General features: G+C 39.9%; 2 protein-coding genes across 2 annotated transcripts in view; one reads left to right on the top strand and one right to left on the bottom strand.

Moving 5' to 3' along the window:
* Positions 1-6,586: 6,586 nt before the first annotated feature.
* On the top strand, positions 6,587-117,022 carry ATP13A5 (ATPase 13A5). Its single transcript, XM_058555609.1, has 30 exons — positions 6,587-6,649; positions 26,691-26,864; positions 27,563-27,709; positions 27,924-27,994; positions 28,099-28,179; positions 35,920-35,989; positions 38,597-38,731; positions 49,076-49,135; positions 50,061-50,214; positions 59,354-59,524; positions 61,817-61,974; positions 64,729-64,917; positions 68,853-68,914; positions 70,940-71,090; positions 73,393-73,479; positions 74,142-74,298; positions 76,256-76,373; positions 79,706-79,830; positions 80,645-80,805; positions 82,898-83,023; positions 84,133-84,212; positions 86,813-86,855; positions 88,988-89,097; positions 92,551-92,647; positions 94,651-94,723; positions 103,541-103,715; positions 106,098-106,300; positions 112,393-112,481; positions 114,774-114,854; positions 116,402-117,022. The coding sequence occupies exons 1-30, from the start codon at positions 6,587-6,589 to the stop codon at positions 116,660-116,662; spliced, it is 3,672 nt and encodes a 1,223-aa protein (XP_058411592.1). The 3' UTR covers positions 116,663-117,022.
* A 3,694-nt stretch (positions 117,023-120,716) lies between these two features.
* PLAAT1 (phospholipase A and acyltransferase 1) overlaps positions 120,717-121,108 on the bottom strand; it is a 17,200-nt gene continuing 16,808 nt past the window's right edge. Inside the window, exon 4 of the mRNA XM_058555564.1 lies at positions 120,717-120,849. Coding sequence (XP_058411547.1) covers positions 120,748-120,849 — 102 coding nt within the window. The 3' untranslated portion in view covers positions 120,717-120,747. The remainder of the gene's footprint in view (positions 120,850-121,108) is intronic.

The following is a 121,108-nucleotide window of genomic DNA, read 5'->3' on the forward strand; positions in this document are numbered from 1 at the left end:
GGGCAGGGTCTGTGTGTCGTTCATCTCTGGATTCTCATTTTAGAACCTAGAACAGTGATTTGCATATGGCAGCTTTCCACAAGTGTGGGCAGAATTAAACTGAGGAGAGCTGAAGAGGTTGGTAAGGAGCTACTATTACACCTCCAAGGGATGCTTCCTGCCAACAATGTAAAATCTAATTCCTTGGCTAGACAGTTCAGATTTCCACCCCCTGGCTCCAAGCTCCAATTTAGTTATCTAGTTTTTTCTTCCAAGGTTCTTTCTCAAAAAGAGTAAAACAGAGTGCACATTGTGAGTTGAAATATCTGTGTATGGTAAGTGCAAAGTTTAGTTCATACTTGAAATATATCACTGGATTTGAACAATATCTTTAAAATTGAAATTTATTTTTCTTTTCAAATTTTTAATTATTTATTTTAAAACTAAAGAGTGGGTCAAGAAAATAAAGTGTTACATCAGTAGAACAATTTGATAATTGTCCAAATTTTATCTTTTGCAAGTGTTTTGATTTTATTAAAATTCATTTATTAGTTACTGCAACGTTACTATGAATTACAATGTATGCATTTTTTTCTCCTTTTGTAAAAATACATTACTATAATTAAAAAGTATTACTCCATTACTTCTTTCTTTATGTAGAGTAGTATTTGTTTTATTCTTTATTTTATTTTACTTTTTATGTACTTTTCCTTTGGTGAGGAAGATTACACCTGAGCTAACATCTGTTGCCAATCCTCCTCTTTTTGCTGAGGAAAATTGGCCCTGAGCTAAGATCTTTGCCCATCTTCCTCTATTTTATATGTGGGACACCTGCCACAGCATGGCTTGATGAGCAGTGCATAGGTCCGCACCCAGGATCCGAACCTGTGAACCCTGGGCTGCCAAAGCTGGGCACAGGAGATTAACCACTACGCCACCAGGCCAGCCCCTATTCTTTATTTTTTAAAATTCTTTTTACCTGCATAATTATGCATACAAAACCCAATAAAAGATCATTTTAGTGTCTATGTTTATTTTCTAGCTATTGTTGTTATTTATTTCCTTTCACAAATTGAAAAACATCTGTCATATAGAGGAAGAGATGTAAAGACTGATCTGCTCTGGGTGCCAAATACTCTAGGACCACACCACTGTCTCTCTACCTCAAATCCTATGACTTTGCCCCTTGCGTATACTGCCCTAGGCACACTGGCTTCCTTCCTGGCCCACAACTTCAGAGTTTTGACATTTGATATTCCCTTTGCCTGGAATCCTCTTTCCCAGGTAGTCACGTGCCTTAGTTCAAACGTCACCTTGTCAGTAATACCTTCCTTGACCACCCAATTTATTTATTTATTTATTTATTTTAATTTTTTGTTTATTGCAGTAACATTGGTTTATAACATTGTAAAAATTTCAGGTGTACATCATTATACTTCTATTTCTGCATAGATTACATCATGTTCACCACCCAAATACTAATTACAACCCATCACCACATCCATGTGCCGAATTATCCCTTTCACCCTCCTCCCTCCCCCCCTCCCCTCTGGTAACCACCAATCCAATCTCTGTCTCTATGTGTTTGTTTATTGTTGTTATTATCTACTACTTAATGAAGGAAATCATACGGTATTTGACCTTCTCCCTCTGACTTATTTCACTTTGCATTATACCCTCAATGTCCATCCATGTTGTCACAAATGGCTGGATTTCATCGTTTCTTATGGCTGAGTAGTATTCCATTGTGTGTATATATCACATCTTCTTTATCCATTTGTCCCTTGATAGGCACTTAGGTTGCTTCCAAGTCTTGGCTATTGTGAATAACGCTGCAATGAACACAGGGGTGCATGTATCTTGATGCATTGGTGTTTTCAAGTTCTTTGGATAAATACCCAGCAGTGGAATAGCTGGATCATATGGTAGTTCTATCCTTGATTTTTTGAGGAATCCCCATACTGTTTTCCATAGTGGCTGCACCAGTTTGCACTCGCACCAGCAGTGTATGAGAGTTCCCTTCTCTCCACATCCTCTCCAACACATGTTGTTTCCTGTCTTGTTAATTATAGCCATTCTGACGGGAGTGAGGTGATATCTCATTGTAGTTTTGATTTGCATTTCCCTGATAGTTAGTGATTTTGAACATCTTTTCATGTGTCTGTTGGCCATCTGTATATCTTCTTTGAAGAAATGTCTGTTCAGGTCTTTTGCCCATTTTTTAATTGGGTTTTTTTGTTGTTGAGATGCATGAGTTCTTTATATATTTTGGAGATTAAGCCCTTATCAGATGTATGGTTTGCAAATATCTTCTCCCAATTGTTAGGTTGTCTTTTCGTTTTGTTGATGGTTTCCTTTGCTGTGCAGAAACTTTTTAGTTTGATGTAGTCCCATTTGTTTATTTTTTCTATTGTTTCTCTTGCCCGGTCAGACAAGGTGTTTGAAAAGATGTTGCTAAGACCGATGTCGAAGAGCATACTGCCTATGTTTTCTTCTAGAAGTTTCACAGTTTCAGGTCTTACATTCAAGTCTTTAATCCATTTGGAGTTAATTTTTGTGTATGGTGTAAGGTAAGGGTCTACTTTCATTTTTTTGCATGTGGCTATCCAGTTTTCCCAACACCATTTGTTGAAGAGACTTTCTTTTCCCCATTGTATGTTCTTGGCTCCTTTGTCAAAGATTAGCTGTCCATAGATGTGTGGGTTTATTTCTGCGGTTTCGATTTTATTCCATTGATCTGTGTGTCTGTTTTTGTGCCAGTATCATGCTGTATTGGTTACTATAGCTTTGTAGTATATTTTGAAATCAGGGAGTGTGATACCTCCAGCTTTGTTCTTTTTTCTCAGGATTCCTTTAGCTATTCGGGGTCTTTTGTTGCTCCATATAAATTTTAGGATTCTTTGTTCTATTTCTGTGAAAAATGTTGTTGGAACTTTGATAGGGATTGCATTGAATCTATAGATGGCTTTAGGAAGTATGGACATCTTAACTATGTTAATTCTTCCAATCCAAGAGCATGGAATATCTTTCCATTTCTTTGTGTCTTCTTCAATTTCTTTCAGAAATGTTTTATAGTTTTCGGTGTACAGATCTTTCACCTCTTTGTTGACCACCCAATTTAAAATGCAACTCCTTTTCATGTGCCTGTTGGCCATCTGTATATCTTTTTTGGAAAAATGTCAGTTTATATCCTCTATCCATTCTTTGATTGAGTTGTTCATTTTTTTGCTGTTGAGTTGTATGAGTTCTTCATATATTTTGGAAATTAACTCCTTGTTGGATATATGATTTGCAAATATTTTCACCCAAGATATTCAAAATCACTAATTATTAGGGAAATGCAAATCAAAACTATTGAGATATCACCTCACACCCAACAAAATGGCTATAATTAACAAGACAAGAAATAACAAGTGTTGGAGAAGATGTGGAGAAAAGGGAACCCTCATACACTGATGGTGGGAATGCAAACTGGTGCAGCCACTACGGAGAACAGTATGGAGATTCCTCAAAAAATGTAAAATAGAAATACCATATGATCCAGCTATCCCACTACTAGGTAGTTATCCAAAGAACATGAAATCAACAATTCAAAAAGATTTATGCATCCTTATGCTCATTGCAGCATTATTTGCAATAGCCAAGACATGGAAGCAACCCAAGTGCCCATCAACTGATGAATAGATAAAGAAGATGTGGTATATATATACAACTCAGCCATAAAAAAGACAAAATCGTGCCATTTGCAACAACACGGATGGGCCTTGAGTGTATTATGCTAAGTGAAATAAGCCATACAGAGAAAGACAAACACCATATGATCTCGCTCATATGTGGAACATAAACACATGGATAAAGAGAACAGATTAGCAGTTACTAGAGGGGAAGGGGATGGGAGGAAGCCAAAAGGGGTAGAGGGGCACATATGTATGGTGACGGATAAAAACTAGACTATTGGTGGTGAACACAATGCAGTCTATACAGAAACTGAAATATAACGATGTACATCTGAAATTACACAATGTTATAAGCCAATATGACCTCAATAAAAAGAAATGCAATTTCTCACCTCATCTACCCCCCAGCTCCCCTCACTCTTGACCTCCTAACATTGCCTATTCACATTTCTAGCCTTATTTCTCTCTGTGGAAATATCACTATCTGACCAACTGTGAATTTTACTTGTTTATCTGTTTTGTCAGTCTTTCCCACTGAAATGTCAGCTCCATGGGGCAGTGACTTTTGTCTGTTTTGACCACTGCTGTGTTCCCAACACCTTCACCAGTGCATTATAGAAAGTAAGCATTCAATGCGTATTTGTTCAACAAATTAATGAAGAACTATAAAATGAAGGGATTGGACCAGATAAGGGACAAGTAAAACCAGAGTTAAGTAAAATTTTTTTCACACCTGCATACACGTATTATTCTCGAGAGGAGAAAATCTACACATTTCATCCGTTTCTCAAAGTTCTCTGTGACCCCGCAAAAGCGAATAAGCCACAGGACTCGACACCTTGGTAAATCATGTGAGCTGCTGGATTCTGAACCTCTCTCTCTCATAGCCCTTTATCTGTCTGTCCCCTGTGGATTGTTCCATTTTTTCCCCTTTAGGGGAGTCCCATTTTTGTCCTGTTTCCTTACTAGCCTGTGAACTCACTGAGGGCAAGATTAGCTTCGGATTCATTTCTGCCCCCCCTTCAGTCTTAACTCTGATCTGAGAGCTTAGAAGCTGTTTGTTAAATGACATGATGTAATCTATGCAGAAACATGATGTAGTCTATGCAGAAATAGAAGTATAATGATGTACACCTGAAATTTTTACAATGTTATAAACCAATGTTACTGCAATAAACAAAAAATTAAAAAAAAAAAGATGCTGTTTGCTAAATGAATTAACAGGACAGGAACAAGCTGAGGAGTAATAATAGAAGCCCCCTTTCACAGTTTGGACTCTTTTTTTGTCCCCAGATAGGATATGATTTTACTTCTACTCCTCTGAGTTTTGACACACTTACCAAATTCTCAATTTGCTGATCTCCTAGATAGAAATTTAAGGTAGAGCAGGAAAGGCCAAACCATGCCCTCACCTTGAAGAGCCCATGGTTGTGTTTCCTAAAGGGAGCTCCTTCTGCTCTGTTCCGCTCTGTAGAGAACATGTGGGTTGTTTTGGTGCAGTGGTGATTAGGGTTGGAAGCGACAAGTGTTGGTTGGCTCTGCCTATAAACAGATTGCGTGCAATTAAAGAGTGGACATATGCCCACATCTTTGAATCCATATTTCAGATGAAGGATTAGTCATGTACGGAAATTCGAGTTTTTTCCTAACCTTGTGTTTGTTGCAAAGAGCTCACAAGGTCACTCAATCAGATATCACGGGCCACTCCACTCCCCGTCACCCAATATTAGGGCCTCTCATGTACGCTCCCCCCGAGTCTGCAATAACCCAGGTCTTCTTCACTTCTGCCTTGTATAGCAGTCACCTCCGAATGGAGTCACCACCTCTTTCACCAGACTCTGAGTCCCCTAAGGAAAAAGATCCGATCTGATCCATCACTTTACCCCACACTAGGATCATCATAGGGTCAGCGTGGGAGAGACTGCCAGATGACCACCAAATTCATTTCTTCTTCTTCCTGGGACACAGCTGGACCACATTTCCTAGTCAACTCTGCAGTTAGGTATGGTCATCTGACTGAGTCCTAGCCAATCTTCTAGCGCAAGTACAGAGTATCTCTTCCAGGACTAGTCCACAGAAAACTTCACTGACTATCCTCCATGCATTCCCTCTTTTGTATAATCACAGCAGCCTCAAGTCACGTGTTGAAGATGGTGGAGCCATAAGATGGAAGCCTGAGTCTCTGATTCAAATTATTACTATAGGTTACCTTTTAAAAGTTTCTTTCTTCTTGATTAGCGTTATGATTATGACGATGATGATCTATCTCTTATTGTGATGAGTGCCTTTTACAAATATTATCTTAGATCCTCATGTCAACTCTGTAATTATTATTGACATTTTATGTACTAGAAAACCTAAAATTCAGATTTGAAGTGATTTATCCAGGGTCATCTGCAGAGCAGGGATTAGAATTCAGATTTTTCTGATTCCAAAATGATTCTGACATTCCTCATCATGAGCCAACCTCCCTTCCTTCAATTCTCATTGTCACCCCCAATATGCCCATTACTTTTCCAAAATCCGCAGGGGTTTCATTCATTTCTCACTGGTTAATCCTTTTGTCTCAGGTTTTTGGCAAAATGGTCATTACCATTCATTGGCTGAAACATTTATATGCACCTCATGAAATTATTTGTCTTTCCAGTTCAACAACTTAAGTCTGAAGGCACTCACATCTAGCTCAGCAAATAAACACTAGGAAGGAAAGAAAACACAACAAGCAGATAGATTAACAGATCAATCCTGTGGCCAGGAGAGTATTTCCTTTTTCCTTTGTTAGCCTAATAGGCGAGGTGTGTGCTAAGAGGTTTAAAAGCACCTGAGAACAGCAATGACGGTAGTGACTGTTCTGAGTTCACATAAGCCCCGGTGGTTTTGACATTTCCCCAAGGAGTTAGCCAGGAGGGACCTTAAGAGGTCTGGTTTAGATGGAGGAGAAGAGTAAGAAGAACCATCAGGCTTTGCTGAACCCAGGAGAGGAGGATGAACTGGTGAGTCCTCTTCTGTTTTTATTTTGTCTTCTCAAAGACCATGAACTCTGGGAGTGGGCTATGGGGATGGTTCCGGCTTTAGAACCTAGAGAGGTTCAAGTCTGGTCAGGATCCTCCAGGGCCCTGGGCACTGCTTTAGAGTGAAGGAAACTGCAGGCGCTGAGAAAGACGTGTCTTCTAGAGGATAGCGTTTTGCAGGGTATGCAATTGGAGTACACACATACGGTGCTCCTTGAGGTGTTCCCCCCTTATCATCTGGGGCTCCATGTAATTGGACAAACTCTGGCAAAAACTGAAACTCTTTATTTTTTTAAATCTTATGTTTTTAGTACATCTGCATAACTCAGGCTCAGAGTGCTTTGGGCTGGAGTCATGCCTTGTAAGAGGATAGAGAGGTTTTAAGCACCAACTACTGAAGAAGGAATAGAGGGTGGCCTGGGATTTAGCACAGATGAAAAAAAAAAAGTCCTTTCACTTCAATTCTTTTCCCCTGCTGCCTCTTCCACCAACCATACATAAATCTTAAAAAATAATAATCAAAAGCTTGAAAACTCCTACAGAGTCTATTTGGTGCTGATGACTTTACGTTTATTATTTTATTTGATCCTCAGAACTCAGTGATGAAGAAAGTAGTCCTATTTCATAGGAAAGAAATCTGAAACCAAAGAGGTTAAGTAACTTGCCCAAGGTCCTCAGCCTGCAAAGGACAGATTGGGAATCCAGCCCACTCCTTCCTCTCTCACGCCATGCTTCTGGCACGGCAATAGTGTCCCTAGTTAGGCAATGAGCAAGTTTGGCAAAAAGAGAGGGGGATGGGACACAGAGTGGGTGCACTGCGGGGGCAGAAAGGAACCCAGAAGATCTGGTTCATATATCAGAAGGGTGTCAATTTCCTGCCAAGCCTCCCCGCTTCCCTATGAGATGTGTGGGAAATCCATCCTCGCCCTCTCTCCACCTCCCCTTGTTTGTTAACCTAAGGAAAATGAGTGGTTTCATAAACACCTATGCTGTCTGATAAGGCAGCCACTTGCCACATGCAGGTTTTGAGCACTACAAAAGTAGCTGGTCCCAGTTGAAATGTGCTGTAGTGTAAAATACACAATTTTGAAGACGTAGTAAAAAAAAATGTAAAATATCTCGTTAATAATTTTTGTATTGGTTACACTCAAAATGATAATGTTTTGGATATGTTGGGTTAAACAAAATATATTATGAAAATTTATTTTACTGTTTCTTTTTACTTCTTCAGTGTGGCTGCTAGGAAATTTTGAATTACAAACGTGGCTCACATTGGTGTCTTGTTATTATTGCACCATGCTGATCTTGACAATGGTATAGCACTTTAAAATCTTCAGACTGAAGGGATTCAAAGAATTACAAGCTATCAGTTGTGTTCACTGCTGAACAACTCTGTGCCAGTTCAAATGTTTTCTCAACAAGTAGATGAATGTTCATGAAAATCTTTGATTGCTCTTTATTTTTCTCTAACTGGGTACAGTATTTGTAGTTTATAGCCTAGTATTTTAATTTTCTTAATCACAGAGGGGACATGGGTATCAAAGGATTAAATAATGGGCCAGGCATCATAGTTTCCTTTGTTTTTGTTGGTGATCAAACACTTCTAGAGATAGTCACCAAAAAATTTTATTAGAAATCCTACTAGGTTTATAAATCTTGCTTGTGAGCTTGTGCAGAGAGCACAGATGCAAATTCTACCCGAGTGAGGAATCAGGAAACTCAGGTAGGTAGGCCTGGCTGGGGCAGGGGTGACCTAGGTACACAAGCTGAAGAGAAGCTGCTACCTGGCTCCTGGCAAATTCCGTCCTTCAAGTCAACAGGCCCAGTGCTGTGTTTAGAGTTTGAAAGCGAAGCCAGAAATTTGTGTACTTACGTGAAATAGCCTTATTATAAATTTTGGAAACAAATTCATTTTTTTTTTTTTTTTTAAGATAGCTGTAGGCCAAACTAAACCTGGGCCTAGTCTAGTCCGAGCCTTTGGGGACTGTAAGTCTGTGACTTTTACAACCTCTCCCTGCTTGTTCTTACTTTCTCTAAGGTTCCCCATGGCCCAACCTGACTTCTACTTGGCATTCATCCTTTCAAGTGAACCATCACTTGTGATTGTACGAGAGGATTTGAGGTGGAAACTACATACTGTTGGGGCAAATAATAAATTCTTTCTATCAAACTCCCACAAAGAACCTCGGTGGGTGGGGATTGCCTAGGAAATTGTTCAAGAGCAGTCTTGGGTCATTTTGCTGAGCTCAGCACAGATATAAAGTATTGCATTAGCCCGCAGAGTTGAACCGTGTTGTCATTCCTGTCCCCTGTTCTCTGGTCCCAACACCTCCAGGAGGGGAGAGCAGCTAAAACTTACTGTGCCGGGCACGGTGCTGGGCTCTTGAGAAAGAGTATTTCACATCACCCTCACAACAGCCCATATGGTAGATGCCCTCACTGTATAGGCCTTTATTGTCCTTCCCAAACTTCTCCTTCCCACTCTTCACCCTCCCCACCACTACCTAGCTTGAATAGTCTCCTTTTCCTTCACCTGTCTTTTTTCTAAAACTTTGCCCCGCCCAAGTGTTTCATCAGCCCCTTCACTTGCAGTCAGCTTTCCTTGTCTTCTCTTAAGGTCCTTTCAGGATCCACAGATTCACTAATAGCCCTCAGGATCCTTCACAACACCAGACCACCGTAAATGAACCTAGAGCTCTCAGGCTATATAGCTCCGTGCCTGATGGAATGGGTTTTGGTCTCAGGCAGACCTCGGTTTGACCTGTTGGGTGAGTTATTTAACCTCTTTGAGTCACTTGTAAAATGGAGATAGTAATACCTACCATTTGGAGTCATGGTGAGGATTAAATGAGGTAATATAGCCTTTCTAAAAATATCTTCTGTAGAATAATATTGTTAATAGGCATTATATAAAAATTCTCCTTTTTCTTCCTATCAATAAGGTTTGATAAATACTTGGTGAAACAACGAGGCAGATAACAGCAGAGCCTCTCAGAGCCTTTAATACATTACAGGTGTTGTGAATTTCTAAGAGAGGCATTACAGTGTGCTCTATTTCCCACGCTTCTGTATCCATGGAGTCCTTCCTGTGTGTGTGTGTGTTTGTGTGTCTGTAGGTTCTCTCATGACTACTGTTTCATGGAACTACCATAGGAAAGGTTGGAATGTTCTCAATGAACGACAGCTATTGTTTTCTCATTATTACCTTTCTGGGAGGAAAAAAGTCATTATATCTCTCCTCAGCCAGGCACGTCTGGAGGCACACCATGTGCATGTCAGCCTCTGTTTCAGAGTCTTCTCTGGCCGCACTTGCTGCATTTACTTTCTGGAGATGGTCTTGATTCTGCCCCTGAGACACAAGTGCTGTTATTCATATCAGTTGCAAAGCCCATCCATTCCATCTGTGCTCCCCCACTGTACAGACACCCACCAACTCAGTGTCAAAATTACAAGTGGGAGCAGCCCCAGAAGGCAAAATGGCTAGTTGGTGTGGGGGACACAGGTTTGACAGGAGAGCACTTCACTTCGTGGTAGCTTTTTTCTGGGAAACAGTGGAAGAGCCCGGGGCTCTAAGACAGTAGATCTGGGCTTTAAAGTCTCCACCGCTAACTGGGTGGTTGCGGGCATCTTTTCAGACCTTGCTAGTTGCCTGAGAACAACATCCCTTATATCTCCTGACTCACAAGGTTTGCGAGTCACATATGAAATGTGGGAAGTGCTGTGAAAATGTAAAAGGTTCGTTTACATCCAAGGAGTCAGGAATTACGATGTGCAATTTGAAAAATGCAGGAATACTTGTATTAAGTGAGATTGATGTTGAGAATATTTCCCCTTTCTCTAACCAAACTTGGAGAAAGATAACTGTTTGAGGTCTACCATTATAAAAACAAATAATATGTGAAAATTATTTTAAACAATGTCATGTATTCCTCATCTTCCACTAAAGGACAAAAAAAAAAACGCTCAAAGGATTAAAATTGAAAATTAAAAAGCAAGTCCTGTTGGCTCTCTCCTGTCTGCCATCAACATTCAAACGAAGAGCTTGGATGAAGGCTAGCTTATCTAATCTTCAACTGACACCTTGCAATGAGGGAGAGATAACAATATTGGTGACAGAATCAAGATTCAAAAAGTTTTCTCAATGGGATTGTAGGAGAGAAATGGGCAAAATGCAGTGTAACAGGCCTCAGTGTTGAGTTTTTGTTTTAAGTCATCATCAGAATACAAGGTGAGGGTGTCAATGACTTGGGCTTAGTCGCTATGCATGAAAAAGTAATTGAAGGGCTTTATTTGGTTATGGATGAATTTTAGTTGCCAATGTGACATAGCTATAAAAAAAATTAGTCCTTGGATGTCTTAATAGAAGTCTATTCTGCCTAATAGAAGAAGTAATAGTCCTGCTAAAATCTGTCTCATTTAAGAGACTTCCAGGGAGTTATATTTAATTCTAAGATTCACACAAGAAGTATAGTGTGTTTGGAGGAATATCTGCATGTCACAAATAAGAACTGTTTATGAGACTTTGGGAATAATTCCCCAAAGAACAGTAATGGCGGTTGTCTTCCAATAGTTGAGTGGCTGATGTGGAGAACAGAGTAGAGGTTGGCAGATTCCAACTTGATTTATTTTCCTTATGGAAGAACTTCCTAACCATCTGTGGTGGCAGAATCTTAACAAGACACCCCTCCAATGATCTTTGCCCTCCAGTGGAGCATGAGCGGAACCTGTATATATCATGAGCTATAATTCCTGTGTTATATTATATGGCAAAAAGGGATTTTACATATGTAGTCAACGTGGACTCAGCTGAGTTAATCAAAAGGGAGATTGTTTGGATGGGCCTGAGCTAATCAGGTGAGCCCAGAAAGAGACTGGGCCCTGCCCGAAGTTAGAGATTTAAAGAGGGAGAGGGATTTGATGCAAGGGAGGTTTTCTGTTGCATTTTTGAAGATAGAAGGTTCAGTGTGGCAAGGAACTCTGAGCAGTCTCTAAGAAATGAGAGTAGCTTCTGGCTGACAACCAGCAAGAGAACGAGGGCCTCTGCCCTCAAGCTACAAGCAACTGAATCCTGCCAACAACCATGTGATCTTGAAAGAGGTTCTTGATCTCCAGAAGGAACACAGCCTAGACAACACTGATTTCAGTCGTGTGAGATGCTGAGCAGAGGACCCAGCTAACTAGACTTCCACCCACGGAAACTGTGAGATAATAAATTCGTGTTGTTTTAAGCCACTAAGTTTGTTATGCCGCAAAAGAAAACCATCATAGCTATCCAACAAGGGAAGGTGTGGCCCTGTAAGTTATAAGCAGCCTATCTTAAGCAGACAATAGATGCTCATCTGTGAGAATGGTGTACAGCCATTTTTTCTGAAAGGAATTTGAACCAAATAATTTCTGGAACATCCCTCTTGTTTAGTGATGCTCTTAGTCCGTGAAGAAACATTAACAGAATATTCCATGTTGCCCCTTGTCCTTGATCTAGGGCAAATTCTGGTTCCAGAAATTGTCCCTGCAAATCAGCCCATGCATCTCATTGCCTTTTAATCCACACTTACTGCTCTCTCACCATTGACTTCATCAAACAAGGGTCCTTAGCTGCACTTTTACTTAGGAAGACTGCATGTGAGCACTTTTGTTATAGCAGTGCTGGTTGATTTTGTGGATGTGCCTGTAGCTGACAGTGATAATAGGTTCATCTCTTTGGTATCGGGTTTTGATTCACAATTCTAAAGGGTGAAAGGCCTTTCTTATTCCAGAAAAAAAGCATAAGGAGAAAATTTAAAAGGTCGAACTATTTCAATAATTATTTTGAACATCTTCAAGATTCAGTTTCTTTGATCTACAAATAGTAATAATTTATAAATATTATTATTATTAATACCTATTTTGATAAATAATAATGCCTATTTCATTGGGTGGTTGTGAGGATTAAATGGTACCTAAGTAAGTGCTCAAGAAAGATTAGTTCTGGGGTCGGTCCTGTGGTGTAGCGGTTAAGTGCGCACGCTCCGCTGCTGGCAGCCCGAGTTGGGATCCCAGGCATGCACTGACGCACCGCTTGTCAGGCCATGCTGTGGTGGCATCCCATATAAAAAAGTAGAGGAAGATAGGCACGGATGTTAGCCCAGGGCCAGTCTTCCTCAGCAAAAAGAGGAGGATTGGCATTGATATTAGCTGAGGGCTGATCTTCCTCACAAAAAAAAAAAAAAAAAAAAAAAAGATTAGTTCTTATTGTCAAATGTAGACAGAAGTAAAAATGACTCAACATATTTTAGCCCTACTCAAAGGGTACTCCATGGCAGAAATGCGGGGCAAAATATATGAAACTATAACTAGCAATGCTTAGTAATTAGTGATAACTAACACAAATTACCACAAGTGGCCAAACCAAACCAGTAATAGAAGGTTGAGGAACAATGACCATACTAACATGATCCGTTAACTCGAGACAACATTATTCTAACAGTAAGGAAAAGAACCTTGAAACATGGCAGAGTTAGAGATAAGAGAGCAGAGTTTTAAGACGTTCCTGCCATCTAACACATAAAGGAACACAATTTGGCATGTCCAGATAAAGACAACGAAGGGTAGATTGTGAATAATGAATAGAAAGTCGGTGCTGTGATTGTTGTTTGAAAGAAAGAAAGATAAAACATGATGAATTCTAGCCTCATAAAAGGACACAGAGATATTATCTCCTTAGCCATGATTCAAGGGACTAAAAGTTTGAAGTCTACACAGAAAAGGCTAGCTTACTCTAAGGCTATCAGAACATTCGCACCCATAGAAAAGCCTAACACATCACAGTAAAAAATTGGCATTGCCATTCACAGAAGGTAATTGTGGTACTGAGAGTTATTTGTGTTATGTCTTGGTTGAGTAAACAAATTTATAACTTTGTTCTGCGAAAATTTTGGTTTGAGTAAGTGAAAGTGTAATGAACTGTAACCAAAAATATCCATTCCAAAGGATTTGAATCACACACTACTATGCATGGTGGGCATGCAACAAATATTTTAAATGGATAAAGACATGAAAGGTGAAGATAAGGATAAAAGGATTTTTAAAAACTCAAAAGGACCTGTTCACAAGACCAGTCATGCATAAATGTTAGAGTGCTGGATGCAATGAAAATTCAGGAACGAGGACAGGTGGAGATCCCAGAGGATGGTTCCATATGACTAAGAGGATCCCACCAAAAGAGAATTTGGGGAAGAAACCATGTTTAGATGAAGCTGCATCCTGTAATTTTTCTTTCCTGAAGAATTTGGCCAATCTTAGTTCTGTCTCTGATAGTAGCTGTAAGAGCTATCTACGAAGAAAAAAAGAAGGGAAAATAATTTTAAAAGTGTCCCTTATGTGCTAGTATTTCATGTATGTTCTCATTTAATCCCCATGAGCTAGCCATTCAGATACCCATTTTACAACTGAGGAAATCGAGGCTCAGTTAAGTAACATACACAAGGTCACGTTACATGAGCATCAGAGGAAGGATGCTCTATTACACTGCTTACCCCTGTATGAGTGAAGAATGATTGTGCTGGTTTGCATGTGTATGTGCATATGTGTGTGTGTGCATGCACGCTCATGTATACAGTTAGTACATCTAGTTAATCCTTGAATGAATTTGGTGTTTATCCTAAAGCCTTTCTCCCAGTTTCATATATCTCAAAAGTGATCAGTTTTCTTTTCGGCCTGTATTTGACTTCAATTTTGACAATTTGTGCTCTCTGGGAAAAGCAAAAATTCCATTTAAGACATTGGATCAATCTTTTTGAAATTTTAGAAATACAGCTCATGGTTTTGGTAAACAGCATTTAGTTCTGAATATTGCCTGTGGTCAAATCATTTCACAATGAGTCCAATAGGACTAGCCACTTTTAATCTACTGAAATTTTGTTGAACTGTACATTACCCAAGCTAATATTAAATCTTAACACATGCTGTGTGCTCAAAATATCCCAGGAACTGTGCTAAGTTCTTTGCATGTATTATCTCATTAGTTTCTCACAAGAACTCTAGAAGATAGTGATTGTTACTATGCTCGTTCATCGAGGAGGATATTGAGTCATCAGAAGGAGAAAAGTGGATTGCCCAAGGTCACCCATGCAGTTAAGTGGTAAAGGTATGATTTGAACTTGGCTTTCTCATTCCATATCCCCAGCTTTTAACTGCTACACCAGACTACTTCTGTTGTGTTTTACAACCAGCCATGTTTTCACATGAGGAACCTAGAGTTCAGTGAATTTAAATCATTTACCCAGATCACATTAACTAGCAAGTGATGGAGGAAGGAGCAGATGTAAGAGCTACTAGAAGGCAATGGGGGTGAGATATGAACAACAGAGTCTCTGTCAATAGACCTGGATAGGGCTCTAAATTGTGACCTTAGGCACAACCTCTCTCAAAAGGCATGTGCGTGTTTCATTGTGCGTCCTAATCCAGGCTGCTTCCGCTGTACTCTATGTCTAGAAAAAGACCGTGAGGGCTGTGTCACTCTCCTGGTATCTGGAAAACAGAATTCTAGTGGGAAACAAAAAAGTGAGGGAACATCGCTGCTTAAAGAGAGTACACTTCAAGTCTACATGAAGATAGGCACAGCTTCTGTGTTACTCCACTTGACTCATAGGTGGTGGGAGATCTCAGTTTCTCACCCTGTGGAATGCAGTCTATTTCCTTTACCAGTCTTGACTCAGAATATCACAACTCAGAACTGAAATAGTCACCTGTCTCCTCCTTTGACTGAACCTATTATCAAAGTACCTGCCAACACTGACAGAAAGCCTGCTTTGTGCTCAACACCTTATGCCTCTCGTTTAACCTTAACAACTATTTTGCCAGGTATATGTTATTAATATTCCTTAAGTACAGAGATGGAAATTGAGACTTGGAGAAGTTTAAATCCTGAGGTCACATCATTAATAGGTGGCAAAACTCACTTTACTACAAGGAACTGTGTATAATGGGTTTGAGATTCTGATCCTTTCGCTCCTGTGTGCATACTTGTGTACACCTCATTTTCTTAGTTACTGTGGCTTGTAGTAAATCTTCTGCTCTGGTGGTGTAAGTCCTCCACATTTGTACTTTTTTTTTTTTTTTTTTGTGAGGAGATCAGCCCTGTGCTAACATCTGCCCTATCCTCCTCTTTTTTTTGCTGAGGAAGACTGGCCCTGGGCCAACATCCCTGTCTATCTTCCTCCACATTATATGGGACGCCACCACAGCATGGCCTGCCAAGCAGTGCATCGGTGCGCACCCAGGATCCGAACCGGTGAACCTCGGGCTGCTGCAGCGGAGCGCGTACACCCAACCCGCTTGCGCCACCGGGCCGGCCCCCACATTTGTACTTTTTAACAACTGGCTTGACTACTATAGTTCCTTTGCATTTCCATACCAATTTTAGAATTAGCTCATAAATTACCAAAAAAATGTCTGATGTGATTTTAAATGGGATTGTTAATGGATAATCCTCACACTTAATATATCTGTCTATTTATTTAGATCTTTGCTCTCAGCAATAATATGTAGTTTTCAGTTTAGAGATCTTTCAGAAGTTTGTTAGAACTATGGCAAGGTAATTAATGTTTTCTCTTGATGATATGACAAATTATTTTTAACTTCATTTTCAAACTGTTTGTTACTTGTATATACAAATACAATTGGTTGTTCTCTATTGACCCAGTATCCAGCAATCTTGATAAATTCACTTATTACCTCTGATAATTTGTTTGTACATTCTTTTGGATTACATAATCACATTATCTACTCATAAAGAGAGTTTAACTTCTTTTTTACAGCTTTATTGAGATATAATTGACATATAACATTGTATAAGTTTAAGATGTATAATATGTTGATTTGATATATTTAAATATTGTGAAATAATTAGCTAACACTGTAGTGTGAGCTAACACCTCCATCACCTCACATAATTACCATTTCTTTTTTGTGGTGAGAACATTTAAGATCTCCTCTCTTAGCAACTTTCAATTATATAGTACAGTATTGTTACTTGTTTTCCAAGTGTTGTAAAGTTTATTTCTTTTTCTTGCCCTATAGCACCGGTTAAGACTTCCAGCACTATATTGGATATTAGTGGTGATTGTTGATAATCTTATTTTGCTTGTGGCCTCAGCGGGGGTAATGTTCAATATTTCATCATTAAGCATGATGTTAGCTGATGCATGTTCCTATCTATTCCTAGTTTGCTGAGAAGTTTCATTTCCTTTTTTTTTATTGATGTTTTAATAGTTTATAACATTGTAAAATTTGGGGTTGTACATTTTTGTTTCTCCATCACTATATATATGTCTCCCTTCACCCGTTGTGCCCACCCGCTACCCCCGTTGCCTCTGGTAACCACAATACAGTTTTCTCTGTCCATGTGTTGGTTTATAGTCCACATATGAGTGAGATCATACAGTATTTATCTTTCTCTTTCTGGCTTATTTCACTTAACATAATACCCTCCAGGCCCATCCATGTTGTTGCAAATGGGACGATTTTGTCTTTTTTTATGGCTGAGTAGATTCCATTGTATATATATACCCCATCTTCTTGATCCAACCATCAGTCAAGGGACACTTGGTTGCTTCCACTTCTTGGCTATAGTGAATAAGGCTGCAATGAGCATAGGGGTGCATAAGCCTCTTTGGATTGTTGATATCAGGTTCGTTGCATAGATTCCCAGTAGTGGGATAGCTGGATCATAGGGTATTTCTATTTTAAATTCTTTGAGGAATCTCCATACTGTTTTCTATAGAGGCTGCACCAGTTTGCATTCCCACCAGCTGTGTATGAGGGTTCCTGTTTCTCCACATCCTCTCCAACATTTGTTGTTTTTTGTCTTGGTATTATAGCCATTCTAATGGGCATGAGGTGATATCTTAGTGTTGTTTTGATTTGCATTTCCCTGATGATTAGTGATGTTGAACATCTTTTCATGTGCCTATTGGCCATCTGTATATCTTCTTTGGAGAAGTGTCAGTTCATTTCCTCTGCCCATTTTTTGATTGGGTTGTTTGTTTTTTTTGTTGTTCAGTTGTGTGAGTTCTTTATGTATTATGGAGATTAACCCCTTGTCAGATATATGTTTTGTAAATATTTTCTCCCAGCTGGTGGGTGGTCTGTTCATCTTGATTCTGATTTCATTTGTCTTGGAGAAGCTCTTTAATCTGATAAAGTCCCACTTGCTTATTTTTTCTTTAGTTTCCCTAGTCTGGCATCCGAAAAGATTCCTTTATGACCAATGTCAAATAGTGTGTTGCCTATATTTTCTTCTATGAGTTTTATAGTTTCAGGTCTCACCATCAGGTCTTTGATCCATTTTTAGTTAATTTTTGTGAATGGCAATAACAGATGGTCCACTTTCATTCTTTTGCATGTGGCTGTCCAGTTTTCCCAACACCATTTATTGAAGAGACTTTCCTTTCTCCATTGTATGTTCTTAGCTCCTTTGTCGAAAATTAGCTGTCTGTATATGTGTGGTTTTATTTCTGAGCTTTCAATTCTGTTCCATTAATCTGTGTGTCTGTTTTTGTACCAGTACCATGCTGTTTTGATTACTATTGCTCTGTAGTATGTTTTGAAGTCAGGGATTGTGATGCCTCCAGCTTTGTTCTTTTTTCTTAGGGTTGCTTTAGCTATTCGGGATCTTTTATTGCCCCATATGAATTTTAGTATTCTTTTTTCTATTTCCATGAAGAATGTCTTTGGGATTCTGGTTGGGATTGCATTGAATCTGTAGATTGCTTTAGGTAATATAGACATTTTGACTATGTTTATTCTTCCAATCCATGTGCATGGGATGTCTTTCCATTTCTTTATGTCATCATCAATTTCTTTCAATAATGTCTTGTAGTTTTCATTGTATAGCTATTTCACCTCCTTGGTAAGATTTATTCCTAGATATTTTATTCTTTTTGATGCAATTGTAAATGGTATTATCTTTTTGAGCTCTTTTTCTGTTAGTTCATTATTAGCATGCAAAAATGCAACTGATTTTTGTAGATTGATTTTGTACCCTGCGACTTTGTTGTAGTTGTTGATTATTTATAATAGTTTTCCAATGGATTCTTTAGGGTTTTCTATATATAAAATTATGTCATCTGCAAATAGTAAGAGTTTCACGTCTTCATTGCCAATTTAGATTACTTTTATTCATTTTCCTTGCCTAATTGCTCTGGCCAAAACCTCCAGTACTATGTTGAATAGGAGTGGTGAGAGTGGGCAGCCCTGCCTCATTCCTGTTCTCAGAGGAATGGCTTTCAGTCTTTCCCCATTGAGTATGATGTTGGCTGTAGGTTTGTCATAAATAGCCTTTATTATGTTGAGGTACTTTCCTTCTATACCCATTTTGTTGAGAGTTTTTATCATAAATGGATGTTGTATCTTGTCAAATGCCTTCTCTGCCTCTATTGAGATGACCATGGGGTTCTTATGCTTTGTTTTGTTGATGTGGTGTGTCACGTTGATTGATTTGCAGATGTTGAACCATCCTTGTGTCCCTGGTATCAATCCCACTTGATCATGGTGTATGATGTTTTAATGTATTGCTGTATTCGGTTTGCCAATATTTTTTTGAGGATTTTTGCATCTATGTTCATCAGCAATATTGGCCTGTAATTTTCCTTCTTTGTATTTTCTCTGTTTGGCTTTGGTATCAGGGTGATGTTGGCCTTGTAGAATGAGTTAGGAAGTGTTCCATCTTCCTCTATTTTTTGTAATAGTTTGAAAAGGATGGGTATTAAATCTTCTTTGAATGTTTGGTAAAATTCACCAGAGAAGCCATCTGGTCCTGGACTTTTATTTTTTGGGAGGTTTTTGATTATTATTTCAATCTCTTTACTTGTGATTGGTCTATTCAGATTCTCCATTTCTTCTTGGTTCAGTTTTGGGAGGTTGTATGAGTCTAAGAATTTATCCATTTCTTCTAGATTGTCCATTTTGTTGGCATATAATTTCTCATAGTATTCTCTTATAATCCTCTGTATTTCTGTGGTATCCGTTGTAATTTCTCCTCTTTCATTTCTAATTTTATTCACTTGAGGCTTTTCTCTTTTTTTCTTAGTAAGTCTGGCTAAGGGTTTGTCAATTTTGTTTATCTTCTCAAAGAACCAACTCTTTGTTACATTAATCCTTTCTACTGTTTTTTTGGTCTCAATTTCATTTATTTCTGCTCTGATTTTTACTATTTTTCTCCATCTGCTGACTTTGGGCTTTTTTTGTTCTTCTTTTTCTAGTTCTGTTAGGTGTAATTTAAGGTTGCTTATTTGGGCTTTTTCTTGTTTGTTAAGGTGGGCTTGTATTGCTATGAGTTTCCCTCTCAGGACCGCTTTTGCTGCATCCCATATAATTTGGTATGGCATATTTTCATTTTCGTTTGTTTCCAGATAGTTTTTGATTTCTCCTTTAATTTCATCAATGATCCATTGGTTGTTCAGCAGCATTTTGTCTAATCTCCACATTTTTTGTCACTTTCCCAGTTTTTTTCTTCGTGGTTGATTTCCAGTTTCAGAGCATTATGGTCTGAAAAGATGCTTGTTATGATTTCAATCTTCTTAAATTTATTGAGGCTTGCTTTGTTCCCCAACATATGGTCTATCCTTGAGAATGTTCCATGCGCGCTGGAGAAGAATGCATAGTCAGCTGTTTTTGGATGGAGTGCTCTGTAAATGTCTGCTAGGTCCATCTCGTCCAGTTTTTCATTTAAGTCCACTATTTCTTTATTGATTTTTTTGTCTGTATGATCTATCCATTGATGTAAGTGGGATATTAAGATTCCCTACTATTATTGTGTTGTTGTTAATGTCTCGTTTTAGGTTTGTTAATAGTTGCTTTCTGTACCTTGGTGCTCCTATATTGGGTGCATATATATTTATAAGCGATATGTCTTCTTGGTGGAGTGTTCCTTTTATCATTATATATTTCCCTTCTGTGTCTCTCTTAACCTGTTTTATCTCGAAGTCTACTTTGTCTGATACGAGTATGGCAACACCTGCTTTCTTTTGTTTGCTGTTAGCTTGGAGTATTGTCTTCCATCCTTTCACTATGACCCTGTGTTTGTCTTTAGAGCTGAGATGTGTTTCCTGGAGGTGGCATATTATTGGGTCTTGCTTTTTAATCCATCCTGCCACTCTGTATCTTTTGATTCGAGAGTTCAATCCATTTACATTTAGGGTAATTATTGATACATGAGGGCTTAATATTGCTGTTTTGTCACTTATTTTCCAGTTCTTTTGCATTTCCTTTGGTTCTTGTCCCATTTGTTTTGGACTGCCAATTCAGTTTGGTTGTTCTGTCTTATGACTCTTCTAGTTTTCTCTTTGTTTATCATATGTGGTTTTGTTTTGATTACTTGTTTAATGATTACCTTGAGGTTTGTATAAAAGGTCTTGTGTATGAGATAGTCCATTATCTGATGGCCTCTTATTTCCTTATACTAAGTCAATTCAATCACTTTCCTCTTCCCCTTCTAAATTGTTCTTGTTATACCTTATTCTATCTTGTGTTGTGGGTATGTGGTTACAGTGATGAGAGTATATTCATTTTTAGTGAGTTCCTTCCTTTGATCTTTGATTTTGGTATTTAAGTGGTTGGTAACCTATTCTGGTAAATATCTACTATTTTTCTGATTTTGTCTATTTATTTTTCTCCTTTCTCCAAGCTTTGTATTTCCTTTCTTTTCTTTTTTTTCAGGCCTGAGGGCCTTCTTGAGTATTTCTTGTAGTGGGGTTCTCGTGGCCATGAACTCCCTTAGCTTTTGTTTATCTGGGAAAGTTGCTATTTCTCCATCCTATTTGAAGGATATTTTTGCTGGATAGAGTATTCTTGGCTGAAAGTTTTTGTCTTTCAGTATTTTGAATATATCATTCCAGTCTCTCCTAGCCTGCAAAGTTTCTGTTGAGAAATCCCCTGAGAGCCTGATGGGAGTTCCTTTGTATGTTATTCTTTGTTTTTGTCTAGCTGCCCTTAATATTGTTTCTTTGTCATTGACTTTAGCCAGCCTTACCACTACATGTTGTGGAGTGGGCCTTTGCCTGTTGACGTATTTAGGTATTTCCTGCTCCTCCCCCAGATTTGAGAAGTTCTCAGCTATTATTTCCTTGAATAGGCTCTCTGTTCCTCTTTCCCTCTCTTCTCCCTCAGGAATACCTATAATTCTTATGTTACATTTCCTAATAGAGTCAGATATTTCTCAGAGACTTTCTCCATTTCTTTTCAGTCTTAGTTCTCTCTCCTTTTCCATCTGTAGCATATCTGTATTCCTATCCTCTATAATGCTAATTCCTTCCTCCATATTGTCAGCTCTGTTCTTTAAAGATTCCAGATTCTCCTTTATCTCCTCCATCGTGTTCTTAAACTCCATCAGTACTGATTGGTTTTTCTTTAGGATTTCAATCTCTTTTGTGAAGAAACTCCTAATCTCATTGAATTGTTTGTGTTACCTTGTATTTTGTTGAGTTTTTTTATGATAGGTATTTTGAAATCTCTGTCATTTAGGTTATGGATTTCTGTGTCTTCAGGGTTGGTTCTAGGTGCTTGTCATTTTCCTTCTGGTCTGGTGATTTCATGTCCCTTTGTATTGTGGTTCCTGTATTAGCTTTGTTTTTCCTCATCCTGGAAATATCTGGTTGCAATTTCCACCCACCGCCACCATGTGGGGGTTAAGGGCTGTGTAATCTGAGCCCCCTGTGCTCTGCTCCGTCTACTCACTGCGATCTGCCAGAACTTTGTCTGGTCTGCTTGGCTGAGCTGCAGTGTCCAGCTTGAGGGTTGGTGGGGGCTCTCTCTTTTTCCTGCTGGGTCCCTGGTGTGGGAGGCTTCTCACTCACCCCTCGTTATCTGCTCTCCTTGGGTGCTCAGATGTTGATGGTACTCCTGTAGCAGGTCTGAGTCCTCTGTGTGGGAGTTTCCCACTGGCTGAGAGAGCCCAAAGAGCTACGGTTTCCTCGCAGAGGGCCGCCCCTCCCCCCTCTCTGGGAGCCACAAACTGGGATCGCTGATCTGATGGAGATGGAGAGGAGTTCTCCTTACCTCTCCCCACTTCCTCCAGGGGCCCAGCACGTTCCACCCTCAGATGTGTGGCATTGTGGATCTTTGTGATCTTCCTTTTGGCTGTCTAGGAGTCCATTGTTGGTCTGTGACTGTTTCTTTTGTTGTATCTTATCGGGGGAAGAGTTTATGGGAAAGCTCACTCTGCCATGATGCTGACGTCACTCTCCTTTTTTTTTTTTTAAGTCATGTATTGGTGTAGAATTTTATGAAAGTGTCTCTCTGTATCTATTGAGATGACCTTATCATTTTCCTCCTGAATGTTAACATACCAAAATACGTAGATTTATTTTCAAATCCTTGTGATTCTGGAATAAACCCCATTTGATAACAATGTATTACTTTTTAAATATATCACTGATTTAGTTAGATAATATATTTCAGGATTATTTCCTCTGTATTTATGACAGATCTTAGCCTGTAATTTTCCTTTCTTGTAACGTATCTATCAGATTTTGGTATCTGAGTATGCTGGCCTCATAAAACAAGTTGGGAGCATTCCCACCTCCTCTATTTACGGAAGAGTTTGTGCAAGATTAATATTACTTCTACCGTAAATATTTGAAAGGATTCACAAGCCATCTGGGCTTAAAGATTTCTTTGTAGAAAGGCTTTTAGTTACACATTAATTTTCTTTAATAACCATAAAAATACTCAGATTTATTTATGAGTTTATCAATTTTATTTACCTTTCAAGGTAGAAATTTGGCCTTATTGATTTTCTCTATTGTATGTCTGTTTTCTATTTTATTCATTTCTGCTCTTGTCTTTATTATTTCCTTCCTTATACTTTTTAAGGTTTGACTTGTTCTTCTTTCTATGGCTTCTTGAGTGGAAGCTTACTTTATTGATTTCAAACTTTTTTTTTATTTTCTAAAATATACATCTAAAGCTCTAAATTCCCTTGTAATCACTGTCTTAACTGCATCCCACAAGTTTTGTCAATTTTCATTTTCATTCAGTTAAAAATATTTCCTAATGTTCTTTGTATTTTTTTATTTGACTCACGTGTGTTATTTAGAAATACGTTGTTTAATTTCCAAAGATTTAGAAATTTTTAAGTTATCATTCTGTTGTTCATTTCTAGTTTAATTATAATGTCATCATACTTTATATTCCAGAAGTTGGTCAATTTATGTTAATATTTTATGTGTACTTGACAAGAATGTGAATTATGCAGTTTTGGACTATAATTTTCTGTATTTGTTAATTAGGTCACTTTAGCTAATGGAGTTGTTCAAACTTCCTATATTCTTGTAAATTTTTTTTTTTGGTTTACTAGTCTTGTCAGTTAGTGAGAAAGGTTTGTTAAAATCTCCAATGGTGCGAGTAGATTTAAGTTCTATTGATTTTGCTTTACAAACTTTAAAACTCCGTTTATAGGTGCACAAAAATTTAGGATTGTTATGTCTCCCTATTGAATTGATCTTTTAGCTTATGATGTGTCCTTTTTCCCATAATATTTCTTTCCTTAAAGTCTATTTTGTCTGATATTAATATAGCTCTACTGATTTTCTTTTGTTAGTCTTTGCATGGTAAATTTTCTTTTTTTACTCTATCTGCTTCTTTATATTTAAAGTGTGTCTCTTGTAAACAGCATATAATGGGTCTTCTTTTATTATCTAGTCTGACGATCTTTGCTTTCAATCACAGTATTAGTGCCATTTACATTTAATGTAATTATTGATATAGTTGGGTTAAAGTTTATAATGTTGCTATTTGTTTTCCATTTATTCTATTTGTTCTTTGTTCTTTTCTTCACTTAATAGTATATCATAGAATGACCCAAGTTTCTACATTGACTTCATACATTTTGTTTTTAACGGCTCCACAATAGCTCTTGTTTTGATGTTTTACATTTTATTGAACCATTAGCTATGATTTGTTTCTTCCAATAACTTTGCTATTACAGATAATGCTGCACTGAGCATCTTCATACATATCACATTCTACTTTATGTATTATTTCCTTAGGGTATATTTCCAAGTGTGGAATTACTGATTCAAGGGATAGAAACTTCTTTATAATTCCTGATACAATTTGTCATCATGCTTTCCCTAAAGAATTATTCCAATTTATAAGGTTGTTAGCAGTATGTAGCTGTAGTGATTTCATTGCAGTCTTGCTAGCATTGTGAGTTCCGTTTGTAAGAAAAAAAAAATTGTTGTATAGAAAAGAACTGATGGGGAACCAGGATTCTAAGTACTAATGCCATGACTGGGTGTAAGTAAACAGAAAAAGAGAAAGTCATTTACAAATGTGCTCCTTTCAGCTACAAGCAGGACTAAAATTCCAAACTGTTCTGCTTCTATTTTGTACACATTTGGGCTTTGGTAATAAGCCCCTATAAGTAACTGAGTAAAAGAATGCATATCTATGACATGGTATGTGAACTGGCATATACCTTTTATTTGAGTCTAATAAAGCTATAATTCACAAATAAAATCAAAACAGGTTTATAGAATCAGAGGAAAAATAGGAAGAGAGAAAGGAGACCTAATTGAAAATATGCTTAAAAGCAGAGTGAACACGTTTCTAAGTTACATTTAAACCTTATCATGTATAATCTCAAAATAGAGTGACTACATCACTAAACGTAATGAACATTTTTTTCCCCGGTGGGTGATAATGTTGAGGAGCAGTGGAAAGGAACTCTTAAAATTATAATTAATTTGTGGAGCACTTTAAGGAGGCATTATCTCATTTAAGCACAAGTACCCTGTAAGGTACATATTTCTAATTGTTTTGTAGAGGAATAAATTGGGATTCCCTAGAGGTGAAATGATTTATCTAATGTCACATAACAGAGCAGGGACTCAAACGTATGCCTATGACCTTTCCACTATGTTTAAGGATTACTTCCAACAACTCTTATTAAAATCTTGATCTACAACAGAGTTCTTTATTAGAAAAAATTGATGAAAATGACTTTATTGAAGATGAAAACTTTTCCAGAGAATTAAACCAAGAGATTTATTATAATATGATCTAAACTGGCGTAAAATTCAAGAGGTTCCATCATTGAAAATACTATAGAAACTCAGTAAAAACCTATTTTCTTGACATTATAGCTCTGTGATCTGAACATAGGAGTTCAGTGTCATAGAAAAAAACAAAAAAACTAACAGCAGAACCTAAAATAATAGTATAGTGACAATGTCATTAATAATCAGCATCCCTTTAGGTCTTCTAAATGCACTAAAAATCCAGTTTTTGAAGTTTAAACAGCCATGCCGTGAAACTTCATTGTAGGTGATGGAAACTAGAAATTGGCTTTAAATAAACAAATCTATTGTTTTTAGCTATTTGTTTTCCCCTAAAAACACATCTCAAGTCTTTGTTCAATTCATGACAAACATTAACTAACCTACTACTAAGAGTAGAAACATTTCAGCATATTAATCCCCAGGGTAAATACCTATAAACTGTCTTTTTAAGGTATTTCATGTCCACAGATAATCTCTTAATTTATATCATCCTACTATTTTAGAAAGCAGCACACTTATTCATACTTTCAATCCTTCTCAATCGTGTTATTATAAAACAAACCTGAATTTGAATAGATCTAGATATATGTGTGGGTCATATCTGTCACAATTTTATCATCTTCCTCCAGTAAATTCATACTAACAATTTTTAAAAACCTTATACCTAAAGAAAGTAAATCTGGTCCAAAACATGAGGTATTTTATAAAAATCTGAGGTGATTCAAGAGCATTTAAAACCATATAAGTCTGCCCATTCCTTGCTCCTCCTGTGTAATGTTTTAGTTCATATGCTGGGGTAGCAAAATGAGTCCATTTTTTATTATATCAGCTGACAGCTGTAAGCAATCAATCTGATTCAACAAGCTGAAACCAGACTTCTCTCTCAACCAACAGCTCTGCATCTAAAGTTTGTGTTTCTTGGAACGAAATAACGTGTCTGTGTGAAAAAAAAAATATATAGTGATCTTTTATTTACTCTCCAGGAGGTGTTTGGTTACCGGACCCAGAGTCTACGCAGAGCCTTCTTCCTTATAGGATCCGTGCTGACCTGTGGAGCCCTTCTGTTGGTGTTCACCTGGAGGCCCCAGTGGAGGGTGTGGGCCAGCTGCATCCCGTGCCCTTTGCAAGAAGCAGACACTGTGTTGCTGAGGACAATGGTGCGTGCCCTTCTGTGTTGCATCTGTGGCACAGCCAATGGTTGGCCAGCAGTCCAGAGGGTGGATCTCCCTCTATTTAAAGAGTTTCCTTGTTTTAAAACAGGAGATGGGAAAACTATCCCTGCAATCTACGTAGCATCTCTTATTTTGATCCAGGAATGAAGGATGTTTCCTCCATGTCAGCCTGGGGTAATTTCTGCCATGCCAGGGTAATTGACTGTACCCTTAGGCATTACATGAGCAGTGGCTGTCAGTGTTATAACTCTTAAAGACATAACATGGGAATGATCATTCAATGTTTCAAAAATATGTATTTTGAGGGAAATTAGACACTTTAAACATCTAGATGTCATTTTAAGATAGTCAGAAAAGATTTTCTGGATATAAGTTTTCCTGCAAAGTATATCTTTCTCTTTATTTTCTAGCGCGGTGACTCTCAAATTTTAGTGCAAATCAGAATCTCCTGGAAGGTTCCTTAAAACATAGACGGCTGGCCCTACCCCCAGAATTCTCCATTCAGTAGGTGTGGGGTGGGGCTGAAAATTTGCATTTCTAGCAAGTTCCAAGATAATGCTGATGCTCTTGTCTGCAGGCCAAACTTTGGGAATCACTGGTCTAGCACTTGGTAGATATTTGGTTAGTTGAGTGCCTTATTGAATAACATTTGAGAATTTCATGAGCTGGATTGTCTTTTCCAGGATGAATTTCAAAGATATATGAGGAAGAAGGTAATGTGCCTCAACTTATCCACACTGAAGATTCCTATAAGCAGGACCCCAGAAGAGCCCCTGGTGGCTGACCGCCACTCTGTCATAAATCAAGCTGTATCTAAGCCAGAATTAAAAGTAAGTGATGTTATTATGGCAAGTTTTTGCTAAAAAAGAATAATGTAAGTGTTTATCAGATGAAAGTCTGAGTATCACACTGCTGGGCTGGGAACTACAGCTCTGTATCAAGGAAAGTGAGAGCCACGTGAAGACCTGTGTTTAACAATCCTTCCCTCCCATGATGGGCTTTACTTTATCAGTGACATCTGTTCTGTCACATTTGTCATTGCAGCTGCGATATATCCAAGTGCAGAAAATCAGGTACATTTGGGACAACTTGGAGAAGCGGTTTCGGAAAGTCGGGTAAGTCCAACTTTTTCTCAGCACTACATCAGGCTATAAGGGAAGCACATGGATTGTTGAGTGCCATGAACTGAAGTATGGTTCCTGTCCCGACCACACCCTAGGTCCCTGGAAGACAGCAACTCCTGCCATGACATCCATCATACATTTGGACTGGGTCTGACCAGTGAGGAGCGAGAGGTCAGGTAGGGTTTGTGGTACTCCCTGAGTGAACTCTGCCAGCAGAAACTGAAATATCAAATAGCTTAGGATTAGTGAATTGTTGGCATAATGCTTCATCAACTTCCTGTACTCTCAGTTCGTTTACTGGCATCAGAGAGAAATTCTAAATTGTTCTCACCATAGGCAAACTGATTAAAAAGAAAAGACTAAAAGAACAATGCAATCAAATAACATTTGATCTTTTCTTTCAGGATTGTAGAACAGTCTTCTCTGTGTTGTCTTTTTTATTCTTTCTTCAAAAAATCTTAAATCTTGGAGCTGGCCCCGTGGTGTAGTGGTTAAGTGTGCGTGCTCCACTGCTGGCAGCCCAGGTTCAGATCCCAGGCGCGCACCAACGCACCGCTTGTCAAGCCATGCTGTGGCGGTGTCCCATATAAACTGGAGGAAGGTGGGCACAGATGTTAGCCCAGGGCCAGTCCTCCTCAGCAAAAAGAGGAGGATTGGCATGGATGTTAGCTCAGGGCTGATCTTCCTTACAAACAAACAAACAAACAAAAAAGAAACAAGTCATTTCATAACCATTAGCTTCTTCATCTTCCAAATCCTCTGAGAGACAGAAAGACAATATTATGATTACATTTTACTTTGGAGAAACAGCCCTGGAATGAGGATTTTGTTTGTTCATTTAGTTATGTCATTTACCACTGTATTTCCAGCACCAAGAACAGTGCCTGATTTATGGTAGGAGCCTCATGGGTATTTATGGAACGAATGAATAAATAAATGCATTCATTGATCTATTAACTAAATGCCTCTAATATGTCAGGCACTTTGCAAGGCCCTAGGGGTCTAAGAATAAATAAGACTTAGTCATTGTCCCAGAGACATTCGCTGAGTAGTGGGAAAGAGAGACAAAGAATAGTGGTACAACTGTGAGAATGATATCTATAAAGGCACATAGATTAGGAAATAATAGTATAATAGTAGTAGCATAGGAAATTCCTATGCTACTCACTAACTTACAATGATCTAGAGTCCCTGCTTCCCTCATCTGTAATTTGAAATGGTGACTCCTGGTGAATCTGAAAGGAAACCTTTGCATGCCTTCCCCAGAATCTTATCATCACCTTCATTTCTTGTCCAATTTTAGGGACATTATCTTCCCAACAATCTTCACAATCAGAAACACTAATTCTCAAGCTAAGAAGCAATTTGGTACTTAAAATACAGGTTCTTGGGCTCTCCTCCATAATTCCGATTTAGTAAGGAGAAGCTAGGGGCAGTGGTGAGAAGAAACTCTGCATTTTTAGCAAACACCCCCATGATTCCTTGCACACCAAGTCTGAGAATTACCGATCTATTGTTTTTAAGTTTTCCCTCTGCCTGAACACTATGAAAAATGAGGCAGGCATCTAGACTATGACAATATTGCAAAATGCCTTAGAAATGGTATCATTATATACGATTTCAGATGCAATGCTTAATATATTGAAATACAAAAAGTTTTCAAAGTCATTAAAAACATATTGGTTTAATAGTATTACACACAAGACTTTAAAGGATAGATCTAGGGCATTTGGGAAATCTCTTTGATAAATGTAGGTATGCTCTGCCTAGGAAACCATTTCCGTAGGAAAGATTTCCCATCAGTGTACCAACCTCACATTTGTCCTTATTTATCAAGTGCCAGGCTTTAATAAACATCATACATAATTAAATTTAAATCTGGTCCACACAATAAAGAACTTGACAATCTAATAATCAAGACAAACAGTATAGCTTCTCAAATATGAAGAAGAGAGGAGATGATCTACTTTTGAACATATAGGCATATTTTATTTTATGGGCTTATCTATTTGGAGGGTAAAGAGAATAAGTAGAAGGTAGATCATTTTCCCCCCTAATTTTTTCCCCTCAGTTTTTAGTGTAGGACTAGGACTTTTTTAAAAAAAATAAATGTGATTGATTGATTGGTTGAGTGATAGCAACTTCCTCGAGCTTGCTTGCATGAAAAGCAAGGGCACAATATGAGAAGTAAAGGAAGACGGATCATGAAAATCTTTGATGATGACTAGCAGCTAGGCAAAGAAGGAAAATGCACAGATTTATGTAGTTCTCACTTTTCAATAGCAAAAAGAAAATCAGGACATCAGGAGAGAGAACTTTACCCTGGAGAGAAACTGTCAGAGGGCATCAAGAAGAAAGCAAGAATATTATTCCAGGAGGTTCCTTGCTCCTGCCTTCACTCATGCATGAACTGAACACAACTTTTCCTCTTAGTACCTGTCCTAAACAGGTGCATAGACACAAGGTAATTCTCTTATCTCACGAAAACAGGGGCCTATGGAAAAAAGCACACCTACTTCATTCCCCATCCATCCAAGTAGTCTTCCTATGAGGACAGTTTTTAAGGTGAGCATCTCTTCATTTTCTTTTCACTCAGCCCACCTTCCTCCCGCCACTTTTGTTTAAAAATAGAAGAGGAACTTTCTTTTTTCTTTTTTTTTTTTTGAGGAAGATTGGCCCTGCACTAACATCTGTTGCCAATCTTCCTCTTTTTTTTCTCCCTAAAGCCATGGTACATAGTTGTATATCATAGTTGTAGAGTTGTAGCTCTTCTGTGTGGGACACTGCCTCAGCATGGCTTGATGAGTGGTGAGTAGGTCTGTGCCCAGGATTCGAACCAGCAAACCCCGGGCCACCAAAGTGTGAACCTAACCTCTATGCCACTGGGCCAGCCCCCAAAGAGGAACTTTCTGACAGCAATACTAGTAGTCACCTCGTAACTGGGGGTCAGCTCCAGACCAATCACCTTGTTGGTAACCCAGCTCTCTGGAAGAAAAAAAGCTGTGATGGGTAGAGTTTGCCAATTTCTATAGTGGGACTACCCCAACTATGGCTGATTTCAAGCCACCAATGTGACATCACTGAATGTGGAGCTGGGAAGAGATGCTCAGAATTGGCTCAGTGATTCTGCAGGGCCAAACTTAATTCTCAATGTTTGTCACACCATTGAGAGAAAAGCCATGCCTATTAGTACCAGAGGAAAGAATTTCCACCCCGGCTCAGCTCCAAGCCAGTGGAAGCTGTTCCAAAGGAAGAGAGAACATTGGAACAGAGAGAAAGAAGGAGGCAGGAGAGAGAAAAGGAGATTAGGGCTGACATGAGACCCTACTCTCTTACTCCTCTGGTCTTGCAGGGAGCAAAAGTCAAAAAAGAAATCACGCTTATATACCATGACCTTTATCCCCTTTGAAAGCTCCATCCCTAGGAAACAGCCCAATTGTAGACACTCAACCATCAGATCAGTTCTTTGGAAAGGAGCAAGGAAGGGTTTGTTGGAGTAGAGGAGAGATAATTCACTCATTCTTCTGGAAGCCAATAAGATTGTCTCAACTCTTAGCATTCAGTTAGAAGTTAATAAGTTACTTAAAAATATGACAGTTTGCATAGGGCATTTAATAAAAATTAAACAGACCACTGAGATCAACATTCTCTTTTTAATAAGCTAGATTTGTCAGACCCATGGTTCTATGGTTCTGGGTCCACTGAAAGTATGAAATCACTTAACTTCAACGCCTTGTTTCAGAGCAAAGCCCTATGGCGATATCAGTAAGCCTGAGTCCTGGGTCTCCCTGGTGAGATCCTGCCTGAGATGTCTCGGACCCACCTCTACTCCATGCCGTCCCGGTCCTCTGCTCTCCAAATCCTCATGCCTGAGAATACTCTGGGCACTTTCCCAAAAGAGCTGACTGGAAGCACCTCACTTGAGCCTGACTTTCTCTGAGGCTATCAAGAAATAAGCTTTAAGAAATGAAAGAAATGGACAGGTCACAGATGAGCACTAATACGAAAAACTAAAATGACTTTTATGTCTCATGTAAAATGGAGCTTCTCTGTATAAATGTTTCATTAAAGTACAGAAGCAGGTTCAAGCACTGCTCAAATAGAGATTTTTTTCCCCCAGAAAGCAATTTCTCAAAACATGCCAATCTTATTATTATTTTTAATGGGAGGGCTCTAAGACCAATATACTTGTTATGCTATACAACCATACCCAAATCCCAGCAATTGGATACCATATATTTTTTTTTCCCTCCCCAAAGCCCCAGGATATAGTTGTATATTCTAGTTGTAAGTCCTTCTAGTCCTTCTCTGTGAGCTAGCCCCACAGCCTGGCTACAGACGGACGAGTGGTGTGGTTCCGCGCCCAGAAACCAAACCCGAGCCACCGAAGCAGAGCGCACCAAACATGAACCACTAGGCCATCAGGGCTGGCCCTGGATGCCATATTCTATGCATCTATGAATTTCTTGTGTCTTCTTTCCTTTATAAAGCAGGAGTGTTAGGGGAATGAGGGATTGGGTACCAGAATCACGTGGGAATTTTCTAAAACTATAAGTCTACTCCCTAAAAATTCCAAAGTTCACGGAAGTAGGTCATGGCAGAATCCCCTGGCTCAGCATTAACTGTTTGCAAAACTGCAAGTCTCCCTCCCTGCTGAGGATTCTATTAGTGGCTTATCAGGGTGGAGGCACAGTGGTCGTGTGCAGTGAAAATGCTCACCAGTGATTCTGACACGGTCCTCCTGCCTCCTTGAGGACCCCCACTCTAGTCTCCACTATCTGGAGCCTGAAGTGCCTAACACACAACATATTCTCAACAATTATTTGGTGAATAAATTGATACATGAATGAATGAATTAATGAATGAGCAAAAAATCAAATTCAGAAAGGTCATAGACCATCCCCAAAAGATAGTCTTCCTAGTCATTCATGTTTGGTTTTTCAGAAATAAATATGTTCCAGCAGATTTACTAATATCTGATGATCACAGAAAACTTCAGTGATCCTCCAAGTCAAGCTCATCACCAGTGCGGAGATGCCCTCCACAACTTCCCTGTGAGGAAATTCTTCAATCTCCTTTGGAGAGAGACCTTCTACCTCCAAAGCAGTTATTCTCATAATGACTAGTTCTGACTATTAGACAAGTCTACTTAGTTTTATTCAGCCTGTTTATTAGCCCGGAATAATTCTAGGGCCTCTTTTCCCTGCCAGCTCATCGGATTTTTAAAGTCAGGGCACGTAATCTCTTTTATTCCTTGGAACTTTTCCTCGTGGGACCCAGCTTCAAGCTTCGTGTTCCTTCTGGTTGCTCAGCCATTGGTCAATGTCCTTGAAAATTCTGCTGGGCTTATGCTGAGACTGAAGATGAGTACACAATCCCTGAACACACAATACTTTTTGGCAAGAGATCGTGGTAAAGATGAAGCAGCAAGGGGCATGCCAGACTGTCATTTAACCAGGGCCTAGATGAGCCCTAAGGAGGGCAATCTACAGGCAAGTATTTATCCTCTGGATCTGTCCTCGTGGGCTCTGAGTGCCTCTCCCTTACTAGTAATATCAGAAACCATCTCACCAGACAAGGAAAGCCTAACAGCTTCGGGCGCTTGGCTTGCTCCTTTCTAAACTGGCTTTGTATAGCCTGTGCCCTCCTGTAGTTCTACAAACTGGGTTTTCAGCCTTCTTAAGGGAGAGAGCATTCTAGACTTGGGTCACAAAGGTCCTCATTAATTAAGTTCAATGTTTTGGGCACATTCTCTGTGTCGGACACTGTTTCCCTAGATGCTAGAAAGCAGAGTTAAAAAGCTCCATCTCTGCCATTAAAGAGGGTCCAGGAAATTTGGGAAGAAAGACACGTAACTATATGTTACAATTCAAAGTTGCTAAGAAAAAAAGTGTTGTTGGAGGAGAGAAAAATCCAGTTAATTGTTCCGTAGGAATGGGAAGGACTTCAAAGGTGGCTGCCATGTATTGAGAACTTGTCACATCCTGGACACTTGTACTAAATGCTTTATACATTTATCTCATACGCTACTGATAGCAATTTTATAACACATATATTGTCAAACCCATTTTATAGATAAGGGGACACAGGCTCACCCCTCATTCATCTATTCATTCATTTGCCAAATAATTCTTGAGTGTATTATAGGTATTAGGCCCTATTTTAGGCATTCAGGATATATCAGTGTCCTCTAGAAGCTTATATTATAGTGGAGGATAGAGTCTATTGTTTGCATGCTTATTAACGTGTAAAAAATAAGGTGTAATTTCAGATTATCAAATACACTATAAAGAAAAATGAGATAGGTTAAGGAGATAAAGAGAATCTGAGCTGGGGGTCCGGGTAGCTATTTTAAATAGAATTATTAGTGAAGGCCCCAATAAGGAGGTGCTATATGAACAGAGACCTGAATGAAACGAGGAAGGGAGCCATGCAAAGATGTGGGGGAAACTGGTTCCAGGTAGAGGAAGCAGCAAATTCAAATGCTTAGCTGGTTTCCAATCCAGGTCTGTTGGATCTCAGATTTCTCAACCAGTTGGGTCTGTTGTCAGATTTGGTTCTCAAAGACTGAGAAGGCATTTACAGTGTGCAGAATGTGGGAAGGGCATTCCAAGCAGAGAGAGAGAGAAGACCAAGTTCAGGATCCTGAGAAGTTCTGACCGTTGGCCAATAACAGGTTATTTCCACAGATTCTGGAAAAGAATCCTGAACACCAAAGTGGCTTGAGTTATGGTCTCTTCCCAATGGGATGTTTAGGGACTTGTGAAGTCAAACAGCAGCACATGCTGTTTGACCTGTCTGCTTCCCAACATCTCTGAACCTCAGTGTTCTCACAGCATGGAGTCAGAAGACCTGACCCTTGCAAGCAATAATTGTACTTGGAAAAGCATAGCTTGAAGTCAGACAAACTTGGGCTCAGCTCTCTGTTACACCTTAGACCAAAGATCTATCACACAGATTTTCGCCGTTGGTACTTACTAAGGGCAGAGTGTGAAGTCGAGTCACAGAGACCATGGTGTGAAGCCTGGCTCTGCTTCTTTCTAGCTCTGAGACTCTGGGAAAGTTATTAGTTTATCTGCACTTCAGTTTTCCTTGCAATAAAGATGATAATATCAAATCTCAGAGGGATAATGTGGTGATTAAAAGAGATAATGCATATAAAAGGTTAAGTGCAGTAGTTTCTGACACTGTCATCTCTGCTTAAAAGTTATATTGTCATGACTAATATTAGATATATGCACCTTTGGCAAAACACGCACACTGAACAGTCCTTCTCATTGGCAAAATGGGGATATTAGCCCTTTCCTTTGGACTACTGTGGTGATCAAATGAGAGAATCTTTTGTGAGAACTTTGTAAATTGCAACATGTACAAATATGAAGTCTTCTTATTGTAATGTAATATGTGTGGATTTACAAGGTGTTAGCCATGAAGACCATATATCTATCATCTTTCAGTTCGTTGGCTCATTCATTCATGTATTTGTTGAGTTCTTATACTAAGAGCCTGTCCTAGGTGCTGGAGATACCAAGGTAAGATAGACATGGTCTCTAACATCAAAAACAATCTAGAATGCCTGCGAATTCCAGGAACACCTTCATTTCTGTGTCTTTTTAGCTGCTCTTAGAGTATAATCAAATTATTTTTAAAATAACTCAAAATGCCTTTCTAACTTCATTTTGACTCTTGAGTTGTATGGTACTTAAGATATTTTGTGACCAGAAAAACCATTTTGTCCATCATGCACTGACTTTCATTTTAAAAATGTATTAGTATTTTAGGATTTGCACATTAATTTTTAATTGAAGGCACAAAATCCTTAAAGAGTAGAGAAGTGACTTCCGCTTAGTTTAGCCTGTACTCACTTATCAATGAGCTTGTAGGTGTGACACTAACAGATGACCCATCTCCTCCAGAAGATTAGTGTGCGGGCCCAATACCATTGAGGTCGAAATCGAACCCATATGGAAGCTGCTTGTTAAACAGGTAACTAGCTGTTTTCTTTTCTTTTTGAAAAAAAATAACTTCTATCTTTACTTTTCACTTCCTACTACTCAGGGGAATCTTAAACAACACATGGACACTTTGATGTGAACAAAATCCGGGTTTTGTGCAACTTCTTTTTGTTATTTCCCTGTTGTCTTCACTCTACGCTTATCCTATCTATTGAGGTGGGGTTTTTTTAATAAATATATATATATACATTTTGTTCCAGGCTTTCTAATTGGTCCTTTTCAATCACCACTTGTTTTAAATTCAAATCTGCTTTAAAAATCCCTTCCTGGTGTGAGGAAAGATTCCTGTTTCATAATCTCCTCTCTGTTTGTTTTGTTTTCTTATGTTATTGATGGTGGTCGTGGTGGTGAGGAGCGCAATGTTATTACATCTGTGATCTCTTTGAGATTTTTATATTGTTCTATTATTTACATTTTCTTGAGAGTGACTTCTTCCCTTGTTAGCTTTTTTTTTTTTAAGAATATTTTCTTTGTGTGCTTTTAAGTCATTATCATTTTTTTTGGTAAACTTACCTTAAGCGGGACATTCCCCCTCCACTTTTCTCTCTGTGCTCACTCTCCCTCTTTGATGGCTCTGTATTGACCACTTACTGGTCCCCATGGGTCCCCAGTTCAGAACCGGGACTTAAATTGGAGATTTGGGCTCTGTCCCACGGGCATCTGTTAGATGCAGGCCCTGAGCCAGCCTGGGGCTTAGCCAAGTTCACAGCAGCATGGTAGGATAGAATGGACTCTATTTTCTCCCACTCCACCCTCTGCTGGTGGTTGTGACTTTTCTTAGCTTCTGCTCTTGGGGAAGGGAAGCCCACTGCTACCCCTGTTTTCCTCTGCAAGCTTGGGTTTTGTCCCCTGCCATTTATGGGACACTTTCTGTCTTATTCCCCCTATAACTGAGCTCCTAGCTGTCTCTCCCCAGTCCTTGTCTGGAAGCCAGTAGACTGATCACGTCAGTCCCCACTCAATGCTGTATGTTTCTAGTCTATTTCTGATCTAGAAAGATGGTCGTTTTATTTTTGAGCATGGTCATCTGTTTTTTTAAATAAGATTTTTATTAGACTTTTTTCTTAGGTCCACAGCGAAATTGAGTGGAAGGTACAGAGATTTCCCATATACTCTTTGCCCCCGCGTATGAACAGTCTCCCCCACTATCAAAAAGCCGGCAGCTTTCTAAACTTTTTATTCAAGTACATTTTCAAATTGTCCAAAGACATTCCCAGGTGTCAATTTGGTCTATTTTGAAAATAGTGCTGGTATTTTCTGGCACCTGTTTACTAGTGCTTTAGCAGAAAAAAAGGAAGTAAAACTACTTCTTCACATTTGGTTTCAAAAGAATTTTGAATAAGGGAGCTAAATTAATTATGATGGTGTTCTTTCTTCTACGAGAAGTATTTAACCAATTTTCTACTGAGTTTATATAAACTCAAAATCGTATTATCATTAGTGCATAATCTACAATTAGAGCATTTTATGTCAGGCAAACAGAAGAGCTATAATTTGTAAGAAAAGCGAGTTGCAATGGAAACAATAAGACATGTTAAGGAACAAAAGCTTTTTTAATATACAAAATATATCTAAGGGTTTAAGAAACTCTTAAGACATAGCCTATTAACTTATTAACCAAATGTCAGTTCATTTTTAGGAGTAAAGTAGAAGTTTATTTAATCTGTTAGAGAATTATAGAAAGTAGGGGTAAGAAAGAGCAGCAGTATTTTAGGTAATAGTTCATCTAGTTCATAATAATCATAAAGAGCACTTCACCAAGAAAAGAAACCTTGTTTCGCTCAGATGGGCTCTTTAATTCACACTACACGTGTACGTCATGTGACCTTCCCTAGCTCCCTCAGGTTGCCCTCTCTGCTATCACCATTAATAGTAGAGTCAGCAGGACCAAAATGGGGGAAATGAGAGAATAAAAAAAGTTGAAGGTATTACACAAAAATACCTGCATGGCGACCAGCTTTGTGGCTGGTGATACATTCTGCCCATGATTTTCACTGTAGGTTTGGATAGGACCTTCTCTTCACTCTTCCTCCTGTTCAAGGGAAGGCCCACTCTGACGACTAAGTCTCAGAAGATCTTGCTCAGACCTGTGACATAAAGAGTATGTTATTTTAAAATTACGTGGATAAAACTAGAATCTTTAATTTTCATCGTACAACTTGACAAAACCTGAAGCGTGTGATTACGTGACAAAGAAACCTGCAATAAAAATGTTTAAAATTGAAGTTTGTTTTAAAAAAAGACTGAATCATGTGTCTCCTCCATTATGGATAAATCTTTTTAAAAAGGTAAATTGGTGGATTTTTGTTATTGGTAAAATATTGTCGAAAATTCAAAATAAATAAGGACAATCAATTTGTGGGCATGGCTCTGAGTGCTTAAAATAATTTTGCTTCCATCGTATCATATCCTATTTGCCTGACACTGTCTCCACCAAAATTAATGGATTTCTAAGTAAATATTAGAGGTTGTTGTATGTTGTAAAAAATGGGAAAAACCATTCTATAAAGAAATGATATTATCTTGACTGCTACTAAGGTCCATGCAAGGGACTTAAATGCTGTTTTTGTATCTGCAGGTTTTAAATCCATTCTATGTGTTCCAAGTCTTTACCCTAACTTTGTGGATGTCTCAAGGTTACATAGAATTCTCTTTGGCCATCATCATCTTGTCTGTTATCTCCATTGCCCTAAGTGTGTATGATTTGCGAAAGGTAAGAGCTGAAATCACAGTTGGATTCTGTTTAGCTTTTGGCTGCAAAAGAAGCAAAACCTAGGGAATTTCCATTAAGAGCAAGGAGTTGCTTTGTTAAACATAAGTTATAACAAAAAGAAAAAAAGCAAGGGCTTACTAAATGTGGGATCTCAGGAAGAGGGCTTCAGGAGTATAGGGAGATTTAAATGTCTTTGCAAACTCTGATTATCAACTGAAGGCTACATTGAATACTCCATTTAGAAGGACTCAGACTGTGTCTGAGTATGGTGGAAAAGATGCTGTGATGGATTAATCATGCTAGCCATAGTTTTAAAAGAATGAGTTGCAGCATCCTAACCATGCATTTTAGTCAAGACTCTTTCAGTTTGCAGTGACAGAAACCCAACTTGACGTAAATTAAGTAGCTTATAAAAGCCATTTCAGGGTCATTCTTACTTTGGGCATGGATGGATCCAGGTACTCAAACAATAATTAGGAATCTGTTTCTCTTTATCTCTTAACCCTGCTTTACTGCAGTGCTACTCAAAGTATGGTCTGCAGACTGGTGCTGGCCTGAAGACTATTCATTATCTGTCTGTGATAGAATAAGTATGACTGAACTCGAGAGTAGGCATTTATAAATTTTTAGAGCAATTTGATACTACCGCACCATCCAAGCATGTGATTGCTTTTCTAGTGATTATGGTTTGAGAAATAATGTTTCACTATATATGGTCTTTATACCCAGACAGAGACTCTCTATATACTGACAAAGATGACCATAGAACAGTTTGAGGTATATGTGACCTTCAGGGCCTATGATCTCAGATGAAGAGAGACATCTTCTCTTTACTAATGTCCATATTGTCGGGGGAGAGGGAGAATCTCCCTCTGCCCTTTTCCTTAAGGTTCTTATGGCTGGGCAAATAATCAACAAGACAGGTTAGCAGGAGAAAATAATACCAAGTTTAATAACATGTATACATGGGAGAAACTCAGAAATGAGCAACTCGTCCCTCTGTCTAAGCTGCTTGCTTAAGTATTGCAGCTAAAGGCAAGGAACGTGTTGGGGGTGGGTAGTGGTCTGGGACTTCAGAGGGCAGGAAGACAATTCTTTTCGGGGTCATCTATAGATAATGTGGTCAGGGAGAGACAGAGTTTTTGATAAAAGAGGCTTGGTGCCTTTCCTATTGTAACCTCTATCCTACATTATCTTTACAGCCATCAAGATAATAACTCCTTCCTGAAACAAATCTTTTGTTTTAAATTCTTTAGGCAGTTTGGGAGGGGAAACTCAAATATTCTTCCTGAGTTCTCTGAGTCCTTATTGTCTTCAGCTCGAAATAATCCGCATACCAGAGTGGTGCCTCCTGGGGTAGCTTGCCCTGAGCACCATCAATATCAATATCCCCAAAAGATCCTGGTTGGGCCAGCTGGAAGCAGAAGACGGCAGTGCCTACATACTTTCATCTGCCTCCAAACCCTCTTTCTTCAAGCTCTTTTAATTCAGCACTTCAATCCATGTTCCTTCATGTTGCAAGATATGCTATTTTCCCTTGTTCCTAAATGTTCTCCCCTGTGGACTCCAATTTAGTTTTCACTAGATGCGTCATCTGTCTCTCATGCAAGCACAGTCTTAATCAGAAAATGGTTTTTAAGAGCCTCCCATTTCCCTTCACTCCTGAACCCCCTCTTAGGCTGTCCTGCTAATTCCTAGACTCTTTTGTAACGCAAACTCTTCTCACTGATGAGAGATAGTAAGTTCATAGTTCATAACTTTTCCCTCTCTCACCGACATTGTCCATCTTATAGCCATTTAAAACCTTCCTTTTTAAAAAAATCAGTCTTATAAATGATATAACAACACATTCTGAAATAGAATTTAGCTGATTATTACATAGACCCTCTGAGTCTCAGCTCCCCACAGCGCTTTTCTAGAAAATGTTCTGCTACTTTGTTTAAGATTCATCAGACTGAATCATGAGGCAACCCCAAAAGGATGTCTCACTGTATTTGATGCATACTTTTGCAAACTTGACTGTGATATTAGCTTTTTAGACATGAGGGGGCAATGATACTTGTGTCAGCCCGTCAACTCTATTGAGCTGTTGAAACCACCAAGTCTCAGACTCCATCCTTCATTTGGAGAGGAGGAAACTAAGATACAGGGAGCTTGTTCCAGGTCATCAAGTGGATTTGTGACAGTCAGGGCTTGTGGCTCCTCATCAAAAGAAATTCCTCTGTATGTGCAATATTTCCTTAGCAGAAAGCCCTTTCCAAAGTAGCACCATAGCTGGAGATGAAAGTCGAACACAGTGTGAGAAGAGAGATGAATTCTAGCTGTCAGCAGAGTAAGCTCTGGGCACGTGTCAGTTTTTTCCAGACAGGGAGGTGTTTAAACAAGCCTAGCTGAAAGAGACTCTTATTCCTACGCAATGTCTGTCATTCAACAAATGTTAGGTCTAATATTGGCTTTTTGTCTGGTTTCATATCTTGCAAATTTTGAGTTATGAAGTGTTTGATGAGAAATGAAAGAAAGGTAACACGTATTTAAAGAGTTAGAGAACAGGATCTAAAAATGAAAAGTTAAATGAATGGAGACACTCTGAGCTAGAGAGTGAGGACTAGAATGGCTTTATTTGTTTGTTTTTGTGTTTTTGGCTTTTTTTTCTAAAATGAGTACCCGAGTGTGTTTCTTCATGAACTAATTTAAATCACAAAAATACTAACAGTGACCAGTAACCGCCTTTGATGGTGGCAAATCCTTTCTGTCTGGCTGCCAAGTCAGGGGGAAGTGTGGCTGTCCTTCTGATGACCCTGGTCATTTGAGCAAAAGCTTGGAAATAGACACCAGGACAATAAAAGATCTGACACATTCTGCTCAGTCACAGTAGGAAATTACAGTGTCCCAAACTTTTCCCGTGGTCCTTTGAGAAAGGTGTGTAATGTGAAGCCCCCAACTCGAATTCTAGTTTCTGGTTTTTGAGAAATCTTTCCTTTGATAGAATATCTAATTTGATACCTGCAAGCCACTCATATGCCTTCTGGCTTAAGTCGAACATCAGTGAATACAGTTCCTCCTCCATGTGCTTCAATCTATTAGGAAGACACCTACACACAATCACCCAAATATCTCCTCACAAACCATCTCAGTGTTCTGAGGAAAAATACAGAACACTCTGAGGACTTTTGGCGGGATGACCCTATCTAGTCAAGTTCAGATCTCCCTCTTACTACTCCTGTTTGTGTAACTTGACACTATTTGTTACTTGACACTTTAATCAGCTTCCTCATTTATAAGATGTGTGTGTGTGTGTATGTGTGTGTTCAATGTCATAGTTGAAAGAAGGAAATGAAATAATGAATTTGAGGTATTTATGTTCCTGGTACATAGTAGGCACTCACCAAATGTTAGCACTTATCATCGATGTTGCTGTCTTTATTATTATTTCTGGAATGGGGAAAGTAGGTGATGGAAAGATGGGAGGGGCACAGAGATTGAAGGGAGGAGCCCTATAATTTGAGCAAAGAAGTAACGAGAGAACATCCCGGGACAGGACTGCCAACAACCACTGACTCACTCACTGTGTGACCCTAGGGACTCTTCCTGGGCCTCAGTTTCCTCAGCTGTAAATAGTAGAGGTTAAACTTTGTTTTCTTAGGTCCCACCTTTATAGAATTCTAACGTTTTGCTGGGGTCACCAATAAGGCATGAAAAAGAGCCTTTGAAAACTTTAAAACACTAGTAAGAAACTTTCTGGCCACTGGAAATCCAGAAGCATGTGCTGTAGACTGGAGTCAACTCATATAGGACCCTATTAATCATTGGACTACCTATCTAGATAAACTACTCAGTCAGGATGGGTACAAATAATAGAAACCTATTTAAACTACCTTAATTACAAAAGGGACCTATATTATAAATATGCACCAGTCACTCATGGGACCAGAGGACCTAAGTACAGAGGGACTTTACCAGAGGCTGGACCCAGGAACTTGGGTTACTCTCTCTACCCAAGAAAACTTGGGTTTTCTCTGGCAGGTATGGAATGTAGTACGCACGTATTTTGGGGCAAGCGCCCCGCCCTCACTCCTCTTCGCTGAGAACTGGGCACACCCAGCGCTGTGGCAACCTAAAACTAGTTTGCTTCATGTGGCTCTCTCCTTCTATTGGCACAGTTAGTTGGAACAGTGGGCACCTGGCTCCGTGGAAACCAATCCATCAATAGGGGGATGCCAACGTATCTTTTTGCCTGGGATGTGGTCTGAGAAATGATGCATAGCTAGGAGCAAGGTGGCCACCCTTGATTCCCATCATGGACAAGAAGAGAAAAAACTTTTGCAGAGAAAGAGAGCAAAAGAATGAACCAAATACACAGTGAACCAGAGAGGAGCAAGACAAAGCCCAGCAGAGCTAGAGAGAGTCACCTGCTCCTCACAGCATCTCCATCCAAGCTTCTATTTGGAGCCTTGGGACACCTGGCTGCACTTCCCACCTTAGGTTTCATGAGACTTGCCTGACTCCTCATAAATTCTCATCTTGTGCTTAAACCAGCTTAACAAGTTTCTGTTATTTGCAGTCAATGAGTCTCAAGTAAATGTGGTGTTACTGCTTGTCCATTATGCCAACTAGAAGGTTTCAGCATGTTTCCTTGACTTAAATACTGTCTTTGTCCTACACATTTCGCATCTATATGTTTACGACAAGTTTCAGTCACTCTTTTAAAATTCCTTTACAATGTCTGTTTCTTCATTTGGAACTCAGATATACCCCTCTTTAAGGAAACCCAAAAGAAATATAGAAATTCCTATGTAGGAGTTAGGGGAAGGGTTGTAGGAAAAATTAGGTTTGATTCTACACTTCAGAGGGCAATGTTTTTGTAAGAGAATTACTCGAGATTCCCGAGCTCCTGACCCATTAAATCAAAATATCCGGGGTAATAACAGGAATCTGCACTCTCAACGGTTTCGTAACTGGTGGTTGTTATGCATTCTAAAGGCGTGAGAGCTATGTTATAGGGGAATCCAACAAAAGACAAATTCAAACACCAGGATTCCAAATATGTAATTTATTCATTACTGTCATCATCGGCTGAAGATAAAAGTTCATAGGGAGGTTTATTTTTTTGTTTTATTAAAACAGGATCTTACCATGTACATTAATCTGGAACTTGCATTTTCTGCTTTATAATATATGTAATGGCCATCCACCAAGTAGACAAATAATTCTAAATTGTGTTTTAAAATAATGGTGTGATATTCCATGGTATACCATAATTTATTTAACCATTTTCTTATTTATGAAAAATAAGGCATTTCCCCCCCAATTTTTACCCCTACAAATATATTGAATTAAACACAACTATACTATAGGTATGTCCTCACATATTAGTGTTTGCATTTTTTTTTTTTTTTTTTAGCAAAGCAGCCAAAGCCAGGTTGCTGACTCAAAGGATATGTATATTTTGGATGTTAATAGATGCTGCTAATTTATTTTTCCAAAATTAAATAATTCCTTCTCCCACCAGCAACATATGAAAGTACCCACTGCCCCAGATCCTCACCAGCATTTCATTTTGTATATTTATACTTAAAATTTCTCAATCTAATACATTTTTTTAAATTATTTCTCACGGATATTGTAATTTACATTTCCCTGGTTACTAGTGAGATTAGACACATTTTCCTTTGTCTAAGAGATTTTCATTTTTCTTTTCTATTTACTATACTTTATATCCATTATATATAGGGAAAAGTTTTATTTTTTCATCTTTTTTCTCTTGACCTTGACTTTTGCCAGACATTTAAAAATGTATATGGTCAAATAGGTTTCTCTGGGCCGGCCCCGTGGCTTAGCGGTTAAGTGCGCGCGCTCTGCCGCTGGCGGCCCGGGTTTTGATCCCGTGCGCGCACCGACTCACCGCTTCTCCACCCACGGTGAGGCCGCGTCCCACATACAGCAACTAGAAGGATGTGCAGCTATGACATACAACTATCTACTGGGGCTTTGGGGGGGAAAAAATAAACAAAACAAAACAAAAAAATAATAGGTTTCTCTTTTCTTTATGGTTTCTGGGTTCCTGTTTTGCTTATAAAGATCTCCTCTTCCAAAATTTGATATTCCCTGTTTTTTGTATTTATAATCTGTTTAAATCCTTAATGGAATTTAAACATTCAGCTTCTGCATCTTAACAGAATCCCTAAATGCCTTTGCTCAAAACAGTGACTGAGATGGAACTTCAGACTTGATGTCAGTATTGCAAAAGATATCTTTAAAAAGAAGAAAAGGAATCAGAGGACAGACATTCATCCCATTAGTAGACCATATTTGCTAATAAAAGCTTATCTGACCCAACCTGTAAGGCATCTTGTAACACTATACAAAATGGGCCAGTTTCCTGAAACTGGATCTTTGCAGTTTAAATCATACGTCCTCAACAATCAGTATCTGTCTAGCACTTTACAGTTTACAATGGGCTCCCACATCCATGAAGTATGTGCTTGTGTGGGGCACGGCAAACTGTAAAATGACACACATATGATTGTTTATCATCCTACCACCTGCGAGGGAGGGACAGGGCCATCAGGGAGGGGCTCACCCAGTAGCAGTGGCTATAGACCTCAGCCCCGGGTTTCCTGACTCGAAGTTCAGTACTACACACTGCCCCACTGAGCAGAATCTCAAAGTGACCTGAGAGCTTTCTTGCAGCGGTAAATGATTGTTTGATAATTTTACAACAAAAAGCAGATTTGGGGAAGGAGGTTGGCAGGAATGGAAGAAGGAGCATCTGCCACCATCTCTAAATCATCCTGTTGAGCCACGTTGAAGTTCACCATTTCACTGAATTAAAGACCTAGCTAAACAAAGACACGCTTTTGAAAACTGGAAGAGGAGAGCTGCTGGCAGGAGTGGAATAAGATATCTTCCTGCATCTATTCTAGTCCAGATCATGCTGCATAGAGAGAGCTTACCTTGCCTGAGCCAAGAAACACCTGCTGCAGTCCCTTTCTGACAAGTCTGGTGAGGGTATAGGTGCAAACTTTGCCACTCAGTTCTATTTACATTGAGCTGTATTGCACCCCCCATTGCTGGCTCCACGGCGGCTGCTAGAAATAGTACTGAGTGTACGGGGCCCATAGTACTTTGCCTCCAGTCGTGGCTGAGCCGGGCTCAAGAGACACCTGAGTTGATGCTCTCATTACTCGTCTCCAGAGGAAATCCAGCCACAGCAAACACAAGGACACACAGCAACAGATGCTGAATAATAACAATATGCAAATTAGACTTGGAAACTAATCCTGGTCCCACTGAACAGGGACTGAAGTAACCAGAGAGGACCTAATGAAAATCAGGCAGCGAGCTTGGAAATCATGGCAAGCATCAAGCACTTGCTTTCTCCTAGCTGGTTGGTTGTCACAGAAACCCGTGTTTGCAGAGTTTCTGAGTACATTAGCTCAAAGAGGATGCTTACGTTATCCTACTCTAGTGTTGTTAGGAGGAGTAAAATAATTCAGTTCTATTAAATAGATACTTGCTGAGGGCCTACTATGTGATAGACCACAGGGATACATAGATGAATACATGGTCCCTTCTTTGAACTGCCTGACTTGCAGGAGAGACCTGACAAGCAGACAGCAAGCTGTAATGGAATGTGATCAGTACAGTAACGCAGGTGGAAACACAGAGAGCAGAACAATTCATTCTTCCTGGGGATATTAGGGACTTGTGGAGTGGAGGTGACATTTGAGCAGGGCTTTAAGTGAAGAATCAGTAGAAAACCAGGGGGAACATTCTGGGGAATAGCTTTGAGCAAAGGCATGGAAGCATGGCAGGCTACACAGAATGCCAAGTCTGATAAACAAATCCAGCTTTCTGCCATAATGAGTTTTGAGAATCACAGTCAGGCATTATTAACTCCTACTTCATTACTTCCAAATGTGTTGATTATCCTCCTCTTAAGCTAGGCTGAAGTTATCATGGCATTGATAAAGAGAGTTTGCTAAGCAAGAAAAGAACTTAAAGAAATTTATAAAGAAGGATGTTTATCTTCTCAAAGGAAACAAGCTGTTTTCAAGCACTTGGGGAGAACATATTCATCAACAGAAAAGGCTTGAGAGTCAGACGAGTTTCATTGGGTTTGATTGTTGATCTTAATCCTTAGTAAATAAATGATTGTAAGCAAGCTACTGGAGCATTTTAAAGCCCCTGTTTTTCTGTTTTTGCTTTGTTTCTATTCATTGGGGATAATAACATTTTCATCATAGGATTATTTTGAGGATTAAAAAATCAAGCACTATATTCCAAGTGCCTACAACAGTGCCTGGCACATAGTAGCTGCTTAATGTTCTAAATTGCTTAAAAATAATAATAATTTGAGTCTTTTATATACCCTAGATATTTCATCTATGAAGCCTTAGGGGTTATGAATAAATCTCTGATATGCAAAATAAGTCAATATCATGTCATTTTAGAGGATGAAGGGAAGTTGAAAATGATCCAATTCAATGTCATCTCTTTACAGAGGAAACGACTAACATATAAGGTGAAATTTCTTATAGATGAGTACATGGCTGGTTAGGTGGCAAGCCTGACCCACGACTCAGGAATCTTGACTGAATCCAGTGTTCTTGCCACAGAACCACGGCTGACTTTCTCACTGTTATCCATCATTAAAATGGAGCCCCAACAGACAAGCCTCAGGAAGTCAATTTATGGCAATGAATATGTGCCAACAGTAATATCACTTCTTCCACTCAATTAGTCCAAATGATTGAAGTTTACCTTTTCATGCAAAACTGAATTAAATAATAAATTGTTCTGTATAAATATTAACACTAAATTCATTACGTTCTCTCAAGAGGAAAGTTGCATAATTGTGTGTAATGCTTGTCTCAGCCTGGTGACATTTGTAACATTAAGAATCGTCAACAGAACAGATAAAAATAATTTACTGTAACATCTAAGAGGAAATGTTTTATATCTGAATTATATTAAGCTATGTTTAAGTACTGTTGACAGTATACAGACCTCTCTACTTAAAGGTATCCAAGTAACTGACATCCATACAGAGAGGGACAGTGCCTTCCAGGGATGCTCCAGCTAGCCCAGCGTTGCACTCCCTCCGACTATGGCGCCCCCTACAGTCATATGGGGAACTGCATGGACAACATCCCCTCCCCACCTGCCTTCCTGTCTTCTATTTCCTCCGCTTTGCGCAAGTCGTATCTCAATGAATTCTACCTCAAGAGAATCTTTCCACTTTGCATTATACCCTCAAAGTGAAATAAGTCAGAAAGAGAAGGTCAAATACCGTATGATTTCCTTCATTAAGTAGTAGGTAATAACAACAATAAACAAACACATAGGGACAGAGATTGGATTGGTGGTTACCAGAGGGGAAGGGGGGAGGGAGGAGGGTGAAAGGGATAATTCGGTACATGTGTGTGGTGATGGGTTGTAATTAGTATTTTGGTGGTGAACATGATGTAATCTATGCAGAAATAGAAATACAATGATGTACACCTGAAATTTTTACAATATTATAAACCAATGTTACTGCAATAAACAAAAAATTAAAAAAAAAAAAAAGAATCTTTCCAGCTGATGTACTCAGACAACTGTTTTTTCAATAGCAGCTTTCTTATTAATCATTAACACTCATTGAGCTCTTACCATAGTAATGAGTACTATCCGAAGGGATAGCTAAGATGAGCACTAACTAACTTAAAACAACCTCATATAATGCAGGCAGTTATTATTTCCACTTTCAGAAGAGGAAAAGGAAGTTAGCTAAATAAATCATAAGGGGTAGCACCAGAACTCCAAACAGAGCAGCGTGACTCCAGCATGCAGACTCTTACCCAATATGAAAATCCACCAGTTTGTAAAGGAGGAAATGGCTGTTCCACATACAATCAAAACAATGCAAATATTCACAGGCTCTTACAATGGAAAGCCACTTACAGATCAAATTCAGCTTTGTTATTTTACAGACAGGGAAACTGAGGCACCGAGAGAGGAATTAACCTGTTTGTGGTCTCATTCTTCCCCAGTCTAATCGTGCATCCTCCAGAGGTGAAGCCTCAGTGCCTTAGTTTGGGTCCTGGGGGGCGGTCAGTGGCTGGGCATTATTTTTCTTGGGATTGAAATAGCATTAAACATATGAACATATTTGCTGCTGCTAATAGGGGTTGGGTGGGGTAGAGGCTGGGGCAGGGAAGCAGGAATATCAAAAGTGGAACTTGAGTCTTTGTCCAGAATCAGCTTGGCTGTGACAGCAGACTTGGCATTTACTGTATTGAGATCGTGTGGTTTTCGGGATATGGACCATCTAATATTTAAATGTTGACTTTAAATTGGTAGCAATCGGTTAAGCTGCACAACCTTGTGGAGGATCACAACAAAGTCCAGGTTACAGTTATGGTAAAAGGCAAAGGTAAGTGAGATGTTCTGCCGTCTTCAGCATCCTAATATTTCAGGGTGGAGTTGTTCTCATTTGTTATTGATTATTAGTCAAAGAGAAAAAAGTCTTTTGTGATTGGGTTCAGGACTGGGGCTAAGGTGAGGCAAACAAGGCATCTAAGATGCAAAATTTAGAGAGGCAAGGATATGCAAATTCTCACCTGTTCTGGCAGGACCCTGAGAGAGATCGACTTGTTGAATTTCGTGCCCTCGGTACCGTGCTTGCCTCACCCTCATCCAGCCCTGATTGAACAGTTTCTACCCAATGTCTGGGTTCCTTCAAATTCCCTCTGCCCTACGTATTTCACTTGCTTGAATGTTACTGGGTAAGCCATCTTAAGGCTTTTTGATTTGCCCAATAAACCATCCCAGACCCTACATCATACATTTTGATCTGTAATCTGGAACCCAGGCCTGAATGAGGCTTGTAGATGGCTGTCTGGACACTTGCCATTTGCTCTGAGTTAGTCTGGGTTGGGGTGGCCATGGCTCCCTGCAAGGAGTAAGGAGCTGTACCCTAGGGCAGCTGAAGCTGTCTGGAGGGTTTACACTAGGCCCCACTCCAAGAACAGAGTGTGACACAGAGGCTGGGGAACCCAGGCAAAGACAGTCAGCAGCAGCAAAGGCGCACTTCTCCGTCGACCTTGAGTATCTTCTGTTGGCAGAACGTTGTCCCAGGTACTAGCATCAAGATGGGATCTTGTTGCTGAGGTAACCTTCTGCTATGGCCCGGGAACCAATTCCCTAATCCTGGTTCTCTGGGAATTTGCAGTCGAGTGGAAAGGCGCTGGAGCAGGTCAGCATGCAGGGTAACTCTTGGCCAACAAGTTGATAAGAGTTCTCGCTCATTTTCATTCTTAAGCAAAAACAGAAAAAAGTCAGCTAGTCACGGAAACTGTGCTGTCGTGTAGGTTTGCAGGAGCTGGAATCCCGTCTCTTGGTCCCTGGAGATATTCTTATTCTTCCCGGAAAATTTTCATTGCCATGTGATGCTATTCTGATTGATGGAAGCTGCGTGGTGAATGAAGGCATGCTCACAGGTAGGCAGTTGTCATGGTGCTTTCTCTTTCCTGCTCAACATCTAGGCCAAGCGTTAGCAAAGCAGATCAACATACACTCACCTGCTTTATACCAGGATCATGCTAAGATGCTGAGAGATCGGGGAGGGAGACACACCCAGCCTATTCATGCAGGTGGAGACTCAATATATACAGACAGGAAACATTTAACAATATAAGAATCAAGCCACAATAAATACGAAACTAGAAGAAAAATCTAACACAACATGTGACTAATTAACTGCCTGAGGGATGGGGTGAATATGGTGCTTTGGATTCAGAGGGTGAGAGCACTATACTGTTTGTTGCACAATCTCTTGATAAATATGAGAATTGTTTCTATACCTATCCGAATAAAACACAACCCAAAACCACCAACTCTCACAGTTGGCAGAGTGTAGAGATTTTCTCTAGCCCTGTACCCTATAGATGGAAAACTGAGCCCCAGGTTCCTCTGGAAAGGAGACTGAGTTGACCCTTCAGGGAAAAGCAGTGTAACAGTTCTCTTCTTCAGAATCGTATCTCTAGTTGATCTCACTGAGCAGAAAACCAATTTTCTAGTTATGGTTGATCTGTCCTTGTTCTCCTTTGTACTTTGGAAAGTCCACTTGAATTTGTGTCATCAGTAAGGCATTATTTATGAAATATTCTTTAGGCAAAAAAAAAAAAGTGCACAGGACATGGTAATGGGAGAAGAAGAGACTATACAGCAACGCAAAAATAGAAACTATTTGTCTTTTGAGCTTACAAATTTTTGCATTTTTCTGTTTTCAAATGGCTAAAGACAAGAAACACACACACACACAAAACTTTTTAACATCACTTAAATGTTAATGGAGTCATTATCTATTCCTAAACTGTTCAACACAAGCAGCTTTCACATTAAAAATGGGTCTGCTTAATTTAAAATTGAGACAAGAAAATGTAGTAAACATAACTCTGTTCGATTTGATTACAAAATACCTCTTTAATGTGTTGAAATCTAACTGCCTTATAATGATAGTGATGGGGATTTGCATACTGATCACATCTTTCATCCAGAATGTTGCCGCAGTACCCACTGTGCAAACCTCAAGCCCAAGAAAAACTATCCCCTCCACTCAAGGGCAGAACTGTCTCCTATTTCCCAGGAGCCTGCCGATGAAGAATGGCTTCTCTCACTGGCGACGGGGAGCATGGCCATGAGAAATCGGGGGAGGACTGACAGCAGTGTTTATTTCCCTGGGTCTACTGACTCGGGTGCCCAGTACTTGCCTTGATTCTGAGGAAAACTCAGTGAGTTCCCCAGAAGTAGAACTGGCAAACAATGCTGCCTTTGAACAAATGTGTAAAATTGACCTAAACTGACCTTAAATATTAAGTGGCTTTTCCTAGGTCTGTTTCTGGAAAAATAAAGTCACCAGCATTCGTGTCTATGTAATCTAAGTACTGATAAAAGTCAATGTTAGAGATAGACACATGAAACAGAAATACATATATTTCTTTTTCATTAATTTCTTCAAAAAGATCCAAGTACCCCAGGCTCTAAATATTACACAACCTACGTAGATCCTCCTGCTCACGTACCTATTTGTGGAAAGGATCCTGATTGAGCAATCAGGTTAGAGTTAGATTCCTGAGACTGCACAGGTATTCCTAGAGCATTTGTCCACAAATGTGACTCAGCTGCTTTTGTCCCCATGTGCAAAATTGTCCTTTGCATATATAGAAGTCTTTATTTATGTAAGAAGAAAAATAGCAAATACTCCTGGCATCGCTATAGGAATAACTTTTATATTTCACTTCATCATGGCATAAAACCAAATAAACTAGGAGCTATTATAATACCCAATTTATAGATGAGGACACTGAGGTAAAAAGCGACCAGGGCTGCTTAGCTGGCAAGTGAAAGAATCACAGTTAGAGGTGGCGTTTGCTCCCAGAAATGAGGGATCATAGGAGTGAGGAGAAGGATTCTAAGCTGGGTGAAGCCACTGTCTTCAATTTTGGGGCCTCGTCACCTTTTTCCTCTACTGGGTACTCCCATGCATAGCGCATGCCCATTGTAGGGTCTTCCATCTCCTCATCTCCTTGGCCTCATCCTATTGCCAAAGCTCAACTATGCAAGAAACTTAACTTTATTTTATAACGACGCTTAATTTTTATTTGGGCTCCAAATTTTGCCATCCTTGAAAGTATGCAGTGTGAAGTATCTGGTATAAGACAGACAGTTATCTCCATTGATGAGCAGGTCCTCCAGATCCTAGTCTGGCTCCCTAGGGACAATGTTGGCTAAAGGAATTTTCTGAAGAATATTCCAGATCACTAATAAATGTGCAAGGCATTGGGGAGGGGGATCTTGTCTAGGACAGCTCTTCTGTCTGTTGCTCTCACTCTACTCTGGGCTTGGGAAATTTGCCAAGCCTGTACACCTGGAGAAGAAGGCAGACCTAGGTGCCTTTTGCTCTGAGTTTCCACAAACTTCTAGAATGTTTCCATGCCCTGCTTTGGTGCCGGCCTCTTTTCTCAGGGACACACAATATCTAAGTTTCCTTTGGATTTTCTTCCAATTCCCAGTCCAGGGATTTTTATTTAGCTAGAAACGTAGTAGAGGGAAGGCATGGTGAACAGAACAGCTTTGTTCTTACTCTCAGGTGGTCTCTAAAATTCATGATCAAACTTATGAATGACTTTGAAACTCAAAAGCCAGTTATGGACTCCTCTGTCCTTTTTTTCTGCCTCCTAAAGCAATGATCCCCTTCAAGTTCTGGCTCCTCACAAAGCCGTCAAGAGGCAAAAGGGAATACCATGGGGGAAGTCTATTAACATTTTGAAATTTTCTCTTGGCATAATAGCTAATTTTTCTTAGTTTTTATATATATCAGGTACTGTGCTAACATTTTACATAAGTTATTTCATTCAATCTCCAACTCTATAAGATTATAACTCTATAATCTAAGGCCCAGAGAGGGTAAGTAATTTTCCTAATGTCGCACAGCTTTAAAAGAATGGAGCTGAGATTTGGGTTATTTGTTTATTCATTCATTCATTCATTTCAAAAAGGTTTATTACCCCTACTATTGAGCAGACACTCTACTAGGTGCTGGGAATATGGCGGTGAACAAGGCAGGTAAGATTTCTACCCTCATGGAACTGACATTCTAGCAAGGAGACAGAAAACGTGAAAATAGGTAAATGACATAAATTTCCAACAGTTATAAGTTCTATGAAGAAAATAAAACGCTCAACCCAGGCATTTTGACCTCAGAGCCTATGCTTGGAACTGCAGTAGTCCTCCTTATCCACGATTTTGCTTTCTGTGGTTTCAGTTACATGTGGTCAGCTGTGGTTGGAAGATATTAAACAGAAAATTCCAGAAATAAACAATTCATAAGTTTAAATTGCGTACATTTCTGAGTATCCTGATAAAAACTCCCTCTGTCCTGCTCCATCCCCCTCTGTCACGCTCGGGACATGATTCATCCCTTTGTCCAGAGTATCCATACTATATACGCTACCCACGTAAGGGGACACTACTGTACTGCCTTCTCTTTGGGATTCTCTTAGGGATAATTGTGAGAGAGAGGGTTAGATTTCACTCTGCCACAATCCTCTTCCCTCTCCCTCTACTCATCAGAATTACTGATTTAATTTACATGTATGTGTGGGAAGTATGCAGTGATCTGATTTGAACACACAGGAATTTCCTTAAGTGGCTATTTCACATTTATATCCAGTCAGACAAGCTGATACTCAGTTGATAGGTCAGACCTTTTCCTCTCTGCCTGTTTTCCTTTCCTCCTCTCTCTCACTCTCTTCTCCTTTTCTTTTGTTTATTCATTCATTCATCCATTTATTCCATAAAGGTTCAAAAATGCCTGATATGTGCCAGGCACTGTGTTGTGTGTTGGATTCACCCAGATGAATGGAAATGACCCCTGTTCTCAAACAGTTGACAGTCAAATGGTCCCAGAAATATAAATAAACAGGGACATGGCATTTCAAACACTGTCACCATGAGGAGCATCTGGTTCATTACGGACAAAGAAGATACTCTCCATTTCACAGCAGCCAGGATCTCCAGGTCCCAGAAGCCAACTGAACAGTTGATGATGAGTGTACTTCCTTCTGAAACCCTCTCCAGTCTACTTAGACCTCCAGACTTTTGTATGTGAATCCATCCTTTTCTGGGATTCCAAGAAAGGCCGGGTACAAGACTCATTAATACATGAACAGTGTCAAAGAGACTTGAAAATCGTCTCTGTGTAAAATCATCTGATTTGAATGTTATTTCTGGAACATTCTCTCCAAATGACTTCTATCTCTGGTTGATCAAATACCGGCCTGCTCCCAATACCGCTGTTTGTGTGTGCAGAAACATACACTAATGTTAGTCTAAGCATATATTGTGGATTAATATTCTGTGATCCAAAGGCAGAAAAACATTTGAAGTTATCTGTAAGTATTTGCCTTTACACAGGCTGATTTCAAAATAATATGGTACAATGATTCGGAGATTTGTCAAAAGGTTTTATCCCTTTTACAAAGCCATTTGGAATGCAACAGATAAGTCCACACAATGGATGAATATCATAATTTTAAAGAAATGACTTAGGGACAATGTTGGCTAAAGGAATTTTCTGAAGAATATTCCAGATCACTAATAAAAATTTTATAGCTTCTTGCACCTTAGGATGTAAAAATGCACCATGGTAGAAAACTAGTTTTGAAAAGCCAATCATAGAAAAACCTGGGTAAACATTTTTATTCAATTCATCCAGGCATTTAGCAAAAATATGTATTTTGAACCTATTACATACCAGTAGGGAAAATGAGGAATATAAAAAGTTATACATGTCAAAGTCCTTGCCCTCAGTTATTACCTAGAAGGAGAGAGAGAATCTAAATTTACATAACTAAAATCAATATAACACTATTTCGGGCCAGCCCGGTGGCGTAGCGGTGAAGTGTGCGCTCCGCTGCGGCAGCCCGGGGTTCAGATCTGGGCACGCACTGATGCACCGCTTGTCAAACCATGCTGTGGCGGTGTCCCATATAAAGTGGAGGAAGATGGGCATGGATGTTAGCCCAGGGCCAGTCTTCCTCAGCAAAAAAAAGAGAGCAGGATTGGCAGATGTTAGCTCAGGGCTGATCTTGCTCACACACACACAAAAATAGTAATACTATTTCCAAATTAGAAATAAGACATGTTATCTTACTAATTAACATTTAGCAAAAGACTGATGGAATTTTAAATTAATTCCAGTGCTTTTTAAATTTGGGAGCCAGAAGTGTTTTTAACATTTTTATTTTGTCTCTGAAATGTATCCTCTTTGAACTCTGAACTACTTTTCTCTGTAGCTTAAATATCCTGTCTTACAGCCATCAGGGAAAGGAGAGGGACGATACCAGCAAAGGATGAGAGTCAATGACAGGATACGCAGGTGGCCTGGTTTAGCCGGAGTTTGTGTAGGGGAATAACAGCCAATGATGCTCAGATTGTGGTGGTTTTGACGATCTAGCAAGAGAGTTTGAGCTTTATTAGTAATGGCAATGGGAAAGCTTAAGGACTTTTGATTAAATAGTGAGATGATAAAAGGGGTCTTTGATAAGATTCATCTGGAAGTGGTGTGGGATGACTAAGGCGAGCAGGGAGCTGGAGGGAAGAGACCAGTTAGGAGGTGTGACCAACGTATATACATATATTGGTCTCTGCCCCTGGTTCCTGGTACAAAGCTCCTAACCTTGTAATTTCCTGAGTGATAAGAGCACTAGGAACATCTTTTGTTCTAATGAGGCGACTCTGGGTGAGCTCCTGGATAGAGGCTGGTCACCAGAAAGATCAAGCCATGATTAGAAGCTTGGAATTTTCAGCCCTACCCCCCATTCTCCAGAGAGGGGAAGAGAACTGGAATGGAGTTAATAATTGATTGTGCCTATGTGAGGAAGCCTCATAAAATCCCAATAGTAGGGGGTTTAGAGAGCTTCCAGGTGAGTGAACACATCCATATATTGGAGGGTCCCAACTCCCCACTCTACGGGGACAGAAGCTCCTGTGCTCAGGACCCTTCCTGTGTATCTTTTCATCTGGCTGTTCCTCTGTATCTTTTGTTGTACCCTTTAATAAACTGGTAAATGTAAGTGTTTGCCTGAGTTTTGTGAGCCATTCTAGCAAATTAATCCAACCTGAAGAGGGGGCCACAGGTACCTCAGATTTATCAGTCAGATGCACAGGAAACAACGTGGATTTGCAATTGACATCTGAAGTGGGGTGGGAGCAGTCGTGTGGGACCGAGCCCTTAATCTTTAGGATCTAACGTTATCTCCAGGTAGATAATGTCAGCGTTCAGCTGAATTGAGTTAAATTGTAGGACAACCAGCTGGTCTCGTAGAATTGCTCATTGTGGGGAAAAACCCCACATATCTGATGTCAGAAGTGTTGTGAGTGTGGTAGCAGCGTGAGAGTAAAGGAGAACCACACACAGGAGGAGGAAGGACGAGAGGTTTTCTTGTAACTCAGGAGGTCAAGGCAGGTTGTGGTTAAGGTACTTATTCATAAGAAAGATTTATTGATTCCACTGCAGCCTCAAGTTACCCAGGGCATGTATTTGCACTTCAGAGAGCTAAACAAATTACAGCTAATCCACTGTTAAAGCAACCGCCACGAGTCAGATAGTGATTGCCAGTGAAACCATTGGGACCTAGATGAAGATTCCAAGAATGACTCGGTGAGGCAAGCTCACAAGGAAGAAGCAGTAGGAGGTGAAGACTTGTTCCATGAGAGGGCAGAGTATGGGAAGAGGAGATATCAAAGATGCTTCTGAGATCGGAAACCAGCGACTCAGCAAAAGAGTGGTACCATAAGAGAAAGAAGAGAGTCAGGAGGAAGTTTAAGGGATGAAAATATTGATGTAGATTTTCGGTATGTTGAGTTGGAGAAGGTAGTGAGATATCAAGGTTGGGATGAACAGCCCACAATTGGGAAACACAGAACAAGAGCCCAGGAGAGAGGAAAGGTGAAGATAGACATTACTGATGTATCTATTTAGAGGTGCTTATTAATGGAAGTAGAGCTGAGGTCATCCAGAAAGACACAAGAGGTCCTGTCTTGTTACATTGCTTTCTCTTTCACTGCAAGCTCCAAAAACATCATGAAGAATATTTTACAGATTTTATGAAGGCATCATTCTCCTTTATCTCTGTACTTGTAGAACTCCTTACCTCTCCCTCACACTCAGTGTCGAACATCCTTGGCTATCTTTAGCGCCCAGAGCACACCATGCTCTTTCTCTCACTTCTTCCAAGAACTCTTTCCTCTCCTTCTGGATCTGGCTGGTCTTACTCTCCTTTCAAGCTGTCATTTATTATTATTTTTTTTTTTGTGAGGAGATCAGCCCTGTGCTAACATCTGCCAATCCTCCTCTTTTTTTTTTGCTGAGGAAGACTGGCCTTGGGCTAACATCCGTGCCCGTCTTCCTCTACTTTATATGGGACACCACCACAGCATGGCTCGCCAAGCAGTGCGTCGGTGTGCGCCCAGGATCCGAACCGGCGAACCCCTGGTGCCACAGCAGACCACGCGCCACCAGGCCGGCCCCTCAAGCTGTCATTTATTAATTGTCCAGGAAATCTTTCCTGATCTTCTGTTTGCATCAGATCTTCAGATCATCTGGGACTACTACCCAAATACTTACCTTATTGTATTTTAATTAGTTATTTAGTAGCCTGGCTCCCTGAGCTTTATGAGGGCAGGATTTCTGTCTCTCTTGTTCATTATGATATTCTCAGCACCTACAGCTGTGCCTGACGCAGAATAAGCACTTAAAAATATTTGTTGAATGAATGGATGAATGGGTGGATAGATGAGTGAATGAAAGGCAAAGAATAATAACTATATACATGCTTTATGGCTCCTTCATTGCCTAGAATAGTGCTGAGCTTAATGAATCTTCGGGGAGTGATTAAGGGACAGCTCTCTTTGCTAAAATGGGCCGCTTTTTAGATTATAACAATGTTACCGCACCAGGTCCGTTTTTGCGCAACGCCCAGAAAGCCAATCACTGAGACGATGAGATTGCAGAGACAGAGGGTTTAATCACAAAGCAACTAAGTGAGGAAAATGGGAGAACAAGTCTCAAATCCGCCTCCCCAAAAATAGGGACTCGGGGGTATTTATGGAGAAGGGGGCAAGGTGGTCTGAAATGACCAGAGGTGAGGAGAGATGAGGTAATTGATGATCTGTGCAAACGTAGTCAGGCTTCATGCTTCTTCATAGGACACATGTTCACAGAATGGCAGCATTAGCATGCCCTGAGGGTGGAGTTCCAACCTCTTGCCGTCAAAAGGGCCCAGTTGATGGGTTGGTGGTCTCACTCCGGCCTGAAGTGGACAAGGGTTCAGTTCCTGAAAAAATAGCTCAAACACCCATTACCATGGTGACCCAGACTCCAGGGGGATGTTACCTATAGGAACCTAGTGGGAGTCAGATAGCATATTGCCTAAACAGCACAGTTAACAATGGGTAAGTTTATCATGCAGATTTAAGTCCTCATCTTCTGTTCTGATAAGTTTCTAGGTAAAGCTATCCTCCCCTTCTTCCTGATACAGGGAGGAAGATACCTTTACAGATGGAGATTTTCTTTACATTTTTGGAGGAAGATACCTTTACAGATGGAGATTTTCTTTACAAATGTAAATGTATCTCATAAAGGGTAACTACAACTAAGAATGGGTTTAGCAGGGACCCACCCAGACACTGGAGATGTCTATGGTGATGGCCTGTTCTGGGGGCAGGCCTCCCATCCCAAGCTCTTTTGGTTAGTTAGTGGGGGTAGGGGCCAATTCTGATCCCCCATAGTTACTAGCTGTTTAATCATCAATGGCTAACTCTTTGCCGGTTTCAACAACAAACCGTGCAGGCCTGGTATGGGCAAGATAGGCAGATTTTAAATAAATACTTGAAATGTAATCAAATGTACCACTGCTTGCATTATCAGCATCCCTAAGAACAGTCCTTTGACTCATGGGATGGGCATTAGGACCAGATTAGCTGTGGTTTGTATCCTTTCTTGAAATTGGCGAGCACCAACTCTAAGTAACTACCTGAGTTCACAGACAACCAACAAAATATAATCTTCTTTAGGAGAAAGTACACCTGTCACAAAGACACAATTGCCCCATACGGAGAACACCACAGCCTGGAAATCCCACAGTTTGGAGGATTATCGAAAACATGTCCTTTTCTGCGGAACGGAAGTAATCCAGGTCAAGCCCTCTGGGCAGGGGCCAGTAAGAGCTGTCGTTTTGCAAACAGGTTAGTAGATTCCACTTTTGTACATTTAATCCATGATTGGAGGTGGGGGAGTTGGATTAGGGAAATTTTGTTTAGGATTATGGACTTTGCCACATTCTAGTAATAACAGCCACACTCTTTTCCAATCAGACTCTTATTATTCTAAGTCGCCACCATTTCTAATTGAATGGTTCATTGTTAAAACCCCTTATATGGTTAAGCATATACAGGGATGAAGTTTATTTCCTCAAAGGCAAATCTATGTTCTTATTTTTTCTTGTGTCCATTGGTTCCTTCTCTTTTCCCTCTACACCCCCTTTAAGTGATTACCAAGAGAACAATTTTAACCACTAACACTTGAGGACTTTTTTCTCTCAAACAATTGCTTGCTGGGCTGTTATTTCAAGTTCCCTGCTAGATACCTCCATCTGTGTTCCCTATAGACACTTCAAAGTCAAGGCATCTGAAAGTGAACATATCCTCCTCTGTCGCCTCTTTCTGTTGACAACATCACCATCTAGGTAGTTTTTTCATATCATCTTTAACTCCCCACTTTCTCCCATACCAAATAGGGCGCCACATCCTGTCGATTCTACAAAGACCCTCTGAGTCCTGTCTCCCTCTCCTTCATGCCCATGGTTGGTATTTTTTTTCAGGCCTTCATCATCTCCTGTCTAAACTATTATAACAGAAATATTCTTTTGACTGTTTCTTTTCAACTTTCACTTCAAATACTTTTTCTTGTATTCTATTCAATCTTTTTTTAACCTATCCCTCAATCTGTCACCAAGTCACATTTCTAGAACATAGTTTGAAGTAGTTCATACACACCATGCTCAAAAACTTTTCAAGACTACCAATGTTAGTCCTCACCTTTCACGTGACATCACATGACTAACATCTTCCATGGTCCCAGCTCTCTGTACTCACCCCTGACCTGTGCTTCTGCCACTCCACCTATTCACAGATCCGAAACACTCCTTGCACTACGATGTCTCGATATTTTAGTTTAGTTTATAATTCAATGGTTCTACCTGATTTTCTTAAGATTAAAAACATCAAGTTTTGTTTTATGTTCAAAGCAGTCAGTGGGCATGAGAGCGTCTGTCAGCCTGCTGGTCAGCAGCAGCCAATGAGTGGAGATCATGGAAACCACCCAATCTCAGCTTGTAAAATGCTAAAGCAATAGGTTAGAGGGAACCCTGCTCCTTTTCTCCAAAGCCTGCAAAGCCATGTTTGAGGAGACCCAGATGTTCATCAAACAGTGGGATTAAGGCATGTTTTGTACTTAAAATAATGACTCATATCTAGAACATATAGTAGTCAATCTTTTTTTTGCCAATAATTTAGATCTTATTGAGTATCTACTAAGGGCTATGTACTGAGGGTTAAAGAAAAAATTTGTGAGATAATTGCCCTTAAAGAAGATTGTGCTGTGGTGCAGGGGAGAGATGGATTTATAGCTAACTAAAACACAGAGCAGTGGTAGATGTCAAATGATGAAGTGTTATAGGAACTCTAAAGAGTGAGAGAAATTATTTTTGATATGAAGTATGGGAGTAGAATTCTGGAAACAGGTATTTGATGAGGCAGCATTTTGAGCCAAGCCTGATAGGATGGGAAGGATTTAGCCCATCATATTAGAGAGCTGGAAAGACATGCTAATTTATGTCTGCAGAACATGAAGGAAGGAGTGCACAGAACATGAAAGAAGGAATACACTGGTCTTCTAGGACCAGTGAGCAGTTAAGAGATAAGTCTAGCAAGGTAAGAGTAGATCAGATTGAAGGGGATCTCGAATGCCATGCCTAGACACTTGAACTTGATTCTCAAAACTAAGGGCTCTGGAAGGTTTTTGAACATAAGAATGACATGATTGGAGACATAATATTTAAGAAATTACTTGCCTTGTGCTTTCCTTTTCTCTTAATTTTCTATTTATATTCAGCACATGTCTGTGCTTTAAAGTCTTCTTCTCTTAGCAGCTCATCTTATCTGGTCACCATATTCATCAGCTCCTTGGTCTTCTTTTCCCAACCCTATGCATCACTGCAGAGTTGCATTGTTTGAGCCACCGAAGCACTGACTCCCAGAGCAAGAGAAATTGAGCAGGGCTAAGTGAACGCCATTTATTGTTTCTGGTGACTTGTAAGAACAATAAATGTAAATATGCTGTTAGGTCACAGCAATGCTGTTTTCATTCCATATTCAAATGACTCTATTAACCAATCCTTAATTCAATGCAAACTGTTTCTCATTTGGGGCGAAACTGTATTAAAGGACCTTACTCAACCTGTGATTATCTTCATGTAGGTTATAATACAGCAAAAGGAGACTTGGTGAGATCCATCCTCTACCCCCGGCCTCTGAACTTCAAACTATACAGTGATGCCTTCAAGTTCCTAGTGTTCCTGGCCTGCCTTGGAGTTGTGGGTTTTTTCTATGCCCTTGGTGTGTATATGTACCATGGAGTAAGTACTGGGGGTAAGGCTTTTCAATAGCATAGCTTTCTCAAGGAGCTTGACCTCACTCAAAAGGGTTAGGTAAGGTTACCTCTTAGTCCCATCAGTCTGTGAATCAATGCTGTCCAATAGAGCTTTCTTAGATGATGGAAATATTCTATGTCTCAACTGTCCAATATGGTAGCCCTTAAACACATGTGCTTATTGAAGCGTGGCTAGTGTGACTGGGGAAATGAATTTTCAACTGTACTCCATTTAAATTAATTAAAATTTAAATAGCCATATGTGGTTAGTGAAAATTGTATTGGATGGTGCATCTCTGAAAAGTTGCAGAGTTCACGGCTCCTTTCACCATTTGGATGGGAATGAGAGCTTACCACATGTGTGGCATTTGTGACACCCAAGCTCAATCAGCCTCAGAGGAAATGCATGTTTCTCAAGCCTGATAGGATGGAGAGGATTTAGTCAATCAGATCAGAGAGCAGGAAGGGCATACCAATTTGAGTGAGCAAAACACAAAGGAAGAAATGCACAGGGGTCTTCTGGAATCAGCAGGCCCTTAAGAGATAAGTCTGGTAAGGTAGAAATAGGTCATATTGAAGGAGATTTTAAGTGCCATGCCTAGAAGTTTGGGCTACCTGAGAGCTTTGAAGTATTTGAGCATGTACGTTGTCCAGGGCATACTCAACACACCATGCAGTCAATGGGTTGTCACTGTGTTCTGCTTAAGTTCTGAAATGAAACTAAATGTTTACTTTTGCAGAGTTGTGTACTGTATGGATCCCCACCTCTATTTAAGCTTCAGGGTGTCTGGTTTCATTTGGATGTCTCTCTTAATAGTTGTGATGGGTGGAGAGGGAAGGGTTGTCACGAACGATCCTCTGAGATCCTTTCTTGTCCTGAGAGTCTGATTCTGTTGTGAACCTGCAGTCTCTTCTTTAAAACATGCTGGGATCTTAGCGATGTGAGCTCATAGGGAAGAAGAAAAAATTGTAAATAAAAGGATACAAACAAAGGTATGAAACTGGGTGTGGGTGGCCTAAAATTACAATGCCCAAACTGGTGGCATCAGTGCAATCTGTGTCTGAGTTGGGGGGTGGGGTGGATATTGATGAGCAAAGACGCAGTCACGGGAATTTCTAGGCAATGTCTATGCTCAAACTTGAGCTCTGAGTAGTCATTTCAATCTGAAATAAGCCCCCTAGGAGCATTTCTAGGGAAGTCGAGGGCAGAGGAGGCCGGGGCATATTGGCACTGGTAGAATGGACCCTGGAAAGAGCTAGGCAGAGTGTTAAAGCCACTGGGTCTGGAATCTGAGGCAGTGTGCCAGTTTCATCTGGGGAGGGAGCATTGAGCAGGAAAACAGGCAAAAAGCCCTCTCCTACAGACCAGAAAGCCCTGGCAGTCATTGGGAATGAAGGTTTCCTGGGCAAGACTCGACATCCAATAGACACCAAAGCAGCAAGACTAATCCCAGACCCCATTGTCTTGTGGGTCAGAACCTTTGGACCTGTTGGCTCCCTCTATCTGCACCGGCTCAGGATTAGATGCAGCTGAGTCTTTGGGGTCAAAACCCCTCTGTGGCTGTGGTTGGGAAAGCAGGGAATGATGGATTTTGAGATAAATTGAGATTGAACCAAAGCTGTATCCAGCAGCCATTGTTACTGAACTTGAATCTGTGTTTCCAATACCCAAACGAGGACTTGATGGCTAAAATTATGGTTAATTTCGTAAAAACCTAGGCAAGGTTGTAGAGGATAGAGCTATTAGTATCTAGAATACGTGAAAAGTGAAACAAGCCACCCTGTGATTTAATCTTGGTCTTGCCTTTATCTGCCATGTGGACTTCTGCAGACCTGCCTGGGATCCTGATTCCATGAGAACTGGCTTGATAATATAATCCACTGGTCATGCCTTTGTGCCCTGGAGTCCGATAGACTAGGGTTCATATCCTCACCATTTAACCAGCACATGTCCTTGGGGAAGTTATTTAATTTTTTAAGCCTCTGTTTCCTCATCTGTTCAATGGAGAAAATAACAGTATTTACGTCATAAGGTTGTTGGGAGGAATAACTAAATAATGTATGTAGCCTAACACAGTGCCTGCCCTAGAGTGTGTGTCCAGTGAGAACAAGCTATTTGTATTATTGGGTTCCCTTTAGCAGATAATATATGCTACGATCTTGGCAGAATCTTGCTTATAGTTTTTATCAGGTCATCGTTCATTCAATATGTGTGCCGAGCACCTCCTCTGTGTCAGAAACTGTGCTAGGCTCTGTATCTGGAGATGAATGAGATGTTCTGGAGATGAATGAGATGACTTCGAAGATGGTTTCAGAGAGAATAAGCCACAGCTGCTGTGCCCAAGGAATTTGTAGGCTAGTAGAGGAGAGAGATTTATAATCCAACAGTCAAGCTGCTGTGTGAAATATTACAACTCAAGACTAGTCCCTGGGAGTCCAGAGGGTGTGTGGAAGTATGATGAGCAGAGAATGGATGGGCCCTCTGGGTGGAGGGAACACTGAGTGGAGAGAAGCAGAGTCAGGAAAGAGCAGAGTGGACGTGGAGTAGAAATCAGAGGACTCCTTTGTTCTTCAGTGGGAGATGATTTGTTCATTCCTTAGGCCCAGCCAAGAGAACACAGCCCCACCAAGAGAGCCGACTCACTATGAATATTCTGAGCTGTGGTGTTGCAGGAGATGGTGCCAGGAAGGGTGCCAGCCTGCTCTGCGAGGCTAACCTGTCTGTGCCCCCACTCCCCAGGTCTCTTTCAGGAAAACTGCACCCATGGCCCTCCTTCTCTTCAGCTTGACTGTCCCTCCTCTGCTGCCAGCTGCCCTGACCACAGGCATCATGTATGCACAAAAAAGGCTGAAGAAGAAGAAAATCTTCTGTACCTCCCCACAGAGAATCAACATGTGTGGGCAAATAAACCTCGTGTGCTTTGACAAAGTATGATCTAAACTTTCCAGGTTGGAGGTTAATATTTCAAGGCACAGCAGGGCTGGGAAGGGCCTCAGAGAATGTCTGGTCCAGCAACCTCATTTTACAAATGGGAACACTAAGGCCAGAGAGGGTCACACAGTGAGCCAGTGTGAGATCACATTCTAGATGCCTGCTTCACTGAGTCCTAAGGAAGTGGTTTAGCCATCACAGCATGAATTTCTTCCCTGTGAAATTTAGTATTTTTGTGTCTGTTTTGGGTTTCAAAAAATGTCTTACTGTAATGACTTTGACTGACTGGCTTTTTCAGACAAAAAATATGAGGAACATTTCTGTTCCCCAAAGGGCTTTGTCCAGAGCTTAAGTGAACATGTTCCTTTCTCCTCCTCTGCTTCTTCTAGGGCAAGGGAGGGAGTGAACATGACCTGTGTTTATGCGCTCTGGTCTCTCTTTTCTCCTTTGCTCCCCTGGTTATGAAGACTCAGGATTAGGGAAGGTTGTCTCTGTGCTCAGGGCCCTGGAAAGGTGGCAGAGGAGGAGTGTGTTCAGATGGGGAGGACTGCTGCTTCGGGACAGGGAGACCCCTTCCCGTGACTCTCCTGTGGGGCACCTGGAGGTTTTCAGTGTTAGCTGCCTCCTGTTCAGAAGCTGCCCTCAGCTCGGGCAGGCCAGTTTAATTGCTGTAATGCAGTGGGCCTGGCTTGGTCCTCCATGTCTTCAGGTCATTTGCATTTGAATTCTTGGTAGAGGTTTTGCTACTCTTTAGTTAACCCACATTGGCAGAGAGCCCCATTCACGAGACACTCCTAGCTCTTGAGAAGCTCATGGTCTAGCTGAGGAAACAGGTAAAATGGAAGTGTTGATAATGATAAGGCAGTGAAATGCGTGCTTAATAGAGGTATGAGCAAAGCATTGAGGTGCAGTTTCCTGCCACAGGTGGGAGGTCGCCTTTGAGCTGTGGCTTTGGTTGTTTGGCAGAATGGGCCTCAGCCTCAAGAGGTGAGCAGTTCAGAAGCAGAGGGATGTGAGGGCCTGCAGCATGTGGGGAACAGGACAGGGGGTGTGGCTAGATTGTGGGCTGTTTGGTAGGGAATGTAGGTGGAGAGGAGGAGCTCAATGGCTCAGGGTTTGAGGTGTCAAGCTAAGGAGTAGTGCCTTGTTGTGAAGCAGAATGGGAGCCCTTCTCATTTCTTAAGAAGACCAGTGCCATTTTTATAGGTGTGTTTTATTTATTGCATCTGGGGAACCGGTGAGAAGGGAGATAAGGGGTATGGGACTCAGACAGGAGGCTATCTGGGGATAACTGAAGAGATCACTCATTCTCCTAGATAAGAAGGGCAAGAATGCAGAGACGAGGACCAACTGGAGAGACACCATGAGTGGACTTGACAAGTCTTGGTCCCCAGTTGGAAGTGGCATAGCTCTTCGATTATTTCAGTTCTATTCTTTTCCAATTTCCTTTGGCGGAGGAAGTCCTCTATCGCCACCAGTCAGGAACCAGTAGGGTTAATGTAACAGCAGCTTCCTTTTAGATTGGGGTCAGGTAACAGCCCCTTGGAAGTTTTCTGATAGGAATTCCCATTACTGCCCCAGCAGCCTCACTAGTGTCTAGAATATAGGAGGGAGATTTATAAAATACATTCATTACATATTTGTCTGTTTCTAAAACTAATTTTTCCTTGGGGCTGGCCCCGTGGCATAGCGGTTAAGTGCGCGTGCTACACTGCTGACGGCCCGGGTTCGGATCCCGGGCGCGCACCGATGCACCGCTTGTCAGGCCATGCTGTGGCGGCGTCCCCTATAAAGTGGAGGAAGGTGGGCACGGATGTTAGCCCAGGGCCAGTCTTCCTCAGCAAAAAGAAGAGGATTGGCATCGGATGTTAGCTCAGGGCTGATCTTCCTCATACACACAGAAAAAAAACAACTAGTTTTTCCAGAGAATGGAAATATGTATGACAGCATCTTATAGAGCAGGAACTCTTGATTGGGAATCAGCAAATGAGAAATCTAATCCTGAATTTGACATTAAGTTTCTCCGTAACTTTTTAAGATAAGAAGCTTACATTACAATTATCTCTCAGTTTTTCTAGCTTTCACATTATAAAACTCACGATGTTGGAATAAAGCATTCCACAATTAATTGAATTTCCATCTAGTGTTGTTTCAGCGTAGAAGATATTCACCACTGGGCTTCTGAGTATGTTTGTTCCCATATATATTTCTAGTTTATGTTGGTTTGTTATAAGTTCTCTAAAGCAAGTTCTCTCTTTTCTATTCAGTTTAGCTCAAGCCTGGGCTAGTATTTATGCTACTAAGTTTTCTTTTTCTATCTTATTCCCTTGAGAACTGCAACAATAATTTAGTTTCTTTCTGTTTATGGTTACTTTTAACGTATAAGGGTCATTTTCACGTGGAGAAAGAACATGGTCCCATTTCTGTTTTTCTGCAATATCATCTCTGTTTTCATGTTCAAAATATTGACGTTTAAAAACATAATCTCATCATCAGAAAAACATTTCAGTTTGAATTAAGTTGCTAACTCTTTTTGAAATAGAAAAATTCAAGAGGATTTGGAATCTAAACACACAGGTTGGAGCCCTTATAAAATGCAGGAGGGAAATGAAGGAAACAGCTTTTGTTGTTGTTGTTCTTCTTCTTCAAGGAATAACTCACGCAAGCATGTTAGCTCTCCATGAAGTCCATATGAATTAATGAAATAAAGATTCCTTAATTCCTTAAATCCGGAAGCCCAGTACAGGCTTTGTCTTTCCACAGGCTTTGCAGAATTCATTTAACATTTGTTATCTAGTGGAAGATTCCAGATGGGCTGGATTCTGGTTCTTTGTCTCCATCCTACAGGCCACTGGATGCTGAGACTGCTCATTTCACCTCTAAGCTGAGAATGTCTCTACCCTGTTTACTCACTTGTAGGAACTGAAAGCATTGTAAGCACTTCACTGTAAAGCATTGTGCTAATGTGACTTGCTGTAATGATAGAAGATGTCATTTGGTAGAAAACTAGAAAATTCAGTGTCTTATACAGAGATGACCTTAAAAAATAGTGTCAGAGACCTGGGTGTCAGTGTTGAAACAGGATATTTTCCAGCACTTGGTAAGGCCCTGCTCTGCCTTGACAGCGCAGAAGCAACAGTAGCCAACTCCTTCCTCTGACTGGGGGTTAAGCAGGCCTAAAGCTGTTAGCCTGCTGCACGAGACACCGGGTCTGTAATTAATGATCGACTGTGAAGCAATGAGCACGTTAACAGTGCTGTGAGAGTCTTCAGTTACATTTTGCTTTCTCTGTTCCATTTTCTGACAAATACTCTCCCCTAATACAGCAAATCAAATCTCCCAGCCATTTTCCTCTTGATCCACAATAAAACCCATTCATGGGCACTAATTAGTATTTATTATTAGCACTTCCATAGCCTCAAAGCCCTTTATCAACATTTCATTACCAATCTGGACGGTCACCATGTCACCCATATTTTAGAAAATTGCTGTGAACCAGATGGCAGACTGTGAACTAAATAGTCTTGAAAAGAAAGAAAAAAAAAATTCTGAGCTCTGCTTTAGAAAGACAGCAGGTGCCAACTAAAAAGTCAAACTGGCACTGATTCTTGCTGGATTTCCATTCCCTGAACCTTGGTCATTTAGCACCAGTAAGAGTCACAACAATAAACAAAAACAAAACATTTGCATTTTGTTGTAATAACGAGTCATTGGAATCACTTAGCTTTCAACATGGTCTTTTGAGAATCACTTGTCATATGCTGAATCTTTCTTTCAGGCCCTCTTCTCTGATTTAAAATTTGATGCTTGCAAGTAACGGCTTTGGACAATTAGATCTACTTTAATTTCTTGGGAGCTTGGGTTTTGTGTAAATAGTAATATAATTAAAAGCTTTAAATTTTACGCTAATACCAATTCTAACTTTTTTCCAGACTGGCACTCTTACGGAAGACGGGCTGGACCTCTGGGGGACTGTACCTACTGCTGGCAACAGGTAGGCACATTAGTGAAGATGGATGTGTGATTGCTTGGCCACCTCTGTGCTACTCAAATCCATCCTTCCCTTGTTGAGGGATGAATGTCACATAAAATATATATAATAATTGGCTGGTACCAGCTCCCAATTTTTCTAACTTGTTAAATTAAATGAGTCTTAAGTTCAGAATCAGACAGAGAAAGTAGGCCTTGAAACTTCACATAAAAATGGAATAGAATGAGGTGAATGATTAAGGAGCTGAATGAATAAAACAGAGGAGCAAAGAGTGAAATCAGGACCGTGCTTAACGAAAAACTGCACAGACTTCCTGGGTGGCTAGTGTGGTGGGGGATCCAGAAAGGAAAAGCTCCATCTCCTACCTCATGGAGTTCATACTCCAGTAGGATAAAAAGGTGCAAATGTACCCACCCACGTTCAACGTACAACACAGGCAGAGAAAAGAGTTACTATTAAGGCACAAATATCAGAATAGAGAAGAAGAAATCATAATGATTGCTTGATATAATACACAGTCTTGGTTTTTATAACACTGGATAAGAGGTAGAAATTAATTTTGAAAAGAAGTACATCAAGGAAAACCACCAAGAGATAGCATTTGAGATAGGTTTTGAAGGGTGTATGAATAGAATTTTTGCAGACCTGGTTTAAAAGCTGGCCCTAGGCAGTGGAGAGGGCAGTCACATAGATGCTACCCCAGAACAGAGGTAGAGAGGAGGGAGTGCCCCTTCCCAGAGAGTGACCCTGACCTCCTAGCTCCCTTCCCTGAGGGGCTGAGACCTGCCTTCTCAGTCTGAGTGGAGGGGCCTCTGCTCTTAAGCTTTGGGAAGCCCACCTTGGCTCCAAACAGTGGCTGAGGCTGCTGTCATTAAAAGAGTCGTGCAGGGGCTCCCCAAGATGGTGATGGGCCCAGGTGCAGCACTGGCACAGGGTAACAGCAGACAGGTAGTCGTTGCAGAAGATCCTCGGGCTGGGCATCACTGAACTATCTGGGCTCTAGCCTACTCATGTGTCTCTGCCCCTGGCTGCTCAGATGCCGGGCCAGGCCTTTGTCCAGATGGTCAAGGCTTCTCCTTCTATTGAAAGGAGAAAAGGATGTTTGTAGTTTCCATCCCTCTTCTACTCTGCCCTAAGAACTCTACTCTTAGAACTCTGAAGCTTTTGGAGAATAGAAACAACAAGATAAAATTACTATTCAGCTCTAGGATGAGAGGAGATGCAGGTAAACCAAGCCAGTTTACTGTCAAAGAGGAAAGTGCGCTTTAGGTGCTGGACACCCACACCAGGAGTTTCAGGAAATAGGGGCAAAGACCCGAGAACTGAGTGTGAGAAATACTGCAGAGTCCATGCATGCTTTCACTTGAAGGAAAAAGGAACCACCAGGCAGGCTTCCTTCTCATTCCTGCTACCTCATTGGCCTAGAGACTTCTTGCCTGGGGTGTGTGGCTTTCTAGAGCCAGCTCTGCAGAGTTTGCAGGTGTCAGCTCCAAGCCTTCTCACAATATGCCTTCCCACAATACTGCCACCATGTGGGCTGGCTGCAGTAACCTGACACAAGTCCCTGTGATTCTATCCAAGCCCTCTGAAATCATAGTATTGATTAGCCAGTGGCAAACTCTGTTCAGAAGGAAATTCACATCCAATTCAAAGGAGCATCTTATAAAGAGCAATCTGCAGACAGAATATTCCAGTTAGAAAATGAGAAAACCAAGTGAGCAAGGGCTCAGGGCAGGGAAATCTCTGTGCAAATATAGACACAGAAAGAAGTTTAACTTGGATCTGGAAAAATTGTGCATAAAGGACACTAGTAGGAATAGAATCTGTAAGGTAACATAGAACTGGGAAGGTAGGGCCTTGAATACCAGGCATAGGAGAACTTTATCACACAGGGCATGGGGAGCTATTGAAAGTTTTCACCATGAGGGTAAGGTATTATTGAAGCTCTATGTTAGTAAGATTTAAGGGGCAGAGTGTACAAAATTATTTTGTTGAAGACCTTAACTTATTAATTGTCTTCTCTACCAGTTTCCAAGAAGTCCATAGCTTTGCCTCGGGTGAGGCTTTGCCATGGGGCCCACTGTGTGCTGCCATGGCCAGCTGCCACTCCCTGATCCTTCTGGATGGGACCATCCAGGGAGATCCACTGGAACTCAAAATGTTTGAGGGCACCGCCTGGGTAAGGTGATAGTTTCTTGCTTCAACTGAATGAGGAAAACTTGAAGAAATCCTTAGTAGGAGTGCTAAAGCCTTTCTAATTTTGGTTGAAACTCAGAGAAGATTCACAGTAATGCATGAATGAAAGTCTGATCCTACCTGAATTTCCCAATCTTTGTTCCAGAGAACTCTGTTAATAAGTGCAACATGAAATAGGGTTCCATGATCAAATAAATTTGGGAACTGCCGTTTAAACAAAGTTAAATCGATTTCTTGACTGCAGGATTTCTTAAATATACTGTGGTGCATTGTGAATATTCAGGAGAGAATATGATATGCAGTATTTACCAAACCTATTTGACCACAAAAACCTTATTGACAGGCCAAAACATGTTTTAGAGAAAACAAATATTCTTCAAAACACCCTCAGAGAAACAGTAGACTAAAGCAATGCCATCTAATATAGTAGTCACTAGCTGCATGTGACTAATGAGCACTTGAAATGTGGCTATGCAATTGAAAAACTCAATTTTTAATTTTATTTATTTTAATTAATTGAACTTAAGTTTAAATAGCAACAAGTGGCTGGTAGCTCCCGTATTGGATAGCAGAGGTCTAGACACCAAACTGGAGGACTCTTGGTCCAACTGATTCAGTGTTCTGAGCTGAGAGTGAATGACGGTTGAAGGGTGTGAACTTATCCTGGTGGCTGTCATGACATGGTGGGAAGAGCTCTTGACTCCGCTCTCTTGCTGTGTGACCCCAAATTCAGAACCAAGACTCTGTACCTCATCTGTGCATTTGGGATGATAATGCCTCACTCACGGACTTGTGAGCATTGAGACTATGAGCCTAAAAAGACTGTGCGCATTGTAATACCCCACAAATGAGGGGTATTCATTCATTAATTAGTAACTTAGTTAATTACATTCTGCTGCCCTCCAAAAAAAAGTTCTAAAGCTACTTACAACGATACATCAAGTACAGGACAGCATTTTAAACAGAGTTGTAAAGGAATGGAACAAATGATCGCAGAGACATGAAGTACACCTCACCAAAAGGCTAATTTAGAGATGGATAGTAGGAAAATTGTGGCTTTCTAGAAGCCAAAGTAATAAAAGAGGAAACCTGGTAAAAAGGGAAATTTCTAATCTCAGTAAGTTAAAATTAGAGAATTTGCTGTGGAGAAATTTTTGACAGCAAGACAAAATAGTAATCACTTTCCTGGATCTTAATGAAAAGGAATCAGTGTAATTGTTATAAGCAACATCCTTACCAGCATCAGTGGAGTTGACACAGTGATGAGTTGCACAGGGTCGTTGTTACCGTATGTGCCTTTGATCCTGATTCTCACAGTTTCTCCTTCTCCAGCAGAGGAGGGCTGATACATCTGTACAAATGACACAGCAAGTTGGGGTCTTGTGTGGGAACATAAATCTTTAGTATTAGCTCTGTAAGAATTGTTTTTAAGAACAGTTATATTCACTCCAAACAAAGCATAAACATTATTCATTGAGTTTAAAGCTGGGTGAGAAGCAGCCTTAAATTAAATATCCTTTGGTAGTCAGGAACCTTTCACTAAACATTAGGGGGAGGGAAAACGTCCTTATAGACTCAGAATTTTAGCACTAGAAGGGATGTCAGAATATTTTTCAGAAGAAACTGAGATCTGGAGAAATGAAGTGGTGTCCCCAAGGTTAAACAAGTAAGTGACAGAGAAGACACCAGATGTTATCTCCTATTCTCTGACCTTTACTTTTTATATATCTGACAGATTTTCCCATATTTTAGGTTAATATTGGTTTCTCAGTTGGTATCACTTATACTGTTTAACATCCAAAGAATACAAACCATTTTCAAATGTGCTTTCTAATTTGCTGGCAGCTAACTCTCTAGCTAATCAATTAGACTAGTAGCATAGATGTAGCATAAGAAACAGTCCCATTTTTATCTCAAGACCCAATCCTTACCTAGCTGAGAGCTAATGCACTCAGCGGTGTTGAGAGTAGATCTCGCTTAAACCTTCCTCCAATTACTAGACATGCCACTTAGGAATAACCATTGGCCTGTAGCTAGCACTTCTTTCATCAATTACTATGTAAAACATAGTCACAGTGTTTCTGGCTTTTTGACATTCTTCAAAAGGTCCTTAATATAAATCAACACAACAGAAATTTGACTATGACAGTATTAAGATAATTGGCCTAGGAGAGAAAATATGTGAAAAGGACTTTGAAAAGATTAAAGTGCTATGCAAATAAGAGATATTTCTTTCTTATTATTTTTATCTAAGGAATCTTATGAATGTTTTCATTTTAAAACAGACGATGGAAGATTGCAAGGTAGACCACCGCAAATTTGGGATGTCAGATTCAAACATCATAATAAAACCAGGACCAAAAGCCAGTCAGGTATAATTTGCTTCTTTAAATCATGTAGCTCTTTCCCCTTACAACTGATGAAACTCCCCTGACATTCACATATTTTTATATTCCTATTATTTTGCCGTATCCTAACAGGATCCATCATTGGTTTGCTCATTCCTTCATTCCTGAATTTATCCATTGATTTATTGAGCAAACATTCACTAAGTACTTATGTATGCTAGAGCACTGTGCCAGGTGCTAAGGGATGGAGAGATTTCAAAGCTAGACAAGTTGGGCTCTGTGCTGGAGGAAGACATAGGCTGGTAGAAAAATCAATAGACGTGCAAATAAGTGCAATACAATGTGCCAAGTGCTATAATAAAGGCTGAAGAAAGAGCCACAGGAGTCCAGAAGTGGCAGTGACTGCTGTTCCTGGGAGACACAAGCACCACAGAGGAGGTGACCCGTAAACTTGGGCTGGAAGGTGATTGGGGTTTTTCCAGGCAGCCAAGGGGAAGGACCTTGCAGACCAGCCAACTTGATGAGGGAATCACCTTAGAGGCAGCCAGAAAAATATCAGTGTCTTACAAATGTACCACTTCATGATGTTCTTGAGCTCATTGCAGAGTAAATCTTATTTGTTGGCATGCATCTGCTAAATCTCACTTAAAAGCTTCTTAAGCTCCCCTTTCTGGGTGCACTTGCAGAGTCCCGTGGAAGCCATCACCATCTTGTGTCAGTTTCCATTTTCCTCCAGCCTGCAGAGGATGTCTGTGGTGGCTCAGCTAGCGGGGGAGGATCACTTCCATGCCTACATGAAGGGTGCCCCGGAGATGTTGGTGGGGTTCTGCAAGTCTGAAACAGGTACTAACAGACAACTTTTCTCTTCAGGAGGTACCATAATTTAAAGGCCCAAATACATAAAGCAAACAGACCTAAGTTAGTGAAGGTGGAGGTGGCTGTTTTCCGGGTGGGTGGATGGAGGCCCAGTAGATCCAACAACGCAGACATGATCATTGCAAGGCAGAGCGGCAGACAGTAAATATCTGGGCATGGTCCAGCCAGAAAAGCCCAACCACAATAGGCTATCATGAAAGGAGAGCGAAGCATACATTAGGAGCCAGAACAAGACACTACAGAGGGATCAGAGAACCAGGGATGGTGAGAATGAGGAGCATTGAGAGGTATCCAAAGGGACAGGCTGGACATTAGACTAATTCTGCAGATGGGGTGCTCTGTCACCTCTGGGGGGTGGCGTCACTTGTGGGGACTCAGATTGATGGAAGGAGAATATAGAAAAGATAAATCTTTTAGAAAAAAACTGATTAGAGTAAATTAGTTAGAATTAGAGCAAGGTGATTGGTAATTTTCACAGCAATTTCATCTTTCTGGGCCAGATTTTGAGCTGATTTGTATTGTTTTTTAGTCTTACAAACATATGCACTCTCTAAGCGGCAGCACAGATTTATAAGAATATTGTTGCATTTGAATGAGTTCATTTGGATAAAATTGGCCTTTTTCTCCTGATTTTCATCTATATTCTCCTTACAATTGCTAATAGCCATCAACTTGTGCACAGAATTCGAGATTTGGCAAATGATTGCTTTAACTTCTCTCCTACTTGAACTCTTTTTTAGACGTGCCCCCTTTTTTCTGACTTGATCTTCCTCAGAGCTCCCATTAACTCTATCCTTCACAGCTTGATGGCCTTTACTTTACTGTTGTTCTTTTTTTCATCCACACAGATACAAGAATCTTCTTGAAATTTTAGCTGGCAACTATTGCCCCTACTCTATCAGTAAGAGTTTGGGTCTGTCACTTGCCATCACTCATTCTTCTGGTAGCCTTTCCAATTCTCAGTGTCCTAACCTCTGATCCTTGACATGTGCTAATAACATCTTAAGTGATTTTTTTCTCTCTGTATTTAAGAAATAGAGAGCTAGGAGATTCCTTGAAATTAGATCCCACGGATTATTCTAGATTTACAAAAAGTCTGAGCTGAATGGGGACATAGAGAGCCACAACCCTCTCATTTTATGGATGAGAAAATTGAGATGCATAAGAGAAGCTTAACATATCCAAGGTCAGAGAGGTAGTCAGCAGTAGAGTGGAGACTAGAACTCAAGTATTTTGCTTTCTAAGTCACTACCCCTCCCATTATATTGTGCTTCTTTCTAATACACTTATAGACATACTATACACCATAAAAATTTTATAAATATATTAACATTAGTTAAAATGCCATGACAAAATACACAAATATTGGCATTGTGTCACCTATTATCTAAAGCAGGGAGTGGCAAACTTTTTTGCAAAAAGCCAGATAGTAAATATTTTAGTCTTTTCAGGCCACAAGGTATCTGTCTCAACTGCTCAACCCTGCAGTTGTAGCCTTAAGGCAGCCATAGATAATAAACAAACAAATAGGCATGACTGTATTCCAATAAAACTTTATTTACAAAAACAAGCAATGGGCCAGATTTGCTCTGTAGTTTTCTGACCCCTGATCTAGAGGATCATCGGTTTCCCTCATTTCACCCAGGTAAACATAGTCCTGAGGTTTGTCCTTAGTGAACCCAGCCAGTGTATTTGACATCCAGTTGACGACCAGCACATCTTTGGCATTTATTTCTGTCAGAGTAACAAAAACATGCTGTATAAAGTTGTTTGTGTCCTTTAACCGAAGCTGTAGTTTTTATGAAAGCATTTTTATGGAGTGAAAGTTAAAGCAAGGTATAGCGACTGCATCCCAGAGTCTTGCTCAAGAGTTGGGCAGCCTTCAATCTGACCTTACATTTACCTCTTTCTTCTCTCCTGGAAGTGCCCAAGAATTTCCCACAGGAGCTGAGGAAGTACACAATGCAGGGCTTTCGCGTCATTGCCCTTGCCCATAAAGCCTTGAACATGGAGAAGTTTTCAGAAGTAGAGAGTTTAACCAGGTAAGGAACTTGGAAATTGGCAGTAGAGCAGACTTTGTGTGCATGAAGTGAATGAGCTCTGGTGAGGGACAAATAGACAGCTCAAATCACTGGGATGGCTCTTGGAGACAGAGAATCAATCTCATCCAGTCTCCTGATTCCAAGATGGGCAACAGGGGAGGACTTGCTCAGGTCACAATGCTGGTTGGTGGCAGAACAAGGATGACAGTTGAGATCTCCTGCCTTCTATATGTCAGTGAATTATCTCTGCTTTGGACTTCATCATCTCACCAAAAACAACCAACATTTCTTCAACCTCGGAACATTGTGTGGTTGACTGACTCGGGGGTCCCACATACAAAGGGGTTGAGAGAAGGAGACAGTTGGCACTTTGAAAGACTTCCAGAATCCCTTAGACTTGGTTTCCTCCAGGGCTCAGTAGTACACCTCCCTCAGATCTGGAGAGGTAGTGAGTGCAAATTGAATTCTTTATATGAAATAGAATTTAGTATTCCTAATTATGATAAGGGGATAAATTGTCATCATTAGAGGATAATCTGTAGATTATTTTTTCTTTCAATGTTTCTTAGCTTTTAAAGATTGTTTTTGAATTGTCTATAAGTAGAGTAGAGAAATACTGTGGAAAATTGAATAACAAATAATCTATGTGTTACATATCTTTGATTTTGTGTTGCTGATGGAGAGATCCTCATTTATATATAATTAGACGCTCTGTATAAGATGTGGATATCCTTGGTTCAACGTTACTATTTACAGCCTAAGTTCATCCACTCTAATATGCTCAGTAATCATTGTCCCTTCCATACACTGTGTCTATTTCCCATCTATAAAATGTAGGATTGGATGATCTCTAAGGAGCCTTTCAGCCTTGACATTTTAATCTTCTAAATAGAATCACAAAGCTCATTTTTCTTGAAATACATGAATGGCATTCTCAGATTTAACATTCAAGGTGTTAGCTATTCTTGAGCAAGCATAAAGACCCATAACACACAGGATTTGGTAATTTTTCAAGACACAAATTTTAATAACGAAAGATAAGGTCATGTGTGTAGAAAAGATTTATGTAGCTAGACACGGAGTGTAGCCACCACCCAGCTGCCACATACAAACACAGCTGTGATGTTCTCATTTAAAAGCCACTAGTGAGGTAGACATTACTATAAATATAACAAAGTAAGAAAATGGAAGATAAAATGTACTAGATTTCTAACCATCTCAGGATTTCCCAGAGAATATCAGGAGCCTATTATGTTCTTGGAATTTAGTTACTGTTTTCAAACAGGGTAAAGGAATAGGGTTTTGATTTTTTTTTCAGAATCAAATTATATTTAGCAAAGTTTTCCAATTAGGAAAATCGAGAAGTAAAAAAACTGACATCATAAAAGGGAAGTAGAAGCGTTTCTTGAGATGACTTAAAAAAAAAAAAACTAAACCAGAAGAAGAAATATTTTATCAAGATTATCCCTTTCATTGGTTTAGCAAATTTCTATTGATCTTGACTATGTGTTAGATACTTTTCAAGGCACCGAGGATTCAGAAGTGAATAAAATAAAATTCTTGCCCTCACGAAGCTTATATCCCAATTGGGGAAAATAGATAATAAAATAAGCCTATAAAATATTGTGAAGTAGTGATAAATTCCCTGAAGGAAAATAAATAAAGCAGGTTAAGAGCATAAAAAATTGACAGAGGACACCATTTTACATGGAGTGATGAGGGAAGTCCTCTGAGGAGGCGTCATTTGAACAGAAGTGGGAGCGAGGCGTGCAGTTATCCAGGGGAAGAGCATTGCAGCCGATAGGAACGGTGGGTGCAAAGGCCCTGACACAGGATTTTACCAGGAATGTTGTAGAGCCATAAGAGGCCAAAGTGCCTGAAATGAACGAGAGAAAGAGTTGTAAAAACCAGAATAACTGGTGAGAAGATTTTAGGATCTTTTTTTGTAGTCCTAGTTAATGAGAAAATATGAATCTAATTTATAATAGAAAGTCATGAAGTTAAATGGTGGGATTTTAACAAGTTCTATATTAAGGTAGATTTTCTTTTTATAATCTTCTCTGAGAACACTAAGGCAGGATTCATCTCTGATTATCTGAATATTCTCCAAAGTGCCTAAAATAAGATTTAGAATAAAGTCACTATTTAGTGAATGGACTTTTGAATGAAGGATGTAGCAACTTATACTCTACTTCAGAGAGAAATTTCTTCATTGTGTTCCCATCCCTGTTTGAATTATAGTTCTCATCGATAATCCAACTCTAATCCTTCTTTTAAAGAAGGTTTACTGGCCACTTGTTTATTTCCTTCCCAAGTCCTATTAACATGATGGAAAAGAAACAATACCAAAGAAAACTAGAGAAGCAATAAGTGCAGATGAGAGATTTCTACACATTTCTGTAACACGTAATGTAAGCGGGAGGAGTGGTAGCTGAATCAAGCAGGATAGAAGAAGCTACAGCCTACACCATGCAAGAGAGAGGGGAAGAGAGAGAGGGAGCAAGAGGAAAGTTGGTTCACCCTGTAGAACCCTGGAGAGGCTGTGACCTAGATATGTCATGTGCTGTGGAAGGTGGAAGTGAGACTCAGGACTGAACATGGGGGATTAACTGACAGTGTGCAGAAAGGTTAGATCCCCAGGTCTCCCCCTCCTCCCCTTGCCTCTCCCTGCAATCTTACCTCCGCTCCCGTTAAAAAAAGGAACAATGAGAGATCGAGAAAGCTCTTGGCTCCCAACTTTACTTTTTAAAAAGCCACTTGAGATTTATTCCACTTCAGAGAAGAGGTCCTGCATAACCAATGTAACCGAGTTAGATTCCAAGCCTCCAATTTCAAATTCTGAAAACTCTTCAAATCCTTGGCTGATGCCATATATTTACTGGAGGTTGCAGATGGAGGCTGAAATGGATGAGTCCATACTCAACTATTACTATAGTATCCTGTACGTAGTAAGTACTTAATAAATGTCTAATAAACTAAAATGATTACAAGCTCAAAAAAAGAAACTAAAAAATAAATATAATTAACAAAATTTTTGAAAACCAACAGAAGATTTAGAAGATAAGCACATTACTTTTAAAAAATGGAGTTGAAAACTGGAAGAAGCAGGTAAAAGATATACAAGTGGTTGCTTCTGGGAAGGAGAAGGGGTGAGGTGGTGTGGAGACAGAGACTATTCGTTTTCATTATAAGCTTTTGGGTTTGTTTTGATTTTTTAAACATGTGCGTGTATTACATTGATAAAACAGAAATTGTAAAAAGAAGAAATAAATCCAACTGTTGAGATTACACAGACAAGCTTTAATACCATTGATTTTCTCCTGAATCCAAAGGGAGAAGGTGGAGTCAGAGTTAACATTTCTGGGGCTTCTTGTCATGGAGAATCGCTTGAAAAAGGAAACCAAACCAGTCTTGAAGGAACTGAGCGAGGCCTGCATCAGGACCGTGATGATTACAGGTGTGTGTTTCTGGAGGCCTGACAAGTTGAATGTATCCCAGGCGTAAGGAAAAGACCATGTGAGCTGAGTGAGTTCGTGTGATTGAGGCAGAAACAAAACTGCTCTGCTGTCAAGTTTGTTTCCCTGTGGTCCACTTACCTTGGAACATGTGTAGCTCCTTCAATACCACCATGGGCTTTGGAGGCAGCACCATATCACATTTTCTTTGTCTAATACCCACTTTTCCTACTGAGGATCTGCACAGTCCTAATAGGCTCACAGTAAATGTTTAAACACAAGAATGGGTGTGTTCATCAGGAACCTCAATAAGACCTCTGTGCAAAGGGTGTGAGACACTTCTGGACTGTCCTTCAGGGCAGTGGGGCAGGCATGGCACATGATAATCAAATCCAAGCCTGCCACAGCCCTAAGTGTTCTTTTCTCTGCTTAAGTGGAATCCACATGCCAAGGATGATTTGATGCCATCAGACTGGGCCCATATTACCTTCACCACTAAGAGCTGTTCATCTCCTGAGGATTAGTCATAAAGTTCTCAGCCGTGTATTTATTCATTAGCGCATGTTTTGCAAATATGCAATGTTCAGGACACAGTGCTAATTATCATGGGAGGGAGATGCAGACATAGAGTTTGACCATCAGGGTAGACAGGCGCGGGCAGGGGGAAAGATAAATGGTTAGGAAATAAGGCAGAAAGTGATAAAGGCCCCAACGAGGACACCAACCAAGTGGTATGGACACTCAGAGGAGTGAGAGCTCAGTGCTGGTTGCTGAGAGGTTTATACATAAAGCAAGCCGACTTTCTTTGTCTTCTAGGTGACAATCTCCAAACAGCCATTACTGTTGCAAAGAACTCCGAAATGATTCCTCGAGGGAGCCAGGTGATCCTTGTGGAAGCCAATGAGCCAGAAGAGCTTGCTCCTGCCTCTGTGACATGGCAGCTGGTAGAGAACCAAGAGAATGGACCTGGCAAGAATGTGAGCAAATGTTTTAAGACCCCTCTGTGGCCTGGGCTGATGGAATACAGCCCTGACCCTGGGCAACCTTCTCTTGACAATAGAAGTTATCACCATAATAATCCTTCGCATCTGTCCAGAGTTTTACAGTTTGCAAAGCATTTGTAATTTCCACCAGCATGTCTCAGCCCTGGCTGCACATAGAAATCACCTGGGAGAGTTTTAAAGCTTCCAGTGCCAAGGCTCTACGGATTAAATCAGAATCTCTGGGCTGGGAGCTGGCATCAGTCCGTCCTCTCGGCGATTCCAGTGTGCAGTCATGGTTGAGAACCACTGACTTATATCCATTTGATTTCCATCTGATCCTTGCAGTTACCCAATACAGTTGAGCGAGCTGTTCATTTTACAAATGGGAAAAATGAGACCTAGAGAGGTAAGCTTGCCCAAGGCATGCAACTGGCAGGTTGCAGAGCAGGAAATCAAATTCAGGTCTATTTGATTCCACCCCAATTCATGGACATTTAGATCGTGCTGTACCTGTGATGTGAAGTTAACAGGTATCAGTTTTCTCTAGAAGGCAAGTCCTGTGTGTTTGTTACAAAACAGCTCTTTCATATCAAGAGAATGGGCTGCAGTCTGACATTCTATCACTAAAGGAGGCACCTCTGCCTTCGTGTAAATTCAACGAGATGGTCTTCCAGGTGATAAATTACAAAAATGCTCCTTTCCTCCAGGCTGACCAGCCCTTCAGATTGTTGAGTGTAGAGTAAGCCTTTTTTTCAGTACACAAACTTCAAGACTGTACAGAGTGGCCCTGCCCCTACCCTGTGAAGAGGTGCATTAACTTGGCTCAAACTCCATTGTGTTGGCTGTAAAAGACGACAGCTCTCTCTATGCTTTCAGCAGATTTCGGTGCCTATTTCCTTGCAAACCCACTTGCTTCTGCATCAATGCATGTTGCTTCAATTACACTATGTGACAAAACTCATGTCGCCACTAGTTTTTAACAAACAGTCCACTCACACTACCCAATCATGAGTTTAATACCTTTACTGAAGATTTGGTCGTTGCTGGGAGAAGTTGCAACACGGTCTCAGGCTTTCCTCCTCTCTGGCTCCCTCCCACCACACTTTCTCTCCCCCTTTCTAGTAAAAACAAAAGGAGTCCTGTCCTTGCCTCATGTGGGATGCTTTTGAGCACGTCTTTTGTTGGCTGTTTTGCAATGGGAGTGGCAGGGGAGGGGTGTATCGCATTGCCTCCCAATTCGGCACATCAAAATATGTTTTCTTCCAAATACGCGGCTTTCTCTAAGATGAATTCTTATTCTATCATCTTTATTCTAATGAATAAAATTTTCTCACCTCCTATACTATTTGAATTCAGAGTCCTACACAAATGTAAGGCCCTCTGGGAAATGTTGCATGAGAATCCGTTATCAGCTATTGACATAATGAGTGCGTATGCATCATCAGATACTTTCTCTAGGAGCTGAGCCAGGTGGGGCTAGAACACAGCAATAAGGGGTACATTGACAGGTGAAAGATGGGAAGGAAAGAGTTTCAGAAAAGGAGTAGTGCTGGTGTAATAGACACAGGATGTGGAAGAGGATCTGGGCACTCTGAGGGAACAGGTTACCTGTTGGGGTGGGGAGAGGTCGGGTGCTACAAGGAGTCAGGCTCTGAAGAAAGTCTGCCTATTTTACAGAGAAGAAATTGGGGCATGATTTTTGAACAAATGAATGAAAAGAGATCTTAGGAAATAAAGGTTGCATGAGGAGGAGAAAGAGGAGAAGGGGAGAATGTTTCCTGTTCTCCCTTGGAATTGCTAATTGGTACCTTGGAATGATTTCCTCAGTAGACTGACAGCACACGTATTATCTCCCAAGACAGGATCCAGAGCATCATGTCATCAACGTATCATGTGTTTATAGAATCTTGGGAGGACAGTTTGTGTCATCTTCACGTGAATCTAAATTCCATGGGCAAATTACACATTATGTATTTGTTGGCCCTCACACTGTTATGAAACATGAATATACTTCCTTCAATAAAATGTAGGAAAGTAGAGACATCCCTTCAGAGCCGATGTAGAAATAACGCCCTTTTGGTTTTAGGATAGCTGCATTAACATTGGAAACCGCTCAGTGCCTGCTGGAGAAAGAGGGAGCTGTTACCATTTTGCAATGAGTGGGAAATCATACCAAGTGATATTTCAGCATTTCAACAGCTTGCTTCCAAAAGTAAGTACTGGAGAAATGAAGTGTTTTGTTTTGTTCCTCGAATTAATGAGGCAAAAAAAGAGAAAAGAGTAGTGAAGATGATGATCAGTGAAGTTGTCTCAGACTTAGGGACTAAACACCCACAAAGGGGCACTTCCCTCAGAAGTTTCCCAGCCCCGCCTATGCCTACCTGGTCCTGCACATGCCCATGGCTTCCTCTTCAGAGTTGGGTTCTGGTACAGCCCCTTGCCCTGCCTCCGTGGTCAGTCCAATCCCAGCCTCCCTTCTCCTCCTGGGGAGGGAGGACCTCCAGAGAGTTCCAGATGTGCTTTCTGTTTTTTGCGTCACCTTCTCTCTGAAAACCACCAACTCATGTCAGGCTGAACACTATTCCCCTTCCTGTCTGGATTCTTAACTTACAGCAGGAGGAAACAAAGGCCCCGCGGTATATTTTCAAAATCATTGATCTTGTCCTCTGTGTGTCTATTCTGAAATAGTGCTCTGCAGGGTTGTGCTGTCAGTGTGAAGGAGATAGTGGAGCGCAAGCCGAGGGCAGCAACCATCTGTTAGCGGTGTCTTGAGAATTCTGTTGCCTTACCGGTCAAGGACCATGGAATCTAGACCCCAAAGGCTTCTAGGAAACTGTTAGTGCAATTCCTCATTGAAGAGTTTGGGAAGACTGAGACTCAGAGAGGTTGTCACTTGTCCAAGGTTTGCACAGTTTGGGACAGAGCTGAAAACAGAACCTTGTGTCTCCACTCCTGACCTGTCGCTCTTTCCCCTGCCTATGCCGCAGTTATGGCGACAATGTTCAGTAAAAAGAATTGTATTTCCTTAAGCATTTTTATTCCATATGCTCTGCTCCTTTTTTAGTTATTATTATTAATTAAAAGTTACCCCATCTTGGAAAAATGGCCTGGAAAGAGGTAATAGAGTGTGATAGAGGACTGAAAGGGAGGGTTAAATATTAAAGCAAGAAATCCCCTATTCCTTTGCCTGAGGTTGGGTCTAATGACTTACCAACCGAGGCTATATTAAAACAGAGGCCAAGAGTGATTTTTCAAGGCTGCTCTTTTACTTAAAAAGTGTTCTTCTTCTAATCTTACTGCAATAGTTGTTTTTCTCTCTAGATCCTAGTGAATGGAACCATTTTTGCAAGAATGTCTCCTGGGCAGAAATCAAGCCTTGTTGAAGAATTTCAGAAATTGAAGTAGGTATTATTGCATGAAAAAGTGTATTCATTGTCTATTGCTTCATAATGAATTACCTCAAAACTTAATGACTTGGAATAATGCCATTTATTATTGTACATTTCTGTGGGTCAGGGATTCAGGTGGGCTTAGTTGAGTCTTCTGGCTCCGGGTATCTCACAGGCTCTATCAGGTGTCAGCCAGGACTGCAGTCACCTCAGCACTCCAGCGGGGAGGATCTGCCTCCAGCCTCACTCACGTGTGGTTGGCAGGATTCACTTCCTTGTGGTTGGTTGGATTAAGAGTCTCAGTTTTTCACTGACTGTTGTACAGAAGCCACCCTCAGTTCCTTGCCACATGGGTCATTGCACAAGGAAACTCACAATGTGGCAGCTGGCTTCCATAAGAGTGAGCAAGTGAGAAGAGCCAGAGAGAGAGAGACACCATTTTTTAGATCCTCATCTAAGAAGTGACATCCCACGACTTTTGCTGTATTCTCTTTAATGAAGCAAGTCACTAGGGCCGGCCCACAAACAAGGAAGGGCATGATACAGTGTCATGAATACCAGGAGGTGGGGATCATTGAGAGCCATTTTAGCCATTTAGCCACCCCAGAGAGCATTCCGTCTGTGTCCCGTTGGGCATATCTTAGAGGAAGATCCTCTGCTGGGATATAGAGAATAGAAAAAATAGGGGTTTGTATGGCTTAGAATGGGAAAAATGGGGAACTGTGTGAGCTATCACCTGGAATTATTTGAGGTTGGTCCATTGGAAGACATATGAATAATTTCAGATCCTCCAGGAAAGAGGTAGAATGGCATTTTCGCTGTATCTGACCCTGGCGAGGGTTGGGTATAGAGGCCAAAGTAAAAAAAAAAAAAACTGTTTCTTATCTCCTTCAAAAACACAGACGACCAAGTCACATCAGAGTGAAATGGTTCTTCTTGAGACCAGACCTACCTATTACTTGCTGGGAATGTTACAATTTCTGGGTTGCAGATTTCTGGAAACTGAAAAGGAGTAAAGAGCAGTGAAACTTTAGGTAATTGCTGATAAGTAGTAGGCAAAATCAGGAGACCGCCTTTGACTATTATTTTTTGTTGCCCAAGCATTCTTAGGGGAGTTTCAAAAACTGCCTATTAACTCCCATAATCCCTTGAGGCTGGCTTCGTATCCACTGTCTAAAATTACTATTTTACCTACATGGTCATTATATGATATTGGCTGAAGAAAGTAATTTTACCCTTCTCAAATGCCTGAGAAATTCTGCCAACTTAAATGCTTACTTTTGAAAAGCTATATTCCCCTAAAGAAAAATCGATTCAGGAAGATATATGCTGTCTCAGAATGAGCTATCTTCTCAATTTCCCCAGTCTTCCTCTTCACACCTTTATCATTGGAAATGTGCATAGGGTTGCATGAATTCTCTTCTGAATTCAGAGAACACCAGAAGATGTAAGATTCCTCGTGTAAAGAGACTAAATATGTGTTTTAAGGCTGAAGAAAGGAAGCCATTTTCAGCAAATGTGCATAGTCATGACATGAACATGAGTGCATGTCAATGTTTATAGGGTGATTTTCATATATACTAGCCAAATATTATGTTGAACCATATGAATTTGTTTACATTTGATCATTTTTGAGCTATAAAAATGTCCATTTCTTATGTGTCAACTACTAATAAGGAAATTCTCCAAGAACTTCATTTTTCCCTGTATTGATTTGTTATTTCATGTGTTTTTGGCAAATCGCCACTGAGCCTTTAATAGTATTGCCATTAACGAATACCTATAATGTATTACTTGTAATAGAAGACAGAGTGTGTCTCGCGTCAGAAATTCCTTTTCTCTGGCAACAGCTTTAATATTTGCTCTTCTATTTATATCATTGTGTTTGCACATCAAACTGGTATGGTGGGGGAGCATGTTATCTCATTTTTATCCCAAGATGCATCAAGAATATATGTATATGGGGACCAGCCCCAGGAGCCTAGTGGTTAAGTTCTGTGTGCTCCACTTTGGCAGCCTGGGTTCAGTTCCCGGATGCAGACCTACACCACTCATCAGTGGCCATGCTGTGGTGGCAGCTCACATACAAAATAGAGGAAGATCAACCACAGATGTTAGCTCAGGGTGAATCTTCCTCAGCAGAAAAAAAAAAGAATATATGTATATGTCTTTAGTTATGTCTGTTAAACCGTTTCCCAAATGTTTCTCATCCTAGTGTCTAATCTCTAAACTTTCAGCCACAGTCAGCAACCAAAACAGAGATGGATTAGGTTATGATCTGTGCGTTAGATGGTGCGGAAGTGCTCTGATTATGACTGCACACTCTTAAGCTTGGCCTTGGTTGATGTCATCAAACGGAACTTCTTTTGAAGTGTATGAGCATCCTTATGGACGTCCTTGGCAGTATCCATGTGATTGATTGAAATGATTTAAATCATACAATGGCCTTATTCCTCTGGGAATATTTCTCTCCAAGTTATTTTCCTTCAGCCTGATTCCACATGTGTTCAGGACACACACACACACACACTCATCCCATGTGAGTTAGTTATGATGGAAATTATTCAAGTGAGGCATTAAGCTATTAATTTTTCTTATCCTTTCCCCTGCAGTTATTATGTGGGCATGTGTGGAGATGGAGCTAATGACTGTGGGGTGAGTAGAAATTACTTCTGCCAATGCAGGCAGTTCATTAATCTCTCTCTTGAGGACCCCACAGTCCCTGGGTCTATCTCTTTTCCCTTCTGCTGGCAATCACTTATCATTTTGCTGTTCATATCCACCCCTACCTGAGTGTGGGTTGGAAGTGGAGAGGAGTAAAGTGAGATGAGTCATTTCAGCTGTTTCTGGCAACTCCTAGAAGAATAAAGGCCAGGAAAGACCACTTAGACTCCCATATTTCAGACCCAGAAGCAACTTTACAAGACTAGCTGGTTTAATTCTCTTGTGTTATCAATAAGGAAATGAGTCTCAGGCAGGTGAATTCTCTTTTTGCCCCAAGTCACATGGCTAGTAAAGGTTTAGTGAAGGAAAAGTTTGAAACTGATGGTTAAAGATTTTGAATTATCTGTAAGTTGTATTTATTCCTGCCAAACTTCTACTCCAGGGTTAGCTTTTAAAAGTTGGCTTTATCCAGGGGCCGGCCCGGTGGCGCAAGCGGTTAAGTGCACGCGCTTCGCTGCGGCGGCCCGGGGTTCGCTGGTTCGGATCCCGGGCGCGCACCGACGCACTGCTTGGTAAGCCATGCTGTGGCGGTGTCCCATATAAAGTGGAGGAAGATAGGCACAGATGTTAGCCCAGGGCCGTCTTCCTCAGCAAAAAAAGAGGAGGATTGGCGGATGTTAGCTCAGGGCTGATCTCCTCACAAAAAAAAAAAAAAAAGTTGGCTTTATCCAAAAATTCTGATGCTCAGTGAAATCATAGACCAAACTATTTGGTTATTACATACTCTAGCAAGCCTAAATTAAATGATTCTTAGCAGATTACTTCTTATATGCAATAGAAGGCAGTGCATGTTTTATAATCTGAGTTCTGAAGATATGATTGAAACTGTAGCCTACCTTGAAGATTTATGCACATAAGAAAATATTTTAGTAGCTAATTTGTAGGACAAAAAGTGAAGAGGATTGCTTTGTATTTCCAAAGCCTATTAAATACTTAAGATCTGAGTATTTGTTTTACTTCCTTCTAAAATATTATCTTCAAAGTTCTGTGAAAAATTATGTTCATCCTTAGAGACCTATTTTGAATTTTTCTGCCTTATGCTTCATGAGAAGAAGCTAGTTGTTAGTCTGCTTTTCAAAATCTAGCATGCGTACCCATTCCCATTAATTATGAGGAATTTAGAACAAAACAAATAAATTGAGTGCTAGAAAGGACATAGCCTCTGCCCCCAAAGAGTTCATTGTCTGGTGGGGGAAAGAATCCTGAATAAATCTAACCCTGACATAAACTAGATGGCCTGAATTATATAACAGAGATACAAAATCCTAAGTGAGAAAAGAGGAAGAAGGAAATATTCTAATATTTATTGAACATGCATTTAGTATGTACTGGCTACAGTAACCAGGTACATTGTAGTTCTACAGAACTATAGAAATACAAAATCTCATTTTATGCTCACACAATTCTTGTAGGATTAGGGGTTTGCTGGCCTGCTTATTGGCCACCGTCTGCTCTGTGCACTGTCGGGACAGTTGTCAGTCTTAATGAGAAATGAATTAGCTCTTATTTCAGTGAGGCAACACATGTCCTGGAATGATTCTGTGATGAGTGTGATCTGGTCCCTGTCTCCAGTGAAGATGCTGTGGGCCCCATACTTCATCCCAGCAGTTAGCTGGTTGGCTGGATCAGCCCAGGAAAAGGTGGGGATTAGATATCTTTTCCTGTTGTTCATGAAGATGGCTCGCTAAGTGTAAGAACTGTAACGGTGAAGTCCCCTACAGATGTTCATCCAAATGCTGTCATCTTTTTAATAGACTTCTTGAATGAGTGTTTCCGTTTTCTTATCATGTCTACACCCCCACAACTAACACACACACATGCACTCATGCACATGCACACACACACCACCCTCCTACCTCTAGATCATTGTTTAGTTGGTGCCTCTTCAGTTGGTGACTTCGTGGATCAGAGGATTCCAGGTGGAGGGCCAGCATAAACAGAGAGCCAGAGGTGGAAGGGTGCAGTGTTATAAGCTCTATAATGTGAAGAATAGCCTCATGGTGCTTGAACAGTTAGAGCCTGGCCTGAGGAGTAACAGGTGTAACATGGATTTACCATTCCAGGCTTTGAAAATGGCTCATGCGGGCATTTCGCTGTCAGAGCAGGAGGCATCTGTGGCATCCCCTTTCACCTCGAAAACAGTCAACATCGAGTGTGTGCCTCGTCTCATCAAGTAAGCCACTTCTTCCCTTCCACTCCATGACTGACGGGCCCATTGTCTGGCTCTGGACAGAATTCAACTATAGTTTAAAGAGATAAATGTAACAACAGAGCTATGGGTAAAGTTCTACTGGAACACAAATGAAGGGAGGCGTTAGTGCTGCTTGAGAATGCTGGTAAAAGCCACAATAAAGTGACTTTTGCTGAGTCTTAAAGGATAAATGGCTGGGTCATGTGGACAATTAAAGGCTAGAGTTGATATTTAAAAACTAACTGCGTTTCTTACTTCTCCTCTCCTTTATTTTGTATGCTGGATGCTTGCTGGAACCTTTTTCTCAAGAGTTGGGGATGAGTGAGGAAGCAGAAAAGGAACATTCCACCAGATTGCTCCCCCAAATGTCTCAAAAATATAAATTAGTGAATATCCAAAATGGCTACATAAAAGACTTTTAGAATTGATTGGCAGTGGTTAGGGAAAAGGAAGGAATTAAAAACTGTTTATTTTCCCGATATAGCTCCCTCACCTCCACTCCTCTCTCATTTCTGATCTTGTACTTATACTTTAAATGTAGCTAAACATTTAGATTTATATTTTGTTCATAAATCTTATTCTCCTATTGCTTCCTGTAATACTGTGGGGTAACTTCAGGCCATCTTCCTGGCCAATGATCTGGAAGACATATCTAAATCTTGAGGTTTATACAAAAAAGACAACCATGAAGTTCTCTGGTGTGTCCCTCGCTGCATCTGAATGGCAGTAACTGGCAGGAATTATTCACCTAAAGGTGCCAGGCTTGAATTTCCATGTCCATGTCTGGCTGCATATCAGCAAGACAGCTTGGCACATCTCCCTGAACACTGGGAGCCTGCACCTGTGTTCTTCTACACCCTCGACATCATCACCTCCCCTGCCTCCAAAGCAGCTCCTCTTCCCAGCTCCCATGTGTCCGCTTCTGAGGACCATTTGGGTGTTAGAGTCCATCACTGAGGCTCAAACCTCAGAGTGTTTTTAACTCTTTCCTCTTTTTCATCCCTAGCCAACCAGGCATTATGTTTTACTGGTTTGGCTTTCAGAGAGTCTCTCCAAGCCCTTTCTTTACTGTCTCTGTTGCCTTAACCCCCATTCATGTCATGATGACTACAAAATGAGAGTGCTCAGGACCCTCACGCTATTTCATGCTTTCCATCATTAACACAACTCATGGAGCTCTTTTTAAATAGTGTGCTTGGAAATGTGTTGGTTTAAGAATGAGACAGAGCCCACCCTGGAGGACTTGCATTCCAGTAAAGGATATAGTTATAGATGGAGATAGATATAGTCACAAAACAAGAGAATCTTATGCCTGATATGTGAGAAGTGCTCAATAAATTAGCTTTAAATAAATTAACGGCCAAACAATACAGTAATTATTCTAGTAGTTCAGTGTGATAGCTCAAGCCAGGAGGGAAGGTTTCAGCAGGGGAGTTGCAACTTGAAGGATGGATAGGACTTATGGAAACAGGAAGGAGGTGAGAGGGAATTCAGGTGGGGGAAATGAAGAGCCATATTTAGAAATGAGGTTTTGATTGGAGAATGCAGGGGCCCGAGAGCCAAATTGGGCTGGAAGGCTTCTCAGAGGGGAGTTGTGGAGGTTAAACTGAAGCACCAGGTATGGAGACCTTGCATAGGGCATTTGAACTCCTGGACGGTTGCACAAAGTGCCGACTTGTTCCATTCGAAGGTGGTGGCATTTGAACTTCAGATGCTCTTTCTCATGCAAGTGGCCCATTGCATTTATGAATGCAATATACTGTTTTAAAATACAAGTCATAATATAAAATTTCTCTAGTGACAGATGGTTTAGTAAGACATCAGGGTAGAAACTCTTCTGCCTTTATATTTCATAGATTCATAAAAATTAGATATGGCTCAGCTCTGTTGGGCTCATTTTACCCTTGCTATCATTGATACACGCTTATTCCTGAGAAAATATCCTCTAGAAGGGTGATGAGGTACAGTTTTAGATGCATAGGTCCGGATCCACAGGTTTTCATTTTTATCATTTGAAACCTGATTGACTTGTTGTCATAGTTCAAGTCCTTTAAGGCAAGGCTCGTACCTTGTTCATTTCTGTATCTTTGCACCTGGCACTAAGCCGGGTACATCAGAGCAGTCAATGAATGTTTGTAGAATACATAAATAAATGTGTGAGCTGCTTAAAATTCCTAATCATTAGGAATAGCAGTAATTTTGGAGGCCCATGCAAACACCCTTGGTGCTTTACTTAGAATGTTTCTTTGCACTTTCCTTTGAATCTGAGCGTCTTACTTTTCCTGGAAATGTACACAACTGCAGAAAAAAGGATGAAATCACAAAGTTTATGTCAGAAAATGATCCAGGCTACAAATGCTTGCTCGTTCTCACCTTGTCTTCTGCTCCACCGTCTGTGTTGAAAACAAACAGCAGTGCCTCACAGCCTGGTGAAAAACATCTGCCCAAAGCATCCTGGCCCATCTTCCACCTGAACCTTCTCATCTTGTCTGAGGCAAAGTGGCTATTACTTTGGCTTTTTAGATTTTCCTTCTCATTTCACTGTTCTGTTGACAAAGTCTTTGAGCAGTGCAGGCGTCCGTGTCACTGGGGACTGGGAATGAAGAGGACGTGGGCTGCCTCCCATATGGATTCACTTCTACCTTGACAAGAGGGGGCTGCAGGAGGAGATGTTGGCCAGGTTCCTCAGTCCTCCATTGTGCACCACCACCTCACACTGTCTTCTTTGGCCTGTCTTAACCCTCCACCCAGCCAAGCCTCAGTTAAAGGAATAACAGCTCCAACAGAATTTTTTAAAAGGGGGAATATGTACTTTTTAAGCTGCATTTTTTACTGTTGTCTTTATCTCTCTTGATCTCCACACCAGCTCAGATTATTACCCTAGGTTCTTCCTGGAGTATTAAAGCCAACAAAATCCATTACATCTCAAATATTGGGGTCACAGCCACACTTCCTCAAATGCGAGAGCCCCCGTCCTTTGGCTTTATGTCTAAAACACACACAGTTCAATTCTTGGGAAGCAAGTGTTGTCAGGATGTAATGGGTCACAGTCAAGTCAATGCTCGACATTTTGCACCTTATCATATTGTTGTATTGTGTTTATAACGTACTGTTAATCTCCTTAATTTACTGAAACCTTGCTGAAAATGAGAACCATGACTGATTCATTTTATATCCTCTGTGACTCTTAGCATAATGCTGGTACCTCATAAACTCTAAATAAAAGTGAGTATATGAATCAGTGAGTGAAGTCATGATTGAAGGATAAAATGAATGAGTCAATGAGTAGTTAGAAAAATAACTGAGAGGGTGAATCAGTGATTAAATGAATGTAATTCAGTAGGCTATTAAAAACTGAACTCTTTTTGAAATATAAAAGAGACTGGAAGATGTGTATCCTACATAACCAGTTATTATTTTCTTTTTTTTAAACAGAGAAGGCCGAGCTGCTCTGGTTTCATCCTTTGGGGCATTTAAATACTTGACCATGTACAACCTGATCCAGTTTACTAGTACATCACTGCTCTATTGGGTATGAACCAAAATAATTTCTTCCCAGTTCTAATTGCATTTACATCCTTGGTTTATTCTGTGGAGTGTGGCTCCTACACAGGATTTAATGCTTTATAAATAAATGACATTTATCAAAATAAATGTCTGCAATCTTGGGAACTTGTTATAACTGTGGATGAAACATGGAACTAGAAATAAGTGGATGTAGATCAGTTTTCTAGGAGTGTTGTTTTTCTTTAGAAAACCTGAGACACTTAACTTCTTTGAGCCTCTGTTTCTTCACTTGGAGTATGAAGAGAGCTTCAGAGCAGCCTAAATATAACTCAGCAGGAAATGGATCAGTCTCCAACTGTGGAATATTTATGGCAAAAGACGAAGAAGAGATAAAAAGAGAGAAAAGTTGTTGAATTTGACTTTGAAGGGCTCAAAAGCTAGAAAAACTCCCATACAAGAGCTTTACTTCTGAGTCTGCCCAGAACTTACACACTTAGAGATGTCATTAGTAAAGGATTAAAATTCTTTAAAAATTAAAAAAAAGACTTTTGAAATTAAATGATAAAAATAATCATTTAGGAATTAATTAGCTGTATGGAAGAAATATGGATAGGTTGAAAATAATCTTCGTTAGTTCAGTCATAACTTGCTCCATAGCAAAATGATCCAACAGGCTCAGGGAACACGTCAGGGAGGGAGTTATTCTACTGCTTTCCTGAGACATTTGAGAGGTGAATGAGAGGACCACAAGACTGCAGCATCTGGTGGGCTGTTGCTTGCAAGGATCACACAGAGGTCTAAGGGGCAGCCAGGTAGACAGAAACAGGAACTGGATTAGGAGTCAGGAAGCCTGGATTCAAGTCCTGCCTCTGTCACTAAGAACAAATTAGGTCTTGCTCTTGGCCAAGCCTTTATCTTCCTCTGGGAAGTCAGACTGGCTGATTTCCAAAGCCCTCCACAGTGCTATGAAAGCTGCTCCTAGAATGAGAACTAAAGCTGCCTTTGAACGTTTCTCCCTGTCCCATCTGACCCTGCGTGTCTATAATTTTACAATTATAAGGGGGAAAGGGTATGAAAAGGAAAGGTAAAAGAGACAGAGAAAGAATTAGAGGAGGAGAGGGACACCTAGGAACCATTTGTAGCCTCTCAAAAATATGAAAGCAGAATTTCAGTTCTAAAGTCTTCATGGATAGAGTTGGAACCATAGTCCACTCTGAGGCCATTCACTCTGATAGTCTAGATATAAATCAGACTGTACCCCAAGGACATTCACCTGGAAAATTCTGGGCCTTGGGTTCACTCTCTAAGAGACCAGAAATATTTTTCATTTGCATAAATCTGGTCTGTAATGTGCTCGGATCCAGATTATAATTTAATGCTCAGTCCTGGCTGCATAAGGTACTGCCATAGCAAGTTTCTGGAGAGTAACGAGTTGCCTTTTCTATTTAAATATTTCAACTCCATAAATGTGAACTTAAAAGAAGTTCTATGTCTACACAAACCTTAGGAAGGCAGGCATACCAGACTGAAGTCTGCCATGCCCTTACTTGGGATAGGGGCACTTGTTCAGTTTGTGAAAGTGAATGGACTCCAAGAGAACTACGTTGTGAACTCCATCCATGGATAAGGATGGAGAGAAACATCTGCTGAATGATTTGAGGCCTTCACTTCAAATTTTAAGTTTGAAGTTCCCAGTGGAACTTTCAGGCTTTACTATCTTATGTCAAAAATTCAACTGTCTACGCTGAGACTACAACTGCCAGAATTACTGTGGCCAATGGAAGGGTGTTTCTCAACTGAATAACTCTTGTTGCTAATATGGAATTAAGTTAAGCTTGGGAAAATAGTGATCTGGTTTCATTCTACCCAGTGAGATGCTAAAGATCTTAAGTAAGTTATTTTTTTCCTAAAGAGAAGAAAGAAAAAAAAAGCCAGTTGCTTCCTGACTATTTTTGAAAAGAGTATTGGTGATGATAAAAATGCTATAATGGCAGAATCAACACATATTTACTTTTCTTTCTTTTTCAGCAACTACAACTCTTTGGGAATTACCAGTATCTCATACAGGATATAGCCATTACCTTGATGATCTCTTTAACAAGTAAGCTCTTTAGCAAAGTAGACTGTTATTGTATTTATCCATGAAATTCTAGAAATGCTCATAGAAACGAGAGCCTCTGAGAAAGGCACACCTTAACTACTAAAACCTCATTACCTATGAATATTTTTAAAGAGATTTGAGAGTAACTTGAGGTTTGAAGTTCTCAGACTTGGCATTAAAATATCTTGATAGCAAATAGGTCTTAACCTCATAAAATTGTCAATGTATTCTGAGTTCTTTGTAGGTTTGTGTGTTGTGCATAGAAAAATGTACAAGAAATCTGGAAAGAGAAATCTTTAAAACCCAAAGGTCACTTTCCATTATTCAGCTATGCTTCACATTGATGTGAAACCAGGTTTTTGCTAGGACTTTGACGTGTGAGAACAAATGCTAGCATTTTATTCTAGTGGAATTCTCTCAAAAGCAAGGTGTGTCTTACAACAGTTATTACTCATTTCCTTCCTTTGAGATGACACTGATAAAGTATTTCCTATCAAAGAACTCGGGGCTTCATACTAACTCTTAATAAGTGAGAAAGGTGACTATCTCAACAAAGAGCAAAGAAAAAGAATGACATTGTCATCTCTTTTCCCTTGTTCAACAATGAGAGTGTTATGAAAAATAACAGATAAAACATCAGGCAGTGCAGGATATTAATAACCTTGAGAATTTCACGTAGCATTGTAAAACCTGAAACCGATATTGAAGTCATTTATTATATCAACCCAATGACAAAATTTACCAGTGTCAGAGATGTAAGTAATACCAATTTTGATTCTTAGGGTTGAAATGTCTATTCACAGCCCATTGAAATATTTTTCTACATGTTATTAATATTCATATGACTGGATAATTTTGAATCAATGATATTGCTTCTGCAATGTTGGATATTTTTAAGCAATTTGTGTGATTTACTTGTAAACATGATCAATGATGCTAAAAAGAAAAAAGGGCAGCAGGAAGTTCCAAGAGCAAAGCTAACAGGCAGTAGTAGGAAGGTGAAGGCGGTGGCCATCCTCCATCAGGCCCTATCTCTGCAAACTTTGGCAAATTATTATGAAAAAAATAATTTCCTCATATGAAATGTCCTCAAAGGGTTGTGAGGATCAGATAAAATAATGCATGTAAAGTGTACAGCACAGCACACCACACATTGTAAGTGCTCATTGCAAGATGAATAATGTCACGCTGTATTTATCCTCTTTTTCTTCTTTTAAGATGACTGGCTAACTCAATGAGCCCTTGAAAAGAATTAGACTGTGTACAAGTAGACTGTTTGATTAGAAATCCAAAAACATGAGTGGTAACCTTGCCTCAAAATTGCTAGATGACTTTGAGCAAGTTATTTTGAGCTTTTACACGCTTAATTCCATGATATTGGTTATGAAATTGACTTGCATGGTGGTGGGTATACTTCACTCTTTCCCATGGCAATAGCCTGTTGACCTTCATGCCAGTTGATCACCCGATGAAACTTAGCCTCTTATCTCAGAGTGGGCTAGGTGGGAGAGTTGTGATAACTCAAGGCAGGACCATTGTTACCAGTGGGAGAAAACAGTCTCAGAAGGGATAGATCAGAAGCATAATATTCTATCAGAGTGACAATACTTTTTCCATTTATTATTCGAAAAACGTGTAGCTTGTTCAGTAAATGGGCTGGACTAAGGGTAGTTTGGTGAAGGTGAGAAATAGAGTCATAAACAGCTATTTTTGTTTGTTTTATACCCTCTGCCTTCAAACACTATTCATTCCCATCCCTGCAAGCTCAATCATCCCACAGGAAGATCATTTCCTGGTCAATTCCAGACATTAAAATGATCTCATCATTAGAAATGAAAAGTCCAAGTATGGTAAATTAACATTTCATGTTTTCATCCAATTCAGAGCTTTTCTTCCCCTACATCAAGCCTGACCTATGGCTTGGAGCAAGCAGTGGGAGGGAAGGCCATGGTCTCTACTTTCCTCGTGTGACCTACTCTCCAACCCTGCTTCAGGGAATATGAGATCAACAAGAGCAAAGGACTTTTTATTTAGGTGGAGCTGTTGTAGTTCTCTCCTGTCAAGAGCCTTCTAACATGGCAGGCATCTAAATTCAGGCAATTTGTATGGGGCTCACTGGTGAGTTCTTAAGTTCTTCAGAGATTCTCTGTAGATTAGTCTGGACCAGACTGCTCCCTGACATGGGTGGTGCTCTCTCCCTCTGACTCCTCAGGATTCTTTTCAGCAACTGCCTTCTAGTGGTACATACCAGAAAGCCCATTTCTATTGCTGGGCACTGTAGCCCCAGCAGACTGCCCCAGTGGGCAGATTCCTTCCAAGACAGCTCTAGCCTGGCTAATTTCCATAGCTTCTACCTGACTTACCGGGTAGTAGCTTTCTCTCACTGCTGCCCACTCTCTCTTCCTTCTGATATTGCAACAGGAGAATGAGCAAGCCAATCTTCCCCCTCAAAACCACTTCAGGTCTTTCCTAAGGTGGCTCTTAGGATGTCCCCTCATTTGGGTTGGGGTGATGCTGGGAAGGACACCACAGTTCCTGCTGCTCCTAACAATCTCTTTAAAGAATCTCTTGATAATCTCTGTAGTTTTCTCTTATATAGTCTGTACATAGGTAATTGGGGGAAGGAGAGACACGCTTACAGTTGAAGGACTGGAGTGGATCCCTCTGAGTAGGTACAATGGAGATATGGTAATCATCTCTCTTTACATTAAATTGGCACTTACCATTCATTGCCTCAAATATGAGGCTCAACGAAATTCCCCAGACAAAAGGAAAAACCCCATTCAACATCCCCATAGATATGTTCATCTCCTACTACATGTTAGGCACACAGGTGCCTGGGGCATAAAAAGGCTGATTGCTGAATTTTAGAGTTTAGTGGGAGATTCACATACATGAATGAATGAAATGCAGGTCGAAAGTAGTGAGTGCCAGAAAACAACAGATGCTTTGGGAATTCAGAGAAAGGAGAGATTGCTTCTGCTAATCTGGGGTGAGAGAGGAGATGGCAATGGAGAAAAGAGCGAGAGATTGCGGAGAGGTAGCATTTGCACCAAAATAGGAGGGATGGATAGATTTCAAAGATCTTTTACTAAAAGAAGAGCATTTCAAGTAGAAGGAAGCAGCATGAGCAGAGAGAGCCGATAAATACGGGGCGTGAGTTTTTCAATTTGACCACACTGTAGGGTATGTGAAAAGAAACAGCAGGAGATAAAATTTGACAAGGTGAATTGGGTCAGATCACAGAGTCTTGGCTACCAGGCTGAGGACTGTGGACATTCATCTGCCCACGTTTGGAGTCATTGATGATTGGGCGATCCATGTAAAATCACTCTCACCAAGGCACCTAGATTTCCAGGTTCCCAGGTTAGGGCTTTTGACCTTAAGCCTGAATTAGTATGAGACAAAGACAATACCACCACATATTTGATTTATTTGTTTACTTGTTTATCTATACACAACCTGCCTTGTTCCCACAAGATTTCAAGGCAACATACAAAGGCAGCTAATAAGACAAGATACAATATATTAAAGGGAAAATCAAAGAGAAAAGTAAGATGAAGTCAGGGAAGTCAATTAAGAAAATGCACTTCTTGAAGTCCAATTTGACCCTAATAGGTATAGAAGCCATCTTGAAAGGAATTTGTTCTAGCTACATCTCTGTGGTCTTCAGTAAGACCCACTCAAATTAGATTAAGAAAATAAAGGTAAGGGGATGCTTAAGAATATAATTATAAAAAAAAAAAAATCTGAGAATAGAAACCCAAAAGCACCTGGGCCTGAGGAGGGCCAGAACATTAAAGGGTGAAAAATAGAGACTGCTTTCTTTATTTCCAAGAGACCATCTTGTCTCTTTCTTCTTCTTTCTGTTCTTACTGTTTTCATCTGATTTCTACTCATTCACCTTGCACTTGACCCTAAATGGTGACTCTGCTATTGACTCTCCATAACTTCTAATTAGCTCAGCCTCTCAGTGTCTCACTTGCAAATCTTTTGAAGAGAAAATTTATTGACCTAACTTGGGTAAGATGCCCACCTCTAAGCCAATCATTTCTGTGAATGAATGTGGAGTCACGTAATTTAGCTCCATGTAATTCAGACAACCACCCCAAGATATGGGAGGAGGCAGTGCCCAGAGAAGGAGGCTTCAGGAGAGAATTCATCCATTATATAAACCCATCTCCTACATAAATTCCATCAGTACTTCAATGACTCCTAACCTTTTCTGGTCTTAGTCCCCTTGGAGAATCTGATGGATGATATAGATCTTTTCACCTTAAAAATCTCAGGATGCACACTCAAAGTTTTGCATGTAGTTTAGATAGGTTCATGAGCCTCCTGAAATTTGATTTACATGACTTGAAATGTCCATAATATAAGTAGGCTGACTATTTAGGAGAAGCACACCTACATTCTATCCAAATGATGCCAAACAATTAAAAAACAGTACTTTGAGAATAGAATTTGAAACGGTTAAGTCCTCCCGTACAGCAGACCCTGCGCGAGGTTCAGTGAAGGACAGGAAGTGGAAAGAGAGAGGATGCCTTCCCTCAGAGAGCTCCCAGTCTGCTGAGTGTGTGTGTAAACAACTAGATTTAATGCAAGGCACCCTCACTATAGCAGCAATATGAGCAATGTGCTGTGGCAAATCAGAAGAGGGAAAGATTAATTCAGAATAAAATATACCACTTCACAGGTTTTCATCCCTCTGCACGCAATCTGATAGCATATATCATTATTGTTTTAAGGAAACCTGGACAATTCAGAAAAATTCTGACTGCTGGAAAACGATACTGCTATCCAAGATTGTATTTCAGGGCTCATCCTTTTATCCTTTTAAATTCATGGGATACATTCCCCTGCAATACTCTGTAGAGCAGAGAACATGGAGCTTTGCAATCAGACAGGCTTGAGTTTATATCACCACCTTGAAACTCACTAACTGTGGGTCTTCAAACAAGGAACTCTTACTTCTCTGAACCTCAGTTTCTTCACCTGTAAAATAGGAGATAAGATACCTATTTTGCACTACTTTTTAAAGAAATAAAGATTATGTTTATTAAACACTTAGCATAGCCTCTGGAACCTAGGAGGGGCCCTAAAATACTAGTCATTATTTTTATTTTTATTTATAGCCAGGTATACAAATTCCCTGTCAGAAAGTATTAGGAATTTCTAATACAGAAAAATTTAAAATACTCTTTATCTAAGAATTCTGTATCAATCAGCTATTGCCACAATAATGCTGCATAGCAAACCACCCCCCAAAACTCAGTGGCTTACAACACCCACTCATTGCTCTTATGTTGACTGTCATTCAGATGATCTAGGTGGGCTTAGCTGAGCCACTCTGCTTTAGGATGTAGATCAGTGGGTCTTGGTCCAGGCTATGGGTTGGATTCAGGTCTGCTCCACATTTTTCATTCTGGTGCCAGGATGAATGGATAGACCTGGGCATGTTCTCTCATTGCAGATCACAGAGGGCAGAGCCAGAGAGCAAGCCAAGCCATACAAGCAGTCTGCAAACTTCTAACATCTCTTTGGCCAGAGAAAATCACACAGTGAAACCAAAATTAAGGGGAAGTAAAGTACACTCTTCCAAAATGAGGCCAATAATTCAATCTACCACTGTCCCTGTGTAAAAGAAAAGCCAGGGGCTGGCCCAGTGGTATAGTGGTTAACTTTGTGTGCTCCGCTTTGGCAGCCTGGGGTTCTCAGGTTCAGATCCCAGGCACGGACCTATGCACCGCTCATCAAGCCATGCTGTGGCAACATCCCATATACAAAATAGAGGAAGATGGGCACAGATGTTAGCTCAGGGATGATCTTCCTCACCAAAAAAAAAAAGAAAAGAAAGGAAACGCCAGAAATTCAATAAGCATCTGAGAAAGAGAAGACCAAAGAGGTGGAAGCCAGATGCACAGAGATGCAATTACACCTCTCTCCACTACCCATAGCCTCTTTATGGACTCTATGGCCACATTCTACCTTGGTTATTGGAGGTCAGAGAGAACTCCAAGCACTGCAGCGTCTGCCTTCTGCAGCCCAGAGCACAGTCTACTTGCACTCATCATCGGCATTGACCACAGCCCACATTGTGTGCCCCTTCCTTGTGTGCCCATGCAATGACTTCTCACACCAACTACCCAGAGTTAGACCAAACTTCACAGGTTAAGGGCACAGCCCCCACAAGACTGCCCTCACTTCAGACACCAGCTGTAAGTTAGGGGTCTCCATGCCACCCACACTTCTGACTAGAGGTCAGAAGAAGGAGGTTCTCAATAACCCCTCAAGTTCAGTAATTCATAGCAACAACTCACAGAACTCAGGGAAGTGCTATAATATGATTATAATTTTATTATAATAAAAAGATACAAATCAGAACCGGCCAAAGGGAGAGACACATAAGGCAAGGTCTGGGAGAGTCCCAAACATAACATTTCCATTGTCCTCTCCCTGGGGAGGCAGTTTGCGTCACCCTCCTGGCACATCAGTGTGTGACAATATGAAGAGTATTGCCAAACAGGGAAGCTCAACTGAGCTTTGGTGTCTGGAGTTTTTATTGGGGTTTCATTATGTCAGCATGATTGACTGAATCATTATCCATGAGGTTGAACTCAATCTCTAGCTCTCCTCCTCTCCCTGAAGGTCAGGCTGATATCACGTGGCTCAAAGCCCCAACCCTCTAATCACACAGTTGGTATTTTTGGCATGACCAGCCTCCCATCCTGAGCCATCTCTTTAGCACAAACTTTCTTCAGGCCCAGCATCAGTCATCTTGTTAGTTTAAACTATCAGAGCCCATCACAAATAATGAAGACACTCTATCAACTCAGGAAAAATCAAGGATTTAGAGAATACATCCCAGAAGCTGGGGATAAAAGCCAGCCAAATTCTAGTGGCCGGCCCTCTGGCCTAGTGGTTAAGTTCGGTGCGCTCTGCTTCAGTGGTCCAGGTTCGGTTCCGGGGTGTGGACCTATACCACTTGTCGGTGGCTGTGTTGTGGAGGCAATTCACATACAAAATAGAGGAAGACTGGCACAGATGTTAGCTCAGGGTGAATCTTCCTCAGCAAGAAAAAAAAAAGAGAAAAGCCAGCCAAATTCTTTGTTCCAGGGGTTTAGAGGTAACCTCCCAGGAACCTGGGACAAGGGCCAGCCAAATTCTTTATTACACACACTGTCTGTGTCTTCCATTGGACTTCAAGCTCTTTGACAGCAGATAAGATGTCCTTCTCATCTCTGCATACCCCACAGCCTCTTGACCAGGACCCTTCTGGGGAAATCTTGATGAAATTGGTAAAGGTAAAGTCTTAGATAGTCATAGAGCTTTAGAATAAATGAGTTGGAAGAGTCTTTGGAGACCATTTAGACATTCCAACACATTCATTTTATACATGAGAAAATGAAGGACAAAAGAGTTTACATGATTACCCCAGAACACACACTCAGCAAACTGAAGATGTACTTTGGAGTTTTATTACCCCAAACTGGACACCCACTCCCCACCACCCTGCCCCTACATGCATGAACACAAACCTAAGCATACACACCCTACTTTCTTCCTTATACCAAAGAAACCAGTGATAAGCTGTGAAAAAAGAGGTGACAGATATGAAGACAAGAACTGAAACATGACTATGATGTAAACCTGTAAATGTGGTGTATCTAATTCCTGACCTTCCCATGCTTCTTTCCTGCTCTGCCCTAAGAAGTCAAGTACATTCCATTTTCATCAGCCTGTTAGAATATATGGCTTCTAAGAAGGATGTAGTCATTTGTTTGTTGTTGTCCTGTTTAATCTTTGCTCACTGCCAACCCTTTAAATTAAAAAAAATAATAAATCCTAGGATCAAAAATATAATATATTCTAACACTCTCATCTGGAAGCAAGATTTTTTTATGAATTCTTTTTCCTAACCAAGTCTAATGCTCTAGCAGTTGTCCATTTACACACTTATCCAGGAGGGAACAGAGCACATGTCTAGCATCTGTCCTGGTGTGCTAAACTGCTCAGAGAAGGCTGGCTGAATGAATAATAGAGTTAACTTTTTTTAAAAAAAATTTCCCAGCACATGAAGATTAGTCTACTAGATGCCTCCTTACTCTCCTCATCTTAACTCTCTACTTTCTCATTGTCACTGAGATAAATAATACTGCTTATCCATATGGAAGGCCATCTTACTCTTTTACACATCATTCCTGGTCAGTCTGGTTGTGGGGAAAATATTTGTATCGTGCAATATCATAAATATTTTAACTCCAGAACTTTTAACCATTACTTTTCATTTCTTTTTTTTTTTTTTTTTTTGTGAGAAAGATCAGCCCTGAGCTAACATCCATGCTAATCCTCCTCTTTTTGCTGAGAAAGACCGGCTCTGAGCTAACATCTATTGCCAATCCTCTTCCTTTTTTTTTTTTTTTTTTTCTCCAAAGCCCCACTAGATAGTTGTATGTCACAGTTGCACTTTCTTCTAGTTGCTGTATGTGGGACGCGGCCTCAGCATGGCCGGAAAAGCGGTGCCTCAGTGCGCGCCTGGGATCCGAACCCGGGCCGCCAGTAGCAGAGCGCGCGCACTTAACCACTAAGCCGTGGGCCAGCCCATTACTTTTCATTTCTGAAGGTGAAACTAAAGCATGGAAGAGGCAAAGGCTGGTAGCGTTGGATATGTAGCTAGGCAATGAGCTTATCTGGATGTAAACCCTCAGTTCATGTTTGCTGAGTCTGAACCCTCAGGCAAGACTTAAGATAATAAAGATCTCAATCTTTTATTCTCAACAATGAAATTGTAATGGGAAAAATGCATTTATCTTTCAGTGAGTTCAACTCATGCCTACCCAAAACTGGCTCCATACCGCCCAGCAGGACATCTCCTCTCTCCTCCTCTGCTGCTCTCAGTCTTTCTGAATGTCTGTTTCACCTGCATAGTGCAGCTCTGTGCATTTCTCTGTGTGAAGCAGCAGCCCTGGTATTGTGAAGTCTACAGATACAGGTAAAGTTCAGTGCTTAGTTTTCCTTTCTGAAGATGATACAGTTAGAACCCAATGACATTGTGCAACTTGGTTTGAATATATACCCTCAAATTTTAATTAACAAAAGTTGTGTCTCCACACCGCGAAACACTGATGATGGGGTAGAACACAGAACACAGTTAATGGGTGGAGTCCTGAGGTGAGCCATGTGAAGTGGGTGGGAAGAGATCTTCACACTGGTTGTTGATGTATAGATCTAACAGCTATTTGACTGAATGAATGTATTCATTCCTGATGGTTGGGATATCCTATAGACCAGGGGTCAGCAAACATTTCTTGTAGAGGACCAGGTAGTAAATATTTTAGGTGTTGTGGGCTGGATGGTCTCTGTTGCAACTACTCAACTCTACCATTGTTATGAAAAAGCAGCCATAGACAATACGTAAACAAGTGGGTGTGACTGTATTCCAATAAAACTTTGTTTACAAAAACAGGGGTGAGTCAGATTTGGCCTATGGGCTGTAGTTAGCTGGGCCCTGATGTACAAAAGAAATTTGCTTAAATTAGTTTGGGTTTTTCAAATGAATGTTAAAATTAAAATGTTAGTTGATGGTATCATTTTTCTGATTGAATTGAACAGTAGAATCAGAGCAAGTCTCTTCACCTCCCCAGGCTTTGATTTCTTTGACTGTAAATTAAGGGTAAGATGAGGGGAACTGTACTATAAATGTTCAAACTTTATTTTTTCTGACAAAGCTTGCCTGACCTCCACAAGGAAAGGCCGGAAAAGAGCCGCTCTTTTTGAAGTTGGGCTTGTACAAACTCCCCCTCACTCCACTGTGATCCTAAAGGCATCAGAACCCCAGGAATCAGTGAAAGACAGATCGAAAACTACCAAATGATGTCTAAGATGTCACTTAGACCCAAAATTCAGCAATTCAAGTTATTACTTGGAATATAGAATTCATTTTTGTTTCAAAAGCAGATTTTTCCCCAAATTGGAGTGCATATATTCAGAGAAGTAAAGTTCTGATTGAATCTAGATGACAACATGGTGTAGCCAAAAGAGTAAGGATGGATGGGCAGCCTCCATCACTAACCAGCCAAGCCATACTAGCCCTAGAATTTCTCATCTGCAATGTAAGTATATTGGATTAGATACATTTTGGTGTTAAACTCTATAATTCAGGCCTTCTAGTCTATCTGTCCCCTTTGTGCAAGAACAGTTACTGATTTTTTCATTAATATATTCAGCAAACATTAATTGAACATCTACTATATGCAAAGCACATTTTGGGACACCAGGGAGCCAAGGATAACAAGACTTAAGTCTTGCATTTGAGTTCACAATTGAGAAATGCATTTCATCTAGAAACGTTATAATAGTAGTAAAAAGTTTGAAGCTGAATGAGAAAGCTGATTTGTGCGTTTGATTATTGAAAAAAATGAATATTGCAAACAGATCAATCAGGACTTGGAAAGCCCGTATCTGAAATAAATATTTTTCTAAGAAAATATTATGTGGCATTGCTCGGCTAGGTGCTAAGGATTTGTTATAAATTTAAGTAAAACAGAAAAATAAAACCAAAAGAAAAATCCCACATTCAAGGAACTCTCATCCCAGGAGTGGAAAATAAAAATATATGAATGAATAATTACAGAACAATAAGCTAAATGCAGCTCTGGGGGAGGAAAGGGGGACACTAGTTACACTTGCCAGCAAACGTAAAGATGTTTCAGATGCAGTGAAGTTAGAGGGAATAGCATGTCTGACCCCAGAAGTGTGCAAATTGTGATATTTGGAGAACAGGGAATATTCCTATATGTCTGGAATTTAAGTAGCCTGGGAGGACTGGGCAAAAGATAAGGCGGGAAAGGGAGATTGAGACCAGAATGTGAAGGTCTCCTGGGCCTGCCTGAGAAGTTTGAACGTAATTTATTAGCAAAACAGAGCCATAGCCACTCACAAGCAGGAGAGTGTCATGTTCAGATCCTCAGGAAGAGCCTTTGATTGTGTGAGGAGAGTGGTGTAGAGTAGGTAGATTCAAACTCAGGACTCAATTCAGGGGGCTTACATTAGTCCACGAGAGAGAAAACACCACACATACACACACAGTTCATTTACTTTGAATTGAAAGGAATTCCACAGAAACTTGTCATACAGCCCCTTTTAAGACATGTCACTTGTTCTAAATGCAATGCTGGGTGAAGAACAGTCTCGACTTCCTCTGAATTTTTTTTCTGCTTTGTCATTGCAAGAGGTGAACAAAATATGTCTTGGTAGTCACCGGTTGGGACAGTTGGAAAGCTGAGGTCCCATGGTAGTGATTAACTATTTTTTTTCCACCAGCTGGATAAAAATAGAATGCAAAGTCCCATAAACACTGCTGATTCTTTTGTAGTAAGTGCTTTCTGGACAACCAAAGTAATTTCTCCACAAATGTGAGTTTGGAAAGAGACTGGACTGGAAATGCAACTCTGAATCCTGGTTCAATTTTAAGTTTTGAGAGCACCACACTGTGGCCCATCAGCAACTTCAACTTTATCACACTAGCATTTGTCTTCTCTAAGGGAAAGCCCTTTCGAAAACCTATCTACACAAACTGTAAGTATTTGAAGTTTAATTTTCCTTTTTGAATATTTTTTCCACTCTCCCACCCTCCCTAGAATTGCAACTCACTGGTGAAGTGACTGGCTGAGAAGGAAACGATTGCATTACTCTAAAATTGAGTCCTGAATGGTCTTTTCATAGGTGGTAGAACTGTTAGGCAGAAACCTGCACATTTGCAGAAAAGTACATGCATTATTGAATGGTCACATGAGTCCTGTCCGATTGTGAGTCATCAAGAATGATTTTAAGCATGTACATAGATGTCAAGATATTTTATAAAAAATGTCTAACCAATTCAAATACAACTTGACCTCTTAGTAACTTAATAACATTGGTCAAGTGACTGTAATCATTCTGTGCATTTCTTTGACCCCGGTGAGGGTAAACTTATTTTCATGTTATTGGCCATTTCTTCTTCTTTGAATTATCTATTTACATTTTTTATTCATTTTTTTCTATTGGCTTCCTGTTATATTTCTTATTTATTTATATGAGCCAATTATTCCTTTCTGACTTTTTTCCATTGCCTTTATGCACAGAGAGTTTATTCTTATTACGAAATCAGGTAATCACTTAGTTTCTTTTATTTGTTTTAATGCTTTTTGAATCTAATGTTAATTTTGGCATGTAGTCTGAGGTAGACATCAAACTAGTTTATCCAACTAGTCACTAGTTTTCTCAGCAGATTTTATTATTTAATATTCCTTTTGGTCATTTATTACTCAACTGAATGTAATGTCACTTTTATCACACCTATATTCATGTATATTAATGGTTTTCTTATATACATAGTTTATATTGTATGTTTTTGTATTATATATATTGTATACTTATATATTAATTTATATATAATTAGTTTATATACCATCTTTTCCATTTCATTGATATGCCAGCCTATTCTTTTTTTTTTTTTTTTGGTGAGGATGATTGGCCCTGAGCTAACGTCTGTTGCCAATCTTCCTCTTTTTTTTCACTTGAGGAAGATTGTCCCTGAGCTAACACCTGTAAAAATCTTCCTCTATTTTGTATGTGGGATGCTGCCACAGAATGGCTTGATGAGCAGTGTGTAGGTCCGCGCCCGGGATTCGAACCCGCAAACCCCAGGCCACGGAAATGGAATGTGTGAACTTAACCACTACACCACCTGGCCAGCCCCCAGCCTATTCTTGATCTACCACTATGCTTTAAAAATTACAGTTTTATAATAAATTTTAATAAGTAGTAAGATTGGAATATTGCTCATAACTCATCATTTTTCAAAAATTTCTTACTTTTCTTTCTTATTCATTTTACCAGATAAACTCTAGGATAAATTGTCAGGCTTTTGAAAAAATCAGCTTTGGGATTTTGATACTTCGGGAAAAATTTATTTGTTTACAGAATTTAGTCTTCACGTTTAAGAACAAGTCACAACTCTCGATTTATTCATGCTTTCTTTTATGTCTCTTAGTAAATATTTGTAGTTTTCTCCTGCACATTTATTTAAGAAACTAATTTTTATGTTTTTTGTATTTTTATTTATATTGTGAATGACTTTTTCCCATTTTGTTTTCCTACCTGGTTATCACTAATACATGTAAAAGCTTTAATGCTGTTTACATTTATTTTCTATCCAGAACCCTTTCTGAACTTTTTAATCATTGATTCTTGAGTGTTCTAGAAAGATAATTATTAACGTCTGCAAGCAATAATATTCTTTTTTCCTTTCCAATAGCTAAAATGCCCATTTATATTTTCTGTCTTAGTATATAGTCCAGAATTTCCAGGACAATGTTAAATAATAATGGTAACAGCAAACAATTCTACATCTTAATGAAAATACTTCCAATAGTTTTTACTTGTAAATTTGATTTTGAATATTGGTTTAAGGCAGGCTACATCATGTAAAGAAAACGAACTTCTATTTCCAGTAAATTAAGAGTATGTTTTAAAATCAAGAATGGGAGACGTATTTCATCAAATGCCTTCCCATCACCTACTGAGATGATTATACTTTCTTCTCCTTTGACCTATTGCTAGAATGTGTTATATTATAAACTTATTATTAAATCATCCTCACACCAGCCCTGGTGGTCTAGTGGTTAAGATTCAGTGTTCTCAATGGTGCAACCTAGGTTCATGTCCTGGTCAGGGAACCACACCACCCGTCTGTTGGTATCATATCGTGGTGACTGTGTGTTGCTGTGATGCTGAAAGCTACGCCACTGGTATTTCAAATACCAGCAGAGTCACCTGTGGTGGACAGGTTTCAGTGGAGCTTCTGGATTAGACAGACTAGGAAGTAGGACCTGGCCACCCACTTCTGAAAAAACTGGCCATGAAAACCCTATGAATATCAGCAGAGCACTGTCTGATAGAGCGCTGGAAGGTGAGATGATGGCGCAAAGAAGACCCCGCAGGATTCCACTCTGCTGTGCACAGGGTCACTAGGAGTCAGCACTAACAACAAAAAAAATCAACTTCATTTTCTTGAGCAAACCCTACTTATTTGTGGTGGATAATACTTTTCCTGAATTGAATTTTATACTTTTTTAATATCTACATTTTATATGAGATTGGTCTGAAATTTTTTGTATAGTGTTTCCTTAGGTTTGGGTATTAGACTTGAAAACCCTGTGATTTTTTATTTCCTCTGAAAAATATTTTATAGATAGAAATGATCTATTCCTCAACAATTTGCATGAACCCAGTAAAATCATCTGGTTGCAAATACTTCTTTTGAAAGAATTAGTTTTTAAAGGATTGATTTAGATTATCCTCTTTTAAAACTGTTTTTTAAAATAATTTTTTTGCCTACGTAATTCCTTTTCTTTGAGATTATCAAGCCTTAGCATAGTATTTTGGGTGGTATTTTCTTATAATTTTTAATGCCTTCTACAACTCTTTTAATATTTTCTCATCCTAACTAGTTTTATGTGTTATTTTTCATTTATTTTTACCAGAAATGTATTTTTAGTGATTTTTAAAGAACCACCTCTCAGATTTAATAATTCTATATGCTTTCTATTTTCTAATTTGTGAATTTTTGCTTTTCCCATTCTTTTTATTTTCTCTGATAATTTTTTTTAACATTTGAATTGACGTTATAATTTATGTATTCTCTTCTATTCTTGTGAAGTTAGAAAAGCATTCAAGACCAACGATTGTAGTTTGGGTTACATTCTTTACATTTTCATATGCCTCCAACTACGGCTGAATTTTCTCTTTGATTCACTAGTTTTCAGAATAGTGATTTTTAATTTTCAAGTGGGAAGGGATTTTATTTTCATTCTCCTACTATTCTTTTTCTTAATAGCTTACCAACAGACTTGATTTCCTTTTTGATTCAACAGATTTTTAGGATTTTGTTTTAATTTGTATGTTGGGAGGGAGTTTTCATTTGAATTTGGTTAATAATTTCTGGTTTTATTGTCATGATCAGAGAATCCAGTCTGTAAAATTTCTGCTTTGTAGAATTTACTACAGTTTTATACATCACATGGCAGAAACTCTAATTTTCTAAATAAGTCATAGATATCAGGAAAGGAAACCTCATTCCTATTCCTAAATTAGAAATGTACATTTACTGTATTAAACCAGTTTTAGCAATTATATAATTCATGTTATCTCTGTTCTCATCTCCTCCCTTTTTTTTGTATAGCTATTTTGTCAAAGGTTTTGAGAGCATGCTAAGATCTTCCTTTAACTTATATTTTCTATAAACTTCTTCCCGAATTTTTTAATAATTTTTCTGAATTTTGATACATTTGATAATGCCCTTGGCTCTTGTCACATCTTGTTTTATGTTTTAAAGTTAATCTGTTATGTCCTTTTTTTTAATTGTAAACATATTTTACAAGGAGGATATATTACATTGGCTAGGACTTTAATTTGAAGAGTAGCTACAAAGTCCTTTTACATAAATTGAGTTAATTAGAGCTGGATTAGTTACATCATAGCGACTTACAGCTTGTGAGTAAACTCAAATCCTTATTCAAACATAACTGATAATTTTAAGTGAAAAAAGATTTATAGGCAAATATTCTAACAAATATAATCTTATAATAAATCACATACTCTCAAGGTTACATGTCAAAAGCCCTTGGAACTACTGTTAAAATATACAAGCAATTTTATTTTGATATAAGAGGAAAGTCTTTACCCTTCTTAACAGCCTTTGACAGAAGCTCAACTTTATGAAGATGAGATATAGAAAAAGTACAGATTACATTTTTGTGGAAACAAGTGTGGATATCCACTAACCCTTTCCTCATCTGAAAATAATCTGTAATGGCTTGTCCAGGACTTGTCTTCCAAAGTCGCCTATTCAAACAGAGCCCCATTCTTGCAAGTTTCCTCATCAATAACAACTAACCAAGGAGAGCAACCTACACTTTAGTTCTTCATTACGTTTTCCAATCAAAGCTGAATTAAAGAAGAGAGCCTTATAATTTTGTTTCCACACAGCTCATTTGTGCACTAGCCTGGCCTACTTTTCAGATCATTAGGCTGAAGACAGTGTGATGTACACAGCACTCAGCCCAGCCGCTAGTGAGTACCAGACCTTCATCAGACTGGACATTTGGAGCATCATCTACTTTCTAGCATCTGGGTCCCTGGAACTTGGAAACAACGAAGTAAATGAAAAATCCACCCTGGCGTCTCCTGGGGTCTTCTTATCACCACGCTGCTCAGATTGCTTTACTTTGGCAGATGCAGCTCCTGCTTTTCTTCTCTCGGCCTCATACCCTCCCAAGCAAGCCTGGATACTCTTCTGGGAGGTGCAGCATCTAGCTGTATATGTAAAGTGAGCCATGGATGAACATGAGGGCAGGCGTAGGTGAGCGAGGGTGAAAACAGCTCTGGTGGCTTCCAAAAATAGTGCCTTCTGGAGGGGCAATTGCCTCTGATTTCTGGTTGGTATCAACCTATATAGATTTGGGGGCCAGTAGACAATAAACACTGGAATAAATGGAGTAGAGAGAGTATAAGAGAAAACCTAGTTTGTTTGTTTGTTTATAAATTTCAAGGATTGTAAGAATCATTTATATCATGGCAACCTTGATTAAATACTATTGTTTTGGCCTGAAGATGCTAATCCTATCATAAAGCATTATAAGGCGCCATGCACAAAGTGCCTGAAAGCTGTGATGGACACAGGAGTGGACGGGGTTGGGGGAGAAGAACAGGGATGATGGCACAGTGCATCCTGGGCAGTTTAGCTCCCAAAGTAAAGTAATTTGGGAAGGTTGGAAAGAAAGAAACCAGCAGATGTGCATGCTAGTTTCTCACATACTCTTTAATTCAGAGTCCCAGAGAAGCAGCTACAAAGTCACTTTCAAGTGATTACAGTCTAGTTGGTACATACATGAAGATCAGGCAAAGCAGAGAGTTATATAAACCATATGAAATAAAACTTTGTAGGGGAGGACTAAGGACTTTTTAAAGAGAAAGTGGCATTTTAACTGGGCTTTTTTAAAAAAATTGGAATGTGCCAAGACAGGAAGAATATCGTGTACACAGGGTGTTGTGTGAACAAAGGCACAGGAAGTAGAAGGTGTTGGGCCTCTGTGGAAGCAGCAGGTCTGTGGTTTAACTTTCCTATGGCACATAAGGAAGAACAATCAGAGGTCAATTTAGAAAGGCTGATTGGCACCAGATTGTGGAAGGCCTTGAATGTCAATAAAAGACCTGTATTCTCTGGGCAACAAAGAAGAATGAGATGCTACCAAGAGTCTGTGCATGCACGACTCACTTGACACATGGTGACAAAGCACCAGGGCCTCTCTGGTGACCATTTACATGAGCTGGTCATTGCAGGATGTCCCAGCCGCGCAGGACTCCTCAGTTTAGGCAACTCCCTTATGGAGTTGACTATAATGCATTTGATTAGCAGCTTTCTACACCTAGCCTTTCAAGGGAAGATTTTAAGATGTTACCTTTGTCTTGTAAGCGTTAGAACATATTTTAAAATATACGAGGAGATATCAAAACATCTGAAGATGTGTCCAGTATTTGCCCAACAGAAATATTTGATTCTGCAATGTGTGCCAAATTACCTGAAACGTTCCTTTAGCATCTGAAAATAATGTTTGATGTTTCTTTAGATACATTCTCACTTCTGCTGCTATCTGACGTGAGCTTCATAATTTTCTTTCTGTTTTCTGATTTTCAAAATGTATACCATAGAATGGAGGTAAGTGGTATTCATTGCATGTCTGGCGTGACTCACATGTGCAATGGGATCATATTTGAATTGTAATTTGCAAATCAGTTATTAACATATTCTCTCTGACCACTGAATATTGTGAGGCTATTCCTGCTTGCTGGAAGGCCAAATAACATATCTGGATCTCACATATGCTAGCCTCTGATTATTTTCATATTATTAGTATCATCAGTTAGGTACATTTATCCTGTTGACACTTGAAATGCTATGTTTGAATACTTCATTCTTCTATGTTATACTAATACAATAAAATTGATGCATTGATATGATAATTAGTTCTTCAAGTTTAATATTTTTAAACATATAGTTGAAATGTTTTATAAGGTAGTTGTGACAACTAAGAAAAAGTAGACACATAGGCCAATCATTTTCTGTCAGACATTGACTGCAGGGAGTTTTATTTCAAAGGACATTACTTGATCCAGGGTGCACTGGGTTAAAATTAAATTTATTAAAAGATTATTCAACCCATTCTTGGACCCAGCATTGTGAGAGAAATAAAATAAAGAGAAAGATTGACTCTGGACTTCCAATTTATAGTTTTGTTGTGAAGAGATAAGCCATACCCATGTGAAATGATGGCATGGCCACTTGAGGCCATCCATGCTTGAAGACAATGTAAAGATAGAGAGAAATAGGAAAAACATAGAAAGAAGGAGCTCTCACTGGGGCCTGTGGCTGTCATGGAAGGCTTCATTGAGGACATGCAACTTGATCTAGGTCCAAAAGGATAGGCTAGATTTTGCTAGGGAGGAGGTAGGGATATTCCCATCTAGGACAAGCAGAGAGGCTGAAAGAGTCTCTTTTGTCTTGGAAATGCAAAAGAATTTAGGGCAGCAGACATAAAAATCAAAAGCAAAGCTTGTTTCATAGAATACCTGGAAGCTTGGCTAGGAAGGAGACAGTATGCTGTGGAGTGTGAGGAAGGCACGGACGGATGAAAGCAGCCAGGGAAGTTTGAACTTCATACTGAGAGCAACGAGGAGTCGTTAAAGATATCTGAGCAGGTTTTTCAGCAGGGTATTTAAGACAGATTAATTAGATGATGGCAGGAAAGCTATCTGTGAGGGCAGAGAGGCTGTGGAGAGAGAAGCAGTTGGGAAATGAAGACCTAGACCATTCAGTCATTTATGAAACATTATGAAGCTCCAGGGTGTGCTTGGCATTGTGCTTACAAAGATGAGTAAGATGTGGTCACTGCTCTCAAGTAGCTCAGAAGCTAGGAGGGAAGACTATCACAGAAGCAAATGATCCCAAAGCAGTGTGACAGGTGCCTTGCAGGCCAAGTGACGAAGAAGAGATCAGGGAGGGAAAGCGCCAGGGTTGCCGCTGTGAACTGACCCACTGCCACATCTTAAAGCCTTCTGCAGACAACTCTTGCACCCAGTGTGCTGTATTTCACAACCCTGAGAAAGGCAGTTGCCACTTGGCGGAAAAAGTGACAGAAGTGTTACTTTGAAATAACCCATCTCAGAATAGGGATGAGAATTAAAGGTGAGCATTTAGACACTGTGCAGGCTCCTCGAGGCAGCTCTGTCCCCTATACAGTCATCCATATTCTACCCTTTGGGGTCAGTAAGGGGGCAGCATAACTATTCTTTTGCTAAGGATACAGCCATGGGAAGTTGTGGCTCTCATATCTATTAAATGAATGTATTTGGTGGTCAATATGTACCCTTTAATCCTTAAAAGGAGGTGGGTTGGATGGTTTCAACTTTCATCAAGCCATTAATCTAGGGCAGGGAAGATTTTTTCAGAAAATTTTCATCTCGTTTAAGTAAAAATAAACTTGAACCTCTATCCCCTTACATATACCCATACGTCAATTTTATTGAAAGAATGAATTCCAAGCAGATTTTGCTCTGAGAGAATTAGAAGTAATAATATCATTAGATGAATGATTTAATCTTACACCCTCTTCCTGTCTATCTGAAAAGATGAAAGTGAAGAGAGAGACACAGGCTCCCAAGTGTCCAGTCTCACATCTGTGACCTGGGGCACATTTACTCCATATCTGTCGCCAGGCACTAGAGGGCGCACAGGCCAGGAGCAGTCAGTTCTTTGAATTCTGGCTCTGCCATTCATTTATTTGATTTGAGTCCCTGGTCAAAGTACTGACCTTCTCTTCTGTAAAGTGGAGAAAGTAACGCCTACCCTCCAAGCTCAGAGAGTTGTTACAAATGTATAAATTAAATAATTAATATGTTCTTTTCCAAGTGGAAGCTATGCAAAGTATAACGGTGGTATACTTTTTAACAGATCATCCCAACTGTGACATCGTGGAGGGTTTTGATTTTGGTGGCAGCCCTCACCCAGTTCTGTGTGGCCTTCTTTGTAGAGGTAAAGTAATTTCTATATGGCTCCTATTACTTTTCTAGAGAGAGAAACAAATAAAGGGTCTCGTGCTCAACAGATGCTCATTTCTTAGAGCCACTGCTTTTGCCCCAAAAGAGATAGTTACTAAGGATTTGTAAAAACTATACATATTCTCTTTAGGGAAATTCCTTGGAGAATGATTTAAAATTCTTTGAAGGATGCATAGGAATGCTCTCAGTATCTGTAGCGTAGAAACCAAAACACCAAATTAAGTCTAATTTTACCTCACATGAAGGCATTGTATTGTACTCTTCTAGTATTCTCAATAATTTAGTAGAGACTAGACTGGGTGACCTTCCAACTCTAAAATTCAATGAGACCTTTTAGAGTGAAGAACTGTCTTCAGGAGGGCTTTCTTAATTAAGAGAGTAGGGAAACCATTGTTCATTCTAGTCATTTTTTACCTTGGAAGGTTTTCCCTTAGAACATGTCTCTTCTACTCAGTGTCACTAAATGACTTTACCTCCTCAGTGAAAGGCTCGGGTACTATTTTTTTTAAGGGACAGTTGGAAAAAAAGATTCATGTACTGTAAGTTCCTCGGGAAAAGGGATCAACCAAATTAAAATATATATATTTACACAAATATCTTATTGTATACAATGAGCATAAATTTATCACTCTTTAACTGAGGAATTCCATTTTTGAGACTATATTTTTTTAAAAAATGACCCCAAAGGAGAGAAAAAAACCTACAAGGTATTCATACTACAAGGTATTCATCTACAAAGGTATTATCTACAACGGATTAATTATACATTACAATGACAATGTACACTAAAATTAATTGTACATTACAATGTACAAGGTATTATCTGCAATGGTAAAATATTAGACTTGACTCAAGTGTTCAAAAGTAGAGATGCTATTTAAATACATAGTTATACAGCAATTTGAAGAAATGTTATACAACTATTAAAAATGATTATTAAGAAGACTATAGCCACAAATTGTATATGACAGAAAGTCTGGGATAAACAAAAGTGGAATGCAAAATGTGACCAACTCTATTATTATAAATGTGTAAAAATTGTGTGTGCCTGTGAAGATGGAAAACAAGAGAACTTCCAAAATGGAAAGCAAAACCCATTTGATTTCTAGAGTTCATCCATTCATTCTATAAACCATTATTTGGCACCTTCTATGTGGCATGTGGCACGTAGCAGTGATTTTTTTTTTCCTTTTCTTGGTTTTGAGTATATATTATCATTTCAGTCTGGCAATAAAATAATTCCAAGTGAATCACCAGCCAGGATTTAACTAGGAAATCTGTGGAAATGAAAGCCTGTAAGCTTTGGGCAGATTTCTGTGAACACGAGCACGCTCTCGCTCTCAAGGGAAAGAACCCCAGGAGCTGCTAGACTTCCTGAGGACTGCAGGGAGAAGTTGCCAGAAGCAGCAGCAATAGGCACATCCCTGAGGAGGGCCTAGGGGAATAGGGAGTGGTGGTGAGCCACTTGGCTGCGGGGGCCATGGATGATGGTTTGATTGTCTTTTCCACTTGATTTTCCAGGATGCCGTCCTTCAAAATCGAAAGCTCTGGCTATTGATCAAGAAAAAATTTGGATTCTATTCTAAAAGTCAATACAAGAACTGGCAAAAAAAGCTGGCAGAAGACTCAGCCTGGCCTCCCACGAACAGGACAGATTATGCAGGGGATGGCAGAAATGGATTCTACATCAACCGAGGCTATGAAGTCCCTGAACAGATTCCAAGAGAAAAGCTCGAAGCGGGAGGCCAAACCACAGAACAGCATTTTTGGACCAGACTGTAATCAAAATTGGTATCGGACACGCTTCACACCATCCTCTTTTTCTCCAGACACTGAAACACTGTGGAGTGGTGATGATAATCTACTCTTATCTTTTCTGTCTCCATCTGAGGAGTCAAAGCGCATTTCTCCGTGTATCGAGCCTTGCAACGAAGGGCCTTAAATATGCTTATTTTGACTGTATCTTCTACCACTGAGGGAAAAAAATACATTTCCTGGATTATCATTTTTTTCTAGTAAACTTTTTTCACATTACATAGCATTATCCTGGTTAAAATGTATAACTTTTCTCCCTAGTGAAATTAGTAGTATGAACATTAATAGAAAAAAGGAAAATCGAAGAGTTTGATCTTTGAAAATTTCACCAATGTATTTTTATTTTCATCTACAGAAATAAAAGAACTTGGGGAAAAAAAAACCTTCTCTTGATAGATTGTCCCAAGTTTACTTAAGCTTACATTCATTTGTGAAGAACATTTATGTACATATCTTTTTCCAAGGTTACAAAATTCCTCTTTTTGCTTCTTTTGTATGGTTTTAATAGAGATATAAGAATTGACATTTACTTCAGAAAATTCAACTCTAACTGTAGTAAGTGTGGAAGTGGAGAATGATGGAAGTTTCTGTTAATTGCATATAATCTTGTCTCGGGCACAGCTACATATAAGCAAACTCCACCGAGGTTGGTATCTCCCAAAGTATATTGCTTGGGGCCAGTGAGATAGAAGGTCCAGAGTAGATCAGAAAGGTAATGAAATGAACTGTTAAAAATGTATGTTTCACTTAAAGAAGATGACACTTTTATTTACTCTTTATTACTGACAGATGAAAACCTCAAGTTCTAACTCTAAAAGTTGGCCCAAACTCAGCATTGCTCATCTTACAAAACAATGCAAGGGAAGGGACCCATAACGTTTGTATCTACAGCATGACAATCATCAGGCTACTAAACAATCTTAAGTTCCATTTCATCTTTTCATTTTCTAAATCAATTATCAGATGCACATTAACGACCACAAGAAAGGGTACATCCTTTACACATACATTCTGTACTCTCTTACTTTTACTATAGATCAACCCCACTGTGACCTTGAAAGGATAGTTATTCCTAGTGAACATCATTTTATATTACCTACTAGGCTTTCCTTGTAGCACTAAGTCTAATTTTGCTAACTTAACAGATCTTTAATGGATCGTAGGCAATTAGATAACCAGTCCCATTCCATGAATACCATTTATGTGCCTAACACTGTGATGTATGGATTCAATAATGTCTTTACAATTCTGAAATCTTTAGGATTGAAAAAACGTTTTCAACATTTCAGCAATTTGTTACTATAAATAGTATTCCACATTTTGTTACACAAACCAGCAGAATAAATGCAAATTTCTATAAAAACAAACCCTCTATATTTACATTTTATTTGCTTCTTAACCTTTTCTTGGGTACATAGCTCTTGGAGAGCGATAATTTTCAAAACGTGTCTAATCTAGTGGCTACCAATAAAACATGAAAAGATATTTGGCTTATGATTAAGAAACGTATGTCAATGTAAAAAATATGGTAGCTCAGGTTTCTTGAGCTGACACAATTGTATTTAGTAATCTGACCTTTAGAGTGAGAAGATTCAATTGATACACTATGACATTTAGTTAGCATAAAAAGATTTTTTAAAAATCTTGATTCAATAAATGTACAGCTTTCTTTCCTCCCAGTTTTTCCAGCAGCCTATTAGGTATCTGATGGATGATGATCTTTATTTCACACATCTTTTTAGGAGTGGCACATGATAAAGTTGAACTCTGTATGTGACTTTGCTAAAATTATGGTCAGAGAAAGGTTTAATAGTCTTGGGAAAAAACATCTGAAAAAACCACAATGAGCATGACCACACACCAAATGATCACCTACAGGCTAAACAAACCGGCCAGGCCCAAGCTGCCCATGACCAAGAGGGGCCATCCTTATGGGAGCACTGATGACTAACATCGTGAGCTTGCCTCTAAGGGTGAAAACTACTGGAGGCTTGAACACTACCTATGTGAAAAATGAATCCTCGAGTTTAATTTAAAAATGAATTTGTAACATTATCCAGAGAGCTAGGACGGTCTTCTAGAGTGGAGACATCCAGAGTTCTCTAGATAGGTTTAACTTGAGGATCCTCGGGAGGTCTGTCCCTAATTCTGCTCTCTCTCCCATCTGTCAGTGGTGTAATGCCACCACACCCAAGTCTCCTGCTTCGGGTTAAGATCTGCCCTCCGCAGTCATCCTTTATTGAGAGGTAAGCAGACCTTGAGCAAGGTAACACATTAAGCTGCTGCCAATCTCACCCTAATTTGACAATACTAGAAAACTGCTCATTTTTGGCTATTACTTGAGAGCAGGACATAAAAGGAACAGGAAACTGAATTTAGAATTAAAATGAAGGGATAATTCTGGATCATGGTACCCAGCAGGAGACATTCACACGTCCCAGAGGACCAGTGGAGGAAGAGAGAGTTGGGGGGTTATGTGGAGACAGAGTTGGAGCCATAAGAAAAAGCAAAGATTAGGCAGGGAGCAAGGAAGGAGAGAGACGGGGTCTCTACTGGCCCTGATTGCAGCACATGACCCCTTCTATTATCATTACTCTCAACCCTGCAAGTAGATTGTAGAGTATTTCTGGCCCTGGAGTAAAATCTATATCAGTTTAATAGGTCCAAGACTTCTATGGAGTTTTCTGCTTAGTTACTTTATCTAAGTATTCCTAGTTCCTCATTGCACCCTTTTCCCCCAATATTTACTTGAACTTTTTCTTTATTTAATGCCATGCTCTTAATGATGGTACAAGAAGGATGTCGTTGGCCGGTAGTGCAGTTTGTAGGGTAATGTTACAAGGTCTGATATAATCCTAGGGTATGGAGACCTGCATCCACTTTTCCCCACCTGCTGCCAACAGGAATTTCACTGGAAAGGTATTAAAAAGTAGTTTGTTTCAGGGCCGGCCGGTTGGCGTAGCGGTTAGGTGCGTGCACTCTGCTGCGGCAGCCCAGGGTTCGCAGGTTCGGATCCTGGGCTTGTGCCGATGCACCACTTGTTAAGCCATGATGTGGTGGTGTCCCACATAAAGTAGAGGAAGATGGGCATGGATGTTAGCCCAGGGCCGGTCTTCCTTAGCGAAAAGAGGAGGATTGACAACAGATGTTAGCTCAGGGCTAATCTTCCTCACACATACACACAAAAAAAGTAGTTTGTTTCATTTAACACATGATCAATAAAATGCAAGCATAAAATCACAACACTCCTTGACTTATAGTAAAAGCCTTAAAAAGTAACATGGGATATTGTTTTCTAAATATGGCACCTTAAACCTACATTTAATGATCTCTTGCTAAGGTTAAAAAGGTCAAACCCTTGAAATACTTCAAAATCCAAAGGGACCAGTGTAGCACTGTAGAAGTAACAGCTCATTCTTGCTTGTCACACACTCCTGACAAATGAGTCGCTTCCAGGGAAATCACTGGATCTGAAACCCTGGAGCACGAAGCCCCTTCTCCTACCCCACCCCCCCATCTACACAGGAACAAGGAGATGGGTGCACACCCTCAGATGGTTTGTTAATGCAAGTTCCTCAAACTGTCTAACCAAATGCTGAATTTCCCAGTTTCTTTTCTGACCAGAAAAGGAATATGAATTTAGACGTCAACCCTAACAATTTGGGGCTCTTACCTTTTTTTTTCAAAATCCCATATAAATGGCTCGTCATCCCTCTGACAAATACAAAATAGCCATCCTCAGGGAAAAGGAAAACAATATTTATAGTAGAAGATAAACTACGATGTGATTTTGTTAAGATCCTCTGCTGGCTCACTCAAAGGGCTACGGCTTCTTGTTCAAGCTGCCACAGCAAATCTATGCTAGTAGGGGGAAAAACTTCCTTGGATCGGTGATGAGATGATATCAGTGAGCAATTTATTAAAGAGCCTGCCATCCATCATTGGAATTTGGAACAATAATGATGCATTGAAAATAAGTATTCATCCCAGGTTGGGTTTTTTCCCCCCCTCCTCACAATGTCCTTCAGTTCCAATATGTCTTCAGTAAACTGTTAATAGTAGTTCGTTCTTTGTCTTTTTGGAAACAAGCCCAGCAGTGAGAAGGCACCAGCAGCAGCTGTCACAAACCCAATGGTACTTATTGCTCGGTTGGCCTATAAGGAAACAAGAAATAAACAAAAAACACATCTTATTCTACAGGCATCTCAGTGTCCTAAGCTCAAGCTTTAGCTTGTTTCCTAAACCAAAGACTCGTTTGAGTGTACAATGGATAAATTTAAAGCTCAATGCAAAGTTAAAATTCTATACGAAGATGAGCAAAGTTATAATTTTATAATGATGACAAAGATATAAATACACATAAGTATAATTTCTCATATTTATATAGCCTTTGGTGGTTTATAAACTCATTAT

This window comes from Diceros bicornis, chromosome 15, assembly GCF_020826845.1.
Source record: "Diceros bicornis minor isolate mBicDic1 chromosome 15, mDicBic1.mat.cur, whole genome shotgun sequence".
Lineage (NCBI taxonomy): Eukaryota > Metazoa > Chordata > Mammalia > Perissodactyla > Rhinocerotidae > Diceros > Diceros bicornis.

What these genes read in the sequence shown, in the direction of transcription:
- ATP13A5 (XM_058555609.1), top strand. Translation starts at nt 6,587, where the DNA reads ATGGAGGAGAAGAGTAAGAAGAACCATCAGGCTTTGCTGAACCCAGGA. An exon ending in TCAACAGCTTGCTTCCAAAA is followed by an intron (nt 83,024 to 84,132) that starts GTAAGTACTGGA and finishes TTTTCTCTCTAG; the next exon opens with ATCCTAGTGAATGGAACCAT. An exon ending in TGTGAAGTCTACAGATACAG is followed by an intron (nt 103,716 to 106,097) that starts GTAAAGTTCAGT and finishes ATTCTTTTGTAG; the next exon opens with TAAGTGCTTTCTGGACAACC.